General features: G+C 36.7%; 1 pseudogene; it reads left to right on the forward strand.

Moving 5' to 3' along the window:
- Positions 1 to 20221: 20221 nt before the first annotated feature.
- Positions 20222 to 100340, forward strand: LOC119804419 (annotated as a pseudogene).
- The last annotated feature ends 43839 nt before the right edge of the window (positions 100341 to 144179 follow it).

A 144179-nucleotide genomic window follows, 5' to 3' on the forward strand; every position in this document is an offset into this window, starting at 1 on the left:
TTTTACTGCTGAGTAGTACTCTAATGTATATATATTCCACACTTTCTTTATCCATTCTTCCACTGAAGGGCATCTAGGTTGTTTCCAGGTTCTGGCTATTACAAATAATGCTGCTATGAGCATAGTTGAACAAATGCTTTGGTAGTATGATAGGGCATCTCTTGGGTATATTCCCAAGAGTGGTATTGCTCGATCCCGGGGTAGGTTGATCCCGAATTTCCTGAGAAACCACCACACTGATTTCCAGAGTGGTTGCATAAGTTTGCATTCCCACTAGCAATGGATTAGTGTACCCCTTACTCCACATCCTCTCCAGCAAAGGCTATCATTAGTGTTTTTGATTTTAGCCAATCTGACAGGTGTAAGATGGTATCTCAAAGTTGTCTTGATTTGTATTTCCCTGATAGCTAAGGAGGTTGAGCATGCCCTTAAGTGTCTTTTGGCCATTTGAACTTCTTCTATTGAGAATTCTTTGTTCAGTTCAGTGCCCCATTTTTTTAATTGGGTTAATTAGCATTTTAACGTCTAGTTTCTTGAGTTCTTTATATATTTTGGAGATCAGACCTTTGTCTGTTGTGGGGTTGGTGAAGATCTTCTCCCAGTCAGTAGGATGCATTTTTGTCTTAGTGACAATGTCCTTTGTTTTACAGAAGCTTCTCAGTTTCAGGAGGTCCCATTTATTCAATGTTGCCCTTAATGTTTGTGCTGTCCAGGTTATACGTAGGAAGTGGACTCCTGTGCCCATGTGTTGTAGACTACTTTCCACTTTCTCTTCTATCAGGTTCAGTGTGTTCCGATTGATATTGAGGTCTTTAATCCATTTGGACTTGAGTTTTGTGCTTGGTGATAGATATGGATCTACTTTCATTCTTCTTCAGGTTGACATCCAGTTATGCCAACACCATTTGTTGAAGATTCTTTCTTACTTTTATTGTATACTTTTAGCTCTCTCATCGAAAATCGGGTGTTCATAGGTTTGCAGGTTAATATCCGGGTCTTCTCTTCGATTCCATAGGTCGACTTCTCAGTTTTTATGCCAATACCAAGCTGTTTTCAATACTGTAGCTCTGTAATACAGTTTGAAGTCAGGGATGGTAATGCCTCCAGAAGTTCCATTATTGTATAAGATTGTTTTGGCTATCCTGGGTTTCTTGTTTTTCCATATGAAGTTGATTATTGTTCTCTCAAGGTCTGTGAAGAATTTTGATGGGATTTTGATGGGGATTGCATTGAATTTATAGATTGCTTTTGGTAGAATTTCCATTTTTACTATGTTGATCATCCCAATCCCAGAGCAAGGGAGATCCTTCCATTTTCTGGTATCCTCTTCAATTTCTTTCAATTTCTTTCTTCAAATACTTAAAATTCTTGTCAAATAGATCTTTCACTTCCTTGGTTAGATTTACCCCAAGATAATTTATGCTATTTTTGGCTATCGTGAAAGGTGATACTTCTCTGATTTCCCTCTCAGCTTCTTTATCCTTTGTGTATAGGAGGTCAACTCATTTTTTGGAGTTGATCTTGTATCCTGCCACATTACTGAAGGTGTTTATCAGCTGTATGAGTTCTTTGGTAGAGTTTTTGGGGTTGCTTATGTACACTATCATATCATCTGCAAATAAGGAAAGTTTAACTTCTTCTTTCCACTTCGAATCCCCTTGACCTCCTTATGTTGTCTTATTGCTATTGCAAGAACTTCAAGCACTATATTGAAGATATATGGAGAGAGTGGACAGCCTTGTTGTGTTCCTGAATTTAGTGTGATGGCTTTGAGTTTCTCTCCATTTAATTTGATGTTAGCTGTCGGGTTGCTGTAAATAGCTTTTTATTATATTTAGGTATGAACCTTGTATCCCTAATCTCTCCAAGACCTTTATCATAAAAGGGTTTTGAATTTTGTCAAATGCTTTTTCCACATCTAAGGAAATGATCACGTCTTTTTTTTTTCAGTTTATTTATATGATGGATTATATTGATAGATTTTCGTATGTTGAACCAGCCCTGCATTTCTGGAATGAAGCCTACTTGATCGTAGTGGATAATGTTTCTAATGTGTTCTTGGATTCGGTTTCCCAGTATTTTATTGAGAATTTTTGCATCCATGTTCATGAGTGAGATTGGCCTGTAATTCTCTTTCTTGGTTGAGTCTTTGTGTGGTTTTGGTATCAGGGTAACTGTGGCTTCATAAAAGGAATTTGGCAATGACTCTTCTGTTTGTATATTGTGAAATACATTAAGGAGTATAGGTATTAGGTCTTCTTGGAAGTTCTGGTAGAATTCTGCATTGAAGCCATCTGGTCCTGGGCTTTTTTTGGTAGGGAGGTTTTTGATAACAGTTTCTAATTCTTTGTAACTAACAGGTTTATTTAGATTGTTCACCTGGTTTTCGTTCAACGTTGTTAAATGGTACTTATCTTAAAAAATGACCATTTCTTTTACATTTTCCAATTTTGTGGCATACAGGCTTTTGTAGTAAGATCTAATGATTTTCTGAATTTCCTCTGTGTCTGTGGTTATGTCCCCGTTTTCATTTCTGATCTTATTAATTTATGTGTTCTCTCACTGACGTTTGATTAGTTTGGCTAGGGGTTTGTCAATCTTGTTGATTTTCTCCAAGAACAAGCTTTTTGTTTTATTGATTCTTTGGATTGTTTTCTGTGTTTCTATTTTGTTGATTTCAGCCCTCAATTTGATTATTTCCAGTCTTCTACTCTTCCTAGGTGAGTCTGCTTCTTTTTTTCTAGAGCTTTCCAGTGTCTGTTAAGTCTCCAATGAGTGTTTTCTCTTTTTTCTTTAAGTGAGCACTTAGTCCTATGAAGTTTCCTCTTAGCACTGCTTTCATGGTGTCCCATAGGTTTGAGTATGTTGTGTCTTTGTTTTTCACTAAATTCAAGGAAGACTTTAATTTCTTTCTTTATTTCTTCCTTGACCCAGGGGTGATTCAGTAGTTGACTGTTAAGTTTCCATGAGTTTGTAGGCTTTCTGGGGATAGCATTGTTGTTGAATTCTAGCTTTAATCCATGGTGATCTGAGAAGACACAGGTGGTTACTAATATTTTTTTTACCTGTGGATGTTTGCTTTATTACTGAGTATGTGGTCAGTTTTCGAGAAGGTTCCATGAGCTGCAGAGAAGAAGGTATATTCTTTCCTATTTTAGTGGAATATTCTGTAGATGTCTGTTAAGTCCATTTGATTCATTATCTCCCTTGATTCTCTTATTTCTCTGTTAGGTTTTTGTCTGATTGACTTGTCCATTGGTGAGAGAGGAGGGTTGAAGTCTCCTATTATTAGTGTGTGTGGTTTGATGACTGCCTTGAGTTCTAGAAGTATTTCTTTTACATAAGTGGGTGCTTTTATATTAGGGGCATAGATATTCAGGATTGAGACTTTATCCTGATGAATTATTCCTGTTATGAGTATAAAATGTCCATCTTCATCTCTTCTGACTGATTTTAGTTTGAAGTAAATTTTGTTAGAAATTAGTATGGCCACACCTACTTGTTTCTTGGGTCCATTTGCTTGAAAAACCTTTTCCCAACCCTTTACTCTGAGTAGATGTCTTTCTTTGCGGTTGAAGTGTGTTTCTTGTAAACAGCAGAATGTTGAATCCTGTTTCCGTATCCAATTTCTTAGACTGTGCCTTTTTATAAGTGAATTGAGTCCATTGATATTAAGTGATATTAATGACAAGTGGTTGTTGACTCTGGTTATATTTTTACTTTTTTTTGAGTAGTAGAGTTTGTGTGTTTCTCTTCTTTGAGTTGTGCTTGTGAAGAGTCGCTAGATGTCTGAGATATTGTAGGCAATGTTGGATTCCTTGGGTTTGATTTTTCTTCTATTACTTTCTGTAAGGCTGGATTTGTGGCTACATATTGTTTAAATTTGTTTTTATCCTGGAATATTTTGTTTTCTCCATTGATAGTGAACAATTGCTTGGCTGGGTATAGTAATCTGGGCTTGCATCCATTGTCTGTTTCTGCAATACCTCTATCCAGGACCTTCTGGCTTTCATGGTTTCCATAGAGAAGTCCGGTGTAAATCTGATAGGTTTACCTTTATAAGTTACTTGACCTTTTTCCTTTGCAGCTCTTAATATTCTTTCTTTAATATGTATGTTTTGTGTTTTGATTATTATATGGCGAGGGGAATTTTTTTTGATCCAGTCTATTCGTTATTCTGTATGCTTCTTTTTTTCTCATTTTTTTTATTAAAAATTTCCATCTCCTCCCCTCCTCCTCCCCCTTCCCTCCCCTCCCTTCCACCCATATCTCCACTCCACCCATGGAACAGGGGACCAAACCGGACTCTCTGAATGTGGCTGAAGGTGGAGGAGGACTGAGAAACCAAGGACAACAGCGATGACCATGAACTCTACAGCATGGACGGGCTCACTGTGAGCCTTGTCAGTTTGGTTGCTCACCTTCCTGTATGCTTCTTGAACCTTCATAGGAATATCTTTCTTTAGGTTGGGAAAGTTTTCTTCTATAATTTTGTTGAATATATTTTCTTGGCCTTTGATCTGTAATTCTTCTCCTCCTTCTACACCTATTATTCTTAGGTTTGGTCTTTTTATTGTGTCCCAGATTTCCTGAATGTTTTGTGATGATAATTCGTTGTATTTGATGTTTTCTTTTATCAGTGTGTTTATTTTCTCTATGGTGTCTTCAGAATCAGAGATTCTTCTATCTCTTCTATTCTATTGGTTATGCTTGTTTCTGTAGTCTCTGTTTGTTTACTTATGTTTTCTTAATGAAATTTAAAGAAGCTTAAAGAAAAGGAGAATTTCTCACATGAAGAGTGTAAAAAACTGAAAGAACATATTTTTAGAAACAGGGATTTGTCAGCAATATCAAATGTTTCTTCTGGGTCTGACTTGGCAAAAACTTAGAAATGTCCATTAAATTTACTATATGAAGCTCCTTGGTGGTTTTGGTGAAGGATATTTTGATTCATAAGAAGGACCAAAACCTAATATATTGAGGTTGGCAATGTGTTTAGAGTAGATATAATGATAGCAACTGTAAATATTTTCTACAAATGTTTGATTGTAGCCTGATAAAGAAATAGAGTAATGAGTTAGCATGTCAAAAGGATTATGGAATTCTATTTGTTATGGTAGGACAATTTGATCTTATTTAAATGGTGATAGAAAGTACTTAGTAGACAGAGCAAGAAAAAGAAAGTTCAATTTAATAAGTTTCCCGAGTAATTGAGAGTTGGTGGGTAACAAATGAAGATATTGACTTAAGCAGAAAAAGTACTTCCTTCTTTGAAATTGAAGCATAGAATGATTGACACGCTTGTGAAGAAATTTCTATAAAAATATTGCTCAAATATAACATATCTCATGCTATCCTTACTAATTTTATTTCCCGTGGTGTTGGAAGCATTTTCATTAAGTGAAAGTAGATAGTGACGGAGTAGATTATATATTTGTTTTAGAATGCTAGACTTGAAGGATAACAGCCACCATCTTCATAAAAGAAGCCATGACTACGTGAAAATAAAATGATTCTTTAAGAGCAGGCATGATTGCTGGTGTGTTTTCTTCATTGCCTCCATTTCAGTTTTCAATTTTTGAACTGTTTCCATTACCTGTTTGATTTTTTTTTCTTGGTTTCCTAGGATATCATTTACGGATTTACTCATTTCTTCGAATTTTTTGCTATACTTCTCATCCATTTCTTTAAGGGAGTTTTTCATATCCTGCTTAAGGGACTTTATCGCTTTCATAATGTCAATTTTTTCCACTTCTTCTGGATTAGGGTATTCAAGTCCTTCTGTTGTAAGATCACTGTGTTCTGGTGTTTTCATGTTGTTTTTCAGATTGTTAGAGGAATTCTTGCCTTGGCGCGTGCCCATATCTTCCTTCAAATGCTCTCCGATAGTTCTTCTGGTACAGGATCAGGGTCCCTTTTTGGCCAGGGACCCCTCTGATAGGTCTTCTGTTACAGGATAAGGGCTCCTTGCTGGGTAGTTACCCCTCAGATGGATCTTCTGTTATAGGATAAGGGCTCCTTGCTGGGCAGGTAACTAGCAGACAAAAGGCCTAGCTTGCCACTGGCAAGCTGAATGAAACAAAGGAACTCCCTCCACTAACCACCGGGTCCCAGCCCCAATAAGGGCTGAGCTGGGGGTCTTGTGGCCCCGAAGGAGGGGCAGGGTGCATTAGGGAAGCTGGGATGGGATAGGAAGAGAAGGGCAGTAGCTGTGGGGAGAAGCCCCTGCAGAATGACCAGAAAAAGTAGGGAGTTGAGGAATGTCTATGCTCTGTGACCCAGGCTTCTGCCAGAAGTTGGACTTTCTGTATTCAATTTCTTCCCTTCAATGTTTTTCTATTATATTTCAGCTTTTTTGAAATTAAAAGAAATATTATTTGTAAAATTTAGGAATTGTCCAACACTGCATATTTTTAATATATTATGATATTCTCTAGGAAACATACTCTGGCTTTATATATGACATCTCTAATGCAATAAATAACATGACAAAATTCCTTGATGTATATGTGTTAAATGAATATAAAGATTTTCCAGCAATTTTTTGTTATTCTTCTTTTTATTTAAAGATTCCCATCTCCTCCCCTCCTCCTCCCCCTTCCCTCCCCTCCCTTCCACCCATACCCCCACTCCCTCCCTCTCCAGGTCAAAGAGCCATCAGGGTTCCCTTCACTATGTTAAGTTCAAGGTCCTCCCAACTCCCCCTAAGTCCAGGAAGGTGAGCAATCAAGCTGACAAGGCTCACAGCTCCATGCTGAAGAGTCCAAGCCCATCGTCGCTGTCCTTGGTTTCTCAGTCCTCCTCCACCATCAGCCACATTCAGAGAGTCTGGTTTGGTCGCCTGTTCCATCAGTCCCATTCCAACTGGACTTGGTGGTCTCCCATTAGTTCTGTCCCACTGTCTCAATGGGTGAACGCACCCCTCGCGGTCCTGACTTCCTTGCTCATGATCTCCCTCCTTTTGCTCCTCATCAGGTCCTTGGGAGCTCAGTCCGGTGCTCCAATGTGGGGCTCTGTCATTTTCTCCATCCAACGCCAGGTGAAGGTTCAACAAATGGTGCTGGCATTACTGGATGTCAACGTGTAGAAGAATGAAAGTAGATCCATATCTATCACCATGCACAAAACTCAAGTCCAAATGGATTAAAGACCTCAATATCAATCTGAACACACTGAACCTGTTAGAGGAGAATGTGGGAAGTACTCTACAACATTTGGGCACAGGAGACCACTTCCTATGTATAGCCCCAGAAGCACAGACATTAAGGGCAACATTGAATAAATGGGACCTCCTGAAGCTGAGCAGCTTCTGTAAAGCAAAGGACATTGTCACTAAGACAAAAAGGCAGCCTACTGACTGGGAAAAGATCTTCACCAACCCCACAACAGACAAAGGTCTGATCTCCAAAATATATAAGGAACTCAAGAGACTAGACTTTAAAATGTTAATTAACCCAATTAAAAAATGGGGCACTGAACTGAACAGAGAATTCTCAACAGAAGAAGTTCGAATGGCCAAAAGACACTTAAGGGCATGCTCAACCTCCTTAGCTATCAGGGAAATACAAATCAAGACAACCTTGAGATACCATCTTACACCTGTCAGATTGGCTAAAATCAAAAACACCAATGATAGCCTTTGCTGGAGAGGTTGTGGAGTAAGGGGTACACTCATCCATTGCTGGTGGGAATGCAGCAATTTTTTTTTAGATCAAGTGGCTTTCGGTACAAAAAAGCAAGATAAATAATATCACCATGCCTTTTAGGTAATGTATTTCCACTATCATTATTATTGCACTTAACAAATGACCACCCAATTCCTATTTGCTATAGGTATTCATTGAATTTTAACTAGTTTTCTTCCCTACATTTGACTTCATTTAACAATATTCACAAATATTTATTAGGTATGAAAGAGATTGCTAAATAGCCTCTAATAGCTATTGCTTCACTTCTTTTCAGTTTTATTTGGAACTAAAAGCCATATTCTATAAATTCTTTGCCCTTTGACATGTCCACCTTACGAGATTCTGTACAATCCAGTGGGACTGGTTTAGTGAGTAGCCCTTCAGTTCTCCTTAAGAACAAAGATATCTCCCCTAGACTGGTTTGGAATGGTCTCTGGAACATAAAATTACTCCTCTTGTATTTGGATAAGCACATTTTTTATAACAGTGTAGCCCATTTCCTAATCAGTGGAATATATCACTTCAGCTGATGAGAAATATTTCAAAGTCAAAAAGTGTCATCATGTCTGGGGACTAATTAAATTTGAAACGTGTTATTTTGAGTAGGCTTTGAGATATATAAGGATTGACACCCAAATATTTAGTATTTGAGGATATGTATATTCAGAGATTGAGAGTCTATTACATAGACTCTAAGAGGTGCACTCTATTAGGTGATTAGCTCCCTGGCTTTGTATGAGTGTTTTAAGGAGATTTCCCCAAAAATAGCACTTGCTAAATGGCTTCCCACAGATAACTAAAGATCCATAAGAAGCTAATTAATGCTGTGTTCCTGCTGGAAAAAAAAAAAAAACAAACACATGTTTGGGTGCACATTTGTGAAAGGGGTAGGAGAATGACAGAGTGTAGTTCCTTACCACATTAGTAAACTCATGGTTAAATAGCTTTGTTGGTCATAGAATTTCTTGGGGAATTTAGTGTGCTTTAATATTTCACAAGCTTAGTATTTTTACCATAGTCTAATAAGATGCCATATGACAGTGGTTCTCAACCTTTCAATGCTGTGACCCTTTAATATAGCTCCTCATTTTGCGATAAGCCCCAATCACAAAGTTATGTTCACTGCTACTTCATAACTGCAATTTTGCTACTGTTATGAATCATATGTAAATAGCTTTTTTCCCCAATGGTCCAAGGCAAACCCTGTGAAAAGGTCATTTGACCCTCACAGGAGTCAAGACCCACAGTTTGAGAACCACATGAGTATAGGTATAGGGTAAAACCAGTATTACATATTCATGGGCATTTGTTCAAAATAGAACAGTCTCATCACAATTACTATCCCATTTCTAATCACTCTGTGGACTTAAGTTATTAGCTAAGTTCTTAGAGATATTTTAAATCTTGAAATCTCCAACTTAAACATTTCTAGATTTGAATCTAGACTCCTCAACTATGCTAGTGCCTCAGGCAGGTTTGCTTGCAAGGAAAGTTTCTGAATATCATTAGAGTTTACTATACTGTTGCTATTCTGTGAGTGCCAACTTATAAAACATGCAGAAATCTAGCTTCTGTCATTAAACATTCTGCTTTTGGTAATTCTATGAACTAAAACAACAGAGGTTTGCTTTGAATAAAGTTTCTTGGCTTTGTTACAAAGAAATAAAAAGAAGAGTTCTTGCTACTGCTTTCAATACCATCAAATTTACCTAAAATTGCTATTGCTTCAAAATCATAAACTCCAATGAAGCAAGCTAGCCAGAATTTGATAATACAATAAAGCTGCCTTTGGGGAATTATGGAAGTAGGCTGAGGAGAAAAAAAAAGTACTCAGCCTAGTCATTGAAGCCGCAATGATCTTAGATACTTGTGATTTTCATCCTAGTTAATAAACTTTAAACAAAGATATGATGGTATTGGTTGTCATTTATATTAAGCAGCCCAGAGAATTACACGTTCCAATTATATGCCTCGGAGCAGAGTGATTGCTATGAATCTGTGCTCTTAGGCAGTATTGATCAGCAACACTTCACAAAAACACAAGACAATCAAAAACGATATGTCAATGAAGCAGTTTACATGAAGCAAGAAAAGAATAGCACTTGTGTTGTTCTTACCATCAATGACACTGTTCCTACCCCTTCCCTGCCTCACATTCACATTTTACAAAACTAATAACACGAGTTTTCAAACCAGTTGGGACTAAGACACCATTTTGTAGCTCATTACAATGGTAATGAAACAAAGAAGGCGCTGTAGTGAAATCCATGACCCACTGCTGTGAACCTCTTAGCTTTGAGAAAATCACAGATTCACTACTCAACAAACATACTGAATTGTTCTTGCTGCTTAGTCTCTATACATTGGAAATTTCATTTACTGCGACTTAACAAATAATAAATGCCTTACTTTTAGAAAATACCTAGATTTCTCCTTAGTTAATTGCAAAAGCACAGTATTCAATGCATAGATAATGTATTTTCTCTTGAAAGCTAGTGTCAGGATCCCTCTTATCTGAAAATAAACTTCAAATTCATCATATAGAGAAAGACTAAATAAAGTACTTAGTATCAAGAGAATGTAAAATGTTTCCCATGTTCAGCCAAGAAGTTTCTTAAGTGTAATTATAGAAAACAAGTTTCTTTTCAAAAATCCATTTTTAGACACTTTTAAAAACCATTCCCAATAAAGTGTGTGCGTGTGTGAAAGACAGAATTAGTCCACATTTGATATACTTGCTTCATTGTGTAAATATGAAGTAGCTCTTAGAAAAATAAAAATTAACATTATCAGAAGAATATTATGAGCTACCAAGGCTTCATATTACCACATAGACTTTCAGATGAAAAAGGTGCAAACCAGAACACTATAAACCAACTATTTTAGGTACCCTTGAATTTTTCAATTTTGTCACTCTGGTAAATTTGTCCTTTTTTAAAGTTATGATGTTCAAAGAGAAAAAAGATTGCATTAAATATCATGGTCAGTTGTATTTAAGCATCAGGCACTAACAGGTAGTCCAAAAAGGCAGACAAGACTGCATAGTGTATGTTACATTATAGACATGTGTTAACAAAATCAAACCCATTTCCCTGACTAGATGAACAAAATTATTACAAAAAGCAGAAAGAAAAGGAAGCTTCTCAGCATACAATTAGTGACAATCCAGAGAGAGTTGTCACATTGAACTCCAAGGGATCATAAATCTGTCTTAGTCCTGTGCAGGTCCTGTTCATGTTGTTACTGTCTCTGAATTCATATGTGAATCAATTCTGTTGTGCCTAGATAGCTTTGTTTCCTTGGTATCTTTCATCCCTACTGGCTCTTACAATTGTTTTCTTTAACAGAATCTCACTGGGTATACAAACCACATTTAAGGATAGATGACCAAAATGAAATCAATAGTAATTTTCTCTCACAATGCTTTGTCTAGGCTTTCTTTGTTTGTTTGCTTGCTTTTCTTTTTGTTTTTCAAGACTGGGTTTCTCAGTGTAGCTTTGGGGGCTGTCCTGGCACTTGCTCTGTTGCTCAGGCTGGCCTCAAACTCATAGAAATCCACCTGCCTCTGTCTCTCGAGTTCTGGGATTAAAGGCATGCATCTAGGCTTTTGTTTTTTTAACCTTACCGATATATTTTTTTATATATTATGGTTTTCAATTTTGTTGTTATGGGGTTTCTCTTTGTGTTCATCTATATTTCTTGGTGTCTGCAGGTGTTTCTTGTGTTTCTTTGGAGGGGAAGTTTGTTTTTCTGTTTGTTTTCTCTCCTCTTCCAGATTATTTGTTTTTAATCTTATTTTATTATTTTTAGATGCCTGTTTGTATTCTAATGACAGAGAGAAAGAGAGTGTGTTGTTTGGGGGGTGGAGAAGTGTGGAAGATCTAGCAGGAGTTGGGAGATGGAAATACATAATCATAGTAGAATATATGAAAAAATCAATTTTCAATATAAAGAATTATCATTTTGTCAACAAACCTTTGCACATGCTAAAAGAAAGTCAGTGCATTCTACATTAAAAGCTGTGTGAGTTTTTATATCTACATCATGAATATGTAAATCAGAACATTAAAAACCTCCTAGTTTTGATGATTTATGCTTAGGATGGTAATATTGGCAAATGAGGAAAAGGAAGTCATTAAGAAATAAAGTGAAGAACTTAGATTAGGCTTATAAATAAGAAATTTTACTTTATTTTTAATTTTTTGATTTTTATATTTTGATTGAAAATAGATTCTTCTCTCATATAATACATCCCAACCACATTTTCTCCACCTCCCTGCTAGCCCCCACCTCTCCTCTCCCCCATTCATTGTTTCCTCTTCAGAAAAGAGCAAGTCTCCAAGAGAAGACAGCCAAACAGGACAAAACAATATACAAGACAAAGCAAAAGGCCTCCTGTAAAGTCTGGACAAGGCAACCCACTAGGTGGGAAAAATATGTTGAATTTGTAGTGAAACAGCACCACTTAGATTTTTTTAAGGCAGCTAGCAGAAAGCAGAAAGAGAAGCAGAAAGAGACAGAAAGCAGGAAGAGAAGCTTGACCTGATCTTAGGTGGAATCAAGTTCATTCGTGGTGAGGGGCTATCTTTGTCACCCAAGTGTACTGATGGCCAAAATGACTACAGAAGAAGGTGGGATGTGGCCCCTTATGGGGGCAGAAATGACTTCCACGGTCTACAAGGAAAGTTGGAGGATTTAGTCTTTCAGCAGGAAATCATCAACAACCATAAATTTGAAACCAGAAAAGTATGATTGTCCCCCATTAAGAATTTTCACAAGCATGATCCAGAATTCCCAAATATCAAAATTCTATAACCTGATACCATAGAACTGTAACTTTAGTACCTTGTAACCTACCCTTGAGGCCAGGACTGTCATTTCATCCCTAGTTGCATTAGGAGACACGGCCTATCTAGATACTCTGTGTACAATGGATCACACTGCCCTCCCAGAATTTGGCCCTTGCTAATTAGGACCATCTTCCTGTGCATGGCATGATTTGCATGCCATGAAATTGTACAAAAAGAAATTCATCTTACCAGTTAAAGGATTTCCCCTGAATGGAGAATATCCTCCCATGGCAAGCACATTGTCCTCCACTGCAGACTATCTTCTACTTACTGCCATGTACTTAATAAAACATCTTATTTTGGTGTAAAGGGTGAATGTATTTCTAGCCTAGTAATCCCTTTCCTGATATATAGCAGCTGAACAACCAGGCCATTACAGTATTATTATGTTTAGAAACAAATGTTACCAGGTATTTATAAATGCAGAAACAGATTGAGAATAATATTTGGACTTGCAAGTAAGTTTTTATAGGGCATTGGTAACTTTTAAGAGTAAGAATTTAAAATGGTGGAAAGAAATTTAGAAGAAATGTATTTTTGCAAAGTGTTAAGAGGTATAGGAGATGCTAGGTAGGAAAACTGAAGAGTCAACCCACAAAAATATGTATAACTAGATAAAGGAAAAATAAATGAGCAGAAGTATAGAACGGGCATCAGGGTCAAGATGATATGAAGGAGAAAGGAACCTATGGGAGAAACCATGACCTGCGAGTGCTAGTCACTACTGCAGCATGTCCAAGCTGTTCTCTGAGCTCAGGTAACACAGATTTTCCTCTCCTCCTTCTTTCTCCGCTTATACAATGGTCCTAATGACTCAGCGGTTTTTCAAGCTCAATTATTTTTCCAACTCCCATTCCTTATTTTGAGTTCCCATATCTTCCTTCTTTATTCTCTTAATGGGTTTCTCCCCAACCCACCCCCAACAGTACAAGAAGAAAATATGTAATTTTCACAGAGGGCACAATTGTCCTCAAAGAGAGAACAAACAAAGGTTCTAATTTCTTCTGCATCTGGACTCAGCATGCTCTTTTTGATGACCTACTCTCAGAAGGAAAATTTCCACTGTGGCCTCTAATTTTGTGAGTGAGATTCCTCTCAAGGTTACAATCTGGTTGCAGGTGCAAAAAAAAATGAATATGAGGGAAAATATTCTAAATGGAATCTATGGCTCATGAAGCTATAGTTAACTTTTTTGCTTATTTAAATATTGACTTTTCTTTACATCAGAAAACATGTATTATGACCATAAGACATCTGTAATCACCACATAGCCAAAGCTGGCTGACAATTGCAGAATTATTCTGTTAGACCAATATACTTTTGTGAAATCTTTCTTGGTTCAGACTATGGTCAACAATTCTGTATGTTACAAAACTACAGTTCATAGAAGTCCAAATAACAGGGAACTGGGTTCTAAATGAAGTTTTAACTGTATGTTAGCAGTATTTGTTTGTGTTGATTTCATCTCAGCATCAAGGCACATTGGATATTAAAACAAAAAGGTTGGTGAGTTCAGACAAATAAAAACACACAGCTTTATTTTTGGAGTATGATAGAAACAAATGAACTACCTTTCTCCACAATATAATAATGAAACTGGGAACACACATATATACTTATTAAGGACTTGTGCTTCATTACTCTAGAGTATCCTTCACATGTAATGAAATATTGTGGAATTGTAACAACCCAGTGTGTTAGACTGTACACAGTAACCCAGAAGACACTGTACCACTATGTATAGGATTAGCTATCCACTTATAAGGCGTGTTTTAGCTCATAAAGTCATTACAACAAGCTTTCCATACTTTTATACAGTTTTAGTTTTAGTTCATGTTTGATGTGAATGTCCTTAAAACAAAATTTCCATACTATGATACTGTTTTAGCTTTATACATTTTTGAACAGTCACATTGCTAGTGATGTCTTGATAACATGAATCAATAATTTCCAAAAATTATTGCACAAAAAGTAAAAAAAAAAAACAGTACAAGTCAAGAATGAAGATTTTAGGGAAGTGAGCTAGTTCAGCACGCGACAGTGCTTTCAGTCAAGCTGAAGAATTCTGAGTTCAAGCCATGGTACCCACATGGTGGCAGGAGAAGATGATTGCTTGGCATTGTACTCTGATGTCCACACATGCGTTGTGCCTGTGCAGCAGCAAATTCACACGTTCACACAGAGACAATAACAAAATACATATATATTTAAAGAAAAGAATGCAGAGTCCAAGTACATGTACCCAGTGACTCTCTCTTGAAGGTGTAGACTACAGTCCAGAAATTCGTATTCTGAAGAGCATGCAGATTGTGCTGAAGCAAGTGGACCTCAACAGAGACATTGTCTGAACATTCAGATTATTTTTCACATTATTTATTTTTATTTATCATACTGTTTTCCAAAGTATTCTGTAAGATGAAGTTATGCTCCTTAAATTTTTATATACCTAATTTCCTCCTTGCTGTAGACATTTCTGATCTCTTTGATATCTGAAATTGAAGTCTTTGTGAACACAGTCTATCACTAAAGTCCCTAGTTGCTTTGTCTGAAGGCTACTGACACTTAGAACAACATGTCAAAGTAAAAATGTTAATTTTTTTAGACAGAAGTTAGAAATTCAGTGTGAATCTTTTCATTCCTTGCTTGAGAATTTTATTTAGACTAATTCTATTCTAGTGACTGCCAAATGCTCGCAGCATGGCTGATTTCCAGTCGGTACTCTTCTTAGACTAAAATATCTTATTTTTGATAATTTTCCCTGCATGATTGCTTCTACTTGATAGGTTAAATTTGGTGTTCGTGTATACTTATATCCTTAACCTCTCCAGAGAGGTTACTGTTTGGAATCTCACTAATGTTCACAATGCTTTCTCCTTTATCATTACTTCAATTATAATTAACATGTCATTAATTTTTTTAAAGTCTTTAATGAAGACATTAGCCAGACACAGACATAACACCTACTCTTTAAATCAAGGAATAATGCCGTATAGCAGCATTATTACATTTTATATTTCAGATGGTTTAGCTCTATCTCAATGCTTCCATGAACACAGGGTCAATGACTAGCAACATATATTCACAGAAAATGTGCCCAAAAGCCAAGACTGCATACTTGGGGAACAGAGAACTCATAATCAGATGTCAAAATCCACGCAAATGACTGCTACAAAAAGTTAACTTTTGTTTAGCATCACAAGTTTTCCTCAACTGTATCTGCTAATTCTCATAATTTAGGGATGGTCAAACTCTCTATTCTCATGGGAACATAGCACTTGTCTTCTCTTGCCTCTAAGAAAAACTGGATTTCTAGTTAATTATAGAGACATATTTTAGACAGAGCTTTTGGCATCAAGTTGTCCTTGTTAGACATGCTTAGACTCTACCCAAATCATGTAGCATAGATGAATATCTCTTTTTCCCCATGAATAAGAATTTTAATTGTCAATTGTTTCATGAACTTTTCCTTCAGTGATGTAAACTTCCCATGTTGCACCACTCACATGTCAGCTCCTCAGTTTTGCTTGTCCCTCTTCTATTTTCTGCCAGTCCTTGATATTTGTTAGGGTGTTAGCCAGTGATAACCAATTTTTCTTAATGCCCTTTATAAAATAGTCCATCAGGGATTGATTTCTGTCCCAGGAACATTATGCAGCATTTATCATAAGAGAGGATAAGTAGTTATATTATTTATATTCCACAGTATTCAGACTAAAACCATCTTTCTCCATGCCCTACAACCTGTTAAACCAGGCTATAAATAAGCATTCATTCCTTGTTTACAATTTTTCCTAATTCAAGCAATTCAAGTGCTGAGTAGTTCCTATTGACATAACTTTTTACACTGGTCCATTCTTAAGCACCTGTCTGCATGCTAAATCATTCATTTTGCGTTCTTCATCATTGAAGGCCAGATCTGAGCAATATCTTTCATCACCTTTACCTTGCTCTCTTCCACCTCATTGTGTGATTCTACCCACAGATTCCATGGTTTTTGATCCCATCAGGGCCTATTTAACACAGTTACAATGTGTATTCTTCTTCTTTCTGCCCCAGCCCTAAAAAACAACAAACCAATGTCTGTAGCACATCATCTTTTTAATCCAATTTATCCTATAAGTAAGAAGCCACATATCCTTTCCTACTGCAATTCCTCCTTTACATAGGCAAGTTTCCCCGAGGTGCCTTCTCGGCCTCAGTTACATAGCAGCAGGCAGACATACTGAACCTCTTTGTGCTATTGCAATTTTTTTCCCTATTCCTTTATCCATTTTAGGGCACCTCCATACTCACATCAGACTCCACTAAGCAAACTAGCAGGCTATTCTGTACCACACAGAAGAAGACGGCCATCCTGAGAGTCTCCAAATGGACACTGCACCTCCTCATGGCTTGGCTTTAGTTGCACATCTTACCATCAATAGTAAGGTTCTTACAAACAGCAACATAGTATGAAGTGACACTATCACATACCACATGGGGAAGGAGCAGCATGTTGAGATTTCCCTATAAATATGCTCCATCCTCAAACTGTTCAGTCATAATAGCATGCTTTACTACCCAGAGTAAGAGTCATACAATTTTTTCCACCCAAATTCATCTTTCTTTCCATAGTGTTCAGGCTCCCAGTGATGTCTGTACTCTCTCTGAGGATATATGAGTAAATATGCATCCATCTGTGGTAGGACAACTACAACAGATGAAAGTATGATTCTACCAAAGTTCAACTTGACAAGCCAGTTTATTGGACTTATTTACAGAGTATAGGTGGGGGTTTACTTACACAAATATGGAAAACTCCAAAGTAAATACACCATCTAAATATCTTCCTTCAGCATGAATGACAACTTCACTCTATCTGGAAAGATGGAGTCTCCCTTACATTTAATTTTCACATCCTATATAATGCATCATCTACTATTACTACACATGGAAAGGACAAAATTACATAGAACTGGCAGGGAGGTACAGGAAGAAGTGGCAAGACTCTTGGGCTAGGGTCTTCTGACCATCTACACTGCTACCAGAGAATGTTAACAAGCTTCATCTTGAGTGTTCATGCAAGTGTTCACATCTGCTTCTGATGAAGATGGAAATGGCTCTTCTGCTCAAAGGATAGTATTCTGCAATAGTATTTGTTAGTATTCAGACATCTGCACTGGCCTGCCCTTGGAGTTCTGACAAGGTAAGTCCTCAGCTGCAGCCACTAAGAGCACCTCCTGTGCACATTCACTACATTCCCTTTTAAAAGGACCATGCCGCTCTTTTCCATCTTCCTCTCGGAGAGGCAGCTTCACTTCTGCCTCTCTCCCCACTTCTCTGCTTCCCCTTCTCTGTCTCTCTCTGTCTCTCTCTCTCTCTGTCTCTCTCTCTCCCCCTCCCCCTTCCCCCTTCATAACTCCCCTGAATAAATATTCAACCTCACCATGTCTCTGTCTTCTGCCAGCCCGCCATGTGTCTCCCTGCCTGGGACCAGCCACTGCTCAGGGACCGGCAGCCTTCTCTGCCTGGGACTGGCTGCTCCCAGAGCCCACTGCCTGCCACCACATGGGCCGGCCACCACTGCTCAGGCCACCGCTCTAAGACCGGCAGCCTTCTCTGCCTGGGACTGGCTGCTCGCAGGGCCCACTGTCTGCTGCCACATGGCCTGCTACCACCATTTGGGACTTTATAGCATTTGCTGCTTGCCTACAGCTGCCGCGTGGGACTCCGTAGCATTTTTAAAAGAACAAAAGGGTCTGCCCTCATTCCTGGTGTTCATCTTGAGGACAGTTTCTGGTCAGCCAGCTAAAACATTCTGTTTGGTCCTGTGCTCCGTCTGCCCTGCCTGGTGATTAGTTGTAGGGCATTGTTGACTCCATCTTTGGCCCTTGCCCAACTTGCGTGTGGTACAGTGGCTGTACTGAGAGGGTAACACAGAATCGGGAGTTACACTCTGGGAAGAAATGGAGCTCAGCAAGAATTTCTTCTAAAGGAGGGCTTTTTAAAGGATGTTGGAGGAATTCTTGCATTGGCACCTGCCCATCTCTTCCTATCTAGATCCCCCCAGCATGGGAGCAGGGTTTCTTGCTGGGCTCCAAGGACCTTGCAGACAAAAAAGATGGGCTTTCTGGATCCCCTCTGCATAGGACCTGGCTTTCATACACGGTTCCAAGGACATCACAGACAAAAAAGATGGTGGGTAACAGAGAAAACAATCCTGCCTGAGGCCAGATGTGACAGATGACAAGGGCAGCCCAAGACATGAGGGGCTTCATCCTGGAAGACTGAGAGGAGGAGCTTGTGGGAGTAAGCATGAATTGAACACAGACCAAAGAAACTCCCTTGGGAGTACACTGGTGCCCATGGTGTGAACTATTTAAGGAACTGTGAAAGAGAAGATGGGCGATGGTGGCACACACCCTTAATTCTAGCACTCAGGAGGCAGAGGTTGCTTTGGTCATGGTGTTTCATCACAGCAATAGTGACCCTAAGGCAATGGGAAATAAATCCAACCAAAATTCAAAGACCTCTACCTCAATGGAGTCCTGTGCTGTGGGGCTTGCAGAGATATTCCTTCTAAGACGATGAATCAGTTACTGCACCTGGCTCCTTCCACCACTAGGAAAGAAGCACAACAATTAGTTGGCCTTTCTGGATTCTGGAGACAGCATATTCCCCACTTGTGTGTGTTACTCCGGACCATATACCAAGTAACTCAGAAAGCTGCTCACTTTGTGTGGGGCCTGGAACAGGAGAAGGCTCCTCAACAGGTCCAGGCTGCTCTGCAGTCTTCACTACCACTTGGACCATATGACCCAGCAGACCCTATGGTACTTATGGTATCAGTGGCAGATGGGGATGCTATTTGGAGCCTTTGGAAAGTCCTTAGAGATGGAGCACAGAAGAGACCTTTGGGATTTTGGAGCAAGGCTCTACCATTACCTGCAGACTATTCTTGGCCTGCTATAGGCTTTAGTGGAAACTGAACATTTTAACAATGGGCTACAATGCAGTCTGAGCTGCCTATTATAAACTGAGTGTTATCAGATCCACCAAGCTATAAAATAGGACATGCACATCAAATAGGTGTGTGTGTGTGTGTGTGTGTGTGTGAAAGAGTCCAGGGAGGTCTTAAGGGCACATGGAAGTTACATGAGAAGTTTCCAAAATGCCTATTGTTTCTGCTCCCATTGAAATGCTGTCTGCTGCCAAGCATGCACCTGTAACCCCTTTGGCTTGTCCTATGATCCGTTGACTAAGGAAGAGAAGATTAGAGCACAGTTACTACTGGTTCTGCACATTATATGGGTACCACCAAGAAATGGACAGTTGGCTGGACAGTGGGGGAACATGCCTTTTTAATTCCAGCACTTGGGAGACAGAGGCAGGTGGATCTCTATGAGTTCAAGGCCAGCCTGGTCTACAGAGCAAGTTCCAGGAGTGGCTCCATAGCTACTGTGAAACCCTCTCTCAAAAAACAAAAAAAAAAAGGAAAGAAAAAGAAATGGGCAGCTGCGGAATTACAGCTTTCTGTAATTACAGGCTTTCTGGGACAACCCTGAAAGACACCAGCGAAAGAAAATCTTCATAGAAGAAAGAACTTCGGGCAGTACACATGGTCATACACTTTGTTTGGGAGGAGAAATAGGCAGATGTCTGATTGTACACTGACTGACGGTCTGTAGCCAGTGAACTTAATGGATGGATGGTCAGGAACTTGGAAAGAGCATGGTTGCAAACTGGGAGAGAAAGACATTTGGCAAGGTTTGTAGCAGGATCTCTCCAAATGGGTGGAGGATGTGAAGACACTTATGTGTCATGTAAATGCGCATCAGAAGGTAACTTCAGCAGAGGGATAGATCCAATGGACTATTGTATGCACCATCAACCTCTTTCCCTAGCCATCCCTGTCATTACCCAATGGGACCATGCACTAAGAGGCCATGGTGAAAGAGATGAAGGTTGGCTATTCATGAACTCAACAACATGGATTTCCACTCACCAAAGTTGACCTGACCACAGCTGTTGCTGAATGTCACATCTGCCAGCAGGAGAAACCAACGCTTATCCCCCAGTATGGCACATTCTCCCAGGTAATGAGTCAGTAGCCTGGTGGCAGGTTGCCTACATTAGACTACTTCCTCCATAAAAAGAATAATGTTTTGTCCTTACTGGAGGAGAATTTATTCTGGTTATGGATTTGCCTTTGCTGCACATAATGCTTCTACCAAAACCACCATCCATGGTCTTGGCAGAATGCCTGCTCCACTGACATGTTATTCTATGCAGCATTGCTTCTGACCAGGGAACTCACTTCACAGCCAGAGAAGTGTGACAGTGGGCCCATAATCATGGGATCCACTGGTCTTACCATGTTCCCTACCATCCTAAGGCAGCTGGCCTAAAGGAATGACAAAAGACCTTTTGAAGACAAAGTTAAAATATCAAGGATGACATTAGCCTAGAAAGCTAAAAAAGGATTCTCCAGAAGGTGGCATATGCTTTTAATCAATGACAAATATATGATAAGGTGTTGTGGGATATTTCACACTGTGTGAAGATGTATTGCTGTAATTAGTGTAATAAAAAGCTGAATGATCAATAGCTGGGCAGGAGAAATAGGTGGGACTTCCAGGTAGAGAGAGAACTCTGAGAAGAAAGGTGAAGTCACTAGTAAGATTCAAAGGAAGTAGTATGTGTTAGGTTGGGAGCATAGGTCCCAGTCCCTCGCATGTATCCCAGCCCCCGGGCCTGGTCTGGACTTCAAATCCCAGCAGGCCAGATCCTAACCCCACCCCAGGGTACTTAAATGATCCCCCAAAAGAATAACACGTGGTCTCCCTTTCTTCCTCCTGGGGATCACATTTCTGTGGCTTCCTGGTTTCCCTCTCGGGGCCACCCGAGAGCACAGATCTCCCATTAAACCTGGATATTTAAAAATAAATAAATAAATAAATAAAAGGACCATGCCCACCTTTCCACCTTTCTTTCTTTTACTCTCTCTCTCTCTCTCTCTCTCTCTCTCTCTCTCTCTCTCTCTCTCTCTCTCCCCCTCCCTCCCTCCCTCCCTCCCTCCCTCCTTCCCTTCCTCCCTCCCTCCCTCCCTCCCTCTGCCTTTATCTTCTGTTATGCTGCTTCTGTCCCCAGAGGTCAGGCTCCCCCTTCCCCCATTTTATATTCCCTTTCACCTAATGAAAACCCTCTCCCCTCCTGTTGCATGTTGTATTTTTCTCATTCGCTGCTTTTTTGTTAATTACCACAGCATTATTTATACATTGCTGAATCTTCTGAGAAGTACTCTAATTTCACTATGACAGAGAATAAGGCATCCTTCCCCTTAACAATCTTCCAAGGCCTAGAGTTTGGAAGCAAGCCCAGATGCAAAAGTTGAAATCGTCTCAATATTTCTTACCTGACTTGCACAGACAAACATTTAATGATGTTGGGAAGAATAATTTGAAGGAAGAAATCATGCAGAGATAGCGGACTTGACTTAGAGTGGCAATGCCAAGGAGAGGTTCTCTGAAAGAGAGGCATTTCAAATAACCTCTGGAGTTGAAAGGAATGAGAAAGGAAAAAGAATCTCAGACAGAAACTCAGGCTAATTAAGGCCTGCCCGACAACTTCCTTGTACATCTAATAGGCACATCATATTGTAAATTAGCCTTAACCAGAACTTTTGGTTCCTCAACTCCTATACCATCACCAACTGTAGTGAGGAGCTGTGGGCAGGCCTGTTTTTCACCCCGCCCGGATCCCAGACAGCTAGCTTTACACGCGAAATAACAATATACCAATTGTATTCTTTTAAACACTGCCTGGCCCATTAGTTTGTAGCCTCCTTACTCACATCTTGATTAACCCATATCTAATAATCTGTGTGGCACCAGGAAGTGGTGCCTTACTGGGAAGATTCTAGCATATGTCCATCTTGGGCCAGAGCTTCATTGTGTCTGGCTCAGAGGGGAGGGGCATGGCATCTGACTATCTTCCCAGCATTCTGTTCTGTCTACTCCACCCATCTAAGGGCCAGCCTATCAAATGGGCCAAGGCAGTTTCTTTATTAACCAGTGAAATCAACAGATAGATAGAAGACACACCTATATCATTCCCCTTTTTCTGTTTAAACAAAAAAGAAAGGCTTGCACTTTAACATAGTAAAATTACATATAACAAAACAGTTATCAAGCAAGAATTACAGTTACAATATTTATATCTACTTTATCTTTTATCATATCTAAGGAAAACCATAACTATCTATTCTTCAACTCCATCAAAAATTCCAGAATGATATAATATTACCTAAGTAAACAAGAAATAAGCAACTTCCAAAAGTCTAGAAATGACAGCGACATCTCGCTGTCTGGACAGTCACCCAAAGTTCTTTTGTACTGTTGGGGCATCCATTTTCAGCCTTCAGGCCCATAGTATCCAGCAGACTTTCCCGTGAAGCAGGAAATTTCAAAGACAGTTCAGTCACTATCTGCTGTGTCCTGCAGAATGTCTCACAGACTCTTTCATGAATCAGGAACCCCGAAAGACCATCTCACATTTAGGCAAGTTCAGCAGTCCTCTCTCTGCAGTTCTTTGTGTCCAGTCTATTCATCAGTTCAGGCAAGAGCAGTTTCTTGCCCAAATGGCTATCAAACTCAACAAGGAGCCCCTTCTATGCCCATCTTCCTCTTGAAGTAGCTGGTGCTGCCAGGGGCAGATGTGTCTCATTGTCATGAAAAGCTCTAAGTATTAAAAAATTTAAATGCCATATTCTGTAGTCTTTGAAAGATATTAGAAATGCCTATCTAACTGAAATATATCTCTATATATCTAAAAATCTAACTAACATGACTACAAGCTTGACTATTATCGATGATTATTCATTAGCAACCTATATTTCCTAATTACACATTATATTTTTAAAATAAACTATACAATCACGATACCTTAATCAATCAGAAATACATATACATATAACAAAACTGACCTTAAATTTATATCAATAGAGTAAAATTCATACCAATGTAAATTATTCATATCTATATCATTTCTCCCTTTAAATGTAAAAGAACATTTATAAACAATATTTGGGAACATGGGCACAGTTATTTCTCTCCAAACTGCTTCCTGCTGAATGGGGCACTGTTAATCAGATCTTTCATGGTGTAACCTGTGTGCCAGGTTCATCTCAGTCATCAGTTGGGTGAAGTAATTTTCTGAAGGTGTTCACAGCAACCTTTCAAGAGGGCGTGGTCTATCATACCATATTGGGATAGAACCAATCCACAGGGTCTCATTTTCTGTAAAAATAAAAGAATCTCTTTTCCAAAGTATCATATCCTTAGATCCAAATTCTGAAGTCAAGGTATTTTCAAAATATCTATGTTGGATTAGTTCAGCAGCATTTATAAACAAATATCTTTTAGCAGCTGTTGCTCCTTTCTCAGCGTTCAAACAATTCAAAGAGAGCATAACAGCATACAGTATCAAGGTAATCTGTATTTTCCATCTTTGTGCGGCTTTATTTTAACCTCTATTTCATTTATTTTTTACTTTTACTTTTTGAGACAGGTTCTCTGTAATCTTTGTCCTGGGATAACTCTGCAAACCAGGCTGTCCTTGAACTCAGAGATCCTCCTGTCTCTGCCTCCCAGGCATTGAGATTAAAGGCGTGTCCTACCACACCTTCAAGTCACAGAGGTCAATCTACCTCTACCTCCCAAGTGTTTGGATTAAAGGTGTGTACTACCACACCAAACTACTTCCTTTTTTTCTTTTTTACTTTTAAGAACTTTAACCTTTAGCCTGCATGTATTTTTAACACTTAGTAAACCATTTAGAGGTTTTCTTCATCTTTGAATCTATCTTTACTGTATATCTCTCTCTTTTCTAATCACATGAGTCTTTAATTTACCAAGCATTATTGGTAGGACTAAAGCTGTGGCTTTGGCAGCTAGATACAGCTCATTTCTTAGCTTTCTGTGATTCCCGTCTCATGGAGGGGGTACCAGCTGTAGCCATGTTTAACACCATAACTCTACAGTGTTTCAAGGTACTTGCCAGCAAGCAAGATGCAACATTGCACTCAGAAACCACACTCAAACACTCCATAGTGGACCGCCTGCCTGAATGAGTCAGAGTTTGCCTTGGCAGGACAGCCCAGAAAGACAGCATTTTAAAATGGTACAGCTTTTTTTTCCTGCTATGGCTGAAAACCAAAAAGCATGTGTTCAGCTTTTCATCAACACCGTTTAAGTGTTCCTGGCAGGACCTCTTAAAAGAGCTGCAAGCTTTGCAGCTAAAGCTGAGTCAGGAAGCCTCTCTTAGATGAGAGTGCTTGCTTGCCTCTTGCAAGCAGAGCCAGACCTGAGAAATTGCTGCTACCAAGAAAACATGCTTTACTCTATTCTTTCCCAAGCTTTCTGTGGATTCAGTTATCCATGTGGGTGACATTCTGTAGTGAGGAGCTGCGGGCAGGCCTGTTTTTCATTAGTTTCTAGCCTCCTTACTCACATCTTGATTAACCCATATCTAATAATCTATGTGGCACCACTTCGTGGTGCCTTACCGGGAAGATTCTAGCATGTGTCCATCTTGGGCTGGAGCTTGATCGCCTCTGGCTCAGAGAGGAGAGGCATGGCAACTGACTATCTTCCCAGCACTCTGTTCTATCTACTCCACCCACCTAAGGGCCAGCCTATCAAATGGGCCAAGGCAGTTTCTTTATTAACCAATGAAATCAACACATAGATAGAAGACACACCTACATCAACAAACTAAAATTCTCTTTGCCAGTCTTCAATCATGAACATCTGTTTACTTAGAAGTTTGGGTTGTGCCCTTATTTTATGTTTTTGGATACTCTGTATTATGCAGTGATTATATTAACATACAATGTTGCATATCCTTTCCATGGTATTGTTATCATTCAACTTTAACTGCACTCATTTAATTTTTCTTGAATAGAACTTAATTTTAAATAACAAATCGATCATTTTTGCTTTAAAATGTGCAGTTTCTTCACTAAATTCATAAACTTCTTATGTTTCTTTTTCCAAAGTATTTATATTCATTTATATTTTATTTCTATTTTACTTATATAAGATTTGTATGCAAATTCAATTTATTTAGCAATGGTAAATAAAGTAGGCATCTAAACTATCATTTTTAAAAGAATTTGCTACCTGCTATAAGCATATGCAATGCCATTGTAAGAGAAATATTATTAATCTTTATACAGAAGTTGAAAACTTTACTCAGAGAAATTGATAAACTTGAGGAATCTCAAATAGCTAGTAAATGATAGATAAGGGTTTTAGCTCACAGTTTCTGACTCCAACTTCCATGCTTAATTATGTGTGTTGTGATAATAAAACTCACTGGATCTGGAATTTTCTCCATAAATATCATATCTCATATGCAGTTTCTATTCTTTTAATTTCTTGGCCAACAATGCAGTTTTAACTTCTGTTTAACACTATCATGTGTTTCAAAATTGGATCAGTTCTGTTCTTCCCTCTGATATGTTGAAGATTCCTGTCAGATTTCACATCATCATTAAATAATTTTTCAAGTCAATAGGTACTGCACTAGAATGCTGATTGAAAGTATATTTAGGTATTACTTGATTTAAAACAATTGTGATAATATACAAAGTGAAAGAGTAAATATTTGCATGTATTTAAATCTTTTACATTTCCAACCCAGATAATTTTAATAGGTTATTTCTTACATATTAAATTTATTTGTTTTCAATTTTGTTTCTAAATGTTTTGTTTCTATTATGAATAAAATATGACTTGTGTGGACATGCATATAATCTATTTAATTTTGTTTTGTTTTCAACTTGGATATATTCTATAACATGATTTTATGTAAATGTCATTTTCTTTTGGCAATAGCACTATCACTTAATTTTTATCATTTTCAATGAAAATATTTCATAAAACACAATTTGTAAACTGTTAATAACAGTCTGTAAAGCAATAATTTGGATATGATTTTGATAAACTTTGGTTTTTAATTTCTGTGGGTGTAAAAAACTTGTTTTTTTTTAAATAGGTAATAAGACAATATACTCATTTCTCGAGTTATATCTAGATGTTTTTTAAGCATTTGCCCAACATCTACAACCACTTTAAAACGTGTTGATAGACAATAAATAAATGGGACCTCCTGTAATTTGAAATTTTCTGTAAAGAAAAGGACACAGCCAATAAGACAAAAAGGTAGCCAACTGAATAAGAAAAGATCTTCACCAACTCCAAATCAGACAGAGGACTAATCTTCAAAATATATAAAGAACTCAAGAAATTAGACATCAAAATATCCAAATAATCCAATTAAAAATGGGGTATAGAAGTAAACAGAGAATTCTCAACAAACGAGTCTCAAATGACTGAAAGACACTTAAGGAAATGTTCAACATTCTTAGCAATCAGAGAAATGCAAACGCCAGTCAGAATGATCAAAGACTTGAATGATAGCTTACGCTGGAATGGATGTGGAGTAAGGGGAACATTCATCCATTGTTGGTGGGAATGCAAACTTGTACAACCACTCTGGCAATCAGTATGGAAATTTCTCAGAAAATTGGGAATCAACCTACATCAGGACCCAACAATATCACTCTTGGGCATATACCCAAAGGATGCTCAATCATGATACAAGGATATTTGTTTAACTATGTTCACAGCAGCATTATTTGTAATAGCCAGAACCTGGAAACAACCTAGATGCCCCTCAACCCAAGAATGGGTAAGGAAAATGTGGTACGTTTATACAATGGATAACTACTCAGCAGAAAACAACAACAACAACTACAACAAATAAAAAACAATCACATCTTGAAATTTGCATGCAAATGAATGGAATTAGAAAAATACATCGTGAGTGAGGTAACCCAGTTCCAGAAACATGAACATGGTATGTACTCACATGTAAGTGCATACTAGTTGTAAAGCAAAGGATAATGAGCCTATAGCCCATGATCCTAGAGAAGCTAAGTAACAAAGTGAACCCTAAGAAAAACATACATAGATCCACTTGGAAAGGAGAAATAGATAAGACTGACTGACAAAATTGGGAGCATGGGAGTTTGGGGAGAAGGGAGCGTAGAAGAGGAAGAGGAGAGGAGAGGAGAAGGGAGGAAGGAAAACTTGAGGGAATGGGATAGAGGAGATGGAGGAAGGATAGAGATAAGAGCAAGGAAAGAGATATTTTGATTGAGGGATCCATTATGGGGCTAGCAAGAAGCCTGACACTAGAGAATTTCCCAGGAATCCACAAGGATGATTCCAGGTAACTAAGACCCTAAGCAATAGAGGAGAGAGTACCAGGACTGGCCTTGTCCTGTAGTCAGATTGATGAATACCTTAAATGTCACCATAGAACCTTCATCTAGCAACTGATGGAAACAGAGGCAGAGACCCACATCGGAGCACTGGACTGAGCTTTCAAAGTTCACTTGAAGAATGGGAGGAGTGAGAATATGAGAAAAGAGGTCAAGATCATCATGGGGACACCCACTAAAACAGTTTACTTGGGCTAATGGGAACTCACCAATTCCAAAGCAGGAACCAACATAAGACCAAGATAGAAATTCTGAATATGGGTGACAGTTGGCCAGGGCAGATTGTAGGGCCACTGGACCTTCCCCAAAGCAATGTGCCTTCCATCTCTGAGGAATGGTGGGGTGGGTTGGGGAGGTAGGTGGAGGAAATGGGAGTAGAGGACGGAGTAGAATTGGGGTTAGTATGTAAAATGAAAGAAAGATTTTCTTTTTGAAAAATAAAATATATCTAAAAAATGTGTTGCTAAACAGGGTAGTTCACTTCTTTAATACCAGCACCTCGGAGGCAGTGGCAGGCTCAGGCTGATCACTGTGAATTCAAGACTGATTCACCCTACATAGTGAGTTCTAAACAGCCAAGATTAAAAAAAAAACAAAAAGCAAAAATAAAAACAAACAAAAATGTATAATAAGGAGAAGGGAAACATTATAATAAAACATTTCACATAAAGGTATATATACACATACACAATAAAGGAAAATACAACCAACTTGTACATATTACATGAGAGTTTTTTTTTCTTGCTTGATAACTGTTTTGTTGAATATAATCTTGCTATGTTAAAGTTAAAACCTTCCTTTTTATTTAGAACAAAAAAGGGAGGTGATGTGGAATTCCCCTCTAGATGCTGTGAATGCCATTGTTTAATAAAGAAGCTGCTTTGGGCCTACTGCAGAGCAGACTAAGGCAAGGCAGGAATTCTAAGTAGATAGAGGAGAGAGTAGGCATAGTCAAAGGAATACCCAGCAAGAGTCTTACCAATTTTGTTTACTACAATTTGGATTAGCTTGATCTTGCTGCAGAAACAAACCCTATAGCCTTCATGAATTGCCAGAAAATCATGTATCATAGGACTAAGACCTGGACATTCAAGATTAGGGAGCTGACAAAATAGATTTCATTCTGAGTCTACTTTTAATATTTTGCAACTGTCTAATCTTAATGTGTGCACAGACAGGAGTGAGGTCTTAGGTGTGTCTTCTTTTAAGCACACAATTTCTATCTGGGAACTTTTAGATAATTCATTTAGCCTTAATTTTCTTTTTAAAGGTCCTCTCTAAATGGAATCAAAATACTAGTTAGTAAACCTTCAACATTCAAATTTTGTGGTAACACAACTCAGTAAATAACAGTACCCTGCTAAATTACAGATATTTTTTAGTTCCTTACTGCTTTTTATTTATGTTCTTAAGTAACTCTTCTTAAATTCTCTAGTTACACACCATCAACAAATACAATTTTATTACTATGTTTATATATATGAATATATATATATAATTTTATTCTCTTTGTTATTGATGCAAGTAGGAATTCCAGCAAAATGTTAAATAACAATGATTTATGTAATATCTCTGATTTATGGTCTCATTGTCTTCTTTCTACTTAGAATAGAGATACTTAGAGTGTTTGAATAATAATATAATTTTGATAAATAATCTAATGAAACAATTTAGAATTTTCTTACTTTGATCAGTAAAAATACAAACATTTATCATTTATTAGCATCTGTCACTATGAAAGCATGCTTTATATTTTAGTTTTGGGCATTTTTGGATCTGCTGTTATTATTGCAAATATCATTAAATATATTACTACTAGACTCTCTTGTAATCCTAGAACTAAACAGTTTGTTTGCATTCAATTTTTATTCTCTTACTGCTGTATGTTTGTTAATAATAAATTTCTGATATCCACAAATGTATTTAATGTAAAAAAATTACTGATTTTATTTTTCAAATAACACAGATTTATTAGTAGTCTACTATGAGATCTGATACTATATAAATAACATCAGAACTGTTTTCTAATAAAAGGTATGAAAGAATTTTTCCAATATTGCTTCTTGTTATACTGTTTGGCTGATATAATTTGGAAATCTGTTCTTTTCTGAAGGAGGAGTGTATCTGGGGGAGAGGGGAGGAGGATGAGGAGCTTAGGGGAGAGAAGAGGAGGGTGAGGAACTTGGAGGAGTGGAGGGAAGGGAAATTGTGTTTGGGATGAACTATATGAGAAAAGAATATATAAATAAAAAATATATAATTAAATTAAGTGAATGAATAAATAAATATGTAATAATAGATTCAGCATTTTAATCAATTATCCTTGTGACTAGTGTTTTCCTTAGATTTATCCCTTGTTAAATTATCTCAAGAAATCATCATCTGACTAAAAAACAATTTTCACCTATCTTTTCACTATATGGCCTCTTTTTATTTATTGCTACTGAGTGCATTTATATTTATTTATATATCTATACACATATAAATTTATACACACACACACATATATATATATATATATGCATACATATATGCATTCCTACACATAACCTACTCACTACATATTGTAGGTATGTTTTCAGAGCTGATCATTTGGAAATGGAATGTTAATTGGTCTGCTCTTCTCTGGGAGGGCCACCACCTCTTCTGTTCCCAGCTTTATTCATTTGCCCAAAGTTCTTTGTGTCGGTTGAGACCTCATGAGCTTTAGCTTATACTTACTGTTTACATTTTTCCATTTTATTCCTTATTGCTTAAATTTTCAAAGTATATATTTTGATCATATTATTTCCCTTCCTCAATGTCCTCTCAGATGTTCCCTACTGCCTTACCCATTCAACTACATATTCCTATGTTTTTCTCTAGAAACAAAACAAAAGTTCCCCAAAAAGAGAAAAGAAAATAAAAAACACAAAGAACTATGGAGTCCCTCCCCCTTTTTTTGTTTGGCCAGTTACTCCTGAGCATGAGAATTTATATTATTTATTCTCTGTCTCCTCTTTGGAGAAAACAGATTTTTCGTCTCCTAGCCGCTGTTACTTGAAGTAGCTTCTGGGTTAGGGGTGAGAATTGGTACTCACTTCCCATTCCCCATGCTGGGATTTTCCCTCGCTTGAATTTGTGAAAGTCTTGCACTTGCTGCCATAGTCTCTGTGAGTTTGTTTTTGGAACAATCTTGTGTCAGGAAGACACTATTCCTTGAAGTCATCCATATAGATGGCTGCACCTTGAGAGGAGGGTTTTGATAAAAACATCCAATTTAGGGCTGAGAATTCCAAGGTATCTTATTGTCTACATGTTGTCCAGTTGTTGGGCTCTGCATTAGTTGCCATCTATTGCAAGAAGAAACTTCTCTGATGAGGACTGAGCAATGCACTGATCTATGGACATAGTGTTATGTTATTAGTAGTCATTTTCCCACTATGTTGCTTTAGCATAATAATACTATTAGTTTTTTCCTAGTTTCATAACCTATCTAGTCTCAGTTTCTTGGACACTTTAGCATTGTCATTTATTGTTTCCATCTCATGGAGTGGGCTTTAACTACAATAAAAAGTGCTTGGTTGTTACCATAATATTTGTGTTGCTATTAAACCAGTATATAATGCAGGCAGGTCTGTCCCTTATGGGTTCCAACGTTTGCAGCCAGGTGAAATTGGTCATTACTTTTCTCCTTCAGAGGCCAATAAATGACATCCCAGCAGCGTGAAAACTAGCTAGTATGAATGAAGTTTCTTGTTCTGCACCCACTCAATTTCTCCATGTTTGATGACAGTAAGGGCTGTCTTCAGCAAATAGGTCTTATTTTCAAGCCAATAGCATTGGACATGACCTATAAAGTTTTGAGGAGGGTCTATGAAACTATTTTGGCCAATGACTCAACAAGATGTAGTCATTCCTCATACTGAGGTTTTTACTTGCTAGTGCATGGTGTCATGATAACAGCATTTCAACAACTTTCATAATTTTTATATTTCAGGAAGCTTATAGAGTAGTATATTTCCTTCTATCTTTCTCTCACATTCTCTAATTTACCTACCCCTCCCATAACATGCTTATTTAATCTTCCTATTCTAGTTCCACCTTTACATTTTTATAACACTGAATTTTCTTCTCTCCTGGAGAAATTTGGGGATTTTAGTCTTCTACTGTTACTTTTGTCACTCCCAAGTAATTTACTCTGTAATATTTTTATTCCCCTTAAGACCCCTGCCTCCAATATTCTGAAAATGGAGGTTTGCTTTTATATTTGACTGTCTTTAAGAAATTAACTTTAATATTAATATTTTAATCAAGTGATATTTTTGTGTCTGCATTTATATTTATTGCCAGTTTTGTTGCTCTGTGGTTTAGGAACTGATTTATAATGTTTATACTCTGAGGAACTCATTGAGATTTACCTCATGATCTATTTAAATGTGATAAAATAACACTTTACTGTATTAGTTTTCAATGCAGTATAAAATTGTTATAAATACTGGTTCAACTAAAACATCAATTTATTATTTCATAATTCTCATAGGGTAAAATCTCAACATATCTCAATTTTACATAGAAGGTCATAGTCTCCAAATCAAGGTATTCATCCTTTATGAGAAACATGCTTTCATGTTCATTTAGGGTTTTGTTATAGCACTTAAGTCTTTGTGATTGTTAGATTGAGTTCAGGTCTCTGTTACTTTATTGACTGTTAGCCTTGTCACATGCCTTTCTCTCTCACCTAACCAGTCTTGGATTTGTAAAGTTCTCCTTGTAGTTTAATTCTAAGTTCAACCAATTTCGGACTCATCTATAACATCTCTCATTAAGGCCAGTAACATAATTCTTTGATTTTTTTTGTTTTAGATTTTTTTTCTCATTTTTTATTAAAAATTTCCATCTCCCCCCTTAGATTTTTTTCTCATTTTTTTATTAAAAATTTCCATCTCCTCCCCTCCTCTTCCCCCTTCCCCCTTCCCTCCCCTCCCCTCCACCCATACCCCCACTCCCTCCCTCTCCAAGCCAAAGAGCCATCAGGGTTCCCTACACTATGTTAAGTCCAAGGTCCTCCCAACTCCCCCCAGGTCCAGGAAGGTGAGCAACCAAACTGACAAGGCTTACACAGAGCCCATCTATGCCATAGAATCCAAGCCCATCACCATTGTCCTTGGCTTCTCAGTCAGCCTCCACCATCAGCCACATTCAGAGAGTCTGGTTTGGTCGGACTTGTATAGATAAACTATAAAAAATGTTGAGACTGAAAACAAAGACATGCCTCCTGTAATACAGAAGGAATATATGATAAATATTTCGAAATGAATTTCTTCATCTGTAAAATAGAATAATTTTGTAGTGTTTTAGTTTTGGATTTGAGGATATTATTTGTATCTTCTATCCATCATCACTAATATTCATTGAGTGTTTATTACATGCTATTTACTACTAAACGCTTACATGCATGTTCATTTAAAGATATAAAAATAGTAGGAAAGCAGTCAGTATGATTATTTTATTGGACGCAACAGATATTTACAGAACAGTTCATCAGCCCAAAGCAAAAGCATATATCTATTTGCCTTTCATAGAACTTTCTTCAAATTTGACCACACATTCAGGCACAAAGCAAGAGAAGAGACAGATGGTTTTAGCTCACCGTTCCAACAGATTTTAGAAGTAGAATTAGAGCCAACACTCCTCAAATTTTTCTACAAAATAGAAACAGAAAGACCACTTCCCAACTCATTTAATGAAGCCATAGTTACTCAGATACTCAAACCATACAAAGACTTAATAAAGAAAGCTATAGAACAAAATCCTTGATGAGGTACAAAAATAATTAATAGAATACTTACAAACTAAATTCAAAAACCCATCAGAAAGTCCATTCACCACAATAAAGTTGGATTCATCCCAGAGATGCAGGGATGGTTCAATATATGAAAATCAATAAATGTAAACCAGGCAGTGGTGGCACATGCCCTTAATCCTAGAATGTGAAAGGTAGACGCCTTTAATCCCAGAATGTGGAAGGAAGAGACAGGCTGATCTCAGAGTTCAAGGTCAGCCTGGTGTGCAGAAGGATTTCCAGGACAGCCAGAGCTACACATAGAAACCCAAAACCACCACCACCAACAAAATAAATAAATGAAAAATAAATTTAATGCACTATGAAAACAAACTGAAAGAAAAAAATTCACCGGATCATCTCAGATGATGTAGAAAAGACCTGTGACAAAATCCAATATCCATTCATGATTTTAAAAGAAAGTACTGGGGAGATTAAGAATACAAAGTACATATCTAAACATATTAAAGGCAATTTACATCAATTTAAAGGCCAACATCATTTTAAAGGGAATAAATTTCAAAGCAAAAACCAAAATCAAGGAAAAGACAAGGTTGTCTACTTTCTGTATATCTATTCATTGCAGTACTTGAGGTTTTAGCTAGAGCAGTAAGACAACTAAAGAAGATCAAGAAGATACAATGGAAAAGAAGAAGTCGAAGTATCGCTATATGCTGATGATATGAATATATATTATATATATTATATTAATATATTAATATATATTATATATATATATGTATGTATGTATATAAGTTTCCACCAGGAAAGTCCTACAACATGTAAACACTTTCAGAACAGTAGTGGGATACATAACTCACAGAAATCTTTAGACTTCCTATATACAAATGACAGACTTCTAAAGAAATCAGGGAAATACCTTTCATAATAACCTCAAGTAATATAAAATATCTTGGGCTAACTCTAACTTTGCAAATGAAAGACTTGTATGATAAAAACTTCAAGTCTTTGAGAAAATAAATTAAAGAAGATATCAGAAGATGGAAAGACCTCTCCCCATGCTCATGGATAGAGAGGATTAACAGTAAAATTATCTATCTTTACCAAAGCTACCTACAGACTCAGTAAAATCCCCCAACAAAATTTTACACTATTCTTCACAGACCTTGAAAGGAGAATTCTCAACTTCATATGAAACCCAAAATAACCCAGTGATGTGAAAAGCTCTTCTGTATATGTGCATATGTATACATAGAGATATATTCCACTTAGATAGGTATTCTTTAAATCTTTCAGATACCTTCAGAAAATGGCATTTAAGATGTTTTAAAAATTTAAAACTTTTCATGACAATGAGACACATGTGCTCCTGGCAGCACCAATTTACTTCAAGAAGACAATGGGCACCGAAGAGGCTCCTTATGGAGTTTTTTACCCATTTGCTCAAGAAACTGCTCTTGCCTGGACTGCTTGATGTTATGCTTCATGAACTGGACATGCAAGACTTGCAGAAAATGACTGCTAAACTTGCCAAAAGAAGGTGAGACGGTCCTTCAGGCTTCCTGCTTCATAAGAGAACAAATAAGTCTGCTAAACATTCTACAGGACACAGAAGAAAGTGACTGACAAACTGCCAATATAGGTGAAACTGTCTTTAAAATTTCCTACTTCATGGAAAAGTCTGCAGAATACAATGAGCCTGTAGGCTGAAGATGGGTACCCCAATGTTACAGAACTTTGGGTGACCGTCAGGGCAGTGAGATATCTCTGTCAATTCTAGAGTTTTGGAAGTTGCTTACAATGCACTTCCTGTTAACTTAGGAAATATATCCTTCTGGAGTCCTTGATGAATTGATAGTTATAATTATAGTTTTCCTTACTTATGATAAAAGATAAAGTAGATATAAATAAATATAAATAGGAGTTGAAGAAAGTTACAATTATAGTTTTCCTTAATTATGACAAAACTGATAGTTTCCTTGGTTATGATAAAAGATAAAATAGATACAAATATTGTAACTGTAATTCTTGCAAATTCTGAGCAAAGATCATATGAACTTACAGAGAAGGAATCAGCAACCACAGGGAATACAGGTCTGCACCAAGTCCTCTTTACTTTAAAATTACTTTAGTAATTTTATCTGAATGTGTGAATGCGGGGATTCTTGTTTCCTTCTCTTGGGGCTCTTCTTTTCTATTTGTTTTGTATAAATGAATACAATTTGTGTGTTGTTATTTCGAGTGTAAAGCTAGCCAGGTGGCGGGATGCAGTCCCCGCCACTCCATCTACAGATTGGCGCACCAACGCGATGGACTAAATCCACTTAAAAACCTGAGAGGGCTTTAAAAAAAGGGAGAGAGAGTTTAACATAGTTTTTTGCTCTTTCTGGGTGGCGTGCTGCAAAGAAATTTCCCTGACTCAGCAGCTGTAGCAGGAAAAAAGCTGCACAGTTTAAAAACGCAGCTTCTGGGGCTGTGCCGCCAGTGCAAACTCTGGCTTTAAAGCATTTCAATGGCTTTTATGGGACTGGATGTTTGTGTTCCCACTTGGGATTGGAAGAAGAGTGCTCTGAGACCATGCCAATGGCTCATCACTTCCCGCCTTCATCTGGGCAGACTGCAGAATCAGGATTACGCAGGCAAAAGAGCATGGCAGATTCCTGCCACCATACAGAGAGATGTTTTCAGACTGCACAGTGCTCTGCGTGTTAGATTTGGCTGTAACTTGGATGAAAAGAGTTTCTGTGCCACACACTCAGTTTCAGAGTTAAAGTGCTGAGTGCAGCTCCTACCTGGCGGCCCTAGAGCTAACACAAAATGGTACATCCTCCATTTTGAAATTGGAGAGAGGTGGAGCCAACATCCAGAGCAGCCCACTGCTCTGCAGCTCAGAGGTGCAACTGATTCAGTCACAAGCAGCTCAGGCTCCCCACTGCCATGCTGAACTGTGCTGACCTCAGTCAGGAACTATCGGAATTACCATAATAACAGTGCAGTTAAGGTTTAGAGTGGGCAGGATACAGGCAGTACCATATTACTTCTACATGGTGCAACTTAAGTTTTTAAAAAATGCTTAGCATTTTAAGAAATGGTCCTGGATAATAAAAAAATTAAAGATTCACAATAGGACAGATTCAGACATAAAAGACCTTTAAATGGGTCATAGTGTTAGATGAGTATACGTAGGCTTGAGAGAGAAAAAAATATAGAGAATAAAGTTAATGCCTTTTTTTAAAAAAAGGTAAAGTCTTTAAAGAGACAGAAGAAAGTAAAGTGATAGAGTAAAAATAAGCCACATAAAAGGGAAAATTCACAGAGAGTCTGGATTATGTATTTTATTATGTTTTCTTTGAAATTTTTGACTGTAAAGGAGCTAAATACAGAGAGACATTTCATTATATGGGCTGCCAGGCTAGACCAGAATGGACATCTTAACAGTATGACTTCAGAATTTGGATCTAAGAACATGATGCTTTGGAAAAGAGGGTCTTTTTTTTGTTTTTACAGAGGATGACACCCTGTGGATTGCTTCTATCCCAATATGGTATGATAGACCACGCCCTCCTGAAAGGTTGCTATGAACATCCCCCAAAAAGTACTTTACTCAACTGCCGACTGAGATGAACCTAGCAGACAGGTTTTTCCATGAAAGACCTAAATAACAGCACGCCCATTCAGCAGAAAGCAGTTTGGAGAGAAATAACTGCGCCCATATTCCCAAATATTGTTTATATATATTGTTTATATGTTCTTTTACATTTAAAGGGGGAGATGATATAAATATAAATAATTTGCATTGGTATGGATTTTAAGGTCAATTTTCTTATATGTATATGTATTTCTGATCTTGATTAAGCTATTGTGATTATGTAGTTCATTTCAAAATGTAATGTATAATTAGGAAATATAGATTATTAATGGATAATCAATAATAGTCAAGCTTGTTGTTATGTTAGTTAGATTTTCTAGATATATAGAGATATATTTCAGTTAGATAGGCATTCTTCATATCTTTCAAAGACTACAGAACATGACATTTAAGATGTTTTAATAACTTAGGGCTTTTCATGACAATGAGACACGTCTGCTCTTGGCAGCACCAATCTACTTCAAGAGGAAGATGGGCATTGAAGAGGCTACTTATGAAGTTTGTTGGCCATTTGGGCAAGAAACTGCTCTTGCCTGGATTGTTGCATAAACTGGACATAAAGAACCCACAGAGAGAGGACTGCTGAACTTGCCTAAATGTGAGATGGTCTTTCGGGGTTCCTGATTCGTGAAAGAGTCTGCGAGACATTATGCAGGACACAGCAGAAAGTGACTGAACTGTCTTTGGAATTTCCTGCTTTATGGAAAAGTCTGCTGGATACTATGGGCCTGTAGGCTGAAGATGGATGCCCCAACGGTACAGAGGAACTTTGGGTGACTGTCCAGGCAATGAGATGTCTCTGTCATTCCTAGAGTTTGGAAGTTGCTTATTTCTTGTTTACTTAGGTAATATTATATCTTTCTGGAGTCTTTGATGGAGTTAAAAAATAAATAGATAGTTATAGTTTTTTTTTAGTTATGATAAAAGATAAAATAGATCTAAATATTGTAACTGTAATTCTTGCTTGATAACTGTTTTGTTATATGTAATTTTGCTATGTTAAAGTTAAAGCCTTTTTTTTTTGTTTAAACAGAAAAAGGGGAAATGATGGAGGACTTTCATTGGTTAATTAATAAAGAAACTGCTTGGACCAATAGGTCAGAACATAGGTGGGTGGAGTAGACAGAACAGGATGCTAGGAGTGAGGCAGATGCTTTCAGGAAGTCGCCATATGCAGTTGCCATAGCTTTCTTCTCCAAGATGGACACAGGTTAAGAATCTTCCTGGTAAGCCACCCCTCGTGGTGCTACACAGATTACTAAATATGGGTTAAAGCAAGATATGAGAATTAGGCAATAAGAGGTTGAAACTAATGCGCCAGGCAGTGTTTAAAAGAATACAGTTTCCATGTAATTATTTTGGGTATAAAACTAGCCAGGTGGCAGGATATAGCCCTGCTGCTCCATCTACATTGTTTGCCTTATCCAACTTTGCTATTATGATTTTTGTTTTACCGTACCTTTTTGCTATGTTTTGTTGTTATCTCTTAGAAGTCTGTCATTTTCTAATGAGAGACTAAAAGGGAGTAGATCCGGATAGGTGAGGAGGTAGGGAGGAACTGAGAGGAGTAGAGGAAGGGAAAGCTATATTCAGATTATATCATATACAAAAGGATCTATGCTTAATAAAAATATTATTAAAAGGATCCTGTTATGCATATATATCCACTTTTCTCTTTAGTAGATCTGACAGAGGAACCAGTGATCATTCATTTTTCAACTGATCAATATCACTAAATCAGAATCTGATTAATAGTACTAACTTAATAAACTATGAAAAATTTTTAAATACAGCTAATTTAGTAAACCATCAGCTTTAAGCACTGCTAACAAGGGACCCACCACTGAGCTAAGCCTCTATTCCTCAAACCATCTGGTCTAGTGATAAAAAAACTGTCTGGATATATGAACTCTGTCTTCACATCAAAAATCATACTTGTTAGCTATATCCAGAGGCAGTTTCAGTTCATCAGATATTATATGCAAACCACATCTGATATTTTTCTGTGGCCTAAGAGTCATAATTTGTAAAAAGAAACCTACATATCAATTCCATGGCATTACTTCCATGATCCTTAGTGCATAGATGATTTTGTCTATTATTTGTTAAACAGCTTATGTAAATTCAAAGCCCCTTCGAATAAAATATTTTGGCTTGCCTGAAGGTCCCTTTTAGCGTTCCTCCATAAAGGGCAGAATGGTCCTTTAAAATTGAATATAAATAAGACTTTTTCTTTTCCATAAACACATGGCAATTTTATTATCACATATATATTATATAAGGCATGTGAATTTGTCATTAATTGACAACAAAGGTATTAGGTCCTTAGCTATTTGTCTAGTAGTTTAGTCAAGATTATTGAAGACTATCAGCTTTTAATAAATCGTAAGAAACATTCATGAATTGATAATTACTTAAATATTGTACCAGAAGAAATTAGATTATGTTGCTGAGCTTTGTTACACTTAAATTTTACTTATTCATATACATAAAATGAATTTACTTGCAACTATGAGTTCAGCAATGAAGACTGTCTCAGTCTATATCATGGTGTTCTAACAGTATACCACAGTGAGGGATAAACAATAGAAGTGGTTCTAGCTTATGTTCCTAAAGTCCAAGATCAGGGTGTTATCTTTGGTGGAGGTTTTCTTTGTGTATGCTGCATGGCAGAAGGGCAAAGAGAAGCCATACATGAAAGAAAGCCAGATACCAAACTCACAGCCTCAAGCCCTTTTGGAATCAGCATCAATAAATCACAAGAGCAGAAAACGCATGGCATAATTACCATTCTAAAGGTTCCAACACATGGACTTTGAGAGAGGAATTTAAACCAGAAGAGAGCATTAATAACAAAGGAAACTTAATTTTAAGGAAATGATGAGAATAAATGAAACCATACACATAGATAGATAGATAGATAGATAGATAGATAGATAGATAGATAGATAGATAATGTTATAGTAAAGCAGATAATATATAAAATATGGGTATGTAATTGCAATTTGAAAAAGAGAATATTACTTCAAGTTGAGAAAATCAAGAATGTTTCCATGGAGAAATGGTGATATTTTAGCAGGTAATTTATGAATGGACAGAATATCATGATAGGAAAAAGGGATTTTCCAAAGGTAAAGAAGAGTCTAGAAAAAATTGATGGAGATGTGAAGAGTTTTGCTTGGCTGAAACAGAATTTGCAAAGGGGAATACTTTTTTATTTATATATGTTTATATGTATGGGAAAGCAATAGAATGAAAGTGGACACCAAGGGAAATCTTGCAATTGCCTTGACCCACATCCCTAAAGGTGAATACTTCCAAGCTGAAAATGTAAGTTGAAGTCTCACTGAGGTGAGACAAAAGTGCAAGACCCAGAAGTATGGAATTTACAGTGAACTGAGATGTGGTGTTGGTTATTAAGCATCAAAGTGGTATAGTAATTGATTTGATAATAAAATACAGAGCAGATTGGAAATGAGAAGATTAAGAGTGAAATGACATTCTGAAGTGACTGGGAAGCAGAGTCAGACCCATTGGATATTTTGCTAGGTATCAAATGCAGAAAAGGATGAATTAATATGACTGACATTCAAATGTGACTAGGAATACACTGATCCATTTAAATAACAATAGGGAATTTAAAACACAGGGAAAATATGGAAATAAAATGATGGGCTTCATCATTACCTGACCTTATTCTTCTTGTTGTATTTAACAGCATTCTTATGTTTGAGTAGGTTATCATTTGAAAATCAAAAGTGCTTTACAAATATCACAATGAACCCCTTTTGATCATCATCCCACCCCTTAAGGAAGGAAATGCTTGCTGTCAGCATGGTGGTGCTAAAGTGTGTCCTGTGTTAGTTGCCGTTTTCATTACCCACAAAACACCTGACAGAAATGAACTTAGGAAAGTTAGCATTTATTTGTTCTTACATTTTTCTTTTTTTTTTTTTTTTGGTTTTTCGAGACAGGGTTTCTCTGCAGCTTTTTTAGAGCCTGTTCTGGAACTAGCTCTTGTAGACCAGGCTGGCCTCGAACTCACAGAGATCCGCCTGCCTCTGCCTCCCGAGTACTGGGATTAAAGGCGTGCGCCACCACCGCCCGGCTCTTGTTCTTACATTTTTAAGATGCAGTCCATCATGATTGTGGAGGAAACAGGAAAGGAGTGGTAGGTCACTAGTCACGTGGCAAACACAGCTGGAAAGCAGATTCAGACAATGCAAGCATTCAGTTCATTAACTCACTTCTTATACAATTCTGAAACCCAGCTTCACATGAGTTAGAGTCACCCACATTCAGGGTATCTCTCGCCCCTTCAGTTAACTTCTTCTGAAAACAATCTCACAAACAACCAGAGGTGTATTTCTATAGTGATTCTCAGTTCAGTCATAGTGATTCTGAAGATTATTAACCACAAGCTCAATTCTTGACACCCAAACACATCAATTCAAAACATGCCACTGTTGGACCCCCAGAGTTTCATTTTCATCTCTCAGTGAAAAGAAATGCCAGTCTACCAAAAAACATCTCCATACATGGTAACAGGCATAACACTGTCCAAAAGTTCAAAGTCCTGGGTCTCTACAGAGTTTCACAGCAATCTCTTAACTTTGAGCCCATATAAAATCAGTAAGAAAATTGTCTACTTTCAATACACAATTGTACAAATTAAACATCTCCATCCTAAAAAAGGAGAAATGCAGCCATGCCAGGAAAAGTGAGTAAGAAAACAAGATTGAAACACATCAAGGCAGACACTAAAACTGGCTGCAAAATATCTGCCATCTCTGGATCTTTACTTTTCTCTCCATCTTTTGATTTTGATGAAGAATATTCTCTCCCCGAAATCTCCCAGAAAGATCTCATTTCATCAGTCTCAAACTAAATGGTTTAATGTAATGGAGATTTACACATTTTTTTCAGATGGACATTTGACACAAGCAGGGCTAGTGAAAGCAATTTCTTATTCTCAGTGAGTGAGATATCTGGGAATGAGCATGTTTAATCAAGGAAACCTGAGTTCATGACTTTCACTGAAGTGTTAAGGAAGCAATTATCTTTCTGCTGTCATTGAATATACAATAGGCCAGGCCTAGAACCAGGACTATGAGTTGGTTCACCTCAACATCCACCTCATCTGTGAACTATTGGAGCTCGTGAAGGGGATGATGTAGTGGCATTTCACTTGCGTTTTAATAAATAAAACTTTCCTGAGGATCAGAAAAGTAAAACAGCCACACAGGCCATCCTTACAGACCAGGCAGCAATAACGCACACCTTTAATCCCAGTAAGACACACTAGTTTGCCATAGAAACCAGGCGGTAGTGGCACATGCTTTTTCCCCCAGAATTAAAGAGGATTATAAAATGGGAGAAGACAGCTCTCAGACACAGTCTCATTTTGAGATTCTTGGAAGCAGGATTGCCATTTCAAACTGAGTTGGGGTTTCTGACCTTCAGGCTGAACCCCAATATCAGTCTCTGAGTGTTTATTAATCATGGTTCAGTATGAACCTACAGATCCAAATCAGCAGGATTCCCATGGCACAGGACAACAGGATATCCAAAAGAAGTCCCAGTGAGAGCCCATTATCAGTGACAGAGCAGAAGCCAGAGACCTTGAGCCAGATCAAGGTCTCATGGCAATGAACACTTGCAAGTAAAGATGAATGAACTAAAAGGTGAACTGTGTGTCTCATGGGGCCACACTATGACTTCCAGAACAACTCTCTCTCTCTCTCTCTCTCTCTCTCTCTCTCTCTCTCTCTCTCTCTCTCTCTCTCTCTCTCTCTCTGTCTCTCTCTCTGTCTCTCTCTCTGTCTCTCTCTGTCTCTCTCTGTCTCTCTCTCTCTCTCTCGTTTTGCTTTTGTTTCTGTTTTGTTTCTTTGTTTTGTTTGTTTTCTTGATTTTTTAAAAATTTGATTTTGTTTGGTGGGGGATTTGAGGGGACAGAGAGATAAGTGATATCAGAATTCACATACGGACTCGTGGTAACTACATGTACAAGTGCTGCATAGTACCAAGGCAACCAAAACACAAGTATTCATGGGGGATGTGGTCAGGATGTCCCATCCTAGCTGAGGAGCTATTGGCAACTGATGGCTTCCAGAGAGGGAATGTCTGTAATCTTCAGGGATGCAGCTCATAAGAAGCTGCCCAGGCTACAACAGATGATGCTAAACCCATGCACATACTGGCAGCACTATGTGAACTCAGATTTTTTTTTCAAAATAATAGAAGAGTTTTAGAGAGAGAAGAGGTGGGAATCAATGGAAGGACTGGAAGGGAGGAAATGTGGGATGGATTGATGAAAAACCCTATATTCATTTATGAAATTCTCAAACAATAAAAAGAAACCTGCTCTCTGTCTATTTATCTTTGTAAATACTGCTCTCTCTCTCTCTCTTTCTCTCTCTCTCTCTCTCTCTCTCAATGGAGCTCTGTTTTCTTTATTTTCCATGAATTGGCTCATGTCTTATAATGCATAAATATATTCTAAATAAAACGTCAATACCTTAGACCATCATATCATAGCAGCCTCTTTGAATAATGGGGTTCATTCTTTGGGTTTATGTGTATCCCTTCATTCCCCATGGCTAAAATTAATTCAAGTTGTTTCTGCTGCCCTTATCTTTCAATTGCAAGCCCAAATTGCCTCAGAGAATCCTGTCAAGTACGTGTACATGCCCTCACCTCAGACAAGTCCAATGACTGCTCAGCATAATGAGGAATGGGACATCTGCTTCTCGCAAGTTAATTGGAGTTGGCTGACCAGAATTTTGACGCTTTATTTCCTGACCTTTTCTTAAATGAACATGCATCTCAAGCCTAAATAGGAAAGGCAGAATTTGGGGGAAGGGATAGTGGCATGTTCTGCAGAACAGCTGGCTGTTTGCTTGTACTATACCACCATGCCTTCAGCTGCAGCAGCTCTCAAGGATCAGTTGGATTATTTCCTCCTTGCTACTTTATATACATTTTAAATTGAAATAGGCTCCATGTCTTGATGATAAAGAAACTGAGGTATATAGCTAAAGGACAAAAGGTCAATAGGGAAAAATAAAGGTACAAAGGACATAATTGCAGTTAACAATAACTCATTACAAACACATATTAGTATACATATACACTCATATACATATGTATATATATGTGTGTATGTGTGTGTATATATATATGAGGGAGAAAGAGGAGAATATTATGAAGAACTAGAAGAGAAGAAATTGTTGGTCCCTAACATATAGCAATGATAAAGACTGTGATAGAGCAATTACACTGAGAGATTAGTAGGTATATAACGTGCACATGTATTCCATGATCTCATTTGTTCTTGACCTCTTTCCTCCAAAGGGAAACATCCCCTCTTATTGAGTGACTTGCTGCAATTTGGGAAGCAAATGAAGCTTACAAGTTTCATGAAGTAAGCAAACAGAATTCGAAGAAGCTCCTAAAACTTACAAGACTTATAAGGATCCTCACCATGGTTATAGGAGTAAAACCTGCTAGAGAGAAAAGATTGTCTGGCCAGGTGAGGTTTCTGAAATCATACAGGGAGGTCTAGGGAGGCAGCTTTCATGAGTTCTCACCTATGTTAGAGTGGGCCTTTTGGTAATCATGTAATTGCCTTTGAATCATTCATAATTCTATAAACAATCATTCACTCACAGATTCACTAAGGAGAATTATTTCTTTTGCATATTGCTGCCCTACATGGATGAAATAGATATATTTTTATGTCGGCCCAGAGGAAGCCACATAACAACATTATATACCAAATATATATGTAAAAAATAAAATACCTTGCTTCTGTGTCTTACATAAATAACCCTATTTTGGCTGAATCTCAGAAAGTTATGAACCATGACATTGCTCCATAAACATCATCAATTTTATGGTGCATAATTAACTTGTACTTTGTGTCTCTCATTTGATCTTTCCTAGGAACTTCCTTCCCATCTCCTATGACCTTTCTGTCTTCTGAAGTCCAAGTTTGTGCTTTCATTTGCAAATCAGGTTTCACACCACGTGTCCTCAGAGATAAAGAAGTATAAAGGAAAATAATATAATACCCCAATATCTCAATGTGTGACAATAGGCATTATATGTTTTGTCTATCAATATGATTAATAATAGATTCCCCTTGAGTAAAGCATTTTTCTTTCTTCCTATTAACTAAAAATAATTACCCCTTCATCCCAGAGGGGTAGACTGGTAGAATAGTATAGCTCTATCACACTAACTTTTCATTTTGCTTGGCTAGATACGATCTCACAATACCACTGAAATTGGCTTATACTCAGTTACATAGCCCAGGATAACCTGCAATGTCCAGTCCTTCTATATCCATCTCCCAAGTTTTGGGGATGTAGGAACAAGGCTCTACTCCTAGTTTAATGAGATATTTAATTAAAACATATTTTAAACTAAATATTACTACCAACAAACAAAAGTTAAATAACACAAAAATCCTTGAGATATATTTTATGCAGTAGTGCTAATTTGGGGTATTCTTGACCTTGTGACAAACTAGCAAAGGAGATGATTCTTCAAATCCTTTCAAATTGTATCATAAAAGTAAATGCTCACTTGATTAACATTGATAGCCCGAGCATTAAACGTGAATAAATTGCTGAGTAAAAGGAACATGTGCTTCATAATCAGATACAATTGTGTGAGAATTTTGACTCTTGACTAATTTCCGGAACACATGAAATGGCGAATTAAATTTTTGGAGCTGCATTTTCTCAACTGGAAAATTTGACTAAGAATAGCACTAGCCTCATAGGGTATTCATGATCATTAAATAAGAGGGCAGAACATGGTACTTAGTACAATGCCTAGTTTGTAGGAAGTGTGGTCATATAGGAAATGGTAAGAGATAATCTTGGCAGTTATAGAAACCAGAGGTTACATTCGAGTTTTGTTCCTTACTACATTGTCACATTGGGCAATTTATACAACCTATTTAAACCTCAGCATAGTTCTACCAAATGGGAAAAACAAGAGCATGTATTTCATAAAATACTATGAATACTGAATGGAGTGATCTATGTATTCAAAAAAATAGATTGTATGTTGTATGTTTAGCAAGTCACAATTAAGGATTCTCACTTTTCATTTAAATGCTACCCAAACAACATATCTATTCACTCGTAATTCTTATTTGCTACAATTTCATGTCCAATTTTCTTTTTAAAAAAGAATTTTGAGGAATTTGATGCTCACTAAAATTTCAGACTTCCTCGAAGAGTACTGTAAACATATACTTTGTATTTCAGTTTCCAAGCACTATTGAGATATAATGCACAAACAAAATTATGTGCATATAAAATGTACAGTGTTTTGGTATATTATTATAGTCGAGCTGATTAAAATAGCCATCATCTCACAGTAATTATTTTACTTATAATGAAACTATTTAAGAAGTACTTTTCAGGGGAGGGAGAGAGAACTGGAATTGGAATGTAAAATGAGAAAATATTGTTTTAAAAATAAATAAATATTTTAAAAAGCACCCTTCCAAATATTTTAAGTATATAGTATGTTATCAAATGCATTGACCATGAAATATAGTAGGGCTCTAGAACATATTAATCTTACAATCAAAAGTTTTTGCTTTGCTTATCATATGTTGATTATACAAAATAATAAGTTGTGTTATGTCATTTTACATATGTCTTTAATACACTGATATTATTCACCCTCAATACGTGTTTTGTTCTCTCTACAAATATCCTGGTTCCTCTTTACAAATATTCTCCCCTCTACTTTCAAGTCTTTACATTTTTGTTGTTTTGGGGGCTTTTGGTAACATGCTTTGAAAGCCTTCTACCACGTTCTTGCCTTTTTTTTAACCTAGACTCTGTGACATTTGCATTTCTCTGTTTTGCTTGTTTGGATTACCATAATTCTCTAGCTTTGTATATTTTTCTGCAAATGAAATAATTTCCTTTTTCTTTTGTAGTGAAAAAAAGAGCTCCATTGTGCATGTAGTCCAAATTTTTGTTTTCACTACTCTGTTGATGGCACTTAGGCTGCTCCACAGCTTAGTTACTTTGTAGACTTGGATAAGAATAGGCTCATTAGGCTGCTATACTGGCAAGTTAGAGTCATATAGATGAAACATATGCTACCTCCCTTTCTAGTGTTTGGAGGAATCTTCATACTGATTTCCAGGGTGACTAAGATCATTCATATTCTTACTAATGGTGTATTAGAGTTTCTTTTCCACTATATCCTCATCAATGAATGTGACTTTTTGTTTTTCTATCTAGCATCTCCCCATTTTCCTCATCTTCCTCTTTGACAGTTCTTTTTCTATTTTGTTTCTCCAATTTTCACACCAAAATGAGTTGATTCAGTATTGGGATTTTTGTTTGTTTTATTTAGCCTAACACTTTACACAATAATTCTTATTGTCAAATATTCAAGTGTGTGTGTGTGTGTGTGTGTGTGTGTGAGAGAGAGAGAGAGAGAGAGAGAGACAGAGACAGAGACAGAGACAGAGACAGAGAACATGTACATTTTATTAATATTTCCTTTATTTTGACTTTGGTGACATTTATATACTGACTTTTGTGAATAATATTGAACACATTTCAATATTATTCGTTGAACACAATATTGAGGCTCTCTCTTGTAAATAGTGGTTTTGTTTCCTCTGGAAACAAACACATAGTGGAATTGCTGGATTTTATGAGAACTGTATGCGATTTTTTTTCTAGCAGCTTTAATCCTTTTGTCCATAATGCTTCTACCAACTTACTTTTCCAAGTATGGTATCTAAGGGACATGTTTTCTATACATTCACAATACTTGTAACTTTTTGACATGTTCATAAAAAATATCTTAACACAGGTAAAGAAATATTTCATTGTAGCTTCAATTTGTAATTTTGTAATCTCCCTGATGGTAGCAATTGAACACATTTTCATGTACCTACTCTCTCTCTCTCTCTCTCTCTCTCTCTCTCTCTCTCTCTCTCTCTCTCTCTCTGTGTGTGTGTGTGTGTGTGTGTGTTTGTGTATTTATCCATCACAACATTTGTTCATTTTTAAATTACATTATTTGGTTGAAGTGCTATAAATTGTAAGAAATTCTTAAACATTTTGGGCACTAATCTCTTATTGATTTTGTGATTCCCACTTGTTTTCTACCATTCTGTAGCTGTATTTTAATCTTGTACATTATTGCCTTTGCTGTATAAAATCTTTATAGTTTAATTTGTTTATTTTAGCCTTGTTGATGGTGGATTTCGAAGGATCGATGCCCAAAACTGTGTTCAATAGCCTTTCTTCAAGAATTTTTGTGACTTCAGGTTATATATTTAAGTCTTTAATTGATTCTGGGTTGTATTTTGTAGTTATTATAATACAATGGCCGATCTTAATTGTTTATTCTAGATATCCAGATTTCACAACACATTTATGAAAGAGAATCTTATCTTTTTGGATAATTGAACTAAACATATTGTGGTTATTTGTGGACTTTTCATTCTAGTATAGTGGCCCTTGTGTTTGTTTTTCTGACAGGACATTAGTATTTTCATTATTATGGCTTGCAATAAAACTTAAAATCACTTCTTCCAATTGCATTCTTTCTCAAGATTACTTTGGTTACTGGATCTTTTTGAGATTTCATAAGATTTTAGTGTTGCTTTTTCCATAAAAATAATGTCTACCATTAGTAAAATATTTAAAAAGCTCAATTAAAAATGATGAACCTACTATGTCATACAATCGCCAGCATGCCACTACCTGTGTTCCTGTAGAATGATGTGAATGGGTGACTGATGAATACATTAGATTTTAAGAGAGTATATCATATGTAAATTGAGTTTTAGAGTATTCTGAAAACAAAAGCAAGCTCAGCTGGGGGAACAGCACAAGTCCCAGGAGGCTGTGTGCATCACTGGGAAGAAAAGTGGGAATCTGAGCAGTATGGAGGGGAATCTTCATGCTGGCTGCTGCAATGGAGAACCAGAAGACAAGATGTGTCTTCTCTAATTTCAGTAACTTTCCAATCCCATAACCAAGAATTGCTATTTATTAAAATGATATGCTATTGTAATTACAGTGATGTTATTTCTGTATGTAGGAAGTGAAGCAGGAGTCTCTGGGTATTCCCTAAGGCACATGACTAATGTCTGTGAAACAGAATAGGATATGTACAGGCCAGAGTCAGTCCTGTGAGGTGCTGTCTATGCCGTGGACACCTTTCTTTATCCCATATTCTCTCCTCTTCTTCTGTATACCTGCCTTTCCCCAACTTTATGTGTTTCCACATTATAAAACAATCTGACATTCTGACAAGAAAATACAATCTTCTATTGACTCTTACATGGCTTCTATGTTTTGCCTTTTGTAAATAGTGCTGTACTGAATACAAGAATGTTGCTACCTCTTATAAAGGGTGAAATTATTTTATTTTATTTCCTCTGGATATAAACACTTAAGTGGGACTGCTGGATCTTATGATAGGTGTATGTATTCTCCATTTTCTTACCATTTCACCTTTGGTTTTCTAGACACTGATGTGGGAGAGTCTTCTGTTTGTGTTGATTTCATTCGTTAATAAAGAAACTGCCTTGGCCCATTTAATAGGCCAGCCCTTAGGTGGGTGGAGTAGACAGAACAGGAAGAAGGAAGTGAAGTAGATGGCTCAGTCAGATGTCATGCCTCTCCTCAGGGAGACAGACGTGATGGAGCCAGCCACCAGGTCAGACATGCTGAATCTTTCCCGGTAAGACACCACTCATGGTGTTACACAGATTATTAAATATGAGTTAAAGCAAGATGTGAGAACTAATGGGTCAGGCAGTGTTTAAAAGAATACAATTTGTGTGTTGTTATTTCGGGGCATAAGCTAGCCAGGCAGCCGGGAGCTGGGCGGGACGAAAAGCAGACCTGCCCGCAGCTCATTACTACAAGACACTTTCACATCTATATATCTATATAAAATCTAGGAACCACAAATGAGATAAGACATATCTTTCTTTACACAAAACACATATACACATCACATACTCCTTTTTATTATTTGATGTTTGGTGCTTGGCTGTTATGTATGCATGTTTACCATGTGTGTGCCATATGTCTGCAGAGGAAAGAAAAGGGTTTCCTCTAGAACTGGTGCTACAGAATGTAGTGAGCTACCACATGGGTGTGGGAAATAAATTCATATCCTCTGGAGGATAAGTCTGTGATCTTAACCACTGAGGAATCTCTCTAACCCCTATATCACATTTTCCTTATCCATTATACTGTCATTAGACATCCATGTTAGTTCCATAACTTCGATATACAGGATATTTATTATTACTTGTTTATTAAAATAAACATTGATATGGAATTGTCTCTGTGACATGTAGACTTTTGTCTTTTTGGTAAATACCCAGGACTAAGAGCTGAGACTGAATCATCTGGAAGATTTATTTGTAGGTTTTTTTTTTTTGAGAAACTTTCAGACTTATTTCTATCTTGCTAGAATAGTTTATTTTCACAGCAGTAATGAATAAATGTTTCCTTTGTCCACATCCTCACTAGTATTTGATTCTGTTTGTTTATTTAAAAACTCCATTCTGATTAGGTTAAGTCTAATCTCAACAGTTTTGATGTATACTACACTAACTGCTAATGAGGTTGAACTGTTTTTTCCCCATGTTTGCTGACCATTTACATTTTTGAGGTAGTATTTCTTTTCATCTCATTTGTGGGTCTTTTTATCTTATTTGTTGGTCCTAATTCAAGCCCTTCAAGTTCATTAGGAGTAATTCCATATCAACCATCTAATTATTGGCTTGTCATTCATATAAGGTTAATGTTTTCTACTGAACTTATTTTCAATTAAAACTTTTTCTTTAATCACTTTCTATCTTTCCCTATTTTCTTTCATACATCAGTACCTTTTTTTTTAACTAATGGCTTACTTTATGATAGCCACTAGTCTAAGTTCTTGATGATGCAGGGGAAAATAGTATCTGTAATCAAGGTGCTAATATTCTTCTCAGAAGAGATGATGTAATAAAAAGATAGATGTAAAATTTGTAAAGGTCCATGAGGTGGATATGTGGATAAAAGCAGTTTTTCTACAAGGAACCAACTCTAGTTAAATCCCTGGAACCCATAATGGAAGAAGAGAACTGATGTCTGAATGTTTTCCTTTGATCTCCAGGTGTATGCTGTAGAATGAACATGCATATGCACTTGCCTTTGTGCATACGCACTGTACATACATGCGTGTGCCCCCCCCCCCCACACTTACTTACATGGTAATAAAATGAATATGCAATAAATCACTCTAAAGAAGAACTTTTAGGTGTGGTAAAAATTAAAATTAATTAGATAAAGTTTCCAGAAAGCACTATCCTGAAGAGTTGAGAGTAAATAACTTTTTCACATAACTCAAATTAAAGATTCACTACCTGAAAACCCTGCAAATGATTTTCCTATCATAATCTAGACATAATTTTATGGAAAGTATAAGATAAACAGGAAACAGTAAATGTTTGAACTTACACAAAAATACAGAAATATTATGCAAAAAATTGCCATTGCAAAGTCAGTGAGAAAATGGTATTTCTACTGCTGTTCATTAGAAATAAAAATCACTAAAAATAACAAGTTTTAAAAAAGATAAGCTAGAAGAACAAACAAGTCCTGAATGTTTAGAAGCCCTAAGAGAAGAAATGCATATTGATTAACTATATTATTTATAGTTGAGTTACACAAGTCTCAAATATAATTGTACAATACTATCTGAAAAAAAGTTTATTGGAAATAATTATAGTAAATAGTACCATGCATATAGCAAAAAAGACAATGTCTGATATGAAAATTAGGTATTTGAAGTTGAAACTATTCTGAAAACCACTCAAAAGAGAGCTCTTTCTACAATTTACTTATTCAACATAGGACGTTTATATATTCAATAGGCATATGAATAAATGAACTGACTATAAGACATTGCAATTCTAAAAATAACAATGACAATTGGAGCAGTGTGTTAAGGATAACGTGCTACAAAACCCAACTCAAATGTATCAAAGACCTCAACATACAACCAGATATAATTCATTAGATAGAAGAGAGATTGGGGGAAAGTCTCGAACTCACTGGCACAGGAAAGGACTTTCTAAACATAACACTGTTATCACAAGCACTAAGAACAATAATTAATAAATGGGACATCGTGAAATTGAAAAACTTCTGTATGGCAAAGGATACCATCAGTCAGACAATGTTGCATTCAACAGAATGAAAAAGATGTTACCAAGTAAATATTCATTAGGGGCTAATACATAAAGAACTCAAAACACTAGGTATCAGTAAAACAAACAACCCAATTAAAAATGGGGTTCAGCCGGGCGGTGGTGGCGCACGCCTTTAATCCCAGCACTCGGGAGGCAGAGGCAGGCGGATCTCTGTGAGTTCGAGGCCAGCCTGGTCTACAAGAGCTAGTTCCAGGACAGGCTCTAAGAAAGCTGCAGAGAAACCCTGTCTCGAAAAACCAAAAAAAGAAAAAAGAAAAAAAAAATAAAAATGGGGTTCAGGTATAAGCAGAGTATTCTCAAAAGAGAAAACAGAAATGGGTTAAGAAGCACTTTAAGACATGTTCAACATTCTTAGCCACCAGAGAAATGCAAATCAAAACTGCTTTGAGATTTCTTTATACACCAGTCAAAATATCCAAGAACAATAAAACAAATGATAACTCATGATGGCAAGGATTTGGATTAAGGGAAACATTCAGCCATTGCTGATGGAAGTACAAACTTGTACAGGTACTCTCGAAATCAGTGTGGCAGTTCATCAGGAAGAAGTGAATCAATCTTCCTCAAGATCCAGCTATACTTCTCTTGGGTAAATATGCAAAGAACACTTTATCCTACCTCAGAGACACTTGCTTAACAATGCTCACTGCTGTTTTATTCATAATAGCTAGAAATTGGAAACAGATTAGATGTGTATCCATGAATGGCTTGATAAAAATATGACACATTTATATAATGGAGTATTACTCGGCTATTAAAAAATGAAATCATGAAATGTGTATCTAAATAGATGAAACCAGAAAAAAAATCATCCTGAGTGACGTAACTCAGACTCAAAAAGACAAATACGGTATGAATTTGTTTAGGTGCTTCATCTTCAATAAGCAAACTACAATCCCTATAACCACAGAGGTTAGGTATAGAGTAAGGGACTTGGGGGTGCAATTAGGCCACCCTAGGAAGGGAAAACAGATAGTTATGGATGGATTTGAGGGATTGGAACAGGAGTATCAAACAGGAAGAGGGGGATGACAGAGCAAATATTGGGAGTGACAGCTAAACAAGGGAGCATTTGATGGGTCATATGACAACTTAATACAGTAGAAGCTTCCTAAAATATATACACATATGAAGGTGTGATCTAAATAGAATTGCCAAATAATGGGGGAGACATAGTCCTAACTGGACATCTTCCACCAAATGAAGCCTCCAGTTCCATGAATGTGCTACATCTAATTGAGTTGTTAGATAAAAAAGCCCCCACGAGAATTCCCAAACAATTGTAATAGCTATTTCCAAGGCTACTGGTTGTTTTCCAGAATTGACAGTGATGCCCTTTTGCTGAACAGAAATCTGAACAACTTGTCAAACATGAGGAACTTGAGCTGGTGCCTACGTAAAGGTAAACACCAACCCAGTTCAAACCCTTCAATCTACAATAGAGACCAACCTGCATCACATAGCAGTGAAATAGTGACACAAAGTTTATGAGGGTAACCAACCAATACTGATTGGATTAAAGTCCCAGTGCATCAGGTGGAACCCATACCCACCCTGCTTAGGTAGTCAAGAACCTCAGAATAGATAGGCTAGAAACTTAGGGAGAAAGGAGATACTATTGCTCTGCTAAAGAAACAGAGCTATAAGAATGACTCCTACCAACCTTCTGCTTTGTCTGTAGATAAGCAGCTATCTCAGCCATCATTGGAGAAGGTTCCTCCTGCAGTAGGTAGAAATAGAGACCCACAAATTATAGAGAGTGAGAAACCTTGGAGCACTCAGTCCTAAATGGATGGTCCCCATCTATTTCTTCCCCCTCACAACTCAGGGAACCCTGTGGAAGAGGAGGCAGAAAGATTGTAAGAGCCAGTAGGGATGGAGACTAGCAAGGAAACAATGCTTTCTAAACGCAGTGAGACTGATGCACATATTAACTCTCAGAGACTTTAGCAGTATGCACAGGATGTGCACATGTCTAGGCCTGATGAGGCCCCAGTGCTGGGAGCAGACATTGACACAAGGTCACAACCATAACCCAGAAGCTATCTTCAATTGATAAATATGTGCAAATGAGGGACTAATTTTTTCCAACAGAGTCTCACTGGGTATGCAAACCACACTGAAGGCCAGGCCCTTTGCATAGCAAAAGATGTTCAACACAAAACACAAACAAACGTATTGGTAATTTTGGAGGTTTTTGTGCCCCATAATGCTCTGCCTAGGCTTAATTTTTGTTTTCTTTAAAACCCTACAGGCCTTTTGTTTATATATTATGGTTTAAAATTTTCCATTTTATGGAACTTCTGTGTTTGTCAGTGTGTGTGTGTGTGTGTGTGTGTGTGTGTGTGTGTGCGTGTGTGTGTGTGTGTGTGTGTGTTTCCCCTTTCTTTGGCTCCGTTTTTCTTTTACTTTGTTTTGTTTCAATCGGGTTTGTTTGTTTTTATTTTATTATTTATTTATTTTTATTATTAAAAATTTGCACCTCCTCCCTACCTCCCATTTCTTTCCCCCTCCCTTAACTCCCCTCCCCCTCCCTTTCCAGTCCAAGGAGCAGTCAGGGTTCCCTGCCCTGCTGGAAGTCCAAGGTCCAACCCACTCCATCTAGATCCAGGAAGGTGCACATATAAACAGACTAGGCTCCCTATTTGTTTTTATTTTATCTTGTTTTATCTTTATTATTTTAGAAGCCTGTTTTTTTTTTCTGATGAGAGAGTTCAAAAAAAGATGTGGATTTGGATAGACTGGGGTGTGTCCAGGATATGGAAGGAGTTCGGCAAGAGGCAACTATAATCAGACTATATTGCATAAAAATTATTTTAATAAAAATTAATAATGTGTTATATAAAATATTAAGTAAGAAATGGACAAATATCGAAACTTTTCATGAAGTAAGTTCAGTAATATTTGGGCACTGAGGGAATAAATAAGGAGAGTAGTTGACATATGTATCTGAATAATTGTGTAAGTACTGAAACAGGTAACTGTACTTTTAAGAAACTCAGAAGGCAAAAGCAGTTGTCAGCTAGGGGAAAATGATAGATCCATTTAGTATATGCTGAATTGGCTATGTAAAATTATAGATAGATAGATAGATAGATAGATAGATAGATAGATAGATAGATAGATAAAAATCATTCAAGGGAGATATAAAGAAGAGTCATTTTTCATATTATATCTGCAATTCAAGCAACAAGAATGCAAAAGTATCTTCCTATTGTATTGATAATGTGGAAAGAGGTACAATGAACATAACTTTAAAAATGTTAAATTTGAAGAGGTGATTGGTGCTTGAGAAGTAATTCAGCAGTTAAGAGCCCTGACTGTTCTTCTAGATGACTCAGGTTTGAGTCTCAGCACACACATGGTGGCTCACAGATGTCAATAATTTCAATTCTAGATATGATGCACTCTTATGTACTTTGCAGTGACTACATGCACATGTTGGGCTGACATAAGCAAGGCAAACATCTATAAACACTGAAAAGAATGAAAAAATGAAAAATTGATATATGATCAAATAAGAATACTCCACAAAGGAAAATAATAGGAAACATCCAAAAATGACCTATAATAATGTGGTACTGTGGGTGTACATGTCTCTTGAAAATGTATCATCAAAAATTTTAGAAAAAAATAAATAGATAAACTGTAGTCATTCTTCCTTGGCCAAAGAGGTTAAGCAGTGACATGGTCAAGGACAGCCTCTTTTATATTCGTGGTCACTACTATTCTACTTGATAAAGGCACACTAGAAAATTATTTGACTTACTATTCTGAATGCTAGCTTATTAAGAACTTCCCAACTCTTTGAAGCAGTCAGTAAGATTCCTTGAAATAGAAATGTATATTTTCAGTGACTATATTTTTCTTCTAAGAAATAAAGGTTTTAATATATTGCTCTTAATTACATAGTAGTCATCTGAATGAAGCAATATAGAAAAACATATATAACAGTATTATTTAGTCCAGGAGCATAAAAGTGTGAATGTATTTGTTATTCAATCAATATAATATTCAGTAATAGATAAATCAGGTAAACTACATTATCACCTCTGTAGATAATGAATGAACAATTGGCAAAAAATAATTATCTTATCATGATAAAACACTATAATAGATAATAGAAAAGTTAAAAATGTCCTTAATCTGAAAAATAGTCTGCTGAAACTCTCCAGTCAATGTCATACTTATTAAAAGACTGCATGCTTAAAAAATACTGCATGCTTTTCCCTTGAAGTTAATAAAAGACAAAACTATTATTTTCACATATTTAACCCTGCTTTGAAAGTTTTGGTAGAGAAGTTAGAGAAAAAAAGAAAGCATGCATATTGGAAAGAGAAATATTTGCAGACAGCATAATATCATCATACAGAAAAGACTAAGTAATCCACCCAAATCTTCTTAGGCCTAATAATTATATATACAAATCTCACTTATATACCCATATACCAGAACTGAAAAATCTGAAAATAAAATTAATAAAGTAATTCCATTTATAAATGCATCAAGGGAAAATAATTAACAATAAGCAGATTTAGTTATAAAAGTTGTACATTAAAAGCTATGAAACATTAAAAAGAAAATCTAACACATAGAAAGACACAGCATATTTATATTCATAAATGATAGAAACTTTGAATTGAGATTGAAATCTTGATTGACTCAATCTTTAGTCAAAATCCCAGATTTTTTTTTTTTTTTTTTGCAAAAATTAGCAAGCTGGTCCTAAGATTTACATGTGACTGCAAGGATCCAAGCTAACTTGAAAAAGAACAAAGCGTGAGGAGCTGAACTTCCTGGCTTAAAAATGTCACTGCAAAAAACAGTAATTAAAGTAATGTGTGGTATTGGCCTAAGAATGATAAAAGACCTTGTAATTATAATTACTGATATGTAGTCCCACATATCCATACTTATATGTATATTTAGGATAAAAACACAGCATATGTAAGTGTGTTATATATTTTTTGTATTATTTATATTATTTGTATCATTTATGTTATCAGGCAGGCATCAATCACTCTTGGAGTAGACCCAAGAAAGGACTACTCCAAGATCTGAAACTTGCAAATTCTTGGCAGCAAAACTAATTATTGAGTACCTAGCAATGAAACATGAGCACTTCACACTAATATCTTGACTTGTAAGTTTCAAAATAATTGCAATTCTATTTTAGAGATTTTTTAACTTCAACCACAAAAATCACAAGTCTCTGACATTCATTAAGATCACAAACTAAATACAATTATCAAATCCAGCAACTTTGATTGAACAGGGAAGTAACCTATTACAAAATCCTTAGGAATTATGATAATATTAAGAAGGCTTTACCCCATGGAAAGCAAATTAGTCTTTTCAAAGATTATTGGATGCTATCTCTAATATAAAATCAATATTTGAAATATTATAAATTCAATACTTGAAAATTCAGAATGCTTCAGAAGTCTTCCATCCAGCATATTGGTAAACTTAGTTAATCCAGTTTTGGTGTTCAGTGGATCCCCAAACCGCCCTGAAATTATTAAACAAGTTACTGCTAAACATTATCAGTAGACATGCTCACTAATAACCTCACTCCCATCTTTGACTCCCTGATTTATGGGGTGATGACTCAGGAGAAATACAGTAGACTAACCATTCAACCAAAATTTTAAAAGCTGTTTAAGGAAAGCAGAGTGGATAACAATATTAGCAAATATGTTAAATGTGTGTATCTCTTACTATCTTCATAAAATCACATTTGACCTGCATTCAAAACAAAACCATGTTTTAAACAGAACAGGTTGTTATTTTCAGTTCAATCAGGTGGTAATTCCAATTGTACCTGTAGTTCAGAGAAGACAGTTTTCAGGAACAAAAAAAAAAAAACCAGTCTCTAACCCCTAGTATATAGCAATAATGCAGTCAAATGCCTTTCTCTCCACAAATACAAAGAAAATAAGAATAAATTACCTTTCACTTGGTAGATGCTGCAACTAAACACTTAATCATCTTGCTTCAGAAGTATATTAACTCTAAAAACTGTTGCATAATTAAGTTCATAGGGACAGTGTTAATTCCAAGGGACACTGAGATTGTTGATGTTAATAATAGTACTATGGTTAAAGGTTCAGGATATCAGGAGAGAGTAGTAGTTATCCTAGACACTTTAGTCAGATATATGTCCATCAAATTGTACATGAAATCTCAGAAAAAAATTAGGAATCTACAACTAATTTACTAGTTGGCTTGATGGTTATAGTAAAACTCAGGAAAATTTAGGAATCTCCATTAAGTTTACTAGTTGGCTTGATGACTATTTTTCCCAGATAATATGAAATTTGCTTTACATCAAAAGACAAGTTACTAATTTTGCTTGATGGGGCTGTTTATATAAACTACTTTTGGTACACTGATTTCACTCACATGTTAAGTAGCCAATAACACCTTTGGGTTTATATCAAAACAATGAAGAGATCTTCAGAGATTCCAGCCTATAAAGTTGTTGAAGCAACTTTTTTGTTATTTGATCATTATGATAAACCCATTGAATTCATAAAGTGCATATGGAACATATGAAACAACTGATATCTTATAAAAGAATCACAGCATAGTCTCCTAGAATTTCAAAGCTAACTTCTGCCTACAGTGTAAATATACATTCTATTTTGAGAAAGTGGTTTTAGGCTTGCTACTTGGGGTTAATAGAGACTAAATTCTTTTTTTTCTTTTTGTGAAATCCACATTATTCTTTTTTATTTTTATTGAGCTCTACATTTTTCTCTGCTCCCCTCCCTACCCCCTCCCTATCTCTTTCCTCCCCTTCAACCCTCCCCCAAGGTCCTCATGTTCCCAATTTACTCAGGAGATTTTGTCTTTTTCTACTACCTATGTAGATTAGATTTATGTATTAGATCTCTTAGGGTCCTCATTGTTGTCTAGGTTCTCTGGGATTGTGATTTGTGGGCTGGTTTTCTTTACTTTATGTTTAAAAACCACTTATGAGTGAGTACATGTGATAATTGTCTTTCTGGGTCTGGCTTACCTCACTCAAAATGATGTTTTCTAGCTCCACCCATTTGCCTGCAAAATTCAAGATGTCATTATTTTTTTCTGCTGTGTAGTACTCCATTATGTAAATGCACCACATTTTTTTTATCCATTATTCGGTCGAGGGGCATTTAGGCTGTTTCCAGGTTCTGGCTCAATTCTTGACAATGAAAACACTGCTTAAGGAGAAGCAGAATGAGGAGGAGAACATGAGGGATTAAGAAGATCGAGTTTGGTAAAGGACAGAGAGGGAGAGCAAGGAAAGAGATACCTTGAAAGAGGGAGCCATTGTGGAGTTAGCAAGAAACTGGGCACTAGGGAAACTCCTAGAAAACCACAAGGATGACCCCAGTTAAGAATCTAAGCAATAGTGGAGAGGGCACCTAAACTGCCCTTCATCTGCAATCAGATTGACGACAACTTGTCATCATAGAACCTTCATCCAGTAACTAATGGAAGCAGATACGGAGATTTAGAATTAAACAAAGGGCCAACCTTCTGGAGTCCAGTCATCGAGAGAGAGGAGCAATAGTATGAGCAAAGGGGTCAAGACCATGATGGGACTACTCACAGAAACAGCTGACTCGAGCTAGTGGGAGTTCACTGACCCTGGACTGACAGCTGAGGAAACAGCATAGGACCCAACTAGGCTCTTTGAAAGAGGGTGACAGTTGTGTGGCATGGGCAGTTGGTGGGACCACTAGCAGTGGAACCAGTATTTATTCTTAGTGCATGAACTGGCTTTGTTGAGCCCATTCCCTATGGATAGATAACTTGCTCATCTTAGATATAGAGGGTAGGTCTTTGGCCCTGCCTCAAGTGATGTGACAGACTTTGTTGCCTCCCCATGGGAGTCCTTACCTTCTCTGAGAAATGAATGGAGGTGGGGTGGGGAGAAGGTGGGGGGAATAGGAGGACAGGAGGAAAGGGGAACTGGGTTTGGTATGTAAAATAAAATTGTTTTAAATTTTTTTAAAAATTAAAAAATATATAAAAGAAAGAAAGACACCATTGCTTAAACTTTATGGCCAACACAAATTATATATGCCAAAGGGTTAAAACATTCCAAATAAAAATAATATTGAGGATTTTCTTGAATACATATGCAAGTTACATGACCCACAGACTTTGGTTTATAATGACAGTGTGCTTACATCTGTCAAGCTGCCATCATTCCCTACTACCCACTTTCCTTATACATAAACTCGATGGGTAATTACTTGAAAAGAGAAGAAAAGTAGCATATAAAAGTAAGTTGACTCAATTGTCTTACTACTAGAATACACAATCTTAATATTCCATTAATATTAATATTGACCATTAATACTGACCACAAACAATAGTGACAAAGCACTTATCTATGGAACACAAAGCAGAACTATAAGAATAGGATGTATTTCTACTAATTGGAAAGAAATATAATCTGCAAACTGCATATATGCTATTTCTTGGCCAGCAAGCAATACATTGGCCACATTATATCTTATATATATTTTCAGATATTGAAGGATCAGTGACAATGATTTTAGAGAAGATGTATGTAAACTGGTGTGTTATAATTTGCTAAGAATATGAAAATAGCTTTGTTCTTTTCTGAATAATCACTGAGACATTCTTATTTAGACAGAAGCCACAAGTGATACAGAGATTAGAGGATACACCTCCAGGTTCTACAGTCCTCCTCAATAATCCCATGCATAAGGTTATCATGATAGCAACAATGATGAGTCAGCACCGTTTCATCAACAGGGTACTTATCCTGACACTAACTACTATTCCTATTCGGTGACAACTGGAGTTATCATTATTAGATAACACTCAACAGCAAAAACCATTAGTTTATGGTAACCAAATGTTAGCCTACAAATCTGCAAAACAGAATGGGTTTGAGTAGCAAAGTCACCTGTTTCAAGCAGTATCAGACAGCACAGTTGAAACTGGATAGGAAGAGTCACCTCTCTAGTGTGACTTACTTTTCTGACTTGCCATCGCTGCTGACCATATCTCAGGAACTCAGGAGCAGCTGAATAGTAGACAGTTCAATTTCTTTCTGTGGAAGCATTTTCACAAATTCCTTGGCTTGCTCCTAGCATGAACATTTGGTTCCAGAAGACAGCCTCTCCAGAAACATTTCTGTGACTATAGTTGTTAGTTTTAGCTGTCAACCTGAAATGACCTTGAATGGCCTAGGAAGGGAATCTCAAGGAAGGATTATCTAGATTCAGTTGGTCTGTGGGCCTCTGTAAGTGGGTTGTCATAATTAGTGGGAAGATCTACCCAGAATGCTGGTGACTCTATCCCGGAGCAAGGAATCCTGAACTATATAAGAGTGGGGAAAGTGAGATGAGTGATGGGCATTTGTCTTATAGTCATATTTGCTTTGACCTCAGTGGCTTGTTACCATGGTCAGTCCTTTAAATTTGTGCATTGACTAACTCCATGCCTCATAAAACAAATACCTTAAATAAGGATGTGTACCGATGCATGGGAGAACAGTTATTTCACCTAGCAACCAAATATTCATTGCGAATGATCTAGATTTATGTTTTTGAGAAATCTGCAAACATCTAAAAATACTATCTTCATAGTAGTCTTTCTTTAATTTTTTACTGAATATTGACAGCTCTCCTATTCACATTCAGTACCCTTATATTCCCATACCTCATCTTTCTTCTACCTTTCTTTGCAGTATTTTATCACCTTACTATGCAAATGATTATTCGTTGTATTCTAAGAGACACCATACTATAATATTTTCTGTCTTGTTCGCTGATACATTCCTAGTGCCAACCACAGTACCTGGCATGTATAAAACATTCCATAAATATTTATCATCTGACTTAGCACAGAAATGTATGAGTTCTGTCATAAAGTGCTGAAAGACAGAAAGATGTTTCAAGCGAATCATAAAATCCATATAGATAGGCATACTAATAATAGATACCTTAGACATAAAATTTGATCTTCCCATGTAAAGAAAGCATGGAATTTTTTAAAAAATAACATCACCTTTAAAACAGAGGTAATACATAGAAAGACAGCAAAAATTAAGGGCGATCTGAGTGGTAATATGAAAACCTACTAGTGTAGAAGCTTTCTAAAATGTGTACATGTATGAAGACAATCTAAAAAGAAACCACCAAATACTGGGGGAGAGTGAGCCCCAACTGAACATCTCTCGTCATCAAATGAAGTTTGCAGCACCTGGATTGTGCTACATCTAATCAAGTTTCTGGCTAGAGGGTTCCTATGGAAATTCCCAAACAACCCAAGCTGTTGTCAGCTATAAGGTCGCTCTTCACAAACAGACAGCAATGTCTCACTACTGAGGACAACACCTATACAATTCTTTGAATGTGTAGAAGTAGAGTTGGTGTCTACATAGAAACTTCACTTTTACATTCTAGTGTCTTTGGTAGAGGAAAGTACTATATATATATCACTGAGGGAGAAATGAAGACATCAACTTAGCCATAACCCCTTTAATTTACAAATGGTGTCCTTCATGCAAGCTATGATATGAGAATGGTGGCACAAAGACTGTGGGAGGGAGTAACTAATCAATATCTGATTTGACTTAGACACCATTCATGAGATGGAACCTATACCTGACACAGTCTGAAGGACCAAGAACCCAACACTAGGTAGCTCAGGAACCTAGGGTAGAAACAAATCATACTATCCAGAAAAAAAGCAGTAATAAAATGACTCGTAATGACATTGTGCTATACTCATAGATCAATTGCTTTGCTCAGCTACCATCAGAGAAGCTTCCCGATGTAGCAGATAGGAACAAACATAGAGACTCACAGGCAGACATGCAGAGAGTGAGAGACCTTAGCCAAATATGAGATTTCCCCATTAAATCCCTCTCCTCAAAGCTTAGATAATCCTGCAGAAGAGGAGGGAAAAAAGGGTATAGAAACCAGAGAGGATGGAGGACACCAAGAAAACAAGTCTTCCTAAGTCAACGTGAACCAAGCTCATATGAACTCAGAGAAACTGAAGCAACATGCACAGGGCCTGCACAGGCCTGTGCCAGGTCCTCTGCATGTATATTATGGCTTCCAGTTTAGTGCTTTTAGGGGATTCTTGAATGTATTTTGTCTAATTCCAATGTACTACTTTTTGTTTTATCATATTATATATCATATTTTATATATTATCCCTTAGAAGTTTGTTTTCTAATGAGAGAAAGAAAGGGAGTGTATTTGTATGGAAGGGGAGGTGAAGAGAATCTAGGAGGACAAGAGGAAGATAAAACTCTAATCAGGATAATTATATGGGAAAAACTATTTTTAATTTAGAAAATGGCCTCTGACCAAGTGAAAACGTAAGGATTATGACTGATGAGAGCACTCAGGAAATAAAAGTATTTGCTGCCAATTTTGGCTACCTGAGTTCTACCCCTGGGACCTACATGTGGAAAGAAGGAAACCAACTTCTAAATAATAAATATAATAAAAAGAGAATAACAGCTTAATAACAATCTTTATAAGTTGTTATTTACTTTTCAGGTTTCAGAATTTACTTAAATATGAGTGAGTTGATTAAAAATGGCCAGCATCCAGAAATCTCCTACTTCAAATAAGCTATTAAGTCTCCATCTTTATGGAGAGGTTGAATGTATGTTAGCTTAGTTTTGGAATGTTTGTGTGCAATCAAATGTGACTGTATTTTGGTGTTTGAGGTGTGTGTGTAATGGTGTATCCTGTTTTTGCAAACAGCTGAGGAAGATGGAGCATATAGTAAGTGGTAAGATGCTTAGCTGCCTAACATTCTGCTTATATATACAAACATTGACCATTGCGGAAGTCTAAACTTCCCAAGAGAATATACTGGGAACATTTTTTCTTAGCCTAATTTGCAGCTAGAATGCAGGAGTATAAGCTAAATTTTACCAACTAGAGATTTGTAAATTAACACTGTATGAAAACCACTTCTGGTGCATCTCCATTTAGTGTCTTATCAGGTGAGTTTTTCAACTTGATTCTGTAAATATTGTAAGATCTTTAGATTCAAACCTGTCTCTAGCTCTCCCAGTGATTCTGTATATTACCTAATACTTTGAATTAAAGAAACATGATCTTCCACTTCACACTTTTGTCTGGCAATCTTGTCTACTTCCAGTATCCAGGAGGATAACTATATGTTTTTCATTGGGTTCACCTTTTTATATAGCTTCTCTAGGATTTTTTTACGAATTAAAGGCTCAATGCCCTTTATTTATGGCTAGAAACCAATTATGAGTGAGTACATCCCATGTTCATCTTTTTGGGCCTGGGTTACCTCACTCAGGATGGTGTTTTCTATTTGCATCCATTTGCATGCAAAATTCAAGATGTCATTGTTTTTTACCGCCGAGTAGTACTCTAATATGTATATATTCCACACTTTCTTCATCCATTCTTCCACTGAAGGGCATCTAGGTTGTTTCCAGGTTCTGGCTATTACAAATAATCCCAAGGTCCCGATGAGGAGCAAAAGGAGGGAGATCATGAGCAAGGAAGTCGGACCGTGAGGAGTGCGTTTACCCATTGAGACGGTGGGACAGATCTAACGGGAGACCACCAAGTCCAGTTGGAATGGGACTGATGGAACAGGGGACCAAACCAGACTCTCTGAATGTGGCTGACGGTGGAGGAGGACTGAGAAACCAAGGACAACGGCAATGAACATGAACTCTACAGCATGGATGGGCTCACTGTGAGCCTTGTCAGTTTGGTTGCTCACCTTCCTGGACTTAGAGGGAGCTGGGAGGACCTTGGACTTAACATAGTAAAGGGAACCCTGATGGCTCTTTGTCTTGGGAGAGGGGTGGAGTGGGGGTATGGGTGGAAGGGAGGGGAGGGAAGGGGGAGGAGATGGAAATCTTTAATAAAAAAAAATGAGGAAAAAAAAAAAGAAACATGATCTTGTTGAATTATCCAAACCTAAGTCTATTTCTGTCCACTAAGGTCTCTAATTGATACATTTTTCACAGTTGGATTATAGAATTGTTTTCTTTCTTTGTTTCTACTTTTTTCCTCTATAGATTTCAATTGTATCTTGTTAGTCTCTAAAGTTCATAGCTGCTGCCATATGTTCTTTGGTTGATTATGCCTTTTAGCAATTTAAAACATCTCTTTGTTGCAGTCAGTGCATTTCCCCACTGAAATTTATTTCAAATTAACATTTTTATACTTGATTTCAATTGTCAGGTATAACTTATTACAGTCTTTTATTTAAACTTTCAGTGTCATTTCCAATTAGACTCTTCCCTTGTTAAACTGGCTTTTCCTCCTACAAGAAGCAAGATGAGTAATTATACGAAGCAGTTTAACTCTATCATATACTTTATGATTGCAGTTGTTTGAGGGAAAATGGCCCCCATAGGATCACATATTTGAATGCTTGGTCCCCAGTTGTTGGAATTGTTCTGGCAAGGATTAGGAAGTATGATTATTTGTGAAGAGGTATATCACTGTTTTTGAGGTTTCAAAAGCCTATGGCACCCTGCATGTCTGTTGCTCTGTCTCTCTTCTCACCTCCACCACAGCTCCAATTTGCAGATATGACATAATCTCTCAGCTACTGTTTCAGCACCATGACGTCCTGTCTGATACTATGGTCCCCACTGTGATGGTTATAGACTCATCCTCTGAACTATAAGGAAGCCCCCAAGTACACCTTTGTCATGGTGTCTCATTAGAGTGATAGAAAAGTAGCTATGACAAAGATAAATACAAGATTTAGACTTATACCATTCATTTCTTTATTGTAACATTATATCTACTCAACATAGTTTCTTACACTAATATTAGTGTTGCTGTTATTTATTGTTGTTGTTTATTAATGATGGAATTTTCTTTTTGAAACTGTTATTAGTCTTTTGTGAATTTTGTGCAGCATATTTGATATATTCACTCCACTACAACTCACCCCATATTTACCTGACTTCCTCCTTATAAAACAAAACAAAACAAACCCAACAAAAGCAACATCAAGATCAACATGTTCTTTATAAATATTCTTTAATGTGTGGCATTATATTTTCGAGTCATAGTCTGATGTAATCCAAAATTCTCTGGGACTTCCTATGTCACTGGAGCTGATCTTGAACTGCTAGTCCTTGTATCAACATTCCAAATACAGGGATTACAAGGATACATTACCCACTCACACATCAACATTTCCCTATCCTCCCTCACTCCTTCCTTCCTTGGTGCAGGAGAATTGTCTGTATTCTGTCATTCATGTTTTAAATAAATTATGATTGGCCAGGCAGGAAGTATAGGCGGGAAAACCAGACAGGAAGTAGAAATGATACAATGAGAACAGGAGAATTCTGGGAAGGAGGAAGTTGATTCCTCCCACTCCTGCCCAGATCACCGAAACAGCAGGATGTGATCTGCCCCACTGAAAAAGGTACTGAGCCACATGGCTAACATAGATCAGAATAATGGGTTAATATAAGCTAATAAGTAGCCTGACCTAATGGGTCAATCAGCTTTATAACTTATGGAGATTCTCTGTGGTATTTTCTTTGGGGCTTGCAGGCTGTGGGGTACCAGGTAGGACAGAAACCCAAACAAGCAGGCCCTGTCCATGTTACTCTTCCTTCCTTCCTTCCTTCCTCCCTCCCTCCCTCCCTCCCTCCCTCTCTCCCTCCCTCCCTCCCTCCCTCCCTCCCTCCCTCCCTTTCTTCCTTCCTTCTTCCCCTCTCCTCTTCCTTCCCTCACCTCTTCCTCTTCCTTCTTTCCTTTCATCCTTCCTCCTTCCTCATTATTTTTTATTCTTCCTTTCTTTCTTTTATTATATATTCACTGAGAATTGTGCTGCTTCCATGAAGAAAATTTATTTCAAGTATATCAAATAATATGACCATATCTCCCATGCTATACCCTTTATTTACTCCACATCCTCCTTATTGCTAGTCTCTTTCCTTTCTCCATTCCCTCTCTATTTACATCAAACAGAAACTAAAACACACAGTTTTATAGGTCTATTAAACCCAGCATATATGAATGAAATAATAGATTGAATATCTGTCTTTTCTTGTGTCAATAGTTCATTCTTCCATTTTTTGTATTACCATTGCCTTAATATTATCAAATTTTTAAATGCTACTATTTTGTAGGAAACAAACTGTGGCTCATTTTTTTTGAAATCTTCTATATTTTTGCTACCATTTGCTATATTTGCAAAAAAATTTAAAATGTTACTATACAGCCATTTTATGTAAGTAATTACAGAATATCTAAATTTGAACCACTACATCTACAATTTCAAATATTCACAATCTGCCTGCTCAAAATAAAATGTTTGGTGAACATTGGCCTGGAGCAAATAACTGCTCACATTTCTAGTAGATTGAGAAAAACAATCTGGCCATTATTTTCTTCTGCTGATGTAGGTGTGTCTTCTATCTATCTGATGATTTCATTGGATAATTAATAAAGAAACTGCCTGGCCCATTTGCTTGGCCAGCCTTTAGGTGGGCGGAGTAGACAGAACAGGAAGAAGGAAGTGAGGTAGATGGCTCAGTCAGATGCTACACCTCTCCTAAGTTAGACAGACCGCTGTGCCTCTCCTCAGAGAGAAGCCAGATGCGATGAAGCTCCAGCCCAAGATGGACGTACACTAGAATCTACCTGGTTAGGCACCACTTTGTGGTGCTACACAGATTATTAGATATGGGTTAGTCAAGATGTGAGTAAGAGGCTGAAAATAATGGGCCAGGCAGTATTTAAAAGAATACAATTTGTGTGTTGTTATTTCGGGACATAAGCTAGCCGGTGGCTGGGAACCGGGCAGGACGAAAAGCAGCCCTGCCCGCAGCTCTCACTACACTTCTGCCTTACTTTCAATTCATTTACCAAATATATAGGAACATAAACAGTGTGCCACAAAATATTCTGGCTATTAGGAATAAGATCCTAAATGTCTGGGATTTTAGTTTATAAATTAACTCACAATTATATTAAGTGACACATCACTAATACTATTATTACTTTTATCTATATGTGTTTGTATGGGTTTAGGCATGTTGGTACCAGTAGAGGCTAGAAGAAGGGACTTCATTTCTGGTGGTTAGAGTTATAATCTTTTGTGAGTTGCCTGGCATGAGTGCCAGGAACCAAACACAAGCCCTCTGAGAGAATGGAAAGAGTAGCGTGCTCTAACTACTGAGACATAGCACTAAATCCTCACTAGTGTTACTGGTCATTTATATCTCCTGTAATTTATGCCCCTTTAATGTATTTGTTTCCATTTGGTTGCTATTCTTATTAAATTAATTTTTTTACAGAAAAGATAATGTGAGTGAAAAGTTTCTGATCCTTGCATGTTTGAAATATTTATATTTCTCTGTCTTTAAATACTTGTACTGTGCTGTGAGAATGTTTTTCTTGTATAGACATAATTTTTGAACATTTAGGTTCTTTTCATTATTACAGGTAAAATATTTAATATATATCTTTATGTTCAATTTCTTCTTGTAACAAATCTCTTTAATATGAAGATGTATCTTTTTATTGAAATTAATTTTTATTCTATTACTGATTCAATCACTTTTATTACATTTTCCTTGCTCTGTTTTTACCTCTTGAAGCTATAGGGAAAATCTTACAACATCTGGATGAGCTTTATAAATGACTACATTATAACAGCCTCCCAAGCAAGAGGTTCCCTCTGGTGCAATACTGGCATGACTGTTATGGGATAACTAACTGCTTTCTGACTGGATTTGAGTCTTGCTACACAGGGGGTAATTACAGAAATTTTCAAGTAACACCACACAGTACAGTCTGGCTAGTCAGTAGAGAACAAAGAAGTGAGCCAAGTTGAGGTTGGAAGTGCAGGTAAAAGTTTAGCAATCATTCTAAAGTGCAGCTGAAATACATTTAAGAACTTGTTTTCTGACTTTTCATACAAAGTGTTTTGAAAGAATAAGAACAGAAATAAAGTAGATTTGAAAAATATACCAAAAAATTTTTGAGTAAATTATTAAAACAAAAGCATAAGAAATGGTAAAAGTGATCTTTTGGAAAATTAAAAAAGAGTATATGCACATTTTTTTCTTTCAAGGAAAATTAATTTACTGTCTATAAGAAATGTTTTGCCAATTATACTACTTTAAGGTTGCTTTTTAGAATAGTTAATTTGTATTTAAGATGCATTGATATAATAAATAAAACTTTTAAACATTTTTAAATTTTTTTAAATAATTTTTTATTGATTTTTATTGAGCTCTACATTTTTCTCTGCTCCCCTCCCTGTTTCTTCCCTCCCCTTCAACACTCTCCCAAGGTCCCCAAGCTCCTAATTTACTCAGAAGATCTTGTCTTTTTCTACTTCCCATGTAGATTAGATTCATGTATGTCTCTCTTAGCATCCTCATTGTTGTCTAGGTGCTCTGAGATTGTGATTTGTGCGCTGGTTTTCTTTGCTTTATGTTTGAAAACCACTTATGAGTGAGTACATGTGATAATTGTCTTTCTAGGTCTGAGTTACCTCACTCAAAATGACTTCTTCTAGCTCCATCCATTTGCCTGCAAAACTTAAGATGTCATTTTCTTTCTGCTGCATATATTGTGTAAATGTAACACATTTTCCTTATTCATACTTCAATCAAGGGGCATTTAGATTGTTTTCAGGTTCTGGCTGTGACAAACAATGTTGCTATGAACATAGTTGAACACAAGTCCTAGTGGTATGATTGAACATCCTTTGGATATATACCTAAAAGTGATATTACTGGGTCTTGAGGAAGGTTGTTTCTTAATTTTCTGAAAAATTGCCACACTGACATCCAAAGAGGTTGTACCAGCTTGTACTCCCACCAGCAATGCAGGAGTGTTCCCTTTACCCTACAACCTCTCCAGCATAAGTTGTCATCCGTGTTTTTGATCTTGGCCATTCTTACAGGTGTAAGATGGAATCTCAGAGTTGTTTTGATTTGCATTTCTCTGAAAACTAAGGATGTTGAACATTTCTTTAAGTATCTTTCAGCCATTTTAGATTCCTCTATGGAGAGTTCTCTGTTTAGGTCTGTACTTCATTTTTAAAATTGTATTATTTGTTCTTTTGATGACCAGTTTCTTGGGTTCTTTGTATATTTTAGAAATCAGACCTCTGTCTGATGTGGAGTTACTGAAGATATTTTCCCATTCTGTATACTGTTGTTTTGTCTTGTTGACTGTGTTCTTTGCTTTACAGAAGCTTTTCAGTTTTAGGAGGTCCCATTTGTTAATTGTTTCTTTCAGTGTCTGTGCTATTGGGGTTATATTTAGGAAGTGGTCTCCTGTGCCAATGAGTCCGAGTATACTTCCCACTTTCTCTTCTGTAGGGTTCAGTGTGACTGGCTTTATGGTGAGGTCTTTGATCCATTTGGATTTAAGTTTTGTGGCATGGTGATAGATATGGATCTGTTTCTTCTACATGTTGATCCAGTTATGCCAGTACCATTTGTTAAATATGCTTTCTTTTTTCCATTTGATATTTTTTGCTTCTTTCAAAAATCAGGTGTTCGAAGCTGTATGGATTAATATCCAGGTCTTTGCTTCAGTTGTTATAATTCTTATGATGCTTTTTTGAATTGTAGATAATTCCATATTTTTTCTTTATAATTTCTGGCTAGAGAATAATAGTTAGAATCTTTCTTCTTGACACAAAATGATTTTAATAGACACCTAAGGACAGTTTTTAATTTTCATTAAATTTACTCTGTCTAGGATTTATTTTGTTCTAAGAGTGCAATAAAGATACATTTTTATTATTCCTGATAGTAATAAAAATATTTCTAAAATAGCACTCCTGAGGATGTTATAAGAAAAAGTCAAAATTTTACATCAGTATATGTTCAAAGAAGAACTATTTTCATAAGTGCATTCAGAAAAGTTAAAACAACTAAATTACCTTTGAAAAATCTTCTCTGAGAATTGATTATATCACTATTCTTTGTATCTATCCAAAGGGGAATACTAGTGCTACTACAGAACTCTTACTTTCACTGAATCTCTCAAAGGGCAAGTAATGACCAATTTCCTAACACTTTGAACAAAATGTATGTATTAAATGTATGTATCTAAATGTCAAGTCTATTTTTATTATATTTTAGCTGTAAATGAGGATAAGGCAATTTCAGTTAAGCAATGACACATTTTGACAACTGTGTAAGAACGCAAGTCTCCCCTTATTCTAACCCCCTTTTCTTTTTTATTATCCTCATCCTGTACACACACACACACACACACACACACACACACACACACACACACACGTATATATATTTGGTAGACCACATCTTATATGTTATATGTAATACCAGGAATTGAGAAGTAAAAATAATTCAAAGCAAAGCCACCCTTAAGTACATAGCAGATTCTAAGCAAGCCCATAAGGCCATTAAACTTTGACCTCCAAGCCTTTACAAAAGGAAATGATGGGATAAATATTTCCAGATTTTTATGTTGATATATGGTCATCTTCTCCCTACCAAAAATTATGCTTCCCTTTATTGGCATCCTGGGTGATCCATAGTTCTTGAATCTGGAAATGCATGTGGTGGTTGTGACCAGTAGAATATAAAAAAGTCAATAAATATGGTGCTCACATGTGAAATTCTAAAAACATAAAAATAATCACTTAAGAATATAACAAGGCTATATCATATGATTCTCAAGACAGATAAGAAAGCTTACAGCTTATACTTATATTTCTTACTGTACTTTATTGATTGTCCATCTCAAACTTGCCACAGGGTAATTGAAACCACTCAAAATATACATGGTTTAAAATTTTCAACTGATCCAGTTTTGGTAGCATAGTCCAGTAGGATTTGTTGAAGGAGGCAGAGGCAGGAGGATCACAAATTTGAAACCATCCTGGGCTACACATTGTAACAAAAAAAGAAAAAAATCCAGGCTGTGGTGGCATGCACCTTTAATACCAGCATTCAGAAAGCAGAGGCAGGTGAATCTCTGTGAGTTCAAGGCCAACCTGGTCTTCAAAACTAATACCAGGACTGCTAGTTCTATTACACAGAGAAACCCTGTCTCAAAACCCATCCCGAGAAAATTCTCAATTGGACAGCTAGCATGAACTGTGAGACATATAATTCAATAGAGCTGTATTGGATTTCCAATTGACTGACTGAAAGCACATGTGAGAAGCTCAAGTGACTACCATTCTGATCCCCAATTGACCTAAGGAGTTTTAGAAGAGCAGCTTTTTGATTAAACTAAGAAGTTGTTAGTTGTATTTTTGGTTTTGAGCCTAGCCTTTAATGGCTGAAGCATCTCTCCAGCCCAGCCATGGACTCTAGACAGACAGCTGTGGAGCCTCAGTGAGACCAAACTAGGCCCTCCATATGTGGAGACAGTGCTGATGCTGTGCTGAGGCATTCCGTGCAGTACAACTAGGATCTCTCCCCGCCTTTTTGGAGCCCATTCCCTGTGGCAGGATGCCATAATCAGCCTTAATACAGGGATGAGGGGGTTGGGCCTGCCGCAGTTTAATGTGCCAGACTTTGTTGACTTTCCATGAGAACCCTTACCCGTTGAGAGAAGTGATAGAGGACGGGCTTGGGAGGGGGTAAGGACAGGGGTGAGTGGGGGGAGGGGGGATAACTGTGGATGGAATATAAAATGGAATTTAAAAAATAAATTAAGGCCAGGCGGTGGTGACACATGCCTTTAATCCCAGCACTCGGGAGGCAGAGGCAGGCGGATCTCTGTGAATTCGAGGCCAGCCTGGTCTACAAGAGCTAGTTCCAGGACAGGCTCCAAAGTCACAGAGAAACTCTGTCTCAAAAAACAAAAAAAAAATAAAAATAAAAAAATAAATTAAAAGGAAAGAAAGAAAGAAAGAAAAAAAAGAGAGAAAAGAAAAGAAAATGTTAGTTATATGTTAATTGATAATCATGGAAGCCAAATCAACTATATTTGGAGGTAAATTTCCATGTAGATCCAAACTTTTAATGGATGTCTGGAGGGTATATTCGATGGTGAGTATTGACTACTTGACAAACTATAAAGCCAACTGAGATGGAGCTCTGGGCATGCTTGTGGGGAGTGATACCATGATTCTATTCATTGATGTAGGAAGACCTACCTTAATTGTGTGTGGCTATTTACTGGGCATTGGATCCTGCCTTGCATCAAATGAAGAAAACAAAATGAGCACAAGTGTTTATTTCATGACTCTGGACGGAATGTTATCAGCTGTCTTAAGTTTCTGCCATGAGTAACTATACCTTGTACTGTGGGTTAAAATAAACCCTTTCTCCCTTAAGTTGCTTCTGTCAGGGTATTTTCTCATAGCAACAGGAAAGTAACTAAGACAGAACATACCCAAGTTGTGCTACTTATGTAGCTCTACAAAGTTGCTTATAGTATTAGCAATATGTTAGAGACAAAGAGACAAATTTCCAAGTGTTCTTTCCATTATTTTTTGTGTTACTGTCATTGTCATTATCCTTGTCACTGGGTTCAAGTCCCAACTCTCACCAAGAATAATCTCATTTTAAGACTCTTATATTCATAGTATAATACAAATACTTTTATTCTACTTGCTTTCCAATGCCACAAGCAGCATCTCAGGTTTTTTTTCCTTGGGAGAACAAGTCTTCAACTATTATAAATAGTGATTTTCTAAAATACAAATGCATTATCAGTATTGTCAGTGATAGTTTAAAATTCATAAAAGACATTTCTATCTTAGTTTTTTTTAGTTAAATTCACTTATTTTACATTCTGGTTGCAATTTCCTCTCCCTCCTCCCTCCTTTCCTTCCTTTACCTCCACCCAACCCTCCCAATCCACTTTTCCTGTGTTTCTGTTCAGAAAGGGACAGGTCTCCTATGGTTATCATCAGCATATCATATCAAGTTGTGTTAGGTCTGAGCTCCTCCCCTTCTACTAAGGCTGGGAATAGCAATCTAGTATGAGGAATAGGTTGGCGAAAGCCAGTCAAAGTGTTGAGGACAACCCCTGCATCACACTGTTAGGAATTCCATAAGTAGACCAAGCTACATAACTCACATATATGTAGAGGGCCTAGGTCAGTCCCATGCAGGCTTGCTGGTTCTTGGTTCAGACTCTGTGAGCTCTTATGAGCCTATGTTAGCTGTTTCTGTGGGTTTTCTTGCAATGTCTTTGACCCCTCTGGCTCATCTAATCCTCCTTCTCTTCAGGATTCACCAAGCTTGGCCTAATGTTTGGCATCTGTTTCCATCAGTTTCTGGGTAAAGATTTTCTGATGACAAACTCAAGATCAAGTGGAAAAAGACCTCAACATTAATCCAGTTACACTGAATCTGATAAAAAAAAAGAAAGTGAGAAATAGCCTGGAATGCATTGGAACAGGATACAGCTTTCTGAATAGAACACTAGTAGAATAGACACTAAGATCGATAATAATTAAATGGTACCACATGAAATTGAAAAGTTTTTAAAGGGCAAAGGATGCTGTTGATAGTACAAAATGGCATCCTATAGAATGGGAAAAGATCTTCACCAAACCCACATCTGACAGAGTGTAGAAGGAGCGGCGGGCTGCGTCCCGCCACCCGGCTAGCTTTGCCCAAAATAATTACACGGAAACTGTATTCTTGTAAAACACTGCCTGGCCCATAGTTTCAGCCTCTTATTGGCTAATTCTCACATCTTCCTTTAATCCATATTTAGTAATCTGTGTAGCACCACGAGGTGTGGCTTACCAGGAGAGATCTTAACCTGCGTCCATCTCGGAGAGGAGAAGCATGGAGAGTCACTATGGCGACTGCCTGAAGCGTCTCCCCACTCCTGCTACCCAGCATTCTGTTCTGTCTACTCGCCTACCTAATTTTCTGTTCTCTTAAAGGGCCAAGGCAGTTTTCTTTATTAATTAACCAATGAAAGTAACATAGACAGATAACTCTCCTCCATCAACAGAGAGGTCTGACCTCCAATATATGTAAATAACTTAAGAAACTAGACATTTTTTAAATCCAATTAAAAATAGGGTACAGATCTAGACAAAAAATTCTCAACTGAAGAATCTCAAATGGCAGAGAAACAACTAAAGAAAGTCAAGAGTCATAGATGAGAAATTCTGACACAGTTGAGTGTGTAGCATTTCATCTAAGGAAAGTGGCTTTACTTTAGCAATATACAAATTTAAACTCACAGGCTATTTAAAATTTCAAAAATCAACCTTTTAAAATCTATGCAAAATTAGTAACTTTTTCCTTGCAAAAATAAGTTTCAGCTATTTTGGGTAGGCTATGATATAATGAACATTCTAAAAGCTGATCTCCATGTAATAACAATTTAGTAGTCTTAACTGCATTGTAGTTATCATGGGAATAAAAGTACAATGTTCAGCCGGGCGGTGGTGGCACACGCCTTTAATCCCAGCACTCGGGAGGCAGAGGCAGGTGGATCTCTGTGAGTTCGAGACCAGCCTGGTCTATAAGAGCTAGCTCCAGGACAGGCTCTAAAGCTGCAGAGAAACCCTGTCTCGAAAAACCAAAAAAAAAAAAAAAGTACAATGTTCAGAGTAGGGCCCAAGGTAATGAAGAAAAGAAGATGCAAATTGTGTTCTGGAAAGAAGGCAAGATAATAAAATATACCCTAATTCATCACAGAAATTTAAAATGTGCCACACAGAGAATTTAAAAATCAATGGACAAGTCATAGCTTGATGAAGAAACAAATTTCATATTTAATGCAGGATTATTTTATCTCTAAGAATTGTTTGCCAACATCAAAGTGGTTTACATACCTAAGTTACTATTTAACAAATTTTAAAGTCATTCATTACTTCCTTGCTAAATATTTAATGTTTAGCTCACTGTAAGTATAGCAAATATCTATTGTATATGACCTTAAGTTGGAAATAAGACTTTATAGTCAACAGTAATATTTTTAAATTGATGTAGGAGGGTCATCTGTTAATATGTTACTTTCATTGGTTAATCAAGAAACAGATATGAATCTTGGTTTACTGATACTAAATTAAGGTCAATTTTTATATGTATATGTATTTCTGCTCTTGATTAAGGTATTATGATTGTGTAGTTCATTTAAAAATGTAATGTATAATTAGGTTGTTAATAAATAATCATCAATAACAGTCAAGCTTTTAGTCATGTTTGTTAGATTTTCTAGATGTGCATAGATATATTTCAGATAAGCATTCTTCATATCTTTCAAAACTACAGAATACAACATTTTAATGTTTTAATAACTTAGGGTTTTTCATGACAATGAGACATGTCTGCTCCTGGCAGCACCAATCTACTTCAAGAGGAGGATGGGCATCAAAGAGGCTCCTTATGGAGTTGGTTAGCCATTTGGGCAAGAAACTGCTCTTGCCTGGACTGCTTAACTAGACACAAAGAACACACAAGGAGAGGACTGTTGAACTTGCCTAAAGATGTGATGATCCTTCGTGGTTCCTGATTCAAAAAAGAGTCTTCAAGACATTCTGCAGGACACAGAAAAAAGTAACTGAACTGTCTTTGAATTTTCCTGCTTCATGGAAATGTCTGCTGAAAACTATGGGCCTGTAGGCTAAAGATGGATGCCCCAATGGTATAAAAGAACTTTGGGTGACTGTACAGGCAGCGAGATGTCTCTGTCATTTCTAGAGTTTTGGAAGTCACTTATTTCTTGTTTACTTAGGTAATATTATTTCCTTTTGGAGTCTTTGATGGAGTTAAAAAATAAATAGTTATAGTTTTCCTTAGTTATGACAAAAGATAAAGTAGATATAAATATTGCAATTGTAATTCTTGCTTGATAACTGTTTTGTTATATGTAATTTTAGTATGTTAAAGTTAAAGCCTTTCTTTTTGTTTAAACAGAAAAGGTGGAAATAATATAGGAGGGTTATCTGTCAATGTGTTACTTTCATTGGTTAGTAAAGAAACTGCCTTGGCCTTTTGATAGGACAGCAGCTTAGATAGGTGGAGTAGACCAAACAGAATGCTGAAAGAAAGAAGCAGAGTGAGACAGACGCAATGCCATATTTCTCCTACCCAAGACAGACAGTGGTTAGACTCTTGCCAGTAAGCCACAGTCAAGTGACGATACACATTAGTAGAAATGGGTTAATCAAGATGTGAGAGTTAGCCAGTAAGAGGCTAGATATAATGGGCCAGGCAGTGTTTAAATGAATACAGATTCTGTGTAATTATTTTGGGTAAAGTTAGCCAGCTGCTGGGAGCTGTGTGGCGGGAAGCAGTCCGCAGCTCATTCTACATTAAATAACTATTTTTATAGTCTGACTATGTGATAATAATAAAAAATGTAATCAAAAGTGACATAAGTTATTTCAAATACAAAGGTGAAATACACCCATAACTTGCATATTTTTCTTTTCTAGATCAATTACTCTTCTTACTTTAAAGACAAATATGCTCAATTTTAATATTCCTAGTAGTTAGAAAAATACACAGATTTTTCTTTAATGTGCCAACATAGCCTTATGGTAATGTGGGACATATAAATTGTATCTGATTGTAAAATATTTGTTCAAACTCTGTTTCAAATTGAATTTATCAGGTGTCACAAACACCTTTATAATGAAATTTCCTAGGGGTCAATAAAAAAGCTATATATGTATTAAAAACTCTAAAGGACTAATTGACTGACTGATGAAATTTTTCGATTGCGAAGAATTAAAATGCTGTACATCTATATCTGAAATATTCTGGGCTATCTTTAGTCCAGTTAATAGATACTCATTGCCCAACCCTGCATCAGGCCTAATATCCATCTGACATTTGATGATGAAGTATATCCTTTGGAATGTGGATTTGTTACTTGTCTTCTTGGGACAAAACACCAGACAAAATGGATTTAAGGAATGAATGGTTTATTTGGGTTCACTATTTGAGGGTACAGGTCATCATGGTAGGGAACTTAGCATGGTAGGATTTGAGACACCTCGATCAGGAAGTAGAGCAAGGAATTCCAGTGTTCAATTAATTTTCTCCTTTTTAATGCAGCAGGAGCAGCTGGTACAATGGTTCTGCCTACATTTAAGATAGATCTTTCCACTTCAATTATCTTAATCTAAGCAATCCCTAATAAGGCCAGAATTTATTTCCATGATGATTCTAAATCCTGTCAAATTGATAAAAGTAACCATCACAGAACCCTTAAATAGCACCTGAAACTGAAATGTATCACAGACTTCTCCATTTTGCCATAACCAAGCTTCCCGGTATGTTCATGAATGTATCTGTAAGGTTTCTTGATGTACTGCTATCTGTTGTTCTATAAATGTAAAACCTTGAAACAATCTTCCCGTTCTGGGAAACCAGGATCAGTGTTCCCAGTACATAGTACCTCATATTTAGCTTAGGACTAAACTCTGTTCTATTCCCTTTGAAGTGAGAGCTGTGTGTTATATTGACCACATGAATACCACTCTGGTATTTGAAAAGTTCAGCTTTCAGGAAAGGTAAAATTAAATATACCAATGTGACCACCTAATGAAGTTTCACCTATTGAGCTCCTTGTGGCCCAGTTCTGTTTAAGATATTAATGAACAAACAGACAGGGAAGATGAGGGGATGGATGAGAAAGAAGGGACATGAAAAGGGAAGAGTGAAAGACGTGAAGAGATAGTGGAGTTAATTTAACTGAAATTATAAAAATCAAGAACTGTGACAAATAAGCCATAATGGAGATAAGTATTTCAAAGGGTATTTTATCTGGGGCTGGGGAGATGCCTCAGGGCTCAAGAGAATTTACTGTGTTTGTTTCCTAGCATGCAAACTGAGTGGCTTATAGCTGCTTATAATCCTAACTTTTGGAGAGATCCTGAATCCTTCGTAAGGCCTCCTTCATCACCAGCATGCATGTGCCATACAGACAGACACATAAATACTAAATCAATAAGTAATTTTGTTTTAGAAAGATGTTTTTTTCCAAATATATGCTAGTCATTGAAGCGTAGTCTCCAACAAATATTACTTTGTCTATTGATAATGAATAAAGTGTATTTACCTGCATTGCATAATGGAATACTTATAACAAATCTTAAGATAATCAGGAAGTACCAGAAAGACATCCACAGTCCATCTCCTTTCATTTTTTAAGCAGGGTCATGTTCCATAGCTCTGACTACATTTTCATTACATCAATTTTGTCAGGTTTATGTAGACTTCATTGTAGATTATTTTTGAATAATTTAAACTGACAGGTATGGCTATCTGCCTGTCCACACCTCTCTCAAGATATATATGAGAGAAATATGTCACAGATAGAAATATCTGCATCCCCCTGGGCTGTCTCTTCTAGCTGGATCGAGTAAACGTAATTTTAGAATGTATTTATTCCCCTTTCAGGTTTATTTCTGCAGCACTCAATATGAAAAACAAGAAGATATTGATTAGGCTCCTGGGAGAGTTACACTGATTGTGCACAGTCTAAGTGCACAAATAAGAGGATTCATTTTACTGCATCCTAAACTGCAAAGGCAATTTCATCCATATTATTTTCCAAACAATTTATGGCTCTGTCTCTATCAAGGCAGTCCCAAGGAAAGTTTAGTCCATAATGACTGATTCTTTAAGCACAAGCCAGCAGTAGACCTCGGATAAATTTTTTGACAGGGGAAATGATTGCATTCAAATGCTGAGAAGGCACTGGCATGTGACCAAAGAAAAGGATCAGTAGATCAAATACCCTTTCCCTCTAACTGGAACACAAGTTCTTGTTGGTATCCATATATTCTCTCTAAAAGCTTTTCAAGGCATTTCTTTTTGTGTTAAAAAACTCACTACTAGACTTTTTGGCCATACTGTAATTTCTTTGTAGTAATAATTTCAACTTTTATAGGAATAATTCCCAAGATATTAAATAGAAGCATTGTATAAAGGTGACTACATCTCGTATTTATTTATCATTATTATATTCAGCTTTTAACAGGTTCTGACACTTAATAGAAACTGAATATATACACAAAAATAAAAGTCAAAGTTCCTAATAAACAATAGTTTTATTACTTTTCTACCTTGTAGCTTTCTGTAAGTCAGTATTTTGCATTAAACATAACCTAACATTCTTCAAGAACAAATAAAGAATGAAATCAGCCTTTATTGAGTACTACCTATAGTCAAAGTACAGAATAAGATGTTTTTCTGAAAATTTTAGTTTCTACTAAGCATTATACCACCTACGCTAATCAATTATTATAATTTTATAGATTAAAATCAACTAAAAATAGAAGTTTGTGATTATCATATCCTGTATTCACTTGAATTTTTCCCTGTGCACCTGCTGTGGAATGAATAATCCTTTTGTACACTGTGAAGATATGTTGTTCCCATTGTTAATAAAAAGCTGACTGGCCAATAGCCAGGCAGGAAGAAGAGGTTAGGTGGTAGAAACAGACTGAGGGAACGCTAGGAAGCAGGAAGGCAGTCACCAGCCAGACATGGAAGAAGCAGGAGATGAACATGCCACCTGTATTAAGGGTACTGCCACATGGTAGGGTGTAGTTAAGAAATACAAGTTAATTTGTGTTACCTTACTCAGAATGACTTTCTTTCTAGTTCAATCCATTTGCCTGCAAATTTCATGAGGTCAACGTTTTTTACCCATTGTTTAAATGTACTACATTTTCCTCATCTATTCTTGAACTGAGGGGCATCTAAGTTGTTTCCAGGATCTGGTTATTACAAATAATGCTGTTATGAACACAGTTGAGCAAAAGTGCTTGTGGTATCATTGAACTTCCTTTGGGTATATGCCCAAGATTGGTACAGCTGAGTCTTAAGGTAGATTGATTCCCTATTTTCTGAGAAACCACTATATTGATTGACAGAGGTAGTCGTCTCCATTTGTACTCCTGCCAGCATTGGAGGAGTGTTCCTCTTACTCCACATCTTCTCCAACATATGAACTCATTAATAAGTGGATATTAGGAGTAAAATACAGGATAATCAACTTATAATTCTCAGCCCCAGAGAGGCTAGATAACGAAGTTGCCCAAACAGGGATGCATTGATTTTCCTGGGAAAGGGAAATGGAAGAGATCTCCTAAATTGGGGTGGGGGTTGAGTGGGGGTATGGGAACTTGGGAGAGCAGATTGAGTGGGCTGGGCACAGGAGGCAGGTTGAGGCCAGAACTGAGGAAGGAGAGAAACAAAAGGGATCTTGATAGGGATGGGTATTTGGGGGTGAGGGAGAAGCCTGGTGCCAAGGAAACTCCGAGAAATCAACAATTATGACCCCAGCTAAGAATCCCAGCCAATAGTACAGAGGGTGTCTTAACTGGCTGTCTTCTGTAATCAGAATGGTGACTATCCTAATTGTCATCAGAGTTTTCATCCAGTAACTGATGGAAGCAGATACAGAGATCCACAGCCATGTACTGGGCCTAGCTCCAGGAGTCCTCCTGAAGAAAGGGAGGAGGTATTTAGGAAGCAGGGATGTTAAGGTCATAATGGAGGAACCCACAGACACAGACGACTTGAACTCATGGGATCACATGAATTCTGAACGAACAGTTAGGGAGCCTGCATAGGACTGCTTCACACAAATTGTTCTTTGACCTCTACACCCATGGTGTCACACACAAAAACACACCATCACCACCACCAAGAACAATGGTAATAATAAAATAAATAAAGGTAATAAAACATTTATAAGATGAAAGTAAGGATGCATCAATAAATAATGGCACTAGATCAATGTAGTCCTCAAACAACAATGAGAAACATTAGCCTCATTATTTACTAGTAAGGGAATCGGTATTCAAAGAATTTAAGTAACCCAACCAAATACTGCAGTTAACGAATGTGGGCCTAATATTCAAAGCCAGAAATTTCTGATCCTAAAGATGCAACAAGAATCTGTGATGTAGCATCCATCTTTTCAGCCTGATTACTTATTTCCCTGATTACTTATCTAGGTATCAAGCACCTTTTAAAAACAGCTCTATTGAAGGCTAATTCACACACGCGCGCGCGCGCACACACACACACACACACACACACACACACATGTGAATTGACATGGAAGAATTTTAGAACTAGCTCATTAGTGGTTTCATTGATTGGAAGCTTTTTTTGGTATCTAATTTTGCAGTTCTTTGTGTTTTCTAGATATTAAGTACATGTCTGAAATACAGTTGGCACATACTGTCTCCTATTTTCTAGACTGTCTCTTGACTCTGATAATTGTTTCTTTGGCTCTACAGAAGATACTTAATTCCATGCAATATCATTTCTGAATTTTTCCTATATTTCTTGCTTTATTGTAATCTTTTCAGGAAATTCATGCAAGTGTCTATGTTTCAAGATTGTTTTCTTGTGGTTTTTCTCTAGCAATTTTGAAATCCTTATTTATATTAAGGTCTTTGATGCATTTCGAACTTATTTTGTAAAGGATGGGAGGTTTGAATCTAGTTTCATTCTCCTGCATATGAATATCTTTTCAACATAAAATGTTTTTCACATCTTTGTAAAAGCATAGGTGGCTGTGGTAGTTTGAACAAGAATGTCCACTATAGGCTCATATATTTGAATGCTTAGTCACCAGGAAATAGAACTGTTTGAAAGAGTTAGTAAAATTAGAAAGTGAGGCCTTGTTGGAGGAAGTGTGCCATGGGGCTTTGAAGTTTCAAAAGTCCATGATGGCCCCAGATTCTCTCTGCCTGTCGGTCAGGATGTAGCTTCCAGCTATTTTGCCAGCACCATGCTTGCCTGTCTACTGACATGCTTCCTGCCATGGTAATAATGGATTTAGTTTCTGAAAGTCTGAGAGTGTAAGAAAGAACCCAGTTAAATGTTTTTATAAGCCTTGGTTATGATGTTGCTTCACAGCAATACAGCTGCAGTATGGGCATACTTCTTCTTGGTATTCCACTGTATTCCATTCATTGACATGTCTACTGGGCTATTTTGTCACTAGCTCTGTTATGTAAGTTGAGATTGGGTACCGTGACACCTGCAGCATTGTATTTTCTCCTTAGGATTATTTTGGTATTCGTCATTTGTGTTTCTAAATAAATCTTAAAATTTCTTTTATAATCCCTGGAAGAATAGCATTTGAATTTTGTAGAAAACTGTTGATTGTAGAAGGTTTTTAGATAATTAAACCCTTTTCAAAACATGAATTCTGCAACTCTATGTACAGAGAATGATTTTATATCACCTAGTGTCTTCCGTTTCTTTTCAGCATTGTAAAAATTTTCATTAGATAGAGAAAACTCATTGGTTAGGTTCATTCTTAGGAGGATTTTAGAAAAAAATATAACCACTTTATTGCAAAGAACAGACAAATAAAAGCATCACACAGTTAGATTAATATAAGCACTCAAATAATATTAGCACTTGCCCAGATCCAAAAAGTATCCACCTCAGCGAATGTCTATATTGTTAGAACAGACAATCTGAAGCTGTGGAGATTTACTCGAGTTTTACACTTTCACTATCAATTACACTTTTATGTACCTGTAATATTAGGTATTGAGGAAAGATGGGATATGGGTTAGGACACAAGAGTAACTAAAGAGGCTTTAAAGCTCATTTTCCTAGTTTTAACTCTAACATGGATGTTTCAGTATTTTTGTTGTTATTATTTAGCTGGTTTTTGCAATAACTAAGTCCTAGATGGTTTTTAAGCTTGATAAAGGATATTTTTCTATAGCTTCTTTCTTGACATTGATATATAGAAGAGCTAATAAGATTTTTATTACTTTGCTAAAAACATTTATGAGATCTAAGATTATTCTTGTAGAGTTCATAGTGTCTTTTAATTATAGAAACATTTATTATCAAATGGGGATAACTTAACTCTTTCCTTCCCTATTTATATCTCTTTTATTTTTCTTTCGTTGTTACTCTAGCTAAGACTTTGAGCACTATATTTAAAAAAGAGTATGGAGAATAATCACCCAAGTCTAATTTTGTATTTTGTAACATGAGAGGGGTCTGCTTGTTGGGGTTTCTGACCCACTTAGTTCCCCACAGCTGTTTAGCCCCAAAGAAAATCACACAGAGATCTCTATAAGTTATAAAGCTGATTGGTCCATTAGGTCAGGCTACTTATTAGCTCTTATAGCTTATATTAAACCATTATTCTGATCTATGTTAGCCATGTGGCTAAGTACCTTTTTCAATAGGGCAGATCACATCCTGCTGCTTTGGTGATCTGGGCAGGAGTGGAAGAATAAACTTCTTCCTTCCCAGAATTCTCTTGTTCTCATTGCATCATTTCTACTTCCCGTCTGGTTTTCCCAGCTACATTTCCTGCCTGGGCAATTAGCATTTATTTAAAACATGTTTGACAGAATACAAACAATTCTCCTGCACCCGTATTTTATTGGGAAAACTGATTTTCCCAAATTTTATATGCTGGGTATAGGCTTCCTGTATATAGTCTTTACTATTTTTCCAAATTTTTCCTTCCTTTTACTAACTCAGAACTTTTACAGTGAAGAAGTACTGTACTTTGTCAAATGCTTTTTCTATATCTTTTGAAATGGGCATGTGATACCCAACTTTCATTTATATGCATGTTTTCCATATGCTAGTTCTCAAGGAAGAAAAACAATAGCATATAAATATTTGAAAAAATGATCAACCTATTTAGCAATCATTGGAAGGCAAATTAAACTATGTTAACAGTCCATGTTATCCCTTTCACAATGATTAAAATCAAGAACAAATTAACAACAAATGTTTGCAATGATATAGGGAAATGGGAACACTTATTCACTACTGATGGGAGTACAATCTGGTATATGCAAAATGTAAATTTATCAAAATAACTATGTAAATTTGTTGTACTTACATACTGTATCACTATGTACATTTACATATCAGCACATAAATGTATCAAACAAAACTAGAAATAGAACTATTAGGCTTTCTAGCTATATCACTTCTGGCAATATAACCATAGGACTCTAAATCTTATCACAGAAATACTTGTATATCTGTAGTGATGTGGCAAGCAGGCCTGCTTTTCATTGGGCATGGCTCCTGCATGGCTAGCTTTACACCCAAAATAACAACACACAAATTATATTCATTTAAACACTGTCTGGTCCATTATTTCTAGCCTCATGTTGGCTAACTCTCACATCTTGATTAAACCATTTCCATTAAATCTGTGTAGCACCACAAGGATGTGGCTTTCCGGAAAAGATCTTAACCTATATCCATCTCGGGCCGGAGATTTGTGGCAACTGCCTGACTCTGCTTTCTTTCTCCCAGCATTCTGTTCAGTCTACTCCACCTATCTAAATCCTGCCCTATCAAAAAGTCAAGGCAGTTTCTTTATTAACCAATGAAAGTAACACATAGACAAATGACCCTCCTACATCATATCCCCTTTTTCTGTTTAAACAAAAAAGAAAGGCTTTAACTTTAACATAGTAAAATTACATATAACAAAACAGTTATCAAGCAAGATTTACAGTTATAATATTTATATCTACTTTATCTTTTATCATAACTAAGGAAAATATAACTATCTATTCATTCTTCAACTCCATCAAAGATTCCAGAAGGATATAATATTACCTACATAAACAAGAAAAATAAGCAACTTCCACTTTGGGGCTTGCCGGCTGTGGGGGACCAGGTGGGATGGAAACCCCAACAAGCAGGCCCCTTCATGTTACACATATCTATGTTTCTTGTTACACTATTAATAATAAATTAAATAGTATATCCTGCTTAGATGTTCAGCAGTAGGTGAATGGACAAAGAAACAAATCATAAAATTTGCAGGAAAATGGATAAAAAGCAAAAAAAAAAAAACCCAGCCTACAATTCACAACTCCAGAGAACCTAGACATCAAAGAGCCCTAAGAGAGACATACATAGATCTAATCTACTTGGGAAGTAGAAAAAGACAAGATCTCCTGAGTAAATTGGGAGTAAATCAGGATCATTAGAGAGGGCAAAGGCGGAGGGGAGACAAAGGAAGGGAAACAGAGAAAATATATCGCTCATTAAAACAATAAAAAATAATTTTAAGTAAAATAAACCAGACTAAGAAAGAAAATGACATATTTTTTCTCAGATAGGGATTCTATATATTCATTTTCACATACACACATGAAAATATACCTTAATTCATATAATTAAATACATATTGCTATATATATTAAGCATACACATAATATAATATATCATGACAGTAGAAAGGGGAACAATGACAAAGTTATAACACCATTGCGTGATGATTAATCTTGACTGTCAACTTGAGGTGATTTGGAATCAACATGGAAGCAAGTCCCTAGATAGTTCTCTCTGTATTAGGTTATATGAGATGGGATGACCCACCTTAAACATGCACAGCATTCCATTACCAGTAGTTCCAGACTACATAAAAAGAGAAAGTGCACAAAACAGCTGCATTCATTTCTTTTTTTCTCCCTTTCAATCTGCAGGTGCCAAGTTATCAGTTGAATTAAATTCCTGTGTTCTTGGTTTCTCTGCTATAAAGGATTCTACTCTTTAACTGTGAGCCAAATGAATACAACCTTCCTTAACTTGTTCTTCTTAGGCATTTTGTCAGAATGAGAAAAGTTACTAATATATCCACTATAATAAAAATAGTTTAAATGTGATCTCTATAAATATATCTTGATATACTGTAACATACTTCTTATTATGAGACAATACAAATGTAATAATAAAGAGAGATGAATGATGTAGTGATTGTAATGCAGTTATGGGATGTTATGTAATGGTTAATCAGCATAAATCCTATAAGGCATTAATAGTCCATTTGACACCTAAAATAGTTTCTAAATGACTAATGGGTGGGTAAGGTATATAGTGTGGATAGGATAAACAAAGTGATAATTAATGTCCTAGAGAGGACAGAATGAGGTGACATGAGATTTAATTATACTGTTCAATATGTTGCAGATCATATATTTAATATATAAACTATTTATTTCTGGAAATTTCACTTACTATTTCTATGAAAGAGTTGAACGTGAGAACCTAGAGCTTTGGAATTCAATGCTATGGATGAAGGGGAGAATCACTTCAGGTTGTCCCTCTACCTCAGTTTAATTGCTGTAAACAAGATTAACACTACATTGCAAATAAATTACTTACACTACTCATTTATCCTATACTTAGAAAATGAAAAAGCAAATAAAGAGTAGAATACAAGCTGCAAGCAAACTTTATTAATAAAAATGGAGTCTATTTTCCCAATGTTATTGCCGCCCAACCAGCTTAGTTTGTAATCAGTCCCTGAGATAATATTGACATTTTTTCAGTGTTTTCACTATAACTTAGAAGCTACGAGAATCCTTCGGAGTACCAGGAATCTTCATAAAGAAGAGACCTACAGTTATAAGATCCTGGCAATAGCCCATTAAAAGAAGAGAGTAACAAGTTTTTCATTAACTAAAATCAATAGCATACACTGCTGCGATATGCCATCATTGCCAACACATATTGCACTCTAATCAGAGTGTATAGAAGGTTGTAACTTTACAAAGTCACAAAGGTAACCAAAATTAGAGCCATAAACAAGCCAGTGGTGTAAAATCAATAGAATCATCAAACTCAAAGTTTTACGTTGAAGTCTTTATGGAAAAGTATATGATATATAAGGGGAATATGCAGCCCCAATCAATAATGACAGCTCTTACCCTGACAGTGAAAGTTAGGAAATGTATTCTCTTTGCAGTTTAGTACCAATCAAAATTAATGAATCGTGTTTATTTCAAAAAAAAACTATCATAAGTGTTTGTGCTATCTTAGTTCAGTCTCTATAGAGTGCTGTTCAAAATAAAAAGTGACCTCTCCTTGATCCTGCAGTTGACATATCATTCCCTTTCTAAAGGGCCAATTCTCCCCTTACTATTAAAAGGAAAGTAGTAAAAATCACCCTGAAAAACATCTGTTTGCACAAGAACTTTTAAAGAGCACATGACAGTAAACTTAAGATATAAACCAGACATTATAGTTGCTTTACTTATCTTCTCAGTTCACAGGTACACTTATGTTACTGATAATCATTTTTCAAATGAGGAATACAAGACTAAAGCAAGACTAAATGAGTCTAAACTTACCTAGTTAAAGTAGATGCATTCAGTATTTGTAATGCTGCTCTCTCTTCTCCCATCTCTCCTCTTGTCCTCCTTTTCTCTCCTCTCTCTCTCTCTCTCTCTCTCTCTCTCTCTCTCTCTCTCTCTCTCTCTCTCTCTGTGTGTGTGTGTGTGTGTGTTTCAGAGAATATTCTTTTTCAACTTTAGGGCAGCAATCAGTTCTGAATTCCAGATACTGGGGTACTGAATAGGTTTTTAATTTTACTGATACTAGACAAAACAATCTACATTGATGCATGAGAATTGGTATAACACAACAATATCAATAAAATAATTCCAGTAGTTTTAGAAAATATGTATGTCTGATCCTATTTTGATTTTTAGTTTATTACTTTAATTCTCAATGTTGAAGTTTTTGTAGAACCATAAATTAAGATAGTATTTATACAGTTTTTGTGTTTCATAAAAAATCTAGAATTTTAAGTTGACCTTTATGCAAATTTATATTGTATTATCAGTATTAAGTGTTTATGCATAGCAACTGAAGAGCTCCAGGTTTTGGACATAATAGTGTATCAGGTACCTAAGAAATAAGATGTTAAGGAAAAATTAATTTAACAAGGTGTAAGTCTAATAATGATTATCTCAGTAAAATTTGTGCCAAAGGCACTTAACTCACATTATTTTTGGTCTTTCAAATGGGTAATTCCAGTTTCAGAAATCTGGTGTTTCTTGTTGACTAGCAAAGGGATGTAATCTGAACTTTTTTCTCAGATCAGTCTCATGTCTATAGATGTCTCAATTCATTCAAAGCCAGGCTTTCTTGTCTATTTACTTGTTGATTAGCTCTGAAAGAATGAACGAATACTGTTGCTAGAAATCAAAATTGCACTTGTACCAGGAACAGATTTTTTCCTTTGTATGACAATTGGTGTTTGAACAAAAACCTAATAACATTAGCTCATGAACCATTAATGGTTTGTTTGCATAAACTGAAGAAACAAGCTCAAATTGATCTCATGACTGTCCCAGGAGATGAACAGTTTCCCACATAACATCAGCAGAATTTGATAGTGTTTAGAATTTCCTGCTTATCAAGGTGAACTAAAAGACAAGACAGTGAAATTACAGAGCTGTAGAAAAGCATCTCCACATGATCATACTCAAGGCCAAGCAAGATGTATGTTAAAGGTACCTGTATTTCATTATTTGATAAATATACTTTTTTCAACTCAGTCTTGCTACCCAGTATCAAAACTACTTGCAGAATTAGAATATGAAAGTAGGAAACATTATAAAATATCCTTGATATTGCTATTATGTCCACTAATAAATTTATCTTAAAAGGCTGAGTATAGGTAATAAAAGACCCCTTGAAATGTGCTTGTCCAGCTCATGTAATACCAGCACATAAAAATATATGCACTATCAAAAGAATTAAGCAGTCCAACTCTGCATCAACTTACACATGAGCATGAAATGGTACCAGATCCTGTAATTTATGTCTCTGAGATTTTTCATATGTATTTTTACTTCAAGTTGAAATTTAAAGAGGCAAATAAAATTCATGCCAAGACCTACTTAGAATTTGGTAAAGCCATTTAAGTAATGGCGTCAAACTAAAAAAAAAAAAAAATAAATAAATCCAGGAAATTTCAAGCTATTGGGGAAATTATATTATCTATAAAACTTATTCCTTTTATTTTATATGTTAAGAGGATGTCATAATGTTCTAAAGTGGAAATGAAAGTACACTATACTTATTTTAATTTTCCTAATAAAAAGCTCTCCATGGGCTTTCTCCTGTTAGTTTCTCCTATAACCAAAAAAAAAAATCAACTTCAAAAGAAGAATTTGCACTTGTTTTATTGATGTCAAAGGTGCCATGCAAACTTCTAAAGGAAGGAAGCAACCAACACTCCTACTCAGCTATGATGCTTATTAACCACAATAATGACCAGTATATCATGATAACTATAAGGGGACAGTAGCAGCATGTATAGCAGTGGTAACCAACAGCTCTCTGACTACACTGAAGACCCAATAATGGAAATCATTCCTGCTACTAGAAACATAATGAACCACCAAGTGCTAATTTAGTCATGGAACTTGGAGAAAAATCTACAACTATCATTTTATTAAACCATTATAACACATTCCAAATTTTTTCCTATGCTCACAGATAACTGTAGTCCTCACACCTCATCAAGAAAATGACTCTTTGCCACATATAGAGACCATCGGGAAACCCCCCCAATGAATCAAAATGCATATGGTAATCATTAGAGAAAACTCCAACTAATGAAAATGCAGAGTTGTGAAGCACAATTCCAGTGGTTACATCTACAAAACAACTCTTGCACCTAAAGCAGGAAAAGTTGTAGAAGAGGAAGCCAGATAGGTTGTGTGAGGCACAGAACCAGGCAGTTTCCTGTAAAATTGTGCCTCCTAGGAATGTCAAAAGTTACACTACACTCAGAAAGTCTGACCAATGTGACTATCCAAGTATTGGCTGAACATGGACAAAACAATAGATATGCTAACCTGGGCATAAGCAGGGATTGGCAGTGGAGAGCCCACATGGGATGCCTCAACACTCCACAAAGGACAACAAGCAACTAAAGAATGCTGAGAGCAGAAAAATATTCTTCCCCAGGGAAGAGCACATAAATTTGTTACCCAATACCAAATAGTCATCTATGAGATCATATACATGAAAGTAACATTATTTAGTTAGACAAAGTTGTATTTACATATATGTAATTATTCTCCATATCATGGAAAAACGACCTGCTTTTTTCATATGATTGTTATGACAAAAATATTGTGTCATAATTTCAGATATCAACGTAGATAGAAACAAATATTTTGGCATACTTTTGAATATTTCAAGGTTCTATTTTTTTCCATTGTGATTAGATCTAGGTATTGCTCTCAAAAAACTTTCTATTGGTTTAAACCCATTCCTGAGCAGTTTTCTTTAGTGAATACTCCATAGAATATTTGTGTGCATGTACACACACACAAAGAGGTAATATAATGTATTTTAATACTGTTATGTAATTTTGTTGTACTCTTCATTCTATCTTTAATTTCCCTGACTCTAAATGATTTTTAAATTTGTATACATTAAAGATGATTCTGTTGTAATTTTATGAGGTTTAATGAACACACACTGTCATATAGTCACTGATTAGTATAAATAAGCATTCTATTGCTCTGAAAAAATTTCCCATGTTTCTCTCATTCAAATCCCATTTTGAATCTATGATAACTATTAATATGTTTACTATCTCTCAGTTCTTATTTTACAATACAACAAACATAAAACCATATAGTATGTATCAATTTCCAGTTGGATTCTTTCACCTATCAATATTCATTTTAGATATATCTAGGTCTCCTCATAACCTGACAGCTAATTCCCATAGACTACTGTGTAATCTCACATCATTTATGTATAACACCATTTATTTATCCATCTGGTCACAGTATTTCAGATTTATTAATGAAACTGTTATACATGTTCATGTGCAAGTTTTGCATACCCCTAAGGTATCAAAATGATTGTGTAAATACCTAGGAGTATGACTACTAGATCATATGGGAAGACTATGGTGAGCTTAACAAGAAATTCACAAACTGTTTTTCAAAGTCTTTATAGAATTTTTCAACCTCATCAGCAATGAATAAGATTTTCTGTTTTTGAATACTTTGTCAAGATTTGCTGAACTAAGTTATTAAGATTTGAATTATACTATTAGGAATGTACTAGAATTGTATTATTTACATTTATTTTTAGTGACATATCATGGTTGACTTTCTTTCCATATGCTCATTTGCTGTTAGTAGATATTCTTTGATAAGGTCTCTGCTCATTTCATTTATAATTTACACTATTTTTTATTATGAACTTTGTTTCTTAAAAAAGAACTAAATAGTTCATGAGTCTTAGGCGGGAAACTACTATATTTTGCTAAATGATCATAAAAATGAAACAACTCAAGAGTATCACCCAACCCTTTGTAGAAGCTTCTTTTTGAAGCAGATGGTTATTAGCAAAGATTCACAACTGGAAAATATGAAGAAAGTAAGGAACTTTGAAGTACTTAAACCTAAATGGCATGTTTGTATTACATTCCTCTCCTCAAGTCTTAGGAAGGTATCTTTGTAGAAAAGATCTCTGTAGGAGGCAGGGAAATTGTAAGAGCCAGAGGCGATACATAACTCAAAGAAAACAATATTTTCCAAAGACAATAGGGCACACAAAATCCTACATAGCCTATGATAGCATAAACAAGATCTGTGTAAGTTCAAACCATAGAAAATCCCAGCTTGGAAAAGAGAAAGTGGGTACAAAGTCTCACCCCTAACCAATAAGCTATTTGTACTGCAAACTGCTGGAAGAAGAAAAATTACTCTCATTTAATGGAGTGACACTGAGTATATTAAGTACACTCTAGGTCAGGCTGCACAAATAGGAATATTTAGTCAACACAAAATGGTCTCCATTGTTTTGATTAGTTTATTTTTGAGTGTGTTGATTTAGATTTTGTTTTCATATTTTTAAGAGAGGGAAAGAATATTAAGCTTGATGGGTGGGTGGAAGAGCTATGGAAAGAGTTGGAGGAGAAGTGTGAACATGACCAAAATAGGTTATGTGAATTTTATTTTTAAACAAGAATGGGCCTGTAAACAATCAGGCATAGATGGTGGAGAGACTCAGAAGGCTCAGCCATTCATTGCTAAGCTATTTTCTCCTAATACATTTAGAAAAATGTGAAGGAAGTATCACCATCATTTTTTAACCCACTGGTGACCTCCCACATACTCAAATGAATAGTTCAAATTCAGTTGTGACACAAATGGCCCAGATTAAACTGATGTGTCAAAAACAAAGCCAAAATTCACAAATCCTAGAAAAAGTACGGCAAAGATGAACACAGAGATAAGAAAGGTTTTGTGGGTAAAAGAAGAATCAGGACACATCATATGCATGTATGAAATTGTCAATATACAGAATTATTCAGTAAATTGTATATAAAATCAAGTACTTTTATTCCTTTAAATTTTATTTACCCTTGTAGTGGTGTTTCCAAGTCTTTTATCTTTCTGCAAAAATTATAATATTAGTTTTTCAATATGTGTAAAGTAGCTTGCAGGGATTTACTTTTTTGTAGAGATTTTCTTTAAGATTGCAGTGAATATATGAAAGTGGCTCAGTCTGCCACAGCCATGCATCTGTCAACCACATTCAGAGGGACTAGTTTGGTCCTATGCTGGATCCTTCCCTGTCTGGCTGGATTTGGTGAGCTCCCATTAGCTCAGGTAAACTGTTTAGTAGTGTTCCCATCAAGGTCTTGAACTCTTTGCTCATATTCTCATTCCTCCCACTCTTCAACTGGACTTTGGGAGCTCAGCCCAGTGCTCCAATGCAGGCCTCTGCCTCTGTTTCCATCAGTTGCTGGATGAAGGTTCTATGGTGATATTTGAGATATTCATCAGTCTGACTACAGGGCAAGTCAGGATCGGGCCCTCTCTCCTTTGTTGCTTAGGGTCTTAGCTGGTGTCATCCTTGTGGATTCCTGGGAATTTCAAAGAGGTGGTTTTTTAATTAAAAAAATTAAATGTTGTGACTTTTGACAGCAGATGATAATGACATATGCAAATTAAGTTCTTTTCATTTATTCCAATATATATTTTTTCTACAAATAATTTTATAAGAAAATTGTCAGAAAAAAAATTGGTGAAGGATAGGATTACCTTTTGCCAATCCTAAAAATAAAAGGATATTTATTCTTACCATAGAATATATTGTTAATGGCTAGTATTTTTAATGATTTTTTCCCAAGTAATGTATGTTTGTTTCTTCCTAGTTTGCTAAGAATTTCAACATGACTGGATATTAAGCTTTGTAAAATGACTTTGATATATTAACTAATCTCTTTAACCTAATGATATAGTGGAAAACTTGTGTTTTGCATGTGTGGCCAAATATATAAATGGGAAACAAATCCCAATCACTCCATACCAATCTTTACAAATTTTAGAACCTATTTGCTAATGTTTTATTGAGGATTTCTACAGTAATATATATGAGAAAATGGTCTGTTTTATTGCTATTATAAAATAATATGTCTTGGTTCATTATTATTTATTTCTGACTTCCAAGAGTTAATTAGTAAATACTCATTCTTCTTCTATCCATAGAATGTATTGCAGTTATTTGTGTTATCCATTTCTTCTTTAAATCTTTGGTGCAGCCAATCAGTCAAACATATGGTCTTTGTGCTTTCTTGCCTAAAATTTGTCAATAAATTGATCTAATTACATTTATATGTGTAGAGATTTTCAGGGTATTTTATATAATACTTTGTTCATTCTTTGATAAATTCATACATACAAGTATACATTGTGTTTTGTTTATATTCATCCCAACTTCCCCTGGACTCCCTCACAATATATAATTCAAAATTATGAAAGTTGGCAGCCTTATATGAACTATTGATTTTTCTTTTAAGTAATTGACCCACTTCAACCAAACTATCATTTTTTAAATATTTATTTTTATTATGTATACAATATTCTGTCTGTGTGTGTGCCTGCTGGCCAGAAGAGAGCATCATACCCCATTACAGATGGTTGTGAGCCACCATGTGGTTGCTGGGAATTGAACTCAGGACCTTTGGATGAGCAGGCAATGCTCTTAACCTCTGAGCCATCTCTCCAGCCCCTCAAACTATAAATTTTGTAAAATCTTTTTTTCTACCCTGGAAATCTCTGTCTTAAGTTGTTATAATTATAAAAATCCACATATGAAGTGATTATTGAGTAGGTGGTTACCTCGGTTGGGTTAAAGTATGGTGTTATCAAAGCTAGGATTGTGAATAACTTAATATCGTCTGTGTTTTAAAATATGCCTAATAATGATTTTGTCCTTTTCTGCTCAAAAAAGTAATGAAGCACTGTTAATGATTCGATTTTATAAACACTGTTTAACATTGTTTTAGTGGCTTCCCTACATTAGCAAAGTAATCTTGTCTAATTTATGATCAATTTCTCTAACATTATAACAGTTCATTTGTAATATATTACTTTATAATACATTATATCCAATCTTCTTTCCTATGCATTGTGATGTTACTGTCATTCATTTCTCCTCTTCATGTAATAATTATGCTCAATGGAGGAAGATATACAATATTGAGGTCATACACTGAACTCACTGTCTTAAGTAATAGAGTTGGCCAGGAAGATCTAGGAATCCATACACACACACACACACACACACACACACACACACACTCACACACACAGAGAGAGAGAGAGAGAGAGAGAGAGAGACAGAGACACAGAGAGACAGAACAGAGAGAAAGAGACACAGAGAGAAACAGAGATAGAGAGACAAAGAGACAGAAACAGACAAACAGAGACACAGAGAGAGACATAGAGGGTGATTTTCTGGAACTAAACACAAATCCTCTGAAATAACAATAAGTAATCATAATTACTGAGTCATTTCTCTAAACTTCTGTTGGATTTTATTTTGTTAATTTTTAATTGAAATCAAATACATCAATCCCTTTCATCCATCCACCTCTCCCATCTACCTCCTTAAATTCTTTTCATGTTTTTCTACTCAAAGTTGATTGCCTATTTTACTTTATTATTGTTATATAAGTATGTATGTTTATATATACATATGCATATATAAATGTATATATGTATATACAACCTTCTGAGCTTTCTTTTGTTGTTTGTATGTGTTATTTGAAAGAATTACAAATGAAATTCTCATAATTTCATTTTTATTGTTTGTATTAATCGATACATTTTTCTCCACTCTCCTCCCTTCCTCATCCTCCACTTCTACCTTATCCTATGATCCCCATGCTCCTAATTTACTCAGGAGATCTTGTCTTTTTCGCCTTCCTATGTAGATCCATGTATGTCTCTCTTAGGGTTCTCATTGTTGTTATCTAGGTTGTGTGGGGTTGTGGACTGTAGGTTGTTTCTTTCCCATTGCTTTATGTCTAGAAGCCACTTATCAGTGAATACACATTATATTTGTCTTTCTGAGTCTGGGTTACCTCACTCAATATGATGTTTTCTAGGTCCATCCACTTGCCTGCAAATTTCAAGATGTCATTATTTTTTTCCATTGTGTAGTAATCCATTTCGTAAATGTGCCACATTTTCTTTATCAGTTCTTCAGTTGAGAGATAAATCGTACCCTGCAATTCTCCTTTACTCTCCTCCAAGCCCTTTCTCCATCTACCTCCCTTCCCTTCCCTGGTTTTCCATTTCCATGATCAGATCACTTTTACCCCACTATCCTCTCCCCGCCGTTGTTCCCCAATCACCCTGTCCTGCCAGTGGTTCCATTTTACTTTCTTAGTTACATTAGAAGATTTGTAGATAAATGTCTCCAATGAGAGAGAAGATGTCACAAGGAATCATATTATTTACTATTTTTCCAAACAAACAAATAAAAAACTAGAATACATGCAATTCCATGTATAAATATACATATATAGTTTAAGTGAATTTTTCTCCTCTGGGCTGACAATGGTCCTTCCAAAAACCAAAACTCACCTAACAAAAACATCAATACCAGACAACATGAGAAACCCTTGAGTTATTGGTTATGGCTAAAAGACTCCCCAAAACATACAGCTTATAGTTGTGACCCTTTGTTACTCATAAGAGGTAGAAAAAAGTCCCTATTGATGAACTTCAGAAATAGAACCTAAGCTGCAACCCCCGATCCAAATGTCCTCTCTCTGAGGACTAGTGTCATGCAAGCTTTGAAGAAGGGAAACAACAAAAAGTCCTACCCAGTTTTGACACTTATAAACAAAAGTAAGGACCAACATTCCATGATAATGCTAAAGGTGTTGTAGTGGCACAGATTCTACGGTTGTAACAATAGCCTTCTAATTGGACTTAAGCCCCACTGAACCCGTGCCTGGTACTGGAAACTTAGCCAACGACTCAGTATTAATAAAGTCATAGCTATTGAAGAAGAATCTACTACTTCGAATTTACTAAAACAGCATAATCCCAAACAACAATCTTTAACCATTTGTCCTTAGAACCACAGATATGTGTAGACTGCACTGCTTCTCAAGGAAACTTCTCTTTCCCCTTCTTGTCTTAAAAGCATATAACTCCTGTTTCTCTTAAAACTGAAAATATTTATATTCACTTTAAATTTGATGTCTGAAAACCACAAAATTTGTTTCAGATTTTAATCAACTGATACTTTTTAGTAAGTTCACTGATTTTTTCATGTTACTAACATTCCCTGTAAATTTTTATTAAGATCTAGAAATAGTTTAGGAGAAATAATTGTGGTAAGTGGGGCTGAACTTTTACTGTTCAGAAAATGCATTGTGTTTTATGTTCACACTTTCTATAGTTCTCACAAATTAGTATAATATCTTTTTATATTTTTGCCTTGATTTTTGCTCTTCCCTGGAAGTGTAACCAGATATATCTGTTTTTATAGCTCTTCTAACTAGAATATACTTTAACAACTTTAGTGCCTTGTTGATATGGTTGTAAAGCACAGACTAGAAAAGAGTTCTGCAATTCTATGATTACATCTCCATATTTACATGAGCCTGTAACTTGGGCTGTAAGATTCAAATGTTTCTAATTTTGTAAGGATTTTTCTCCAGCTGAATTGTCCATCTATCAAAGTTCAAATGGACCTTTGTAAATCACTCAACAGTCTTCGGAACCCAGAGAACTCCTTCCTCCCATGGGAATGTGAAACCATCATCCAAGAACTGTCATACTATAGTAGAAATGAATATGAAATATATCTTCACAGACACAGGCAACACTGTAAAATGTACATTGAATAAAGAAAATGCAATGAAAATGAGAATGGTCTGATAGGTGTCATCTAATGTGGGAAAAATAAAAAAATTGTTTATGAAGAAGAGTATCAAAGAATTGGATAAGAAAAAGAAAACTTGTAGAGGTTTAGTTTGTGAAATCATTAAGAATAAAACAAAATAAGTGATTTAGGCTTCAAATGCAATTTCCTTTCATTCTACTGCAGCGTTAATTAACACAATAAAACAGTACTGAAAGCTGCTTCACTTTCCAGATAAAGAATGTCTTCGTGGTATTGCTGTCCTGTGAGAAAGCAATGCCACAGCAGTTCACCACTGCATTGGCTCTTAGAATCTTTCTTCCCCCTTTTCTAAAAGTGATGCTCTCTTAAGACTTGAGGACAGGAGATGTGATATTAATGCCCGGTTTATGAGAATTCTATAATTTTTTATTCTCTTTACTGTCTCCAGGGCCATTGCGCATAGAACTGTGTTGTAACTGCATGTGCAGGATTTGCAAATATTAAGGCAGTCAAAATTAATGCATGGATGAGGGATTCACTAAGTCCAACCCCTAGCTGAGAAGGGAGTGATAGCTGGCAGCTGTTAGGGGAATGAGAGGAAGTTTAGTTATACTGAGATTCTCGATAGGTTGCCCCCATTTCAGTAAAGGCCCTCTAACCATGCTCATAGGAGCAGCACTAAGTGGTTATTCTTTTCTACAGAAACGAATAAGGGTGAGTTGTAGAGCAGTTTCCTCTAAATGGAAACATTCCCTGCAAGGAGGCCGGAGGGGGAGAGGTCATAAGGCTCACAACATGTTGGAAACAAAATGGAAACTTGCAAGCATCTTCAAGGCAGCTGCAGTGTTACAGAAGGAACAAACAACTACAAGCAGGGGGCGCTGAATAGCTCAACTGCAGAGAAGAGGTTCTTCCCCTGCTCTTGAGTTGCCTCGAGTTTGCATCAGACCTTAAGTTTTCTTCTCAGTCCAGGTCAACTTTTTGGGTTTTAGCTGCGCTCTGGTGTCATCCTTGCTCTTGCAAGTCTCTCCTCACCCATAATCCTGTTAGTAACCCCAATAGAATCTCACTAGTTCACCAAGTTGGATTTTGTTGAATTAATTACATTGGTCTGTTATGGTGGTCACTGTGGAAGGTTGGGATCAAAGCAGACCAGGAATGGGAGGCGCTTCTGTCAGGTATTCTTGATGATTTCAATAAAGCCAACTCCTCCTGCCCCATTCTCCAACTCCTGATGCTTTAGGGCCCCAGAAGAAATCACCAGGAAACACTGCTGAGGTTCCTTCTTCATCTCCCAAGAGAAAAAAATTCCAGGAACAACTGTCTGACAGCTAGCTGACTTACTAAGCCACTGAGGTGTTTTGAAGGCAATGAATGAGCTGCTTGAAGAAGGGCCCTGTCTGTTAGAACAGTACCAAAAGCTTTCAGAGGCAGCTGGGAGAGTGGGCAATGATGCAAACCCTCAAGCAGATATTCTGTTTGCCCTAAAGAAATATTAAGTGGGCAAACCAAAAATGCCACTGACCTTCAGAACTCGGGCATGTCAAAAGAGGAACTGACCAAGGCTGGACATGGATGAATATGATGAGGAAGGAAACTTCTCCCCGTCATGCAGAATATCATGCAGAAACTACTAAGAATGGGCTATACCCATCCCTGAAGGAGATCACTGAAAAGTATTCAGAATCATTGAAGAGTCACCAGGAATGTATTCCTTTATAGCAGTTTGAAAGTTAGCAGCAGCAGCAGCAACAGCACAGTGTCATGAAAAAATATGTCAGCAGTTTGAGGCATAGATGCTCAGAGACAGTGTGGCTACTCACAGGGCTCCTTTTGAGATGGTGTTAAATCTTATGTAGCAGATACAGGGTTTGGGCCATCCTCCCAAAGAGTTAGCTAGATTTACATGCCTTTGCCTCACCTTTGACCTGGATGCCTTCATTCTATAGGGCCTACCAGGTGGCCAATGGTGTCTGATGATGTGAAACTCAACACATTTTTCTCCCCTAGTCTCTGCTACAGAAAACATCTAGACTTAGCAGTACCACTGGGAACTGAGGCAGGAATATCATCTCTGGGAGATATCCCCCCCAAACTCTCTAGATCCCATTCAAGGCTGTTCTATAAGCACAACTCCATCATGGTTTCTGCCATTAGAAACAGCCCAATTATTTGCCAGGTGAAGGAAGGCATCCCTTTGGGGGCATTTAACTTCTCACTCCCACAAACAGTGTTATATACAGCTGTACTCGTGCTTCTACTCTCTCGTTTGGGTCTACAGAGCAGGTGCTGAGTCCTAGGACTCTATGCTTCTATTGGGCAGGGCATCTAGGAATGAAAAGAAATATAATTTGGGCTGGGACTATAGGTTTGTTATAATTCTCCCTTGCTTTCAGAAAGAACATTTTGAAATCTCTAAAGGGGAAGAAACTTTGCACTCACCCTCCTCCATTGGGCTGGAAGAGAAGCCTTAGGAATTTCCCATTCATGGGTGCTTTACCCTTACTTCCACTTTCCTCCTAGGACTCAAGCTGCTACCTTGGCTCTTTCTACAATTCTGTGGAATTTGAGTGAACCCAGCCCTTGACCTTCCTTTGCCTCCAGATGTCCTCTTATCTCCTCCCTTTTATTATTCAGTCCATTTATTCTAAACCCATGCTGTGGTAGATGAAGATCAATCTGTTTTCCTTTCATCTAGTCTTTTACTATTCTCAGCCTACCCATTCCTTCATCCCTGGCAAGCATACTTGTAATGTCAGAGCTGGTAAATCATTGGCTATTCTACCTGGATAATTCTGACTTATTTGAGAAATCAGATTTCCTAGAATTCTCTGTTCAGGAAAGTTCTCGGGAAAGATGTGTATCCTGAGTATTTTTTTTTCTGCAAGCCCCAGAAGGCAGTGCCTAATAAATATTAAGAAGCAAGGGGAAAACCAGAATTCAGATGTATTTCTGCATCAAACAGTTTGTTGTTATTATATCACATTGTTTTCTCTTCTTTCTGTGCTACTGTAAATTGAGCCTACAAGAATAGGCATATCAATAGAAGATTCTCAAATAAAATTGAAGACAAAGCCAAAGAAACAGCTATAAAATCACAACACAGAAATACAAGAAACAAGACAAAGGGAAAGAATATGATCAAAACATGTTGCATAAAATTCTCAAAGAATAAATAAAAACCAAGAAAAAGAAATACAGGAAACAGAAAGAAAGGTAACAAGACCACCCCAACATCATAACTGAATTTTAAAAAATACCAAAATAGAGAAAATGCCTAGTAAAGTTTTCAGATGTTTACCAGTTAAAGTGATCAAAATCTCAAAGAAGATATAAGAAAGTAGATGAATTCAACCCAGGGCTCAGAGAGGAAAGTCCACATCAGCAAACTGAGTATGAAAACTGGTAATACTAGTAAAAACAGTCAGCAGCATTGAAAGCAATTCAGCAAAGAAAACTGAATAAATCAAATAAAACCCAGCTCAGAAAGCAAGACAATAGACTTGACAAATCTGTACAAATAATAATATAAAACAAAGCAAGTGTAATATAATATCCATTTAATATTTTAGACTGTTTAACTGCTAGATTGTCTATGTTCTTTATGAGGTGTCCCATAGCATAGACGTTAATATGCCAGTAATAATGAAATCTTTCCAACAGATGGAAGCTGGAAACCAAGCATTTTATCACATGATACTGATGTTGAAATTTAAGACATGGATTATAGCAAAAGTAATGAGAAGAGTGGACCATCTACCTTAAAAGATTACTAGAGTACTGTTTATGTATTCTTTTCTGAATGATAATTAGATGAAAGAGTTTAGTTCAGACAAAATGATAATGATTTACATTTAGTACTGGATACTTTTCTATATGCATATTACTTTGGAATAAGTATGTTTCCAAAACCCAAAATCAAAATAAATGATTAGGACCCTCCTTATATAGTTAAAAGTAGTAACACAGAGACTCACAAGTGCACAGAGTGAAGAGCATAAGAGTCTGTGAAGTGCTAATATCATCTATATCATGTATGCTATACCACTACTCCCTCTCCCACCAAGGTTTAGGAACCATCATGGAAGATGTAGCAGAGATGAAGAGCTGGAAGATGTGTAGCAGTGTTATGACATGGGCTTACCAGTACAAGATCTTCACAAGGTCATGCCAGCAAATATCCCAGTATGAAGTGGGAAGGGTCTCAAATGTGCTCACCCAAACTGAGGAATTATTGACAGTTAGTATCTCTTGGAGAAGGGGGAGTCCATTTTTGATAAACAGTGGTACTTGACTGGTCACCAAGATCCAGGGTATGGCTCCACCCCCATGAGTATATTGGCAGCAAAGGACTCAGCAGGTTATTAAAAAATAAAGAAGATATAAATTTGGGTGATGGTGTGGAGATGGGGATGAATATGAGAGGAAGTATGGGGAAGAGTGGGGTATAAATACAATCAAAATAATTATGTGAATGTATGAAATTCTCAGTGAGTTAATACATATATTTTCCAAGTGACTTGAAGTTTTATAATGATATAGAATGACTTTTTAGATATGATCAAAAATAACTATAACACCTGTCTTAATTTCTTGATAGCATTCATGTGGCGAATCAGTTATAGAAACTACTCACTTATTTGTTCCTGGGAAGTAGACATTATCACTGGTTTCAATACATAGCAACCCAACCTAGCTGCTAACTAGGATTTCTGATTCATTTAAATCCCTAATTTCAGTCAAGTATATGAAAAATAACTGGGAGAAAGTTTCTAATGCTTCTCCAGTTTTCTTCAGATCAAAGTCATATTAAAATTCAATGATATTTTTATTCATCTATTTATTTTACATCTCAGCCATAACCTCACACTCATCTTTCCCTCCCAATCCCTCTATTCTATTCCCCCTCCTACCTCCCAATCCCCTTCTCATTCATCTTCATCCAGGAAAAGGGCAGATCTCCTATTAGTTATCAGTAAAACATGGCATATCAAGTTGCAGTATGATTGAGCACCTCCCCATGTATTAAGACTGGACAAGGTCTATCATCAGGTGGAGGTTCTATGGTGATATGCAAGAAATTCATCAGTATGGCTATAGGAACTGGCCTTTTCAGGCTCCCTCTCCTCAGCTGCCCAAGGAACTACCTGGGGGCGTCTCCCTGGAAACCTGGGAACCCCTCTAGGGTCAAGTCTCTTGACAACCCTCAGGTAGCTCCTTAAATTAAGATATATGCTTCCCTGCTCCCATATCCACCCTTCCTATATCCCAAGCACCCCATTCCTCCGAGCTCCCCCCGTTCTCCCCTTCACATTTTTCTCTCCCCATCTTCCCTTGGCCTAGTCTCGCCCAACCCTCAAGTTCCCAATTTTGCCTGGCGATCGTGTCTACTTCCAATATCCAGGAGGATTACTATATCTTTTTTTGGGAGTTCACCTTCTTATTATCTTCTCAAGGATCCCAAATTTATAGGCTCGATGTCCTTTAATTATGACTAGAAACCGATTATAGATGAAGAAAATGACAGAGCCCCACATTGGAGCACCGGACTGAGCTCCCAAGGTCCTGATGAGGAGCAGAAGGAGAGAGAACATGTGAAAGAAAGTCAGGACCGTGAGGGAACCTCCATCTGGCGACAGATGGGGGAGGTGACTGAGCCCCACATTGGAGCACTGGACTGAGCTCCCAAGGTCCTGATGAGGAGCAGAAGGAGCGAGAAAATGAGGGAGAAAGTCAGGAAAGTGAGGGGTGCGTTCACTCATGGAGACGGCGGGACAGAACTAAAGGGAGATCACCAACTCCAGTTGGAATGGGACTGATGGATCATGCGACCAACCCCGTCTCTCTGAATGTGGCCAACAGCTGGGGGCTGACTGAGAAGCAAAGGACATTGGCGCTGGGCTCTGATTCTTCTGCATGGACGGGCTCTGTGGGAGCCTTCTCAGCTTGGTCGATCACCTTCCTGGACCTGGGGGGAGTTGAGAGGACCTTGGACTTAGCATAGAGTGGGGAACCCTGATGGCTCCTTGGCCTTGAGAGGGAGGGAGGGGAGGTATGGGTGGAGGGAAGGGGAGCGAAGGGGGAGAAGGAGGGGCGGGAAGGGGGAGGAGGAGCGGAGGGAGGGGGAGGAGGAGGGAAGGAGATGGAAATTTTTAAATATAAAAAAAAAATAAACCATGAGAAAGAAAAATAAATAAATAAATAAATCTTTAAAAAAGAAAAAAAAAAGACTGGACAAGGTGACCCAGTATGAGAAATAGGCTCCCAAAAGCCAGTAAAAGAGTTGGAGACAGCCCCTGTATCCTCTGTTAGGAATCCCATAAGAGAACCAAGTCACCCAACTATAACATATATGCAGAGTGCCTAGAGCAGTCTCATACAGGCTCCCTGCTTGTATGTCAGTCTCTGTGAGCCCCTATGAGCCCACGTTAGTTGACTGTTTTTTTTGCTTCTTCTTAAACTTTTTTAAAAAATTCTTTATGTAGAGGGTATATAACTCAATATACTAATACAATGTGGGGCCAACAGAAATATTGAACTTACTATACTTGATTATATCATTGTATCATGGAAGGCAGACTCTTCTAAACATGGAAGAAATTGCATGTGAACATTCTTCCATCAAACTCCCTTTGCTTTCTCTTCCTTCACTAACCAATCATTTCCACAAAGCCTTGTCTTTCAAGTTCTCAAGTCCAGTCCCTTGATGCCCTTCCCTAGAGAAATACCATTCAACTTCAATAGAGGAGGAAATTCTTCTTTAATTACTTCCTGCCTTTCATCAAACTTGAGTGGTTCCAATTTCCACTAAGTGTTAAAAGAGAATCACATCTACAGACATCACTAGAAGGGGCATATTAAGACCTTAATTCTTTCAGACAATGGAGGTGACTGTACTCTTTTAAGTTCAGCTTCCCCACTAGAATGAGAAAAAGCAGATTTCTCTGTACCATTCCTAACAGACACACAGAGGATTATTCCCCCATTAATTTGAGTTTACTTCGAATTACTTTGAAATAAACAAAATGCTTAAAACCTGTATATTATTTCATTTGTAATTTCCTGAGAACATCTTACATTATAAGAACTAAGATCCCCAAACTCTTTATATTTGGATAATTTTATAATATCTCAGTTTTATATTCTCTCTTCTTTCAATTCCTGTTCCTGATAAGACACAAAAACAAGGAGGTTGGTTTATTTTACCATGTTTTTTTTTCTTCTATTTCCCTGAGCACAGAGCACATAGTCTATAATTTTTCCTATTATTTATACTAGGAAATATATTTCAATATCTATAAAGGAATTTACCAGATAGACCATAGTGATGTCCTCACCATTAGTTCAGTTATTTTTAATTAATTTTTAATATATTGTACTGTTTTACCTGCACATAGTGTGTGTGTGTGTGTGTGTGTGTGTACCACATGTGTGAGTTAAGGACAGTTGTGTGCTGCAATGTGGATTCTAGGGATTGAACTCAGGTTCTCTGGAGGGGCAGTAGTGCTCTTAACAGCTAAGCCATCTCTCCAGCTCCCCAAGTTCACAGCTGTTTAGATATATGAAGCTTTTGTTTTCTTAATTTTCTTAAGTATATGTTTATCTGGTGGTATAGTATACTGTTAATTTAAAAATGAGAAATACATGTGTTGGGTAACTGGATTCTCATGTTTATGTCCATGACTTCTAAAGTTTTAAAGTACACATGACAACTGAGAATGGGAGATTCTGTTAAATGCATATTGTGACTCAGAAGGTTTAGGGTAGGACAAACGAATGGTGTTTACAAAGAAGTCAAATAATTCTGGTCCATGGGAAACAAATTCTAAAAATTTGTTTAAGATAACATATCCTGAAGAAAAAGTATTAGTTCAAAGTCCCAATTCCACCATATATTATAGCATTATCACTTACTCAAGTAACTAAAACTCCTCTTCTTTGAGAGGGGGATTATAACGACATATACATTCAGGATGTAAAAGGTTAAAGGTGATGAACATGGGAAAGACTTCCAAGACTCTCAGAAGGAAAAGAAGGAACACAAGAAATCAAACTTCAGTGCAGCAATTTGATTTTAATATTAAAGTGAAAAATGGTCAGGTATAGTAACCTAGGCCTAGAATCCTAGGACTTAGGACCCTGAGGCCAGGAGATTACCATGAGTTAAAGACAAGTATATGCTACAGAATGAGTTCCAAGTGAGATGAGGCTACAATAATACCCTACTTTTAAGAAATTATAATTATAGAAATTATTGCAATATGGTCACAGATACTTTTCACAAAAAATAGATTCAACTGATTACTTAGAAGAAACTATTTTATCTATATTTTATTTCATAAAAGAAAGGGAGATACAGCTTTATGGAGCTAGACAAATACCAATATAATATAGATATGGACATGGAATATACATCACATGATTTCTTTCACAAAGTAAATATATATATATATATATATATATATATATATATATATATAAATTGTTCCAATTTATTTTTCATTATCATCTTAGAGATGGCATCCTCTTTCCTGGAACAAGTTCCTAAGTTCCAAGTGGAGAGGAAATGTTCCATACATAAATATCTATGTGAAGAAATTCACATTTTTTTCAGTTCTAAAAGCTTGCTTCACTGTCTTCTGAACTACAGCTGTGCCACACCTGCTAATCTAGCTGTCCTAAAGACACACACAGTCAGCATTTCCATTTTGAATGCTGAAGGGGCATTTCGTAACTCAGTCATCATCAGTCTATGTTGGGCTAAGGGTTATCAATAAAGGTTAGCACACAAGAGCAACCTTCAAATAAATATTCATTTTTCAGTCAACTTAAATAGAATTGAGGAGTATGAATACAGGCTACTTTTTTTCACTTGTTTGTAATTTAGAACCAGACATCCAACTTAAATATTTACTTTATGCTTTCCATAAAAATGGTTCCTGTATATTTGCAACTATAAGAAAGTAAGCAAACAGCCAGCAGACAAATAATTATACATCCATTTGTAGAAAGAAGCAGCCCGCCACCCGGCTAGCTTTACCCAAATAATTACACGGAAACTGTATTCTTTTAAACACTGCCTGGCCCATAGTTTCAGCCTCTTATTGGCTAATTCTCACATCTTCCTTTAACCCATATTTAGTAATCTGTGTAGCACCACGAGGTGTGGCTTACCAGGAGAGATCTTAACCTGCGTCCATCTCAGAGAGGAGAAGCATGGAGACTCACTATGGCGACTGCCTGAAGAGTCTCCCCAACTCTCCCAGAATTCTGTTCTGTCTATTCCGCCTACCTAATTTTCTGTTCTCTTAAAGGGCCAAGGCAGTATCTTTATTAATTAACCAATGAAAGAAACATAGACAGATAACTCTCCTCCATCATCCATTTAGTTCAGCTAAAACCGTTATGTGTTAAGATGGTCTGAACATTAATTTCTGTCCTGTCATTTTAAAATTTCATCACCACAGATAATGAAAAACGGAAAATGAGATTGTTGGTCAGATGTTAGTCCAACAGATATTCTGACGTTGACGTGAAAGTGCAGATTGCTTGTGACTTGAAGAAGTTAATAATTCTATATATCTAACAGCAAAAAAAGTGTGACTCCTTTTGACAAAAACCACTTAGGAATTTGAAAATATAAATATAAGTGCAAAAATAATACTCTCAAAGGAGAGTAAACCTTGAGCCAACTAACAAAACTAGACTTATAATAAGACAAATGTAAATAAGTCATTAATAATTGGCAGTGTACTTATAAAGTATTTATAAAGGAAAAAGTCTTTCTTCTGTTGCCTTTGTTTACTTGCATGGTGTAAATACTCCAACAGTGAAACATTTCAAGTTATGAAACTACACCACCTGAAGAAGGTGTAGGACTACGTATGCTCAGATGTTTAATTTAAAACAACTTTAATGGGTTATGGCACACTACCAGCTATAATTAGTACAAAACAAGATCATGACTTTTACATTGTCACCATGATGCTCCGAAAGACAATTATGAATCATGTATAGCTAAATTAAGCAGCGTCTATAGTGAAGATGAAATATTCCATGTATATAGTTGTCTACATGTGTGTTCTCAGTAATGTGTATGTGTGTGCATATGTGATTGTGTGAAGGTGCACATGTACATGTCTACACATGTGTGTGGAGGCTATAGGACAATTGCAGACATCTCTCTGGAAAAGAATTTTCATTGGTCTGCAGCTCCTTGATTGTGCTAGGCTGACTGCTCATCGTTTTCCCATAATTGCCCAGTCTCTACCTACCCTGGACCAGGACTACAAGCATATATCATGATACTTGGCTTTATTCTTGTATTCTAGAGATTGAACTTGGGTCCTTGTGTTTATACAACAAGCCTTTTACTGGCAGACCTAGCCCTGGATTGCATAATAAAAGTTCTTCGATTTCTATATCCACAGAAACAAACAAGTATAAATAGCTTTAATTAATAATCATAGATGATAACAGTTTACATTAAAAATATTATAGATCAAAAGTTACGTTTTGTAGTTAGACCAGCAAATCCATAAACAAGATATAATAATTATATTTAAAAATATACATAATAAGAGTGCTCAAATGTACATGGTGCTATAACTTACAATACTTAATACAAGTATCATAGTATATACAACAGAGATTTGTGATGAATAGATCAAAGGGGAAGAATATCTACAAAGAAATAAAAGAATTGACCAGCAATCTAATTTGAACAGACCTAGTGTAAATCTATGTAATGTTATGCCTAATAACAGCATAATATTCATTCTCAAGCATCCAAAGGGCTTTCTCCCATATAAACCATGAGCCACTGGAGACCATAAAACAAACATTAGTAAGTTTCAAAGGATTTAAATAATTCAGAATATATTCCTACAATGAAAAGCAAGAAGTAAGAAAGAAACTAATAACCGAAAGTTTTTAAATTAACACATCTGTAAAACTTAAATACTACTTTCCTTAGTACTCATGGGCTATTAAATTTAAAGAGAAAACTAAAAGTGCCCTGAGATAATCACACACTAAAACACACCACAACAAAATAATAATTTTTTGAAATTTGTAGTTGTAAAAGTCTTTAGTTAAAAACAATACATTCTCCTATCACAGGAAACTCAAAAGTAAAAGCAAGTTAAATCTAAACTGAACAGAAAAAAATAAGAAGATACACTGAAATATATAATTGAAATCAGTATATAAATGCAATATATAATTAAAAAGCAATGAAAGAATCAATTAAAACACTAGCTGATATTGAAAAAGATAAAAACTGACAAAACTTTAGTTAGAATTACCATGAATAAAAGAGAGAAGATCTGTCTTCCAGGAATTAAAAAGATTATTAGGTAATACTGTGAGAAACTATTTGGCAATATTTAGATAACTTGGGAAATGTACAAGTTCCTATAATAAAAACTAACTACTGAAATGATCTCAAAAAATATATAGACAATATGGATAGATCTATTAGAAGTAGGTGCAGAATCTATAATCCAGAATCTTCCACTAAAGAAAATTCTGAAACTGGATAATTTGCTGAGGTATTCTACCCAATAACTAAAACAGAATTAATACAAATTCTTATCAAAATCCTCCAAAAATGAGGAAGAACAGTAGAAGAGGAGACACTACCCAATCCATTCTGTGAAGCAGATACTGTCTCTTACAGCCTATGATAGATACATGGATCAATGAAATTAATTTAATAGTATAAAAGCAATCTATTGATTCTTAACAAAGATATCAAGATATACACTAATAATCCTTACTAATATTGACACCAAAGTCCTCAACAAAATATTAGCAAACCAATTCCAACCATATATAAAAACTATTACACAAAATGAATGAGATTATCCCAGCAAAGTTGTTACAGCATAAGAAAGCAATGCAATACTCCAGGATACAAGAATATAGAACAGAACCCCATACATGATCTCTGTAGATACCAAGAAAGCATCTCAAAATGTATACTTACACGATTTTTAAAAATAAAAATGTGGAATAGAAGAGAAATTTCTTAATGCTACAAAAGGGTATCTTTGAAAGCACGTAACTGACATCATAATGAATACTATAGAACAGGGCTTACTCCCTAGGTTCAGCAACAATGAAAGGATATTGTCGCTCATCACTTTTATTCAATGCACCATTTCTATTCAGTGCTGCACTGGAAATCTAATCATGGTTAACTAGAGAAAGAAAAGGGGCACTAAGAAAAGTAGAAAATTGATCTTTGTTTTGGTAACAGGTTATATAACTAAATTTATAGACTATAAAGTCAGTACTACAACAAAAAAAAACTTTCTCTGCATAGGTCCATGTGTACATCATGCAAAGAAGTATAAGATTTAAAGACATCACTGAGAGCAAATAAATATAACTTGAACAAATGTGATAACCCACAAGATCATCAACTAAAACAATTAGCATTGTTACCACACTGTCAAGACTCCTAATTATGTTCAGATTAAATGTTATATCTATCAAAATATCTTTCCCTTTGTGCTGCTGAAAAGCTGATCAAAAGATGCACTGGAAATTTAAGAAATACAGGAGACACTAAACAGTTTGTAAATAAGAAAAGACTCAACATCCTCCTCTGTAGATACAAGACCAGCCATGATCATTGCTGTTCTATTTGCAATAGCTAGCAAACGGAGACAACCTAAATGTCTTTCAGCTGACAAATGAATAAGAAAATGTGGTACCTATACTTATAGGCTGAAAAAAAAAGATGTAATCATGAGCTTTAAGGGAAATATTTGGAATTCTAAAAGGTTATACTGAGTAAGGTAACCAGGTCCTGAAAAGACCTGGAACTCACAGTGATCCACCTGCCTCTGCCTCACAAGTGCTGGAATTAATGGCACGTGTTGCCACTACCTGGTTTCTATTGATTTTTAATGATGGCGTCAAGACAATTCCACTGTTTTTGCAGTTGGTATGTAATATGTTTTACATTTATATTTTATTTTTACATTACATTTTTGCTTTTACATTAAATCATATAAAGTAACCAGGTCCTTAAAAGACAATATTATCTTATCAGAGGCTTCTAGTTTCAAACCTTCAGATGTGTGAACATATACTAGAGTAACAGAGAAATCAGGAGAGTAAAAAGGGACCATTGCATGAATAGGTGTGAGAGAACAATAGAGAGTAATAGGAGGGTGTAAATGATCTGGTCAGGTAAACAGGAAAAGGGCAATGCTAATTAAACAAAGGGAGGTAAATAGATACCCAAGAGAGAGGAGGGAGAAATGACAATAAGGATGTCTGAAAAATTCATAAGAAATCATAACATTTTAACTACCTAAGAAAGTATAATAAGCATGTCTTTTACATACACAGTTTTCTCATCTGTGCTGACAATGCTCTCTATAAGACTCAAGAGCCACCTAACAAAAATTCCAACACTGAACTCTTTTGGATTGTTTTTTAGCATTGTCTAAGAGACTCTCAAATATTACAAACTATTATCACTGCCTTTGTTTGATCCCCAGAGTTAGAAGATAAATTCCTATTGTGGAAGACATTATGTATTTCAGAATCAGGGCCCAGAGTTGCTGAGACAGAGCTGACTTCAAAGTCTTCTCCATTGAGGACTAGCTTTCATGGTACTAGAAAGCACCATGTAAGTTTCCAAAGGAAGAAATAATCTAACATTCTCCCTAGCCATGATGCTTATCAAACACAAAAACACTAGTATAGCATAATAACCCTGAAGGAGTCATAGTGTCTGACACACTCTGGCAGTAACCAATAGCTTTCTAATTGGACTTAAGGCCCACTCAACAAGAGGGAAACAGTGTGTGGTACTGTGATGGGGAAGCTGACCAATCCCTTGTCTGAGGGGCGTGACCCCTTGGGGCACAAATACCTTTAAAAGATCCATGTTTGTTTGTTTTGCCCTCTCGGTTCCCTGCTCTTCACTGGAACTCTGGCTCTGTAAGTTTCTCCCATTTTCTCCTTTTATTAAAGCTGAGTATATTATATAAGGCTAGTTTGGTTATTTCCAATTGCCGACCGACCATGCCTGCTACAGTACTGGAAATCTAGCCAACTACCCAGAGCTTATGATTTTATGAATCTCGGAGAAAAACTTATAACTACCATTTTACTAAACTATCATATTCCCTAACTACACTCTAAATATTTATCCCTACACCTACATATAAGTGTAGTCCCCACCTTTCATGAAGGGGATGCCTCTTTTCAATAGAAAGCATTACAGAAAATTCCAATCAATCAAAATGCAGAATTGTAGATTCAAGTCTCAATGAATACATCTACAAAACATTTTTGCACCTGAGGCTTTGGGAACTTGTGAAAGACAGGGCAGAAAGACTGTAAGAGCCATAAGATCAGAAATTGTCCTATGATATTTTAATCTCCTAGTAATTCAAGAACTTACAGGTAAAGTCTCAACAACATGATTGCCCCCATGAGCTAAATAAGGACAACAATAGACATGCTAATGTGGAAGAAGGAAAACAGGGAGGCTTCAAACCTACACAAAGCACTATAGAAAACTAAAGAATGCTGAGAGTGGCAGAATAGCCTTCAGGAAAGAGAACAACAGTTTGATCTCCAATGCCATATGTTAGCCCTGAAAACATACGTACAAATAACATTATACAGAATGCGCAGGTTATATCTAGGAATATATATTTATATATTTATATATGATATATTTATAATAATGCATGTATTTATGAATATAAATGTAAATAACATTTAATGAAAATAAAGGTCATACATTTAAAAGAGGGCAAGGATGGAGGGTTGGAGAGAGGAAATTGAAGGGGGAAATGACTTAATTTAATATAACCTCGAAATAAAATAAACAATTAAAAATAAAGAGGTTAGAAAACTTATTTTTTTCCTTATTTCAAAACAATAATGAAAATTGTTGCGAGGACCTTGGACTTAACATAGTGTAGGGAACCCTGATGGCTCTTTGGCCTGGAGAAGGAGGGAATGGGGGTATGGGTGGAAGGGAGGGGAGGTAAGGGGGAAGAGGAGGGGAGGAGATGGAAAATTTTAAAATATTAAAAAAAAGTTTTCAAAAACTTGTGTGATACTGGCCTAAGGATAAACTCATAGATCGATGGAATGGAATGGAAATATAGAATAATTTCTGTATATCTTATTGTTTTGTTTGTTTTTGTTTTTCAAGACAGGAATTCTCTATGTAGTTCTGGTTGTTCTGTAACTGACTCTGTAGACCAGGCTAGCTTTGAACTCACAGTAATCCACCTGCCTCTGCCTCACAAGTGCTGGAATTAATGGCACGTGTCGCCACTACCTGGTGTCTATTGATTTTTAATGATGACGTCAAGGCAATTCCACTATTTTTGCAGTTGGTACGTAATATGTTTTAGATTTATATTTTATTTTTACATTACATTTTTGCTTTTACATTAAATCATATAAAGAAAGTAACAAAAAGCAAATGAGGCCTGGCGGTGGTGGCACACGCCTTTAATCCCAGCACTCGGGAGGCAGAGGCAGGCGGATCTCTGAGTTCGAGGCCCAGCCTGGTCTGCTAGCTCCAGGACAGGCTCTAGAAACTACTGGGAAACCCTGTCTCGAAAAACCAAAAAAAAAAAAAAAAAAAAAAAGCAAATGATAGTGCTAATATAAGAGCTGACATAAAATAATGAACTAGAGGGATAAATGCCTATGATAGTACATTAATATAAATTTCCTAAATATGCCACCAAATACCAAAAGCACAAGCAGAAAAGTTAAGAGTACATCAGATTACACAAACTTTTACAACATTTTTATTTCAAAAACACCATTAAGAAAATAAACGAAAACAAAACAGAGAAGAAAACTTTTATAAATAATGTATCAGTCAAGAGAAAATAATTCAATTAAAAATGGGCAACAGATTTGCTTTGTAATTTCTCTAAAAAAATACACAAGTGTTCACTGTACCCATAAAAGAAAGATTCAGTTCATTAGCTATTTGGGAAATGTAACTCATTGGCATGATGAGACAGCACTTCACATAATTAGGAGAGCTAAATTTTAAAAAAAAATAGACCAATATAGGTGTAAACATGGGCATGAGGCAATATGGATCTTCACACAATACAACTCTTTTAAATAATAACTTGTTATAACCTGAACATTTATTTACCATAGGAACCAACATTTTTCCCTAGGTGTGCACAAGGGCAATGAAAACATAGAGTAGAAACAAAAATTCATATGAACTGTTGTGTTCTGCAATAATAGTTTTGTGCACTGTGAAAATGTCTTTGATAAAGTACCTTCTGAATTGTTTAATAAAGAGTTAAGTGTCCAATAGCCAAGCAGAAGCTATAGTTGAGACTTCCAGGCACAAAGAGGAGTGTGGGAAAAAGAGAGGCAGAAAAGCCAGTCAGACACGGAATGAGTTGGCCACACAAAATGGGATAGAGTGGGACACACAGAATGGGACAGAGGTAAAAGAACCACACGATAGAACACAGATGAATAAAAATGTGTTTTAATTTAAGCTCTAAGAGCTAGTTAGGAACAAGCCTAAGCTATATGCCGAGCTTTCCTATAGAATAAGTTTCTGTGTCATTATTTGGTAGATGGCTGGTGGGACAGAAAAAGACTCATTACACTGAATGCTGCATAAAAAGCATGTGAAACCTTGCTACAACACAAATCATCAATCAGAAGAAGTAAAATTCTTATACACACTACAGAAGAAACCTTGAAAACAGTAATCTGCATCATATGGTATCATTTATCTAAAGAAACCTAATGTGTAAAGTCACAGCGTCCAATGTTCTCCAAGGTTTTTAGTTTGGAAGCATGACATGTAACTGTCAATAAATGTATTTATGAAAAAAATAGACTTGTAGTGATAATTTTAAATTCCTACAAATTTGCCAAAATGACTAAATTGCATATTTGAAATTGATTCACATTAAAACTTCTCAATAAAAACTTTAAAAGTAAAACTAGAAACTAACATTTAATGCATGTTTATTAATTTATACATACTATGGTATTTATAACTTTAACCATGTTTGTCATATTTCTCTCCCTGTGAAAAATACCCGAGAGAAACAATTTAAATGTATTTTATATATGCTTTGCTGAGGTCCTAGAACCATACTACGCTGAGTACTGATTTAATGATGAATGAAGCCTTGGCACTTGTTTGACTGATTAATAACTAAATTTGATCTCCTTTTTATTTTTTGTGGTACTTTCCCGGGAGTGAGAAATTGATTTATTTGCTCCTTTCACCAAAAATTCCATGGAAAATTTCTTTTTCATTATAGAAGGATTTTGAAATCCATGTAGTCTTTTTCTTTCTTATTATATCAATGTGTTTACTCCATTCTGGTGAACCATTAGAAATAAATGGATTTTTTCCCTTGGAGTATGCAGAGCATTGCTAGTGTATTTGTTTAGGGACACCCAGTAGAGACAGTAGCTGAAGGAAAATGATACTTACTCTAGCTCCACAAACTCCCTTAAGTGATTGTATATATCCTGTAGGCCAAGACCTACAGGTTTTTAATTTTTTTTCCCATTTTTAGTGAAGGCCCAGCTTTCTCTGCATTAGCATTCCTTCCTCAGTAGATTCTGGACTGAGGACAAAATATCTTCTCTCCTGAAGGAAAGTCTTCAAGCACAACTACACAACCAAAATCAGAAATGAAGAGTTACTGGTTAAAAAAATATCCCCATGTTCTTGTGGAACTTGGTCTAACTGGAACGTATATTTGAACTTTGGCCTGCTCTCTATTATTTTTACTCTTTAGGAATTTCATATGAAGAACCCCTATCCAGCTCATTTCCTAGTATCTTCATATCCATCCCTCACTCTTGTGGTACCCCCCAAGCAAAAGCTACAGAAGAATGAAAATAAGATAAAAATAAGCAATAATAAATAAAAATCGAAAAAAACAATTCAATACTCCATCTTTCCCACCTCTCCATTGCCTAGCGGTCAGTTTTGTGACATTGGGAGCTGCTGTGTATCATGCAGTATACATTTTTTGTCTAAAAAGCTTTACTTCCAAATGTTCATTATGTAGTGAGTTGTTGATCAGGTTCAAGGTCTCTGGTTTTGGTACACCATCAGTACTGGATGTTCACTCCTCACTGACATTCCTCTCTGATATCCTGCTGTGATCCTGAGTCATGGAGATCCTTCAGCTTTCTCTGCATGGACTTTGATTTCACAGGATCAGCCCTTTCAAACACTCCTGCAGGTCATCCATCCATGGGGTAGATGTTAGTAGTCAAACTTCCAGAAAAGCCAAAGGTCAGAAAATGAGGACTGTCAGCCATGCACAACAGATAACCATCCATGTTGCCTAATTTTAACATCATTGGTTAGACCTTTTCTTCTAAAACTATCTCCCTCTCTGGCTTCTCTAGACCTGGAGCACTAGATTACTCCAAAGAAAATGACGAGAGAAATGTGCTTAATAATTTTCCATGTTCACTGAAGTGTAAGATTTAATAGCTCTATCTTTTGAACAAGTAAACTGAGGTGCAAGGGAGCTTATCAAATAGCTCATGGTCAATTGGCTAATAAATGGTAAGGATAGAATTCAAATTCAGATATTATGTTCTGGACCCTATGCTGATAAAATGGAGAATTCCATATTATGTACTGGTTATAGCTTCCTTTCTGTCCAAATGAAGGGACAGTAGATTTTCCTATAGTTTTGACACTGGTATGAGTGGGAAACAGAAATGCACATATCTAATGTTCTAAAGAAATTTTCCAGGCTGGGCATGAGACACAGTAGTGGTAGAGCCCTTGCCTAGCATTTGTGAGGGCTGAGGTTTTATTGCCAACATGAAAAGAGAAAAAGGATCAATTTCTCTTTGAGGTGTTCTGGACCTTAGAAATGAATTTTACATAGCACACTCTGCTAAGGAATTTGCTGGTGCAGATGATTTTGTTCATGTAAAAGCACATTTTCTAGCTCCTACTTGTTTCTAACCTCCAATCAATACTGCTTTCAGAAATTTCTGGAGTTTGTCTTTGGAAATGACTCAGCATCTGATGCTAATCCTCTTTAAAGTTCTATAAACTCTGCACCAAATGGCCAATTTTAGGAAATGTGTTTGTTCTCCCTTGAGAGACTCTATAGGGCAGGCATTAAGTTGCATCCCATAAAATGTAATATTAACTCCAGCTCATTCATCACTGGAGTACTTTCCTTTTGCAGTTTTAGCCCCTATCTAAATGCTACGTGTTTGCTGGCCATTCTTATCTTTTCTCTGCATGAATGGCCCTTTCAATAAAGCAAGCAGAAGATCTTGACAGTACATGGAGATTTAGTTTTGCTTTGAAAGCAGCTCAAGATTTTACTTTGATACTTTCCTTTGAGATGCTTATATTTCATACAAAGCAATAATACCCAAAGTGGCCTGAACTATGAACACCTCTCTATAATATAGGAAGTAGGAGAAATATCTCCTGAGTAGCCTACCAACAACAAATTAATCTCTGGGTTTGTCGAGGGATTTTCTCAGAGTAATAAATGATCTGATATGATTGGAATTGCTGACACCTAGTCAAAGTAATATAAAAAGGGAGCAGTCTATTGACCCTTCTGAGCATTTTGCTTTAGAAACAACGCTCAATAGATGTCAAAGGGTAAAATGAAAGCATCATCTTTTTCAATTGCCAAATGACAAAGTCATTCTATTTAGGAGGAAATGAAAGTCATGGTCTGCCCACAGATCTCTCCCCCAGCTGCATATCAAGTTTAGCATCCTGTCATTACCATCTCCTCTCAGAGATAAGCTAGCTGGGGGTGAGGATATAGTCTTACTCATTTAAGAGACTGCACTGACTTTTTGTAGTACTGTCACTATGCCTCTTCCTCTCATGATGCACATAATTCAAGATTTGAGTATTTATTTTCTGACTCACACTAAACACTTGGATCCTTTGGGAAAGAGAATGTTTTATTATACTGAATTTTCAGTACCTAGTATAAGACCACAGCCAACTATATTATATAGTACATATTTCATGAATGTATAATTGGACAGAGAAACAATGAAGCAAGAAAGATATAAATTACAAATTCCAATGATAGAAATTTCTTTTCATTATTAAGTCATTTTAATCTAAGGCAAAAATGCATCATCCCTAAGCAGATGCTGTAAACTGGTCACATTTCAAGTTGTATGTGCCTCATCAATTAACTTTATTTAACTCATGCAGTGTGGTTTAAAACAAGTTTTCTCATTGATTGTAGGTATTTAAAAACCAGGAGTTTTGTAGTTTATAAAATTCATGTGTCCGGATTTTCACAGAAGAGTGGATACCAATATAGAGTCATCATTCTTATGGGATAATTACCCTTTGTGCCTTCTAAATGAGGCATGTGTTTTCCAGTTGTTTACAAACTCTATATGACCTGATTCATTACACTATATTGGCTTTCTGGAAAATAAAACTATTTCAGATTGGACTCTAAGAGAAGATGACACAAAACAAGAATATTGTCCGTGAAAATAGGAAATGAGAGTAAAGATAGGTCATTGAATTAGAACAGAGTCAGTAGATAGAAATCAACTTATAAATGACCAACAGTCTAGGAGGGCACTTAGCATTCTGAAGAATTAGGGATGCTAAAGTAAAATTTGTCTCCTTTAATGGGTCTTCTTAAAGAGACCAACCAAAAAATGACAACCATGGGTCAGGTGTTAAGACTTCCTCTTCCTTTATGTATCATGATATAATATTTACACTAAATCAGAATTTCACCATTTTTGTGAAAGCAAAGGTTTGACTTCGTGTCAAAGCTGTAAATAAATGAAGTTAAGTGGCTCGGATGGGGTTTGCCCAATTAGAGAGCCAGTCAGTAATTTCCTCTCATGATCCTTGAAATATAATTTTGGTTTTTTCCAGCAACATGCAAATTTAGTATTCCAAATACACAAAGGATGCAAAGAAAAGAAACTCAAACATTATATATCCTAATACTAGGGGTATAACATGCCAAGTGACTTTTTTATGAAGCACAATAAGACAGCTGTTTCCATTCATCCAGGGTTTTTCTTTCTTTCATATTTTTTGGGGGAACTTGTGATTACAGCAAAATGTCTTCCTAAATCATATTCTAAACAGTAAAATTTTCTTTTACACTATCACTGACAAATGAAAAATTGTTTCTACAACAAAGGAAAGTTTTACAAATTCAGCCCGTTTAGAATCATCAAGCACCATGAAAAATATTTCTTGCTTTACTGAAATGATATGTAGTCATTTCTAGGCTTGCCAGGTAAGAGGTATCACCAAAGGAAGACAAACTAAGAAAATATTAGAAAGAAAGTAAGTCATGAAGAAACTTTAAACTGGTCAGATATTTGGATGTTTCTAAATATCATCAAATTGTGTAATACTCATACTTAATGACTAAATATACTTTTTTATTTTTCCATTCAAAATTTATACTTCCTCCCCTCCTCCCCTGCTCCCCCACTCACCCTTCTTCCTCCTCTTCCCTCCTTAAGAAAGGGCAGGATACTCTGCCTGTGGGAAGTCCAAGGCCCTCCCCTCTCCATCCAGGCCTAGGAAGGTGTGCATCCAAATAGACTAGGGTCCCAAAAAAAACAGTACATGCAGTAGAAACAGCAGAGGGTGCCTGAACTGGCCTTCCCCCACTATCACACTGATGATTATCTCGAATATCACCATAGAATCTTCATTTGGTGACAGATGGAGATAGAGAGAGAACCTCATCAGAGCAATGGACTGAGCTCCCAAGGTCCAATTGAAGAGCAGAAGGAGGGAGAAGATGGGTAACGAAGTCAGGACCTCGAGGAGTTGGTCCACCCACTGTGACTGTGTGACTGATCTAATGGGAGCTCACCAAATCCAGCTGAAATGAGCATGTGACCAAACTGAACTCAATGAATGTGGCTGCCAATAGGGGCGGACTGAGAAGCCATTGATAATGGCACTGGTACCTGTTTCTACTAAATATATTTCTTTCAGTATGAAACAATACAATTACTTGTTTACTTACTACCAGGAGTTAGATGTATAAAAAAGATTTACTTGGTTGGATTACATGACAAGGAGCTAGTTATTATAGAGCATTTGTGCACACAGGAGAGGCTGAGAACCTGGTACCTTCTCACAGTCCACAAGGGTGCAATGTCCTTTTGGTAATATAGTGGTGAGTAGAGCTCCCTTCCAGTCTAGCACTGAAGGCCTGGGGGATTTCTGGCAGCTGTTGCTCTTTAGTCTGCATTGGTATACTGAAAAAAAAAACTGGGTTCTATTGTTAGCAAAGAGCAAAAACAAGGTTACACTCAGCAGCAAGGAGTTGATCACTCCTGGAAATGTCCTTACTGTCTGAACCAGGGGAATGTCTCTTAGTTGTTTCCAGATTCAACCAAGTTGATAGCCAAGATTAACCATCACAAGCTCATAATATTTATATTTCACATATTTGAACTATGAGGCTTAAAAGGCTAAAGCAACTAGCCTCATGTGAGAAGTCCTTCTGTATATGTGTTGCTTTTATTGGTTAATGAAAAAAAATTCTTTTGTCCAGTGACTTAGCAGAATAGAGCAAGGCAAGAATTTCATGCAAATAGAGAAGGAAAGAAGGCAGAGTCAGGGAAAAGCCATGTAGCCACCACAGGAAACAGACACCCCTGCAAGAGCTTGCTGGAACTTCACTGGTAAGCCATGACCTCATGGTGATGCACAGATTAATGAAGATGGATTAGTTTAGGATATAAAACCTAGCTAGAAATACACTTTAGCTATTGGCCAAACAGTTTTGCAAATAATATAGTTTTTGTGTGATTATTTCAGGTCTGAGCAGCTGGGAAAGATTCGACTACCTCAGCCAACACTAGCCTAAGGTCATCTGTGTCTCTCAATCTCTAAATTTCATCCCCATTCCATCTGACAAACTCACTCTATGATAAAAATTTAGTAATAATAAATTTTCAGATTCAATCACTAGTCTATTACCCTTGTAACTTGAATTACTAAAACATCTATGAAGAATAAATAAACATGGGTCAAGACACACTACTGGATTAAGTGTGATGATCTGGGAGAGGGTTGTGCAAAGCACAAAAAGAAAAGTACAAGACAAAACAGAATAATAATTAAAATGTGGGTCTCTTTGATAAGAAAATTCCTTTTAACAGAAAATTCAACTGATAGTTATCTGGAAAAGCCTTAAAACATAATTATGAATTTTTAGAAATGTTGTGACAAGGTTGAATTAGTCTTTGTAAAGCTAATCTCCTGAATTCTGTATAGTAGTTAACTTCTCTAGTAAGTGGGACCTAAGAACTCATTGCTTCACATGAAGAAACAAATGGATGGTAATAAACAAAAATGATGAATTATAATCCCTGCATTTGTCTTTCTTTCAGAGACGGGTTTAAAAATATGATAATCTTTCAAAGCAAAACTATCTTTTATAACCTAGAGTATCACCACCATCCTATCTTTTTCAATGAAGGCAACTGTTTATAAGGTTTTCTGAACTACATTCTTTCAGATTGGCAAAATGATTTGGTAGTACAAATGCATGTGTTATATATGAAGACTTGAGTTCAAATTCCATCATTTGATGTCCATGCTCAAAGTTAATTTATTCATGTCTAAAATAGGCAAAGTTTTTATAGGGCAATTGCAAACAGTAAAATGGGATGATGTAGTTGTTTTAAAGTACTTATTTTTTATTTTCATAAACTTTGCTTTAAACTACAGCTTTAGATGAAGCTCAAATTATACAACAGATGAAAGTACAGAGCTGTTCTTCAAGATTCTGTGTAGGTAGAAACAGAATTGGAGTGTACATTTAAAAATCACTCTTTATGTCTCTAATGTTCCCAGAACTTGCTATATGGTAAGCGAAAATAAGTGCCAACACTTGCCTTTGTTAGAACATTCTCCTTTAAATCAGTGGATTAAAACCAAAGTTGACTCAAAGACTAAAATAATTGGCAGCAATGACTCTTTTAGTCCACTTGCTTTACAGTATCATGTTTATTCTGAGAAATTTTTACTTCAAAATTAACTTGTTAACATCAAACTATAGGTCAAAAAACTAGGGTTTTTAGCATAAAGGTGGTGTAAATTCAATATTAGCACTAATAACTACCTTTATCTATAATTGGCTATTCATGCTGAAGAAACCTGACATTAGTGGACTGCAATAGTCTGAATGTCACTGCTAATTACCTGCTATTGTGTGGTAGTGTTTTTCCAAAATTTGTATTTTGAAATACAACTTTCATGGTGATGGTAGTGGTCCTGGGGATTTCTAAAATTAGTACCTCTAAAGAAAAGAACTGAGGATAATATGTTTGTCATTTCACACTGTGAGGATACGCAAAGAGTCACCAAGAATCTTCTGGTGCCTTTAAGTTGGCTCATTCAGCTTACTGATCTGTGAGATGTGTAAGCATTTCTATTGCTTAAACTAAATGCCTAAAGTAGTATGTTATAGGTGTCTGAAGACTAAGGACTGTCCCAGGAAAAGAATCTTTGCATGCACGTGTGTGTGTGTGTGTGTGTGTGTGTGTATGTGTGTGTGTATGTGTGTTGTTTTTAAATCCCAATCAAAGTTTCCCCTGCTTCCCATCTTCCTAGTTCATCCCCCTCCACTCATCCTTCACTGTTTCTCTTCATATACAGCTAACAGCCCATGGATATTAGCTAGCCATGGTATGTCAAGTTGCAATGAGAATAGGTACCTTCTTTTCTATTAAGGCTGGATAAGACAATCTGGTAGGAGGAAAGGGTACAAGGGCAGGGATCCAGGGATCATAGGCAAAGACAGCCCCTGTACTCAGTGTTAGGAGTCTCACAGAGAGACCAAGCTACACAACTGTTAACAACTGTAACAAGATATCACAAAGAATCATTTCATTGACATTTTTTGCCGGTGGTGTTTGGTTCTATCCTAGGTCTCTGGGGTATCGAACTTCTGGATCTTGGCCCTCAGAGTTGAGCTACCTCTTAGGGTATAGGTCTCAAGCTGGGTCAGTCATTAGTTGGTCACCCCCTCAGCTTCTGTGCTATCTTTTTTTTTCATGATTTATTTTTTTATATTTTAAAATTTCTATCTCCTCCCCTCCTCTTCCCCCTTCCCTCCCCTCCCCTCCACCCATACCGCCCCCTCCTTCTCCTGGCAAAGGAGCCATCAGGGTTCCCTACTCTATGTTAAGACGCAGGTCCTCCCAACTCCCCCCAGGTCCAGGAAGGTGATCAACCAAGCTGAGAAGGCTCCCACAGAGCCCGTTCTTGCAGAAGAATCAAAGCCCAGCGGCATTGTCCTTGGCTTCTCAGTCAGCCCCCACCGTCGGCCACATTCAGAGAGTCCGGTTTGGTAGCATGTTACATCAGTCCCATTCCAACTAGAGTTGGTGATCTCCCTTTAGTTCTGTTCCACCATCTCCAGGGGTGAACGCACCCCTCACGGTCCTGACTTTCTTTCTCATGTTCTCCCTCCTTCTGCTCCTCATCAGGACCTTGGGAGCTCAGTCTGGTGCTCCAATGTGGGGCTCAGTCATTTTCTTCATCTATCGTCAGGTGGAGGTTCTATAGTGATATACAAGAAATTCATCAGTATGGCTATAGGAACTGGCCTTTTCGGGCTCCCTCTCCTCAGCTGCACAAGGAACTAGCTGGGGGCATCTCCCTGGAAACCCGGGAACCCCTCTAGAGTCAAGTCTCTTGACAACCATCAGATGGCTCCCTTAATTAAGATATATGCTTCCCTGCTCCCATATCCACCCTTCCTGTATCCCAAGCATCCCATTCCTTCGAGCTCCCCCCATTCTCCCCTTTACGCTTTTCTCTCCCCATCTTCCCTTGGCCCCGTCTCGCCCCACCCTCAAGTTCCCAATTTTTGCCCGGCAATCGTGTCTACTTCCAATATCCAGGAGGATTACTATATCTTTTTTGGGGGGTTCACCTTCTTATTATCTTCTCAAGGATCCCAAATTATAGGCTCAATGTCCTTTAATTATGGCTAGAAACCGATTATGAGTGAGTATATCCCATGTTTATCTTTTTGGGTCTGGGTTACCTCACTCAGAATAGTGTTTTCTATTTCCATCCATTTGCATGCAAAATTCAAGATGTCATTGTTTTTTACCACTGAGTAATATTCTAACATGTATATATTCCACAGTTTCTTCATCCATTCTTCCACTGAAGGGCATCTAGGTTGTTTCCAGGATCTGGCTATTACAAATAATGCTGCTATGAACATACTTGAGCAAATGCTTTCGTAGTATGATTTGGCATCTCTTGGGTAGATTCCCAAGAGTGGAATTACTGAGTCCTGGGGTAGGTTGATCCCGAATTTCCTGAGAAACTGCCACACTGATTTCCAAAGTGGTTGCACAAGTGTGCATTCCCACCAGCAATGGATGAGTGTACCCCTTACTCCACAATCTCTCCAGCAATGGTTATCATTGGTGTTTTGGATTTTAGCCAATCTGATAGGTGTAAGATGGTATCTTAAAGTTGTTTTGATTTGCATTTTCCTAATAGCTAAGGAGGTTGAGCAAAACCTCAAGTGTCTGTTGGCCATTTTAACTTCTGTTGAGAATTCTCTGTTCAGTTCAGTGCCCCATTTTTTAATTGGGTTAATTAGCATTATAAAGTCTAGTCTCTTGAGTTCCTTATATATTTTAGAGATCAGACCTTTGTCAGTTGCAGGGTAGGTGAAGATCTTTTCCCAGTCAGTAGGCTGCCTTTGTGTCTTAGTGACAGTGTCCTTTGCTTTACAGAAGCTGCTCAGCTTCAGGAGGTCCCATTTATTCAATGTTGCCCTTAATGTCTGGGCTGCTGGGGTTATACGTAGGTAATGGTCTCCTGTGCCCATTTGCTGTAGAGTACTTCCCACTTTCTCCTCTATCAAGCTCAGTGTGTTCAGATTAATATTGAGGTCTTTAATCCATTTGGACTTGAGTTTTGTGCATGGTGATAGGTATGGATCTACTTTCATTCTTCCACAGGTTGACATCCAGTTATGCCAGCACCATTTGTTGAAGATGCCCTTTTTCTTCCATTGTGTACTTTTGGCTCCTTTATCAAAAATCAGGTGTTCATAGGTTTGTGGTTTAAAATCCAGGTCTTCTATACAATTCCATTGGTCGACTTCTCTGTTTTTATGCCAATACCAAGCTGTTTTCAATACTGTAGCTCTGTAATAGAGTTTGAAGTCAGGGATGGTAATGCCTCCAGAAGTTCCTTTATTGTATAAGATTGTTTTGGCTATCCTGGGTTTCTTGTTTTTCCATAAAAGTTGATTATTGTCCTCTGAATATCTGTGAAGAATTTTGATGGGACCTTGATGGGGATTGCATTGAATCTATAGATTGCTTTTGGTAGAAAAAGCCATTTTTACTATGTTGATCCTCCCCATCCACGAGCAAGAGAGATCCTTCCATTTTCTGTTGTCCTCTTCAATTTCTTTCTTCAAAGACTTAAAGTTCTTGTCAAATAAATCCTTCATTTCCTTGGTTAGAGTTACTCCCAGATATCTTATGCTATTTGTGGCTATTGTGAAAGGTGATACTTCTCTGATTTCCCTCTCTGCTTCCTTATCCTTTGTGTATAGGAGGGCGACTGATTTTTTGGAGCTGATCTTATATCCTGCCACATTACTGAAGGAGTTTATCAGCTGTAGGAGTTCTTTGGTGGAGTTTTTGGGGTCACTTATGTACACTATCATATCATCTGCAAATAATGAAAGTTTAACTTCTTCCTTTCGAAATCGAATCCCCTTGATTCCCTTATGTTGTCTTATTGCTATTGCTAGAACTTCAAGCACTATATTGAGGAGAGAAGGAGAGAGTGGACAGCCTTGTCATGTTCCTAAATTTAGTGGGATGGCCTTGAGTTTCTCTCCGTTTAATTTGATGTTAGCTGTCGGTTTGCTGTAAATAGCCTTTATTATATTTAGGAATGACCCTTGTATCCCTAATCTCTCCAAGACCTTTATCATAAAGGGGTGCTGAATTTTGTCAAATGCTTTTTCAGCATCTAATGAGATGATCATATGGTTTTTTCCTCCAGTTTATTTATATGATGGATTACATTGATAGATATTCATATGTTGAACCAGCCCTGCATCTCTGGGATGAAGCCTACTTGATCATAGTGGATAATTTTTCTAATGTGTTCTTGGATTCGGATTGCCAGTATTTTATTGAGAATTTCTGCGTCAATGTTCATGAGTGAGATTGGCCTGTAATTCTCTTTCTTGGTTGAGTCTTTGTGTGGTTTAGGTATCAGGGTAACTGTAGCTTCATAGAAGGAATTCGGCAGTGACTCTTGTGTTTCTATATTATGAAATACCTTAAGGAGTATAGGTATTAGGTCTTCTTGGAAGTTCTTGTAAAATTCCGCATTGAAACCATCTGGTACTGGGCTCTTTTTGGTAGGGAGGTTTTTGATAACAGCTTCTAATTCTTCGCGACTAACAGGACTATTTAGAGCATTTACCTGGTCCTGGTTTAACTGTGGTATATGGCATTTATCTAAAAAATGTCCATTTCTTTTACATTTTCCAATTTTGTGGCATACAGGCTTTTGTAGTAAGTTCTAATGATTCTCTGAATTTCCTCTGTGTCTGTGGTTATGTCCCCCATTTCATTTCTGATCTTATGAATTTGTGTGTTCTCTCTCTGCCATTTGATTAGATTGGCTAAGGGTTTGTCAATCTTCTTGATTTTCTCTAAGAACCAGCTTTTTGTTTCATTGACTCTTTGGATTGTTTTCTGTGTTTCTATTTTGTTGATTTCTGCCCTCAGTTTGATTATTTCCAGTCTTCTAATCCTCCTAGGTGAGTCTGCTTCTTTTTTTTTTCCAGAGCTTTCAGGTGTGCTGTTAAGTCACCAATGAGTGCTTTCTCTGTTTTCTTTAAGTGGGCACTTAGTGTTATGAACTTTCCTCTTAGCACTGCTTTCATTGTGTCCCATAGGTTTGAGTATGTTGTGTCTTTGTTTTCATTAAATTCAAGAAAGACTTTAATTTCTTTCTTTATTTCTTCCTTGACCCAGGTGTGGTTCAGTAGTTGACTGTTCAGTTTCCATGAGTTTGTGGGCTTTCTGGGGGTAGCATTGTTGTTGATTTCTAATTTTAATCCATGGTGATCTGATAAGACACAGGTGGTTACTAATTCGTTTTTGTAACTGTGGAAGTTTGCTTTGTTACCAAGTATATGGTCAATTTTCGAAAGGTCCCATGAGCTGCAGAGAAGAAGGTATATTCTTTCCTATTTGGGTGGAATGTTCTATAGATGTCTGTTAAGTCCATTTGGTTCATTACCTCCATTAAGTCTTTCAATTCTCTGTTAGGTTTCTGTCTGATTGACCTGTCCATTGGTGAGAGAGGAGTGTTGAAGTCTCCTACTATTAGTGTGTGTGGTTTGATGGCTGCCTTGAGTTCTAGAAGTGTTTCTTTTACATAAGTGGGAGCTTTTATATTAGGGGCATAGATATTCAGGATTGAGACTTCATTCTGAAGGATTTTTCCTGTTATGAGTATAAAGTGTCCCTTTCCATCTCTTCTGATTGATTTTAGTTTGAAGTCAACTTTGTTAGAAATTAGTTGGCCACACCGACTTGTTTCTTAGGTCCATTTGCTTGATAAACCTTTTCCCAACCCTTTACTCTGAGTAGGTGTCTGTCTTTGTGGTTGAGGTGTGTTTCTTGTAAACAGCAGAATGTTGGATCCTGTTTTCGTATCCAATCTCTTAGCCTGTGCCTTTTTATAGGTGAATTGAGTCCATTGATATTAAGTGATATTAATGACCAGTGGTTGTTAACTCCAGTCATTTTTTTGTAGTAGAGTTTGTGTGTTTCCCTTCTTCTAGTTGTGCTGGTGAAGGGTCGCTAGATGCCTGAATTATTGTGGGCGTTGTTGGACTCCTTGGTTTGTGATTTTCCTTCTATTACTTTCTGCAAGGCTGGTTTTGTGGCTATGTATTGTTTAAATCTGTTTTTGTCCTGGAATATCTTGTTTTCTCCATTGATGGTGAATGCTAGCTTTGCCGGGTATAGTAGTCTTGGCTTGCATCCATGTTCCCTTAATGTCTGTAGCACATCTATCTAAGACCTTCTGTCTTTCATGGTTTCCAGTGAGAAGTCAGGTGTAATTCTGATAGGTTTCCCTTTGTATGTTACTTGACCTTTTTCCTTTGCAGCTCTTAATATCTGTTCTTTATTCTGTATGTTTTGTGTTTTGATTATTATATGGCATGGGGATGCTTTCTTTTGATCCAGTCTATTTGGTGTTTTGTAGGCTTCTTGTAGCTTCATAGGAATATGCTTCTTTAGGTTGGGGAAATTTTCTTCTATAATTTTGTTTAATATATTTTCTGGGCCTTTGAGTTGTAATTCTTCTTTTTCTTCTACCCCAATTATTCTTAAGTTTGGTCTTTTCATGTTGTCCCAGATTTCCTGGATGTTTTGTGTTAAGAATTTGTTGGATTTGTTTTGTTCTTTAATCTGTGAGTTTATGTCCTCTATATTATCTTCAGAGTCCGAGATTCTTTCTTCCATCTCTTGTATTCGGTTGGAAATACTTGTCTCTGAAGTTTCTGTTCGTTTACTCAGAATTTCCATTTCCAGTCTTCCCTCAGATTGTGTTTTCCTCATTACCTCCATTTCATTTTTCAGGTCTTGTACTGTTTCCCTTACCTGTTTGATTGTTTTTTATTGTTTTTCTTGTTTTTCTTGGGTATCTTTGAGAGATTTATTTATTTCATCTACTTTTTTGTTTGTCATCTCCATTTCTTTATGGCAGCTTTTTACCTCTTGTTTAAGGTCCTCTATTATTTTCATGAAGTACTGTTTAAGGTCGATTTCTTCTATTTCTTCTGGAGTAGGGTGTTCAGTTCTTGTTGTTTCGGGATGACAGGATTCTGCTGATGACATGTTGCCTTTCGGGTTGTTGGAGGAGTTCTTGCATTGGCGCCTGCCCATCTCTTCCTTCAAATGGAGCTAGGAGAGACTTGGTGACTTGTTCCAATACTTGCTCTGACTGTATCTGGGTGGATCTTCTCAGTGCCAGGGCAGGAACTATTCCTTGCAGCACAATCTAAAGGAGCCCGCACTCCCTTGTGGGGCTCCTCAGAACTGCCTGGAAGGCAGCCTCTCCCCCCTCTGGTTAGGTGGCCTTGGTACAGGGTCAGGACACTTGAATACACTAGGGAAGGCCGTCCAGATGGGACTCCACAGCACTGAATCAGGGATTCCTTGTAGCTGAGGGACGACTCCCAGATGTGTCTTCTGGCTTTAAGATCTGGTGTCTTTGCTCCCAGATGTGGCTTCTGGTATGAATATCCAGTGTCTTTGCTCCCAGATGAGTCTTCTGGTGCTAGTATCCGGTGTCTTTTCTCCCAGATGTGTCTCTGGTCCTCCTAGATGTGTCTTCTGGTCCTCCCAGATGTGTCTTCTGGTCTTAATGTCCAGTGTCTTTGCTGGCCAGGGAGTTCTGGAGAGGGCCTACCTTGCAGCAGGCAGGCTAATGAAACAAAGAAGCTCCTGCCTGCCGGTTGCACTCCCTATGCAGTTCCAGCACGCTGCTTGGGCTGAGCTGGAGATGTTAAGAACCTGAAGAGGGGAGGAAGAAGGGACGGTTTTTCTGGGTGCAAACTGGGTGGGGTCGGGCGATGGAGGCAGTAGCTAGTGAGACTAGCCCCAGCTGGAAGACTAGAGATTGTAGCCGGTCAGGGAGTGGCTGTGATCCGTCTCCCAGGCTGCTGCCAAGGGGGCAGGCTCTGTGCTATCTTTTTTCAGCGTATTTGTATGCAAGACAAATTGTAGGTTGAAGTGTTTGTGGCTGGGTTGCTATCCTAGTCCCTCTACTGATTACAGGACATGGTCAGTTCAGGCTCCATCCCTATCTCCTATTTCTAGGAGTCTTAGCCAGGGTCTCTCTCATAGATATCTAGGAGTTTTCATTGTTCTGTTTCCAGCTCATCCCACATATTCCAGTTATTTTCCCAATACACTCTCACTCCATCCTCCCCGCACCTGATCCTTCCTGTTTTCTTGACTGTCTCCCCTTCCGTGCCCCTACCCCCCTCCACTGGCAGTGTCCATTCCATTTCCCTTTCACAGTGAGGTTCATGCATACCATCCTTGAACCCTACATTTTACTAGGCTTCTCTGGGTCTGTGGATTACAGCATGATTCTCCTTTTCTTTACAGCTAATATCCACTTATGAGTGAGTACATACCATGTTTGTCTTTCTGGGTCTAGGTTACCTCACTCAGGATTATTTTTATTGTTCCATCCATTTGCCTGCAAATTTCCTGATGCCATTATTTTTAACAGCTGAGTAATACACTATTGTGTAAATGTACCACATTGTTTTTATCCATTCTTCAGTTGGGGGATATCTAGGTACCAGCTATTATGAATAAAGCTACTATGAACATAGTTGAGCAAGTATCTTTGTGATATGGCAGAGTGTCTTTTGGGTGTATGCCCAGAAGTGGTATAAGTGGGTCTTGAGGTAGATTGATTTCCTTTTTGAGAACCCCCAATTTCGATTCCCAAAGTGACTGTACATTCCCACCAGCAATGGAGGAGTGATCCCTTGGCTCTCCATCCTCTCCAGCATGGTGAGCTCTCACTGGTGGTTTGATTCTTAGTCATTCTGACAGCTATAAGATAGAATCTCAGAATCAGAATCTTTTAAATTATCATTTCCCTGATGGATAAGGATTCTGATCATTTCTTTTATTGATTCACGGGCACTTGAGATTCCTCTATTTAGAAATGTCTGTTTAGATCTGTACCCCATTTTAATTGACCTATTTGGTTTTTTATTGTCTAGTTTTTTGAATTATTTATATATTTTTGATATCAACCATTCTGTGGGCTGCCTTTTTATCCTTTTGACAGCACCCTATACCTTACAGAAGCTTTTCAGTTTCATGAAGTTCCAGTTTTTAACTGTCAATCTTAGTGCCTATGCAATCAGTGTCCTATTAAGGAAGTTTTCTCCTGTGCCAGTGTGTTCAAGGCTATTTTCTTTTTCTATCAGGTTCTGTAGTGATATTTTATTCGTATTTTAATAAATAAAGCTTGCCTGAAGATCAGAATGCAAAGCTAAGCCACTAGAGTACAGGGAGTGGTGATACACACCTTCAGTCCCAGGACTTGGGAGATAGAAGCAGACCAATATCTGTGAGTTCAAGGCTACCCTGGGCTACACAATATAAATCAAGAAACAGATCCAGGTGATGGTGGCTCACACCTTTAATCCCAGCACTAGGGAGATGGGGACAGGAGTGATATGACTGGTGGAGAGAGTAATAAAAATGGGAAGAAACAGGAATTCAGTGGAGGGTAGAGTTTGAGAGTTTGTGGGGACAAGATCTCACCATTTTGGTCTGAAGATTTGATAGAGGTAAAAGGTCTCTCTAGTGGTTCGCTGCTTTGCTTTTCTGATGGTCAGTTTGAATCCCAATCTGTGTCTCTTGGTTTTTATTATTTGTGCTACAAGTTTTAGAGCATCTGGTTTTATGTAGAGAAATTTCTTCCACTCGAACTTGAGTTTTGTGCAGGGTGATAGATCTGAATCAATTTGCATTCTTCCACATGCTGATATCCAGTTATACTAGCACCATTTGTAGAAGATGCTTTCTTTTTCCATTGTGTAGTTCTGGCCTCTTTATTCAAAATCAAGTGTTCATGCATGTATAGATTTACTTCTGGGTCTTCAATGCTATTCCATTGACCTACCCATCTGTTTTTATGCCAATACCATGCAGTTTTTATTACTATTACCCTATAGTACAGCTTGGAATCAGGGATGGTGATATATCCAGAAGTTCTGTTATTGTATATGATTGTTATAGCTATCCTGGATTCTTTGTTTTTCCATATGAAGTTAGCTATTGATCTTTTAAGTTCTGTAAAGAATTGTGATGGGATTTTAATAGAGATTCCATTGACTCTAAAGATTGCTCTTTGCAAGATTTATATTTTAGTAAATTAATCCTACCTATTCATGTTCAAGAGATAGCTTTGCATCTTCGGATATCTTCTCTAATTTATTTCTTGAAAAAGTTGAAATTCCTGTCATACAGGTGTTTCACTTGCTCAGGTAGAGTTACCCCAAGATATTTTATATTATTTTTGGCTATTGTGAAGGGTGATTCACTAATTTCTTTCTCAGTCAGTTTATTGCTTGTATATAGGAGGGCTACTGATTTTGTGAGTTACTTTTGTATCCAATCACTTCACTAAAGATGTTTATCAGTTGTAGGCATTATAACAATATTTTTACTTCTTCCCTTCCAATTTGTATCCCTTTGATATCCTTAAGTTGTCTTACTAATCTAGTTAAAACTTCAAATACTGTGTTGAATAGCCTTGTCTTGTCCTTGATTTTATTGGAATTGCTTTAAGTTTCTCTCCATTTAATATGATGCTGGCTATGGACTTGCTATATATTGCCTTATTGTGCTTAGGTATATCCCTTGTATCCCTGATCTCTCTAAGACTTTTATCATGAAGGGCTGCTAATGAGATGATCATATGACATTTTTCTTTCAGTTTTTTTTTATATTGTGGATGACATTGACAGATTTTCGCATGTTGAATTATCCCTACATATCTGGGTTGAAGCCTACCTGATAATGGTGGATGATTTTTTTGATGTGTTCTTGCATTAATTTTGAGTACTTTTGCATCTATGTTCATGAGGAAAATTGGTCTGTAATTCTCTTTGTTGAGTCTTTGTGTTTTAGGTATCAGGGTGACTGTGACCTCACACAATGAATTTGGCAATGTTCTTTCTGTTTCTATTTTGTGGAAAAATTTGAAGAGTACAGAAAAAGATTCTTAAGAATTCCAATTTTACTGCTTTCTTTACAGGATGAGTCATCACAATCTTTCTAAAATAGTCCAGACACCTTCACTTTATCTATCATCTATCTATCTATCTGTCTGTCTGTCTGTCTGTCTGTCTGTCTATCAATCTAGTGCAGGTTCCCAAGCCAGATGAGGGATGGTAGATAATTGCCCAAATCCTGGGCATCCCTCAGAGAGCATTGCAAGCATGGAGGCCACTTTCTACCCAAATTAGGCTTGGGCATAATCAACTCTATTGAGACAAAGGCTACATCATAATAAAATCAGTCAAGCTTCTGTTACCTTCTTCCCCTGCTCCTGGAATTTGCTTCTCAGAAATCATGTGCACATAGAGGCCAGAGGCATTAGATCCCCCAGAGCTAGAGTGACAATCCATTTTGAGGTGCCCAATGTGGGTGCATAAAACTAAACTAAGATGACTTGGAAGGAAAGCATGTATTCTGAAACACTGAGATATCTTTCAAGTCCTTCAATTTCATTAAATAAAGTTTGTTTCAAATATATCTTTTAAAAATACTATTTTTATTTATAGTCATACTGATTACTCTGCTTTAATTATCTAATTTCCAGTGAATCAATGAAAATTTTTTATTTATCTTTTTAGAGATGAAATCTTGGCCATGCTAATCATCTCTATTGTATTTGTTATGCCTCAGATGCATAGCAAAGCCTTCCCACAAAAGTCTCAGTTATTGAATGCTTGGTCCATGATGCAAGTAGTGCCCATAAACAGGGATTGTGGAGGAAATTGAATTCAGCATGAGGGCTTTGACTTCATCAATGGCCTAATATACTGACACATTTAAATTCTGAATAAGTGATGGAAGATAGTGGAAATGTGAAAGATTGAGTCTGATGGGGTAAAAGTAAACATATGATCATTTCATTAGATGCTGAAAAAACATTCATCAAAATCCAACACCACTTCATGATAAAGGTCTTGGAGAGATCAGGAATTCAAGGAACATATCTAAGTATAATAAAAGCAATATACAAGCTGATGGCCAACATCAAATTAAATGGACAGAAACTCAAAGTTATTCCACTAAAATCAGGAACCAGACAAGGCTGTCCACTCTCTCCATATTTCTTCAACATAGTTCTTGAAGTTCTGGGTATAGCAATAAGACAAAAAAAGGATATCAAGGCATTCAAGTTGGAAAGGAAGAAGTCAAACTTTCGTTATTTGCAGATGATATGATAGTATATATAAACAAGCCTAAAAACAACACCAGAGAACTCCAACAGCTGATAAATGCCTTCAGTGATGTGGCAGGGTTCAGGATCAACTAAAAAAATAGTAGCCATCCTATATTCAAATGATGAAGAACCAGAAAGGGAAGTCAGAGAAACATCACCTTTCACAATATCCACAAATAACTTAAAATATCTTGGAATAACACTAACCAAGAAGTGAAAGCCATATTTAGAAATAAATATAAGGCTTTGTAGAAAGAAAATAAAGAAGATACCAAACAAAATGGAAAAATCTCCCATGCTCTTGGATAGGTAAAATCAACAGAAAACAAAATGACACTCCTACTAAAAGAAATCTATACATTCAATGCAATCCACAAAAAATCCCAACACAATTCTTTACAAAGCATTAAAGAAAAATAACCAACTTTATATGGAAAAACAAAACACCTATTATAGCCAAAACAATAATACAGGAACTTCCAGAGGGATCACCATCCCTTACATCAAGTTCCATAACAGAGATACAGTGAAGAAAGCGTCTTGGTACTGGCATATAAATAGGGAGGGTAAACAGTAGAATCGATTCAAAGACCCAGATATTAATCCATACACCTATGAACACATGATTTTGGATGAATAAGCTAAAATTATACAATGGAAAAAAGAGAGGATCTTTAACAAATGGTGCTGACATAACTGGATGTAAACATTTAGAAATATGAAAATAGATCCATATCTATCCCCATGCACAAAACTAAATTCTAAATGGATTAAAGACCTCAATATAAATCTGACCACACTGAACATGATAGAAGAGAAAGTGAGAAGTAGTCTTCAATGTGTGGGCACAGGAGACCACTTCCTAAATATAACCCTAGTAGCACAGACATTGAGAGAAACAATAAATGAATGGGACCTCCTGAATTTAGAAGTTTCTGTAAAGAAAAGGACACTGTAGTGAGGAGCTGGATTCTGTAGTTAGGAGCTGCTGGCAGGCCTGTTTTTCATCCCGCCCATCTCCCAGCTGCCTGGCTAGCTTGTGCCCTGAAATAACACCATACAAACTGTATTCATTTAAACACTGCCTGGCCCATTAGTTCCAGCCTCTTATTGTCTAATTCTCACATCTTGATTAACCCATTTCTAATAATCTGTGTAGCACCATGAAGTGGTGGCTTACAGGGAAAGATTCAGCATGTCTGACCTGGTGGCTGGCTTCATGGTGACTGTCTCGGGTCAGAGAAGAGAGACATGTTGATTGACTAACTTCCCTTTTCCCCAGCATTCTGTTCTGTCCAATTCACCTATCTAAATCCTGCCTTATCAAAAAGCCAAGGCAGTTTCTTTATTAACCAATGAGAGTCCTCCATCAGGACACAGTCAATAAGACAAAAAGGCAGCCTACTGAATGGGAAAAGAACTTTACCAAGCCCACATAAGACAAATTAGTGATCTCCAAATTATATAAAGAACACAAGAAATTAGACATCAAAGTTCTAAATAACGAACTAAAAATGGGGTACAGAACTAAACAGATAATTCTCAACAGAAGCATCTCAAATGGCCAAAAGATACATAAAAGAATGTTCAAAATTCTTACCAATCAGGGAAATGGAAATTCAAACAACTCTGAGATACCATCTTATACCAGTCAGGCTAAGATCAGAAGCACCAATGATAGTTTATGCTGGAGAGGATGTTGAGTGAGGGTAACACTCATCCATTGCTGGTGGGAATGCAAACTTGTACAAGCACTTTGGAAATCATGTTTCTCAGAAAATTGGGAATCAATCCACCTCAAGATACAGCAATACCACCTTGGGGCATATACCTAAAAGATGCTCAATCATTCTACAAAGGCATTTGTTCAACTATGTTCATAGAAGCAGTATTTGTAATAGCCAGAACCTGGAAACAACCTAGATGCCCCTCAACCAAAGAATGGATAAAGAAAATGTGGCACATTTACACATTAGAGTAATACTCAGCAGTAAAAAAAGAATAATGATATCTTGAATTTTGCATGCAAATGGATGGTATTATAAAACACTATTCTGAGTGAGGTCACCCAGACCCAAAAAGATGAATATAGTATGTACTCACTCATAAGTGGATACTAGCAAAAAACAAAGGATATTGAGCCTATAGTTCATGATCCTAGAGAAGCTAAGTAATAAGGTAAACCCTAAGAAGAACATATATAGATCAAGTAGGAAAGTCGAAATAAACAAGATCACCTGACAAAAAAACATGTGAGTGGGGGAAGAAGAGAGGTTAGAAGAGGAAGAGGAGGGAAGAAGGGGAGAGGTGAGGAGAACTTGAGGGAATACGATAGTCGAGATGGAGGAAGGACACAGATGAGAGCAAGAAAAGAGATACCTTGATTGAGGGAGCCATTATAGGATTAGCAGAAACCTGGCTCTAGAGAAATTCCCAGGAATCCACAAGGATGACCCCAGCTAAGACCCTAAGCAATAGGGGACAGGAGTCCTGATCTTGATTTGCCCTGTAGTCAGCCTGATGAATATTTTATATATCACCATAGAACCTTCATCTATCAACATACAGAAAGAGAAGCAGAGACCTGCATTGGAGCACTAGACTGAGCTCCCAAAGTCCAACTGAAGAGTGGAAAGAATGAGAATATGAGAAAAGAGGTCAAGACCATGATGGGTACACCCACTGTAATAGTTTACCTGAGCTAATGGGAGCTCACAAACTCTAACCAGGCTGGAAAGGAACAAGCATAGGACCAAATTAGTCAAAAAGTCAATTAGTCAAATTAGACAAAAATTAGTCAAATTAGACAAAAAGAATAAAACAGTATTAATGCCTTCCTTTGACCTAAATACTATTATTTGTATGATTTCTTTTTTCTTTATTTATTTTGATATGATATTATTTTATTAATTAATTAACTAATATTGACAAATTAATTGTCAGCTTTTAGGGTAGAGTTAAAATAGTTTCTGGAGAGTTGGCTGAGTAAAGAGCTTTTAAGAGGGCTTGAATTCAGTTCCCAAAACCCATGTCTATATTGTATAACTTTCAATCCCCTGTAATCCCAGTATCAGGACATAATACCATTTTTTGTGGGAGGGTCTCTGCAGACACCTACTCTCATGTGGTACACTGGCACACATATACCACAAATAAATAAAAATAAATTTTAAAGTATGTCAATGCAAGATATACAAAACTATCCAGAAAATGTTCTGACATAGCTGGGCATGGCAGTGAGCACCTTTATCCCACTACTCAGGACGCTGAGAGGCAGGCTAATATCTGTGAGTTTGAGACTAGCCTGGCCTGCAAAACAAGTTCCAGAAGAGCGAGGAATACACAAAGAAACCTTGTTTCAAAAAAACAAAACAATAAAGTTCTGACACTTACAAACATTGTGAAAGGAAACAAGGAAACAGAACTAAAGCTGATTAATACATGGATCATGATGCAATGTTTTTTTCCTTTATATTTGTGCATAGAAGAATAAAAGGGAAAACTTAAAATCTGTCATATTAGCAATTTTTTTCTACCTTTTCTTTTTCTTTTTTTTTCTTTTTTGAGACAGCGTTTCTCTGTTTAGCTTTGGAAACTTCTGAAACTTTCTCTGTTGACCAGGCTAGCTTCAAACTCACAGAGGTCTGCCTACCTCTGCCTTGCGAATCCTGGGATTAATGGCATGTGCCACCACCACCCAGCATTACTTTTCAAAAACATAAAACAGTATCAGCTTACAACATTAGATTCATTTATATATTTACTCTTCACACTACATATAATTTAGTTATCTATCATAACTGAAACTTTGTTCCCTTTGACCAGTATTTCCAGGTGGATCTATATATGTTTTTCTCAGGGTTCAGCTTGTTACTTAGCTTCTCTATGATCATAAACTATAGGTTCAATATCCTCTGTTCATACATAGCATCTACTTATGAGTGATTGCATACCATATTCATCTTTTTGGGTCTCAATCACTTAGGTACATGATCAGCTCCTGTTTGTTTTTTTTTTTTTTTTTTTTTTTTTTTTTTTTTTTTTTTTTTTTTTTGGTTTTTCGAGACAGGGTTCCTGTTTGTTTTTTAACCTTGTTGGATTCTAATGTCATTAATTACAATATTATGTCAGCATTATAGTAGATTTCATGATTTTTTTCTCTGTAAATAACATCTTAAATGCATAAAGGGGAATTTTTCTTTTATCCTTTCCAGTCTGTATGCCTTTAATTTCTTTTTCTTGCTTCCTTGCACTGGTTAAGATTAGAAAGTGGTTAAACTAGACATTTCTCCCTTGTTGAAGTTAGGGGGAAAAGTACTCAGTATTTTACAGCTAAATATAAAATTTTAGTGGCATTATGTTATGTAAAATAGAAGTTTTAGTAGTCTTTCAGTTATTAAGTTGAAGAGTTATTCCTTCTATGCTGACAATTTAAACATTAATGGATAATTAAACTTGTTAAATCTTTTTATGCAGCTAGTATTATGTTCATGCAATATATGACTGTGATTATATGGATTTGGTTGATTTTATAATTCTGAATGAGCTTTGTTTTCCTAAGATGAACCCCATATGATCAAGATATAATTTTCTTCATAAAATGTTAGATTTGATATGTTAATATCCTTTAAAGATATTCACATTGATGCCCATGAGGTATAATATAGTCTATAATTTTTACTTGTGTTTTATTTTCATATTTTTATCATCAGGGTAAACTTGAATAAAAGAGGTTGTAATGTGTTCTCTCTTCTACAGCTTCATGAGTTTGTAGATAAGTGGTGTCATTTTCTTTTTGTTCACTGTTTATACATAATTAACCAGTTTATTTACTCAGGCATGTAACTTTCTTTGTTGCAATCTTTCCTGGAAATTTATTTTAGTTTCATTAAGATATTTAGAAGTACTTGTGATTATCTACTTCTTCATAAATGAGTTTTTCCTTTTCTTTTTCTTTATTATTCTCGCATATAATATATCCCAACCACAGCCTTTCTTCCCTCCCCCACCTCCCCTCTCCCCAAGATCCCCTCCCTGATCCTTTGTTTCCCTTCAGAAAAGAGAGATTTTAGTGATCGACATCTTCCAAGGAAACAAACTATGTCATATAACCTGTCAATATTTTGAGCATACCATTGCTCCTATTATTGTCTTGCTATATGTGATATAAACAGTTTGCAAGTTGGCCCCTTTTATTGGTTAGGCTAAAAAGAGTTTTAATAATATTGGTCTTTTCAAGAACTAGTTTCTGGTTTCTTTGAATTTTCTCTATTTTTTCTTTACACTTTTTTTTCCTGTTCTTAACCATAGATTTGCCTTCTTCCTTCTTGTTTTAAATTATTTTTTCTTTTTATAATACAAATGTCATATTACTCTCAAAACTTTCTCCTTTTAAATTATTGCATTTCATCATTTTAAAAAGCAATCGATATAAAGGTTACATACTGTCTCAGTTTATTTTTCTGTTGCTATGTATCTTAATAAGGGTTTCTCTTAAGCACAATAACCAAAGCTGTTTGGGGGGGTTATTTATTTCACCATACAGTTTATAAGTTCATCATCTAAGGAAGTCAGAAGAAGAACCTGGAGGCAGTAACTGATACAGAATTTAGTGGCATTTTGTTTGTATTTTAGTAAATAAAGCTTGCCTGAACATCAGAGACTAAAACAGCCTCACTAATCAGCCTTACAGACCAGGCAGTGGTAAAACACAAAACTTTAATCCCAGTAGCCACAACTAGTTGCCATAGAAATCAGGCAGTACATGCCTTTAATCCCAGAACTAGAGAGGATTATAAAATGGGAGGAGACAGCTCTCAGTCTCATTCTCATTCTGAGATTCTTTGACTCAGGATCACCATTTCGGACTGAGGTCAAGGTAAAAGCCAGTAGCTGGCTCTTTGCTTTTCTGACTTCAGGTTGAACCCTTCTTACTTTCAAATAAGGTAAGTAGTTTCACATTAATTGACAAAATATAGTTAATACCATGAAGGTATCCCCAGAGGCCCTGATTCCAAGTACTTATAGATTCTGTCAAGTTGACAACATTAAGCATAACACATATAAACAGATGTTTCCTTTTTCTTTCTTACCCGGCATTGCCTTATTTTCATTGTGTATCCCAAGATTGTCTTGATTCACAATTGTCCTGTCTTTGTTCTCAGAAAACATGATGATAAGAATATGCCACTGTGCCTGTTACAAGGAAGCATCTTAAAGATAAACAACGTTCTTTTTTAAAAAGATTGTTTTATTATTTTTTTAAAAAGAGAACAAACTATCTTTTTTTCATTATACATATGAAACCAAATTTCCATTCCTTTCCCCCTCCCATTCCTCCACATATACTCCCACCCCACCCCCTATCCACTCCTCAGAGAGGATAAGACATATTGCATTGGGGAAGGTCCAAGGCCCTCTCTAGTATATCTAGGCATAGCAAGGTATCCATTCAAAAATAATAGGTTCCCAAAAAGCCAGTAGAAGCAATAAGGATAAATCCTGGTGCCACTGACCATGACCCCTCAGTCTGACCCAGCCATGCAACTGTAAACCACAGTCAAAGGGATTAGATTGGTCCAATGCTTGTTCCTTCCCATCCTGAAAAGAGTTTGTGAGCTCCCATTAGCTGTCTGGCTGACCCACCTATACTTCGTGTCTGGCTAATCAGTGTTTATTTAAAACATGATTGACAGAATACAGACAATTCACCTGCACCAGACAGACTGTTACAGTTGGTGTACCCATCATGGTCTTGACCTCTTTGCTCATATTCTCCTTCTTCCCACTCTTCAATTGGATTTTGGGAGCTCAGTCTAGTGCTCCAATGCAGGTCTCTACTTCTCTTTCTGTATGTTGATAGATGAAGGTTCTATGGTGATATATAAAATATTCATCAGGCTGACTACAGGGCAAATCATGATCAGGACCCCTGTCCACTATTGCTTAATGTCTTAGCTGGGGTCATCCTTGTGGATTCCTGGGAATTTCTCTAGAGCCAGGTTTCTGCTAATCCTATAATGGCTCCCTCAATCAAGGTATCTCTTTTCTTGCTCTCATCTGTGTCCTTCCTCCATCTCGACTATCGTATTCCCTCAAGTTCTCCTCACCTCTCCCCTTCTTCCCTCCTCTTCCTCTTCTAACCTCTCTTCTTCCCCCACTCACGTTTTTTTGTCAGGTGATCTTGTTTATTTCGACTTTCCTACTTGATCTATATATGTTCTTCTTAGGGTTTTCCTTATTACTTAGCTTCTCTAGGATCATGAACTATAAGCTCAATATCCTTTGTTTTTTGCTAGTATCCACTTATGAGTGAGTACATACTATATTCATCTTTTTGGGTCTGGGTGACCTCACTCAGAATAGTGTTTTATAATACCATCCATTTGCATGCAAAATTCAAGATATCATTATTCTTTTTTTACTGCTGAGTATTACTCTAATGTGTAAATGTGCCACATTTTCTTTATCCATTCTTTGGTTGAGGGGCATCTAGGTTGTTTCCAGGTTCTGGCTATTACAAATACTGCTTCTATGAACATAGTTGAACAAATGCCTTTGTAGAATGATTGAGCATCTTTTAGGTATATGCCCCAAGGTGGTATTGCTGTATCTTGAGGTGGATTGATTCCCAATTTTCTGAGAAACATGATTTCCAAAGTGCTTGTACAAGTTTGCATTCCCACCAGCAATGGATGAGTGTTACCCTCACTCAACATCCTCTCCAGCATAAACTATCATTGGTGCTTCTGATCTTAGCCTGACTGGTATAAGATTACCATCTTATACCATATAAGAATTTTGAACATTCTTTTATGTATCTTTTGGCCATTTGAGATGCTTCTGTTGAGAATTATCTGTTTAGTTCTGTACCCCATTTTTAGTTTCGTTATTTAGAACTTTGATGTCTAATTTCTTGTGTTCTTTATATAATTTGGAGATCACTAATTTGTCTGATGCGGGTTTGGTAAATTTCTATTCTCATTCAGTAGGCTGCCTTTTGTCTTATTGACTGTGTCCCTTGCTTTACAGAAACTTCCCAGTTCAGGAGGTCCCATTTATTTATTGTTTCTCTCAGTGTCTGTGCTACTAGGGTTATATTTAGGAAGTGGTCTCCTGTGCCCATGCATTGAAGACTATTTCCCACTTTCTCTTCTATCATGTTCAATGTGGTCAGATTTATATTGAGGTCTTTAATCCATTTAGAATTGAGCTTTGTGCATCGGGATAGATATGGTTCTATTTTCATTCTTCTACATGTTGACATCTAATTATGCCAGCACCATTTGAACTTTAAGTCATTGAAGAAGATACCAGAAAATGGAAAGCTCTCTCATGCTCCTGCATAGGTAGGAGCAACATAGTAGAAATGGCAATCCTAACAAAAGCAATCTATAGATTTTAAGAAGTCCCCATCAAAATTCCAACACAATTCTTCACAGACCTTGAAAGAACAATAATCAGCTTCATATGGAAAAAAAATCTCAGGACAGCAAAAACAATCCTAGAATTTCCGGAGGGCTTAGCATCCCTGACATCAAGCTCTATTACAGAGCTCCAGCAATGACAACAGCTTAGTACTAGCATAGAAACAGGGAGGTTGACCAATTTAATCAAATCAAAGACCCAGATATTAATCTACCCAACTATGAACACCTGGTTTTTGACAATGAAGCTAAAAATTATACAATGGAAAAAAGAAGGAATTTTCAACAATGTTCTTATAAAGAACAAATAGTTTAAGAAAAACTTGCAAGATCCTAAAGTTTCTTATAAAAAATACAACCAAGCACGATGTAGGCACAGTGACTGTTGCATTCAATAGTGTTTAAAACCTTCTAGCTAAATGATTGAGGAGAGCAACATTTTCTAAAAAATGTATCAATGAAACTTCAGCCTGAAACTAGGCAAGTAGCCAATAAATTGAGACTAGATAGGCCATGGACCCAGGGGCAAATCCAACAGTGTTGTTCTGCCATAGGAACACAGCAATACAATGACTCCTATTACCTCCGCTATAGTCATAGGTCAGCATCTTGTTCAGCCATCATCAATAAGTATACTCTTGCAGTATATGATAACTAAAACAGAGACCCATAAGTGGATAATGTGTAAAGAGTGAGAGGCTTTGGAACATTCAGTTCTAGATGGGATGTCTTCACTATACCAGGGATCAGAGAGCTGGAAAGATTGTAAAGACAGATGGGTGGGATGACACAAAGGAAACAGAATCTTCCAGGCACATCATGACTGATGCACATATGTACTGACATATGCAGCAACAAGCACAAGGCCTGCACAGTTTTGGGCTATGAAAAGGAAAGTGGGCATGAGATCCCGTCCATAACCAAAAAAAAAAAAAAAAAAAAAAAAAAAAAAAAAAAAAAAAAAAAAAAAAAAAAAAAAAAAAAAAGATCTCCAAAAAAGATCTCCAAATGACATCCACTTTCAAAGTAAAATTTAGTTTTCTCTATTGGAGGCTCTCTGGGTATATAAACTGCACTTAAGGGTAGAATCCAGGCCCAGATCAAAAAAAAATTTAATGTAAAACTTGAAAGTCTGAAATTACTACAGGAAAAACATATGTGAAGAACGTACTGAT

The sequence above is a fragment of the Arvicola amphibius genome, chromosome X, assembly GCF_903992535.2.
Source record: "Arvicola amphibius chromosome X, mArvAmp1.2, whole genome shotgun sequence".
Classification (NCBI taxonomy): domain Eukaryota; kingdom Metazoa; phylum Chordata; class Mammalia; order Rodentia; family Cricetidae; genus Arvicola; species Arvicola amphibius.